Genomic DNA, 136,391 nt, shown 5'->3' on the forward strand with positions numbered 1-136,391 from the left:
AAATTTGCACTTAACACCTAGCCATGCTGCCAGGGAAAGATGAGCTCACTACTTTAAGACAACACCTGTCCCCCACACCGTCCGTCAAATATGAACATCAGCCCTATAGGCACTTGCAAACACACACAGGCATACACACACAAACGCACGCACAACACACACAGAGAAGATACACTGAATGTACAAAGCATTAAGAACACCTGCTCTTTCCATGACATAGACTGACCAGGTGAATCCAGGTGAAAGCTATGATCCTTTATTGATGTCACTTGTTAAATCCACTTCAATTAGTGTAGATGAAGGGGAGGAGACCATTTTTAAGAAGGATTTTTAAGCCTTAAGACAATTGAGACATTGTGTATGTGTGCCATTCAGAGAGTGAATGGGCAAGACAAAAGATTTAAGTGCCTTTGAACGGGGTATGGTAGTAGGTGCCAGGCGCAGCGGTTTGTGTCAAGAACTGCAAAGCTGCTGTGTTTTTCATGCTCAACAGTTTCCCGTGTGTATCAAGAATGGTCCACCACCCAAAGGACATCCAGCCAACTTGACACAACTGTGGGAAGCATTGGAGTCAACATGGGCCAGCATCCCTGTAGAATGCTTTTGACACCTTGTAGAGTCATGCCCCGACGAATTGAGGCTGTTCGGAGGGCAACTCAACATTAGGAAGGTGTCCATGTTTTTAATGTTTGGTACACTCAGTTTTAAAGATAGAAGGTAGAAACGGAAAGCACATGTGTTCCTGACTAGGCTAGTGGGCATGCTTCTAAATGTCTGGTATTACTCAGTCTGGCCATTGTTTCATCTGTAGTTTCCTGTCCACACCCAGCCAGTCACAACGCTCCAGGAATAAAAAGATGAGAGGAGAGGACACAGACGCTGGATAGCGTCAGTCAACATTCCCAACCAGAGTTCCTGTCTCTAAACAAATGCTCCAAAAACAGGCCACGATTCCCGAGCTTTCCTAGAAATTCCCAACTCAGCAAACTAAGTTAGGCCTTCTTGAGTTACTTGTAAACTGAGTTACTTGAGTGTAACTACAGCCTATATTTTAGTATTTTAGCAGACACTCCTATCCAACTTACAGTAACTTACTTCCATACCAGCGGCGGCCTGCCCATTAGGGAGTTAAGGTCGGCGCCCCTCTTGTGATTGGTCCCCAACAACTTATAAATATATATATATATATATATATATATAATATAACTCATGGGTTATGTTTTAAATGCTCATAAAAGTCTAGTAAATGTGTACATTTTCCTGTTAGAAAAATATATTATTCAAAACAAGCTGTTCAGTTACTCACTACTCTGCCCCTCAGTGACTGCCAGCAGCAGCAGCAGCTCCACCTCCGTGGGCGCATAGGCCTTGCGAACATTGCTTGGATTGATGTGCCAGCTATTTGCTATGATGTAGAACTGCCCCAATGAAATCACAGTATTTCATAGCATAATTATAACAGTACAAAGTAAATGGACCGTCCTGGGGTGCTCAAATGTGCGTCCGTTCAGTCAGAACTTCTGGGTCTGCTCTAGTCTCTGTCCCAATGAGTCTCTCGCGCCAGACAACTTACTTTCGCACATGAGACTAGATGTGCTCTATCAGGTACAGATAGCACTAAAGCAAAAAGCAAATTGTAATGAACTAAATAAATAATAATAACAGTCATGGGAGTGTGGGACCTGGTAAACCGGACAACTACATCCAACAAGAGTCGAAGGACAGAGGGATACACTAGCTAGAACCTTCTCATCGCGGATCTGGTAGGACAGAAAAGCATGGCTAATTTTGTTTCCCCCCCATTAGGTTCTACTGTAGGTGACATGGCGGCATGTTGTGTAAAACAGCATAAAACGGGTGTATCACAAAGCATGATCAAATTATTTAACCCAGTTACAGTAATTTTTTGAAACATTGAGAAATAGTTAACCAGTTATCTACTTTTGATAAGCAGCTAGTTATAGCTAGATGGTAGTTTGCTAGCTAGTTAGCTCCCATGCCAATTTCAAGTATATTAAAACTAATATATGACTAACTCGGAAATATGAAGTTACTAGCGCATCATGCTTTGTGAGATTATGTTAGCTAGCTATCTCCAGTAAGGTTATGTGTTTTCACTTTGCATGTTTGTTGCATTCTCCCTGGTTTCTACTAGTTACCACCAAAATTGGCTATATTGTAAAATGTATTTTAGGTGAGGGGTTAGGCATAAGGTTAGCAGTGTGGTTAATGTTAGAGTTAAGGTTCGTTTTAGGTTTAAAATCACATTTTAAGTTGTAGAAATAGGCGGGCTTTATGACTGTGTAGCTGTGGTAACTAGCAAGGACCGTTCTCCCTGGTGCACTCGTTCGTTCGTGAGCTGGCTGCTCATTCTAAATAGTTTAATCTGTGGAAGCATGTGCAGCAGTAGCCATTCGGTTTTTGACATGCAAAAGTGAAATAGGTTTATTTATGCTGTTGTTCAAATGCACAGATCGCTTTATATACAGTATCTTCTCAAAGAAACTACCAGTAGTTCGAAAACTTGGCATCATATTTCTGTCATGCTGCTTTGTTGACAACACCAACCACCTCGCGCCACGGGTATTCTGCCAATCAGCAGCTGCCGCTGTTCCATACACCCAAACTCTCTGACCTGCTCTGGGACATACCATTCTCCTGAGGAAGATAAATGGGGGAGTACTGTGTGACTGAGTCATTTTGACCTGTAATCTGGTCTGTCCCTCCTTCTCTCAGAGTGATCTCAGTTACATATAATGCCTGCTGTTCTCCAGTATTGCAGTCTTGCACCACCAAATTATAGAGTGTGTATCCAATCGAAGACTGTGTCCTCTTAAAATAGACAGCGGGATAAATTATAGTCCTGTAGTGTGTGTGTGAGTGTGTGAGTGTGTGTGTGTGTGTGTGTGTCAGTCAACCCTGAGCAAAACAGAATGAGACAGTGGAGAAATACGAAGATGCTTTTAAAAAACGTTTTGTGACATCACACGCTTTGATCTATAGACACATTTTACATTTGAGTCATTTAGCAGAAGCTCTTATCCAGAGCGACTTACAGTTAGTGAGTGCATACATTTTTCATACTGGCCCCCTGTGAGAATCGAACCCACAACCCTGGCGTTGCAAGCGCCATGCTCTACCAACTGAGCTACAGGAGGCCCATGACCATGATCTGCCACAGGGAATTATGGGAAATCAATACCTTGTATAGAGAGAGCACGAGAGAGAGGGGGGGGGGCAAATGTAAGAGCAAGTTGCACCCCCTTTTCCCTCAGGACAGCCTCAATTCGTTGGGGCATGAACTCTACAAGGTGTCAACAGCGTTCCACAGGGATGCTGGCTCATGTTGACTCCAATGCTTCCCATAGTTATGTCAAGATGGCTGGATTTCCTTTGAGTGGTGGACCATTCTTGATACACACGGGAAACTGTTGAGCATGAAAAACCCAGCAGTGTTGCAGTTCTTGACACACTCCAACCGGTGCGCCTGGCACCTACTATATACAGTGGGGAAAAAAAGTATTTAGTCAGCCACGAATTGTGCAAGTTCTCCCACTTAAAAAGATGAGAGAGGCCTGTAATTTTCATCATATGTACACGTCAACTATGACAGACAAAATGAGAAAAAAAATCCAGAAAATCACATTGTAGGATTTTTAATGAATTTATTAGCAAATTATGGTGGAAAATAAGTATTTGGTCAATAACAAAAGTTTCTCACTACTTTGTTATATACCCTTTGTTGGCAATGACACAGGTCAAACGTTTTCTGTAAGTCTTCACAAGGTTTTCACACACTGTTGCTGGTATTTTGGCCCATTCCTCCATGCAGATCTCCTCTAGAGCAGTGATGTTTTGGGGCTGTCGGTGGGCAACACGGACTTTCAACTACCTCCAAAGATTTTCTATGGGGTTGAGATCTGGAGACTGGCTAGGCCACTCCAGGACCTTGAAATGCTTCTTACGAAGCCACTCCTTCGTTGCCCGGGCGGTGTGTTTGGGATCATTGTCATGCTGAAAGACCCAGCCACGTTTCATCTTCAATGCCCTTGCTGATGGAAGGAGGTTTTCACTCAAAATCTCACGATACATGGCCCCATTCATTCTTTCCTTTACACGGATCAGTCGTCCTGGTCCCTTTGCAGAAAAACAGCCCCAAAGCATGATGTTTCCACCCCCATGCTTCACAGTAGGTATGGTGTTCTTTGGGTGCAACTCAGCATTCTTTGTCCTCCAAACACGACGAGTTGAGTTTTTACCAAAAAGTTATATTTTGGTTTCATCTGACCATATGACATTCTCCCAATCCTCTTCTGGATCATCCAAATGCACTCTAGCAAACTTCAGACGGGCCTGGACATGTACTGGCTTAAGCAGGGGGACACGTCTGGCACTGCAGGATTTGAGTCCCTGGAGGCGTAGTGTGTTACTGATGGTAGGCTTTGTTACTTTGGTCCCAGCTCTCTGCAGGTCATTCACTAGGTCCCCCTGTGTGGTTCTGGGATTTTTGCTCACCGTTCTTGTGATCATTTTGACCCCACGGGGTGAGATCTTGCGTGGAGCCCCAGATCGAGGGAGATTATCAGTGGTCTTGTATGTCTTCCATTTCCTAATAATTGCTCCCACAGTTGATTTCTTCAAACCAAGCTGCTTACCTATTGCAGATTCAGTCTTCCCAGCCTGGTGCAGGTCTACAATTTTGTTTCTGGTGTCCTTTGACAGCTCTTTGGTCTTGGCCATAGTGGAGTTTGGAGTGTGACTGTTTGAGGTTGTGGACAGATGTCTTTTATACTGATAACAAGTTCAAACAGGTGCCATTAATACAGGTAACGAGTGGAGGACAGAGGAGCCTCTTAAAGAAGAAGTTACAGGTCTGTGAGAGCCAGAAATCTTGCTTGTTTGTAGGTGACCAAATACTTATTTTCCACCATAATTTGCAAATAAATTCATTAAAAATCCTACAATGTGATTTCTGGAAAAATAATTCTCATTTTGTCTGTCATAGTTGACGTGTACCTATGATGAAAATTACAGGCCTCTCTCATCTTTTTAAGTGGGAGAACTTGCACAATTCGTGGCTGACTAAATACTTTTTTTCCCCACTGTACCCCGTTCAAAACTTTTGTCTTGCCCATTCACCTTCTGAATGGCACACATACACAATCCATGTCTCAATTGTCTCAAGGCTTAAAAATCCTTCTTTAACCTGTCTCCTCCCCTTCATCTACACTGATTGATTTAACAGGTGACATCAATATGGCATCATAGTTTTCACATGGATTCACCTGGTCAGTCTATGTCATGGAAAGAGCATGTTTTGTACACTCAGTGTATGTCCTCCTCAGACTCTCTCTCTCTCCATCTTTCTCTTTCTGGCTGTGTCACTGTGTAGGCTGGGCTCTGGCTCTCTGAATCTTGGCAGATTATGCTGGGTTAGGGATCAGGGACAACTCAGCAGTCTGCAGTCTCTCAACAGCTCTACTCTCTTCCCCACGTCTCATCTACCTCTCTTGCTTCTCTTCTCCAGTCATCACCACATCATCCCCTCTCCTCATCCCTTCTCCTCCATCTTCTTCCTCCTCTTTTCTCAACTTCTTAATCCTCATACCCTGTCCCCTTCCCAATCCAGCCTTTTACTCATCTCTCACTGCACCCCATCTCTCACCTATACTCCTCTTCCCTCTCCTCTGTCATACTCCCTCTTTCCATTCCTCCCTCTTCCCTCTCTCCTGATCCCTAGTTCCTTCTCTACTCCCTCTTCCTTCTCTCCTGATCCCTTGTTCCTTCTCTCCTCCCTCTTCCCTCTCTCCTGATCCCTCTTTCCTTCTCTCCTGATCCCTCTTTCCATCTCTCCTGCTCTCTCTCTGGTCTAGACAGAGTGACTGTGTCCTGGTATAACCTGACCAGACTTCACACCACAGACGCCATGTCCACAGCACTTTGATTTGGGGAGGAGATGGGATTACGTGTATGTGTGTGTGTGTGTGTGTGTCAGGAGAGCTCTATTTGTTCCTCTATGATGTCAACGTGTCCAGCCCTCCTCCCCTTTCCTGGACGGGCATGAGAGGGGTCTTTGAGTCGCGCCACGCTGCCCAGCCCAGCAGCCATCTGGTAACCCGCCATGGTGCTCACATGCTGGTGTTGGTGCCCACCGTTCCCCCTGGCATTGCCAAACCAGCAGCGGCAGAACAACCAGGCTGGAACGTACCACACCCACTAACACACTCACTCAAGGCCTGATAGAGAGGCTAGACAGAGAGAGAGAGAGAGAGAGAGAGAGAGAGAGAGAGAGAGAGAGAGAGAGAGAGAGAGAGAGAGAGAGAGAGAGAGAGAGAGAGAGAGAGAGAGAGAGAGAGAGAGAGAGAGAGAGAGAGAGAGAGGGGGAGAGAGAGAGAGAGAGAGAGAGAGAGAGAGAGAGAGAGGAGAGAGAGAGAGAGAGAGAGAGAGAGAGAGGAGAGCAGGGAGAGCAGGGTGAGAGAGGGGAATGAAATAATCAGAGGATACAGACAGACGAGGTGTGATCAGAATCAGAATCAACTTTATTCACCAAGTACATTTACACATACTCAGAATGGTACTTGGTGATATGGTGCAGCTAGAGATAGACAACATTTAGAGACAGAATACAGACAACAGAGTTTAAACAAAGGTTACATACACTATATATACAAAGGTATGTGGACACCCAAATTAGTGGATTCGGCTATTTCAGCCACACCCGTTGCTGACAGGTATATAAAATCGAGGACACCGCCATGCAATCTCCATAGACAAACATTGGCAGTAGAATGGCCTTACTGGAAGAGCTCAGTGACTTTCAACGTGGCACTATCATAGGATGCCACCATTCCAACAAGTCAGTTCATCACATTTCTGCCCTGCTAGAGCTGCCTCGATCAACTGTATGTGCTGTTATTGTGAAGTGGAAACGTCTAGGAGCAACAACAGCTCAGCCGCGAAATGGTAGGCCACACAAGCTCACAGAACGGGACCGCCGAGTGCTGAAGCGCGTAGCGCGTAAAAATCGTCTGTCCTCGGTTGCAACACTCACTACCAAACTGCCTCTGGAAGCAACGTCAGCACAATAACTGTTCATCAGGAGCTTCATCAAATGGGTTTCCATGGCCGAGCAGCCGCACACAAGCCTAAGATCACCATGTGCAATGCCAAGCGTCTGCTGGAGTGGTGTAAAGCTTGCCGCCATTGGACTCTCGATCAGTGGAAACAAGTTCTCTGGAGTGATGAATCACGCTTCACCATCTGGCAGTCCGACAGACCAATCTGGGTTTTAGCAGATGCTAGGAGAACATGACCTGCCTCAATGCATAGTTCCAACTGTCAAGTTTGGTGGAGGAGGAATAATGGTCGGGCTGTTTTTCATGGTTCGGGCTAGGCCCCTTAGTTCCAGTGAAGGGAAATCTTAACACTACAGCATACAATGAAATTCTAGATTATTCTGTGTTTCCAACTTTGTGGCAACAGTTTGGGGAAGGCCCTGTCCTGTTTCAGCATGACAATGCTCCCGTGCACAAAGCTAGGTCCATACAGAAATGGTTAGTCGAGATCAGTGTGGAAGAACTTGACTGGCCTGCACAGAGCCCTGACCTCAACTCCATCAAACACTTTTGGGATGAATTGGAAAGCCGACTGCGAGCCAGGCCTAATTGCCCACCATCAGTGCCCGACCTCACTAATGCTCGTGGCGCAATGGAAGCAAGTCCCCACAGCAATGTTTCAACATGTAGTGGAAATTCTTCCCAGAAGAGTGGAGACTGTTATAGCTGATAAGGGGGGACCAACTCCATATTAAGGCCTATGATTTTGGAATAAGTGTGTGTGTTTCAGATGTTTCAAATTAGCCACACTGCAGCACTTTGAATGTTCCTCTCAGAGGCACTTAATGAGACATGGTGACTGAGACCTCCTCCATTTAATTAAAACCATGATTCACTCACTCCTTCACGGCCTCCATGCAGTCTACAGCCCTGAGTCTACACTATATAGCCTGGTCCCAGACCTGTTTGTGCTCTCTCGATAATCTCTCATAGACAGACCACGTAAACATAAATGGTACCGTAGATCTGTCATGATACAACAGGATGCGTGAAGTAATGAGCAGCATTAGTTCTAATGCGGATTTGGACCAATCATAATTTCGCAGGTGTTAGCATCTTTTGAATTTTGGAAGGTGCGGGGACATTTGGCCCATAGACTGGCCCGTAACTTGCAGAGAGAGAGGGTGGAGCTCTTCATTCCAGTTCCAATCCTCGTTATATGTAAGGACCTACAACTTAATCGAGCATCTAACCAATTACGCAAGACTTTAGTTCTGGGTTAGCCGAGATTACTCTCCTGTGGTCATTATAGCCTGGTTCCAGATCTGTTTGTGATGTCTTGCCAACTCCTATGTTCATCTTCACAGACAATAGGAGTTGACAAGACAACACAAGCAAATCTGGAACCAGGCTAAGTCTCCACTTCTGTACCCTAAAAGTCCTGCTTTGGTGTTCTTGGTCTCAAGGCAGCAGACTGCAGACGGCTTTGCCACGGGCTGTTACTCACTCTAATGACTAAACCAATGTGCTGCTCCGTGCTCCAAGTGTGTTGGTAGAGCAGGGGCTCGGAACTAAACTGAGCACTCACCCGAAAAATAAAGGGCAACTGGGCAACACTCAAACTCTCTCTTTGTCTTACACACACACTTATTTATTCTCTGAAACAAATTTACTCACACAAGTTGACAACAACAAAGGAAGGACCAATATGTTCTGTGAGAGATGTATTATTCTCCTAATTGATGGGATGACTAACTTAGAAAGAATGCATTCTTGACTGGGCTAATGTAGGTTGTGACACCTGGCAGGCTGTGATTGATGTGAAGAGCTGTTTTGGGGGTAAGATGAGATAGGGATTTGTGTCTCCAGATACTGGAATATACTGGTTCTTTGTGATCTGTGAACCTTCCTTGGACGTAGGAATGGTGTCTAAGGGAGCTGGCTCTTCTCACTATGACAGGTTGTTATGATATGGACTTATGCCTGGCAACAGGGGTGCATCAACAGATAGGCTGAGTAAGTCTAAACCACGCTCAAGTCTTTACTCTGATTGGCCAGCAGAGAGGTGGGAAACTCTCTCTGTCAGAGTATTTGAGCAAGAACCTAGAACAATGGATTAGTTCTCTGGGGTGCCCTGCGAGGTATTTCGGAGAGCCCGTATATACGAAACATCATATTTACCATTGAAGGTTTTTGCATTAATTAAAATAACTAGTATATCTTAGAAGTCGTGTTGACCTCTTTTGTTCCTAATACCAGATTTGAATTGACGCAACTTTGACAGTTCAGACATGTACGTAGCTGACTCACACACACCTTGCTGGCTCCTTTGGCTCTCTGAATGTAAATATTAGCCGTGAATCTGTCTGAGAGGCTGAGCAGCACCATGCTGTCACCACCCAAAAACGCTCCAGCACCCTTCTCTATCCCTCTCTCCAACGCACAGCCGCTAATAATGCCCAAATGTGGTTAACTTCCAGCGCTAACCGCCTGCTAGCCTGCTAACAACCAGATCAATATTTATCGGCAGGAGGCAGCGTGATTACATTCACATCTCTCTCAGTCTGACGATCCAGCAACACTCAAGTAATGTTGCAACTGCCCAGTAACAGAGAACCCAGTCAGACTGGTAAATGTGCCCTCCAATTAGAGTCAAGCCCTCTAACAGTTTACGATACGTGGCAGCCAGATGTTGACGTGTAGAAAACGGCACTTAAGCAGACATTTTCCATCATTAACATCTTCCCTTCCATATCCACCTCCTATCAGGGAGGAAATTATTGTTTGGGGTTGAGAGAAACCCCTGAACATCTGTGAACGTCTCGTCTGTTAAATAGAGAGGTCTGCACGATTAGACACAGTACCTTTCACTCAACTATTTACAGTGTGTGTGTGTGTGTGTGTGTGTGTGTGTGTGTGTGTGTACATGAGTGTGTTTATGCTCTGTTACAGCTGTATCCAAAGAACACTCACTCACCACTCTCTTCCTCTATCTCTCTCCCTCCTTTACTGAATCACACCTACACACTCCCTCTTGTATGACAGTTCCTTCCAAAAACCTACTAGGGCTTTATTAAGTATGTGTCCTTTATAACACAATTTGGGCCACACAGCCCAGTGTGGTTTCACCAGGCAGGGAGAATACATCTCTCTCACAGTAGTACAAACCATAAAGCCATAAAAGACTGCTGATTGTCACGGTTTCGGCCGAGGCTGCTCCTCCTCCTTGTTCGGGCAGGCTTCGGTGGTCGTCGTCCCCGGAGTACTAGCTGCCACCGTTGTATGTTTTCGATGTTTGTTTGGTTTTGTCTTATTGGTACACCTGTTTCCGTTTTGTGCTTATTATGTGTCCTATAAGTTCTCGTTGTTTGAGTCTTGTGTTGTGTGTAATTGTTCACCCGTCAGAAGGTGCAGTGTTTGTTTCCTCCATTGTTTGGAGAGAGTTTTCCGCACTTGTGTGTGCGCTATTTTTGGTGCTAGTGTTTTTACGCAGTGTGTGCGTAATTTCTTTTTGACTCCGGCTCTTGTTGTGGCCCGTTTGTTTTTCGTGACTAAAGCCTGTTGGACGAAGCCTCTGTGTCCTGCGCCTGATTCCTGCACCACATCCACATTCCACACTGACAGAATTACACACCATATCGATGGAATCAGCAGGAGCAGCAACAGCACCCGAGTCGTTCGAGGAGCGCGTCCGCGGACAGGACGACAGGATAAACCAACTCGGGACCGCCCTGCAGGGAGTAATAAATACTCTACCCCGATGGGAGACCAGTGGTGTACCCACACCTCCACCTACTTCACCCCCACCATCGGCCAGTCCGCCCGTCCCAGCTCCAGAACCCAGTGGGATTCGGCTCTCGCTCCCGAGGGCGTATGATGGTACCGCTGCCGGGTGTCAGGGTTTCCTCCTACAGGTAGAACTCTACCTAGCCACCGTACACCCGGCGCCCTCGGGACACGAGAGCGTTTCCGCCCTCATCTCCTGTCTCACCGGCAAGGCGTTGGAGTGGGCCAACGCCGAGTGGAGGAGGATAGACGCCGCAACGATCACCTACGCGGAGTTCTCCCGCCGCTTCAGGGCTGTGTTCGACCATCCACCTGAGGGGAAAGCGGCGGGGGAGCGTCTATTCTACCTCCGGCAGGGGAAGAGGAGCGCCCAGGAGTTTGCCTTGGAGTTCCGGACTCTAGCGGCAGATGCAGGGTGGAATGAGCGGGCCCTCATCGACCACTTTCGGTGCAGCCTACGGGAGGACGTCCGCCGTGAGCTGGCTTGCAGGGACACCAACCTCTCGTTTGACCAGTTGGTGGACATGGCCATACGCCTCGACACCCTGCTGGCCACCCGCGGACGTCCCGAGTGGGGGCCGTCCATTCCACCCTCCAGCGCCTCCGAGCCAAGTCCTATGGAGCTCGGAGGTGCTGGCGCTAGAGAAAGGAGGAGAAGGAGTCCGAGGGGGGCCGTCCCCTGCACCAACTGTGGCCGTGGAGGACACACTGCGGCTAGGTGCTGGGGAGGGTCTCCAGGGGGAAGAGACAACAGGCCTCGCACTGGGGAGTCCTTCCAGGTGAGTAGGCGCCCCACTTACCCAGAGCTCTCTGTTGTGCACCTAACTATACCTGTCAGTTTTCCACAGGTTACACCTCGTTCCCAGCATAAGGCGCTAGTAGATTCAGGCGCAGCTGGGAATTTTGTTGATCGGAAGTTTTGTGTAGAGTTAGGGATTCCTCTCCTTCCTGTCAATGCTCCCTTCCCTGTAGATGCTCTAGATAGCCGCCCGTAGGGATCGGGGTTGATTAGGGAGGTCACAGCGCCACTTAGGATGAGGACGCAAGGGGGTCATGAGGAGACTATTCAGCTATATCTGATCGACTCTCCTGCGTATCTGGTGGTGCTGGGGCTTCCCTGGTTGATTACACATAATCCCTCTATTTCGTGGCAACAGAGGGCTCTTAAGGAGTGGTCTGCCCAGTGTATGGGGCGATGTCTGGGTGTTTCCGTGGGGGCGACCTCGGTGGAGAGTCCAAACCAAGTGCCCGCAATGCACGTTCCCCCCGAGTATGAGGATTTAGCACTCGTGTTTAGCAAGGCGAGGGCGACGCGATTGCCACCTCATAGACAGGGGGATTGTGCGATAGACCTCCAGGCAGGAGCTGCGCTTCCGCGGAGCCATGTGTATCCTTTGTCTCAAGAGGAGAAGAGGGCTATGGAGACATACATAGCCGAGTCTCTGAGACAGGGATACATACGGTCCTCCACTTCCCCCGCGTCCTCGAGCTTCTTTTTTGTGAAGAAAAAGGATGGAGGTTTGCGCCCGTGTATTGATTACCGTGGTCTCAATCAGATTACTGTGAAATACAGTTATCCACTCCCTCTGATTGCGACTATGACGGAGTCATTACACGGAGCGCGGTTCTTCACAAAATTGGACCTCAGGAGCGCCTACAACTTGGTGCGCATTAGGGAGGGCGATGAATGGAAGACAGCATTTAGTACCACCTCGGGTCATTACGAGTATCTCGTCATGCCATACGGGTTAATGAATGCTCCTTCAGTCTTCCAATCCTTTGTGGATGAGATTTTCCGGGACATGCAGGGGCAAGGAGTGGTCGTGTACATAGACGATATTCTGGTGTACACTTCTACCCGAGCCGAGCATGTAGCCCTGGTGCGCCGAGTGTTGAGGAGGCTGTTGGAGCACGACCTGTATGTCAAAGCAGAGAAATGTCTGTTCTTCCAGGAGTCTGTCTCCTTTTTGGGTTATCAGTTGTCCGCATCAGGGGTGAAGATGGAGGTTGACCGTGTGTCAGCCATGCGTAATTGGCAAACCCCAACCACGGTTAAAGAGGTGCAGCAGTTCTTGGGCTTTGCGAATTACTACCGGAGGTTTATCCGGGGTTTTGGACAGGTGGCAGCTCCCATAACGTCCCTTCTGAAGGGGGGTCCGGTGCGCTTGCAGTGGTCAGCTGAGGCGGACAGGGCTTTTGGGAAACTGAAGGACCTGTTTACTTCGGCTCCGGTGCTGGCGCATCCGGATCCCGCTTTACCATTCCAGGTGGAGGTGGACGCGTCAGAGGCCGGTATAGGGGCCGTTCTATCGCAACGGTCCGGCACGCCACCTAAACTCTGCCCCTGTGCTTTTTACTCTAAGAAGCTCAGCCCGGCAGAGCGAAATTATGACGTGGGGGACAGGGAGCTGTTAGCTGTGGTACAGGCCCTAAAGGTGTGGAGGCATTGGCTTGAGGGGGCTCAACACCCTTTCCTCATTTTGACTGACCACCGTAACCTGGAATACATTCGGGCAGCTAGGAGACTGAATCCTCGCCAGGCTCGGTGGACCATGTTTCTAGCCTGGTTCGTATTTAAGATCACGTACATCCCTGGGTCCCAGAACGGAAAGGCAGACGCCCTGTCTCGGCGGTATGACACAGAGGAGAGGTCCGTTGAGCCCACTCCCATACTACCGAAGTCTTGTCTGGTGGCACCGGTGGTGTGGGAGGTCGATGCTGAAATCGAGCGGGCGTTGCATACCGATCCTAGCCCTCCACAGTGTCCTGTGGGTCGGACGTACGTTCCGCTCGAGGTTCGGGATCGACTTATTTATTGGGCTCACACGTCACCCTCCTCTGGGCATCCAGGTATTGGCCGGACAGTGCACTGCCTTAGCACTAAGTACTGGTGGCCAACGTTAGCCAGGGATGTGAGGGTTTATGTCTCCTCCTGCTCGGTGTGTGCCCAGTGTAAGGCGCCCAGACACCTGCCCAGGGGAAAGTTACAACCCCTGCCCGTTCAACAACGACCCTGGTCTCACCTCTCGGTGGATTTTGTTACAGACCTTCCCCCCCCACAGGGGAATACCACCATCCTGGTCGTTGTGGATCGGTTCTCGAAGGCCTGTCGTCTCCTTCCCATGCCGGGTCTCCCTACTGCCCTACAGACCGCTGAGGCACTATTCACCCATGTCTTCCGGCATTACGGGGTACCCGAGGATATAGTGTCTGATCGAGGTCCCCAGTTTACCTCCCGAGTCTGGAGAGCGTTCATGGAGCGCTTGGGGGTCTCGGTGAGCCTTACCTCGGGGTACCACCCGGAGAGCAATGGGCAGGTCGAACGTGTGAACCAGGACGTGGGTAGGTTTCTGAGGTCGTATTGCCAGGGCCGGCCGGAGGAGTGGGCGAGGTATGTCCCCTGGGAAGAGATGGCACAGAACTCTCTCCGCCACTCCTCCACCAACCTAACCCCTTTCCAATGTGTGTTAGGTTACCAGCCGGCTCTGGCACCATGGCATCAGAGCCAGATCGAGGCCCCTGCGGTGGATGAGTGGGTGCGGCGCTCGGAGGAGACGTGGAACGCTGCACACGTCCATCTGCAGCGGGCCATCCGTCGACACAAGGCGAGCGCCGATCTCCACCGCAGTGAGGGGCCGGTGTACGCACCTGGAGATCGAGTCTGGCTCTCGACCAGAAACCTACCCCTCCGCCTGCCCTGCCGGAAGCTGGGTTGGCGGTTTGTGGGGCCTTTTAAAGTCCTGAGGAGGTTGAACGAGGTGTGTTACAGGTTACAACTGCCTATTGATTATCATGTTAACCCCTCGTTCCATGTGTCTCTTCTCAGGCCGGTGGTAGCTGGTCCACTCCAGGACTGTGAGATAGGAGAGACTCCTCCGCCCCCACTGGACATCGAGGGGGCTCCGGCATACACAGTTCGGTCCATCTTGGATTCGAGACGTCGGATGGGGGGTCTCCAATATCTCGTGGAGTGGGAGGGGTACGGTCCGGAGGAACGGTGCTGGGTGCCGAGGAGGGACGTTTTAGACCTGTCTCTTCTGACTGAGTTCCACCGTGGTCACCCCACGCGCCCTGCTCCGCATCCTCCTGGTCGTCCCCGAGGCCGGGGTCGGCGCACGGCTGGAGCCGCGCGTCAAGGGGGGGGGTACTGTCACGGTTTCGGCCGAGGCTGCTCCTCCTCCTTGTTCGGGCAGGCTTCGGCGGTCGTCGTCCCCGGAGTACTAGCTGCCACCGTTGTTTGGTTTTGTCTTATTGGTACACCTGTTTCCGTTTTGTGCTTATTATGTGTCCTATAAGTTCTCGTTGTTTGAGTCTTGTGTTGTGTGTAATTGTTCACCCGTCGGAAGGTGCAGTGTTTGTTTCCTCCATTGTTTGGAGAGAGTTTTCCGCACTTGTGTGCGCGCTATTTTTGGTGCTAGTGTTTTTACGCAGTGTGTGCGTAATTTCTTTTTGACTCCGGCTCTTGTTGTGGCCCGTTTGTTTTTCGTGACTAAAGCCTGATGGACGAAGCCTCTGTGTCCTGCGCCTGATTCCTGCACCACATCCACATTCCACACTGACACTGATACCACTGAGAGACGACTGGTCTTCTCTGTGGTTTCTGAGGAGGAGGCTGACTTCATTTTTCCCATTCGCAGTACTACCCATAAATGTGCCATTTACATTTTAAACCTTTTGTGAGTGTAATTTCTACTAATGTTTTCCTTGTTTATTTCCCTTCTGTTTATTGCCACTCCTGAGTGGCGCAGTGGTCTAAGGCACTGCATCGCTGTGCCACTAGAGATCCTGGTTCAAATCCTGTCTGTCGTGACCAGGAGACCCATGGGGCAGCGCACAATTGGCCCAGGGTAGGGTAGGGTAGGGGAGGGAATGGCCGGCAGGGATGTAGCTCAGTTGGTAGAGCAAGGATTGTTTCCCATGGGGGGCCAGTATGAAAAATTAAATAATGTATGCACTCACTAACTGTAAGTCGCTCTGGATAAGAGCGTCTGCTAAAATGTAATGTAAACATGTTTCCCATGCCAATAAAGCCCATTGAATTGAATTCCCACAAATGGGATACAAGCTGTTGAATTCCTATGCACAGTGGGAGACACTGTAGAGCTCTAGAATGTAAGTCAACGGCTGATTCTATCATCAAACTCCAGTGATTATGGATGAGGTAAACACAGTCTGTGAATCAGCTGTCTTCCCCAAAGTATCAGTTCCACCCTACATTAATGTCCCGGGGTAGCAAGCAGTAAGGAATTTTGAGTTTCCTAAAGAAATTCCACCGGCAGCTTTGGCCATCTCGTTCTTTCCCAAGTATTTTCTGCAAAACTGCATCTGACTGCTTCATACCCCCTTTTCCCCCTCCCCTAGCTCTCTTTGAGGTCCGTCGCTATGGAAATCTTTCCCAAATATTCAGCTGGGTTCCAAATTAGGTCAGTGAGCCATGTCACTGTCCATGCTCGGCTGCTGTAGTCTGGACACACTGGTGCATTATGGGGGATGTGAAATGTGAGTGTGTCACTGAGGCCAGAGTGCATAACCAGGTCACCACTCACACACAGCCGAGGAAATACACTGAACAGAGCCCCAGTATAAACATGCGCACAAACACATCCACCCACTCACAGACAGTCATGCCCAGTCTCTCCAAAATACCCCCTGTCACCTCTCACCCAAACAATTCTGACTAAACTAAACAGCCATATTAGCTGCTGCTGCTCCTTTGGTCCCAGTCCTAATGCCTTTAAAAGGCTGCCTGCAGTGGAAGGCAACCTCACACTGACACTGAATGATCTATCAGAGGCACACAGCTTCAACTGTGCTCAACTGACAATGTCTCAAGCTGGATCTGTCTCTTTGAAGAACACTTTCACTGGAGTGTTTCCAGTGTGTGTGCATGTTTGCAGCCGTGCGCGCATGTGAGAAAGTGTGTGTGTGCATATGTGTGTGTTGAGCCCACAGTGAGACCCCCAGATGAGGACTCTCTGTCTCTCTCCACTGTCTGGTTTAGAGAGGTCGTGACCCCAAAGGGCCTGTAAATGAGGTGAGAGTTTGCACAGGGGGGCGAGACGGGATTCCCTGGCACTCTAACATTCCAGAACCAGAGGAACGCTCCTCGGACTTCTGTGTGCCATGAAATGTTATGGGAAGACCAGAGAGGTTCAGTCTGTCATGTTCTTAGGCTGTATTGTGTGAGTGTGTGTGTGGGGGGGGGGGGTCAAGAGGTATAGAAATACACGCAATTACACACCGAAATGTCAGACATTGTCCGTTATTCACTTAAGGAATGGGCAGGAACCAGACAGAACAGTTTTAGCTACTGGAATACTTTGCAGTTCGGTTCACCTGCCTTTAATGGGGCAACCTCAGATCAGACTTAATTTGCCCGACCGCTTAGTTCACTTGCCTCTGGCAAAAGGGCAACCCTTAATGTCAATCCCTGGTCTCACCCATATGAGCGCTTCATAATCCCAAACACTAAAACCCCACTACCATTAAACACACCACACATCCGCTCCACCACACACACACACAAAACAATTACATGTAACACTTTCGGATGTCCCCTCTTCTAAAACGAGATAGGTCCATGCATGCCTCTACCCCTATGCCTGGGAGAGGAACCCTATAGCAGCCCCTCAGCCTTTTGTCTTTGAATGTCACAGCTGGAAAGCATTTCTCCACGTGTCCCAGTATCTGTGTGTGCACTAACTCACAGATACTGGGGGCAGTCTCCACGGTGTTGTTTGGTTAACGGAATTCGTTAGGGAACAGGGACGCCATGCATTCCGGTGCAGTAGTCTAGTGATGAGAGCCCCGTCGCGGGTGTAACCTACATTGATGACTCACAACAGGGGCCTCAGAAATTCCACCAAATGATGTGGAGGTACGGCGTGGCAATTTGAGTTTTACGCATTAGTACTTGGTTCTTCCTTAGTACAATGCATTTTCTGATATTCCCCTTCCTTTCAATAAAATCCATTACCACCTTGTTCCCTTTTCGGACACAACTTTTAATCAAAGGAGGGGAACGAATAAAGTATGACTGCAAAATCATCTTTAGCAATAATACGGTCACTTTGGCTGGGATAAGTCTACATGGCACAATACCCTATTATTATTATTTACATAACTATATTCCCTACTACTGCAAATAGAGACGTGGCCACATTGAAATAAAGCATAGCCAGTGTTTTCAACATAATTTAGGTCATTAAATCACACGTTTTTTTCCTCTCATACGTCATTTATGAGCTACAGATGTCCTCTGTAGCTCAGCTGGTAGAGCACGGCGCTTGTAACGCCAAGGTAGTGGGTTCGATCCCCGGGAACCACCCATTCACAAAAAATGTATGCACGCATGACTGTAAGTCGCTTTGGATAAAAGCGTCTGCTAAATGGCATATTGTTATTTACATATAAGTCTTTCATCTCCCTTTCTAAAAAGTGTATTTTTGCCACCTCTCTGATCCTGGACCATGGCATGGCACAGGAGCTCAAATGAAACAGTTTCAGTCATGGGAGGAATTTAACAGCGCCACAGAGTTGCTCAGAAATAATTTCGCGTTACAGTAAACCTGTTGTAGGTCAATATTGAGGCATGTTCCTGTTTGTACAGTGCGATCCTTGCGCGTCTGAAAGCAGGGGTCATTGATTCATGGTACAGAGCCTCTACTGTACGGCCGCGGCCGAACGGTGCCGGTTGCAATATCACAGGGTCCACTTCAGCCAAACTGACTGGAGGGAGACAAAAAGCATCCATCCAGCCATCCATACCAGCGAGAACGCCCGCGACTACAGGCGATGCATACCACAATCTCAAAACACACGTCGTGCATGTTCCCCAAGAGATTACTGCCTCTGGCACAAATAGCCTATACAATCAACTGCATAAACGAACAATCTATGTGATAGTGTTTGACCTAAAACAGGCAACAAATTATTTCCCAACCTCCGCGACACGGGATGGAATTACGCGTCCGCACGATAGATGTTACAACCTAGTCATTATTTATAAAATGCATAATTCAACACATAGTCAACAAATACATCGATGTCAACATGGCACAACAGAGTGGGCACTGGGCAGCAGTGAGAGGACGTCACAGATCATTGACCACAACACAGTGCAAATTCGAGAGAGACAGAGAGATCCTACCTACCTGGTTGGAACATACTTTGGAAATAAAAGATGACCAGAATAAAAGATCCCAAACAAGTGGCGAGTACCATCCGGCATATTCTGCTCATCCTCATCAGTTCGAGCAGAGTCTGTTTCATGGCTGGCAGGGAATGACTGTTGCGGATATTTGGTGTGGAGGTCGGTCGGTATGAGCACCGGGGCTTAACGTGCCGTTGTGGTACTGATGGTGATACTCGCTGCAATTGTCCGCTGCTCAATGAGCTCAATGCTCTTGCTCTGGACTGTACTATTCGTCCTTCCCTGCTAAACTACAGGGGAAGCAAGACAACGATTCTGCCCCCTCTTGCAACAGAAAATGAGCGCGCCCAAACGCGATGAGCAAGGGAGAAGAGTAAACCGTTATCTCACGTCGCACACTGAGAAATAAATTGTGGGCAATGGTTTTATACCACATTGCTATATATTTATTTTTGTATGTGTCTAAATATGTCTAAGTGTATCCCCCTTGTAATAAGATTCTTTATGGAAAGATACAAGTTCACCATCTGAGTGAGTGACTGTGTAAGATTAATTAATTCACATTCCTCTCACACCAAGAACAGGTGATCACTAACAGAGAACTAGGGCGGCAGGTAGCTTAGTGGTTAAGAGCGTTGTGCCAGTAACCGAAAGGTCGCTGGTTCTAATCCCCGAGCTGACTAGGTGAAAAATCAGTCGATGTGCCCTTGAGCAAGGCACTTAACCCTAATTGCTCATGTAAGTCACTCTGGATAAGAGCGTCTGCTAAATTACTAAAATGTAAACTAGATCGATGCTCCTGACATGACACAGACATGGGGAAACTGTTCATTATAACAGAGATGACATGACGTAGGCTACTGTACAAACAGGCGTTCTTGTATGAGAATGGTTTACGGATCAGTTTGTGCGTGAAAGTGCGTAGCTAATTTAATTGCGCGCATCTATAGATTAGATAGATGGTTCTTGTTCAAGTCCAGTGATGGGAGTTTTAGTTCAAGGCCAAGAATACCATATTTAGTTATTTTAATTGCACACAAATCAATTGAGTTAATTGAATTTCAATCAAATAATTTTGTCAAATCAGGCTAGTGAGTTATGAATTGAATATATTTGTATTACCTGAATATGACATGGCTAAAATTGACAAACATTTTACCCGTTGGATGTTGCCTTGCCAGTCTTGCAGTGGCCATAGGAGGATACGGTATGCCAATGTGGTAATTCCTCAATACTACGGGTATGGGTATTATAGCACCACCTAGTGTCAGTGGTTGACAGATTTATTTTTAAAGGGGCCATAGAATAGAGTTTTGGTTTTTGCCCTAGCACTACACAGTTGATTCAAATTATCAACTCATCATCAAGCTTTGCTTATTTGAATCAGCTGTGCATTGCTAGGGCAAAAAACAAAACGTGCACCTATTGGGGGGGCTTACCCTGGCGTGACATTTTGATAACTGTGTAAATCTCTCTAGGACAAGGTGTCGTTTATCAATATATTCGCCTGTATTTAGCCCCCCCCAAAATTAAATGCTAATTAGCTATCATAAAGAACTACAAATGCCATGATGATCTGGACGAGACTGCCGAGTCGAGGCAAAGGTACGAATCTCTGGATTAACTATTTAATGTTAGCTAAATGTAGTAATGAATAAATTGGCTACATTTCTTTAATTGGACAATTATGTGAACTGTTAGCAAAGGTGTCAGCTAGAGATGATGTGCAGGAGCTTGCAGGGATTTGTAGTTTGATGTCTACTTTGACGCTAATTAGCATTTTCGAATCTGAGAGCAAATAGATCTGAATATATTGATAAAAGTCACCTTGTCCGAGAGAGATTTACACGGTTATCAAAACGTCACGCCAGGGTAAGCCTACACTTATTTTAAGTGTTTCTAAAATTCCCAATGGGAAAAATGAATGGTGGAAAAATGATTCGAACCATTTCCCTGTTTGACCGCTAGGTTTTATGGGTATTAGGACACCTCCACTGTGGGGCTCTATTGAGCAAGTCCACAGTCCACAGTGATCTATTCTAAAAACCAATGGAAATACCTTCTGAAAAGATCCCAAAGCAAAGTGACAAAAGTTTGAATCAATGTATCGTTGTATGATTATGACTGGGACAATTGGAGACATAGCTGAATGGTACTCCTAATAACTTGTTCTGGGTGATATCAAATACATCTCCAGACACACTGTTCCGCTTTCCTTCTATTGATCTAATTATATTCTAATAGCGTTTGTAGACTGGTGTACTTTCCCTTATTGGTAATCAATCTCAGTCTCCGAATGCTCAATGTGTCTGCATAAGGAATAAATAGCAAGGTTGTCTAGAGGACAAGCTGAACTGTAAGCAGTAATAAAAATGTCTTCCTCAAGCAGAACTAAATCGTTAATGAAGCATGCCTCTACAGTGTTCGATGGGGACATACCGGTGATTATGTGCTGACAGGTGAAAAAGTGTCTGCATAAAAGAGAGGTCTGTATGAGAGAGAGAGAGAGAGAGAGAGAGAGAGAGAGAGAGAGAGAGAGAGAGAGAGAGAGAGAGAGAGAGAGAGAGAGAGAGAGAGAGAGAGAGAGAGAGAGAGAGAGAGAGAGAGAGAGAGAGAGAGCGATGCAGCACAAACACAGACATGCACGCAAGCGCACACATGTGCTTACTCTGAACACTAGGTAAAGTTTGTGTCTGAAGTGAGTGATGTTAATAGCCTTATTAAGGGGGTTCTCTATCATTCTAGGTGTTGTAGCCTTTTGCCCCTGTCTCTCCCCGCATTAGTATGAGAGACTTTACTAATGATCCCTGTGAATATTCATCAGTGTTTAAGTCAGTCACTATGTCCTGCAGCACTGAGACAGAGAGAATGAGAGAGAGAGAGAGAGAGAGAGTGAGAAAAAGACAGAGATTGTGGTCTTAGGTTAATGTATCCCTATGTGAACAACTAACTCATTAAAATAGCATTTTATTAATGAATATTTCTTAACTCTGATAATACTTTAATCTCGCCCTGTTCATTACATTACATTATGGCACTTAAATCCCTTCAGCCCGTAGCTACAGAACCCTGCATAAAAGCATGAACTGTGTTTTTATGGAAATGCTCAAACCGGGCTTTATCGCTACTCAGCAGCCATTAAACTGAGTCAGTACAGTCACAGACCGAGTATTCATATGGACTGCAGAGTTCACAGCTGAAAGGTGTCAGAGGTGCCTCTGCAGGTTAATATCAAAGTTTGGTTAATTAATATGGCAAAAGAAAGAGTTTAAAAGAGAAAAAAACAACAACATGTAAACAGGAAGTGACCCCAGTGTCTAGGGCCAGCAGCAGCAGTGTCAGTCCCCGCCCACCTGTCAATCAGGCTCCGGACTCAGACATTTACATTTACGTCATTTAGCAGACGCTCTTATCCAGAGCGACTTACAAATTGGTGCATTCACCCTATAGCCAGTGGGATAACCACTTTACAATTTTATTTTATTTATTATTTTTTGGGGGGGGTAGAAGGATTACTTTATCCTATCCCAGGTATTCCTTAAAGAGGTGGGGTTTCAAAAGTCTCCGGAAGGTGGTGAGTGACTCCGCTGTCCTGGCGTCGTGAGGGAGCTTGTTCCACCATTGGGGTGCCAGAGCAGCGAACACCCTGCCGCCCATCACTCAACACTGAGGATGTTCTGACAGGCTTCTCCCTGCTATCTGTACCATTGTCATGGGCAACAGTGATTGACAGCAGGGGGCTAACCTCAGCAGTTCCCTCTCACCATCATGGCTTCAGTGGCACGCTGGGTTACTGTCAGGTTGGTTAACACCTGAGGGAGAGATACACAATTTATAACCATTTAACAACAGATTCAAAACCCTTTCAAGAGAGAGATAACGTGCGTGTGTGAAGTTCAAACTCTCCAAACAAAAACCCACCCCACCCAGCACTATTGTTATAAAACCTCTGTGTGCCATATCACACTTCTCAAATCCCATCTTCCCTGCTCAGTTGGAAACTAAAGTCGTTCTACAAACTCCATTAAACCGTCTATTGAAGTCTCGATAAAGTTTTAAAAGTGTCAGGAGTGTGAAAAGCAGCCCAGCAGGACAATTGGCTGAGGGTGCCATCCTGTATTAGCTTATAGGAAATGGACTGTGTGATGTGGTTTGTAATGTAAGTATATGAATAATTCACACAGGGAGCATTATCAGCAAGAAAACCATCAGAGACAGTTGATCTGGGACTGCTGGACTTTTGATAATGTACGGCGGCCATTTTGTGCCGGATTGTTCACCATACATTAGCTATTGCAATGGTGAGGTAAGCAAACTGGCGTACTGACCTGGGCACAAACAGGGTGGAGTCCCACGGTGGTGTCCAGCTGCTGTTTGATCAGACCACACCTCAGAGCCACAGCAAAGCCCTGGATCACCTCCCCTGCACTGGACCCCATCACATGGAGACCTACCACACGCTCCTGTGGAGGAGACAGAACACACACACACACACTACAATATACAGAAAACACACACATAAATACACCTATACACAGTGGCAAAAGCTGAATGAACATGGAGAAGTGTTTCTCTAGAGCAGGGATGGGCAACTCCAGTCCTCGGGGGCCTGACTGGTGTCACACTTTTACCCCAGCTAACACACCTGACTCAAATAATTGGTTTAATCAGCTGTGTTTTCTAGGGATGGGGGAAAAGTTTGACACCACTCTGGCCCCAGAGGACTGGAGTTGCCCATCCTTGCTCTAGAGGAAAAAGAATACCCTCCAAGAGTAAAGATATTTAAAGTAAAGCACTAAAATCCCAAACACATACATTACATGACCAAAGGTATGTGGACACCTGCTCGTCGAACATCTCATTCCAAAATCATGGGCATTAATATGGAGTTGGTCCCCCCTTTGCTGCTATAACAGCCTCCACTCTTCTGGGAAGGCTTTCCACTAGATGTTGGAACATTGCTGCGGGGACTTGCTTCCATTCAGCCACAAGAGCATTAGTGAGGTCGGGCACTGATGTTGAGTGATTAGGCCTGGATCGCAGTCGGCGTTCCAATTAATCCCAAAGGTGTTTGATGGGGTTGAGGTCAGGGCTCTGTGCAGGCCAGTCAAGTTCTTCCACACCGATCTCAACAAACCATTTCTGTATGGACCTAGCTTTGTGCACCGGGGCATAGTCATGCTGAAACAGGAAACTGTTGCCATAAAGTTGGAAGCACAGAATCGTTGTTACGAACCCCGTGGCTTTAAACGTCTAGGGTGGATGGAGAAGAGACCCGTAACATAATTCATGCAAATTATAAGCGTGACTGTCACGATCGTCTAAGGAAGGAGTGGACCAAAGCGCAGCGTTTGTAGCGAACATGTTGACTTTATTAAATAAAGCAACCACGAAAACAACAAAACCAAATGACGATACGTGAAGTCCAAAAGTGACAATGACTGAACAGGAACAAAAACCCACAAACACAAGGTGAAAACAGACAGTATAAATATGGCTCCCAATCAGAGACAACGAGCCAACAGCTGACACTCGTTACCTCTGATTGGGAGTCACTCAACCAAACAAAGAAATACAACACATAGAACCACCCAACCAAACAAAACCCCACGAAACGAACACACCCTGGCTCAACACACAAAGTCCCGGAGCCAGAGCGTGACAGTACCCCCCCCTAAAGGCGCGGACTGCGACCGCGCCTCAATAAGGCTAAACAAGGGAGGGCTGGGTGGGCATACCTCCTCGGCGGTGGTTCTGGCTCCGGCCCTGATCCCCACCTCCTCTTCAACCCCCCAAAGTACCCCTGGTCCTGTCTAGCCCCGCTGGTCGGAGCCGGACTGACGACACGCGCCCCTGGCTTGATGCGTGTAGGAGGAACGAGCTGGACCAGGCTGACGACTCGCATCCCTGGTTTGGTGCGAGTAGCAGGAACGGGCTGGACCAGGCTGACGACGCGCACCACTGACCTGGTGCGGGGAGCAGGACTGAGCCGGACCGGGCTGACGACGCGCACCACTGACCTGGTGCGGGGAGCTTGGATGGGCCGGACTGGGCTGGCGACGCGCACCACAGACTTGGTGCGGAGAGCAGAAACGGGCCGGACAGGGCTGGCGACGCGCACCACAGACTTGGCGCGGAGAGCAGGAACGGGCAGAGCCGGGCTGACGAGACGCACCACAGACTTGACGCGGGGAGCAGGAATGGGCCGGACCGGGCTGGCGATGCGTACCCCCGACCTGGTGCGGGGAGCAGGAACGGGCAGAGCCGGGCTGACGAGACGCACCACAGACTTGATGCGGGGAGCAGGAATGGGCCGGACTGGGCTGGCGACGCGCACCGCAGGTTCGATGCGGGGAGCAGGAATAGACCGGACCGTACTGGGGACACACACCACTGGTTCTACACCGGGCTCTGGAACGGGCCGGACCGGACTGGCAACACACGCCAGTACCTCTCGCCGTGCCTCCACACCTTCCATCCCCTCTTCTACCAGTGGCCCCCGTAACCCGGCGGCCTTCTCCGGCAACCCACTGGACCGCTCTATCGCGGCCTCCTGCTGGTCCGCCGTCGTGAGCCCCCCCCTAAAAATTTTCGGGGCGTCTCTCCTACCCGTGGACCACTTCTCCATATCCCTCGCCAGCTTCTCGCCCTTCTGCCATAACGTCAAGCCCTTGTCTTCCTCCCTCGGCTTGACCCAGTCCAGGAGGCGAAGGAGATCTGTGAGGGATCTCCCTGGCGATGGCTCCTGGACACGCTGCTTGGTCCCATCTTGGTGGGTTTTTCTGTCACGATCGTCTAAGGAAGGAGTGGACCAAAGCGCAGCGTTTGTAGCGAACATGTTGACTTTATTAAATAAAGCAACCACGAAAACAACAAAACCAAATGACGATACGTGAAGTCCAAAAGTGACAATGACTGAACAGGAACAAAAACCCACAAACACAAGGTGAAAACAGACAGTATAAATATGGCTCCCAATCAGAGACAACGAACCAACAGCTGACACTCGTTACCTCTGATTGGGAGTCACTCAACCAAACAAAGAAATACAACACATAGAACCACCCAACCAAACAAAACACCACGAAACGAACACACCCTGGCTCAACACACAAAGTCCCGGAGCCAGAGCGTGACAGTGACATGGAACAGTGAGAACAAAAACTACACAACAACCATAAACTACCGTCAAACATAAAAGGTTTATTGCTGAACACACGGTAAAGGTTTGGGAAAAAGGGCTGAGCAGGACCCAAGAAATGAAACAATAGTGTAAAACACCCCTAAACTGATCTTGCCTGCCTCAAGAGCCGCTAAGCTACTGCTAATCATACAAAAGTACAGTGGGTGGTCCGCTCAGGTCTAACTAGTGTTTTTAGACAGATTTCTTCCTACGGGTAATGTACGCCAAAGGGCAACTTGCTTAAATTCCCCTTTTCCCAGAAACACACAAAGTTACCAAACAGAGTAACCAGCAACTTAGTGAGTACACAAAACACCACAGTATCCATACTCACATACAGAAATTAGTCTCTAACAAAATTACCAAACAGAGTAACCAGCAACTTAGTGAGTACACAAAACACAGGACACCACAGTATCCATACTCACATACAGAAATTAGTCTCTCACAACAAACACAACTGACCGGCTTTTAAACAATGGGATGTGTGATTGAAAAACCAGCAACAGGTGGTGCAATGCAGAGGAATGTTCACTGATTGGTCCACCTTAGCAATCAGCAGACACCTCAACGACCACCAATCAGGAACATACAGGACACCTGTGATTAGGGCAGAAGGAGAGGAAAAACACAAAAAGACACAGGATACCTGTATCCGTAACAATCGTCTAGAATGTCATTGTACGATGTAGCGTTAAGATTTCCCTTCACTGGAACTAAGGGGCCTAGCCCGAACCATGAAAAACAGCCCCAGACCATTATTCATCCTCCACCAAACTTTACAGTTGGCACTATGCATTGGGGTAGGTAGCGTTCTCCTGGCATCCGCCAAACCCAGATTTGTCCGTCGGAGTGCCAGATGGTGAAGCGTGATTCATCACTCCAGAGAACACGTTTCCACTGCTTCAGAGTCCAATGGCAGCGAGCGTTATACCACTCCAGCCGACACTTTTCATTGCGCATGGTGATCTTAGGCTTGTGAGCGGCTGCTCTGCCATGGAAACCCATTTCATGAAGCTCCCGATGAACAGTTCTGGTGCTGACGTTGCTTCCAGAGGCAGTTTGGAACTCTGTAGTGAGTGTTGCAACCGAGGATTTTTACACGCTTCAGCACTCAGCGGTCCTGTTCTGTGAGCTTGTGTGGCCTACCACTTCGTGGCTGAGCTGTTGTTGCTCCTAGACATTTCCACTTCACAATAACAGCACTTACAGTTGACTGGGACAGCTCTAGCAGGGCAGAAATTTGACGAACTGACTTGTTGGAAAGGTGGCATCCTATGACGGTGCCATGTTGAAAGTCACTGAGCTCTTCAGTAAGGCCATTCTACTGCCAATGTTTGTCTATGGAAATTGCATGGCTGTGTGCTCGATTTTATACACCTGTCAGCAATGGGTGTGGCTGAAATAGCCGAATCCACTAATTTGAAGGGGTGTCCACATACTTTGGTATATATAGTGTATCATAAGGTGAGTACTGACCTGGTCAGGTATGTGGCAGATGACTTTAGCATAGCAGGAGTTCTTGTCCCTTCTAGGTACCGTCCACTCCAATGGCCAGTAGTAGCGATGGTACACCTACAGAGAGGAGATCAAGTTTTATTAGTTTTATTATGTACGGGTTGGTTACGCATGCTATACATCGTCCAATTAAATGCTTTCTTGCAGGTTCTTTCTCGACAATGCAAACAACAGTAAGAAATAATAAAGGACAGACATAAAATACATAACTACTGTGTGTGTGTATGTGTGTGTGTGTATGTGTGTGTGTGTGTGTGTGTGTGTGTGTGTGTGTGTGTGTGTGTGTGTGTGTGTGTGTGTGTGTGTGTGTGTGTGTGTGTGTGTGTGTGTGTGTGTGTGTGTGTGTGTGTGTGTGTGTGTGTGTGTGTGTGTGCGTGCGTGTGTGTGTGTGTGTGTGTGTGTGTGTGTGTGCGTGCATGCATGCATGTGTACCTCCACATTGTCCTCTTCAAACTTGAGAATAGCGTTCTCCTCAGACAGCCCACAGGTAGCGTACTCCATGGGAGCGAACAGCACCGTGGGGACGTTACTGTAGTCACACTGGGAATGAGAACACACAGACACACACACACACACACACACACTAACCGTCACACTAGTCCCTTAACCTATACATAACCTTAATCTAAATGTAATCCTAGTCCCAGTCACTGTCTCAGTACCGTTGTCCTGTGTCCTCCATAGAGCCTGCGGGCCAGGAGTCGTCCAGCCTCCATGGAGAGGGCTGTGGTCAATGGACGACCCTCCTGTACCGTCCCCATAGTATACACATATCCCACACTGCTCTGCTCCTTCTCATTCACAGAGATCCTGCCAGTCCTGTTGGATGGAGTCATAAAGAAGTGTAAAAAGCAGGATGGTCACGTTGTAGACACTCCTGATTGTATTTCACCCCAACGTGGTCAAGACCAATGTTACCGGCACAGGCATCTCTTCCTACAGCCAGCAGTACCTGCAAACACACATATAAAGTTATTACAACTGGCTTGTTATACTGCAAAACTAATAGTGTGTTAAGTTAGTGACGGTGTAAAAATCTGCCTCCATAGCCCGTGTGGCTCAGCTGGTAGAGCATGGCGCTTGCAACGCCAGGTTTGTGTGTTCGATTCCCACGAGGGACCAGAACGAAAAATGTATGCACTCACTACCGTAAATCGCTCTGGATGAGAGCGTCTGTTAAATTACGATACTCAAATGTTTCAAATGTAAATGTAATGTCACCATGTAAAACCCCAGCGTATGAAACTCACTGACCATATTAATATCGTTACCATCGAAATCTTGTGAGGAAACACAGAGAATCCTTGCTTGAAGTCCCCTATCCAAACTGCATCCTCATGCTTAGCTGTACACTACACCCACCACCACCACCCTGTTCAACTGTCCAGACCTCCCTCTACTCCCATCATTCTCACCTGTCCAGAAGCCCCTCCCCCATGCTGACCTGTACAGTGTGTGGCTAAAGTATCTCTCCATGGGCGTTCAGGTAGGTGACGTCACTGTCCCTCAGCTCCCTCCTCAGCTCAAAGCTCACAGACTTCACATGTTGTTGTACTGCCTCCACCATCTCACCCCAGCCATGGAACACTACAGACCATAATAACACATAGCAACATACCATTATAACACATAGCAACAGACCATATGGACACATAGCAACGCAAACATCTAATCAACCACTAGCATTTAAACTCTGGATAGGACGCATATCACTAAAGATAACAACATTTGACGGAATGATAACTAACACACATTCAATATTGACTCAATGGAACAAAATACATATCATGTACTGTAATAGAATAGGAAGTAACTGATTCCTCAGACCCTCTCCAACTCTCACCCTGTTCCTCAAACTTCCAGCCGTACTTCCGGGCATCCTGGATGGCTTTTCCCAGCAGGGAGGCTTGGTGCATGAGCTTCCTGAGAATACTGGAACCACCTAGACCTGAAGGACAGGGAAAGTCAATAATTATTAAATTATTGAGCACAAAATGATATTATGTAATGAAGTAATAGACAATATGATGAAAACACTGTCTGCATCACACACCCCATTTAGTGCCTTTAGGAGTGGGAGCCACCAAGTCAAGGACCAGCACCTCCTCCCAAAGCCAGCAGCTTCCTGAGAGAGAAGGGGGAAAAGAAAGGGGGAATACGGACAGAGAAGTGAGTGAGGGTAAAGAGAGGTATCAGTCGGATAAAGTAAAATCCCACATCCTCCCACTGTCAAGTTCCTTCCTCTCATTTTCACTGATCTCTGGATTTCAGAATATAACAGCTCATCTCATTAGCATAAAATCAATATATATGATAATTATCACAGTATGCTTGGACACACTGTGAACATTGGCCAGATCAGATGACTGCTGATTAAACAGGTTAGTGTGTGTAGGCTGTCTCACAGCCAATTGGGGTTAACACAGGTTTATGCAGGTTGACTACAGGTAGAGAGAGGGAATATCTGACCTCTGAAGAGGGTGCAAATCCCAGAAAGAAGCAAAAAAAGAGATTCAAACGGACATATAGTGATCAAGATAGAAAGATAATTAAGAAAGACTGCAGGGGAGAATGGATTAAACTTGAAAAAATGTTATTAATGACTGGAAAGATATAACCCTGTCCTGTCAGTGGGACAAGCTTAGTCACCCTACAGTGATGCTCCAATATGGGATTTGTAATAATTGTTGATGAGATGCCATACGTCTTTGATCTAGACACACAGAGCAGTCAGGGGATGTCTGTTACAGTCAAGTCCTCCACCTCATATGCCTGAGGGAGGGAGGGAGGGAGGGAGAGGGAGAGGGAGAGGGGGAGAGAGAGAGCGCATTAGGGTCCGTACTAGTCATACAGTATGCATTAGCTCTTGGATATTTCCAATAGAGAAGGAAATTAGGCTAAATCACAACCTTGAGCACAAAAGGACTTCTTTGAAGTGTGCTTCTTTGTCTCTCTGGGTGAATATTAGCACACCACATGTATAATTCCTCCAATAACCCCTGAGAAAATGTGTCACCTCAAATCACTCTGAATTTGAAATACATTATGCGGTCTTAAAAAATGAATCTTTAAAAGGATTTAACATTTCAGTCTAAGGGTATTTATATCAAAGGTGGTGCAAGCAGTGTGGAAAGTGTGGAGATTTTTGCAACCTTTCAGATAAATATTGTTATAGGACCTCTTCTATTGCAACAGAAAAACACCCTTTTATTTACACACCCATTTCAACACCCATGTCTGATCCATATTTGAGTGGGATGGAATTAGAACGACATGTGGTCTCAGAGTGAAACATAGTGAAGGTTTGTAAAAATACAAGTTATGGCATTTTTCAATAAATATTTGCATCAGCAGTAGAAGCACAGACCATTGTACCGTTTATGATATTATGTCAATCAATTCGACTGGGACTCGTGAAGTTTACAGTTCCTCACTGCCTCATTTCAATATATGTTGGTGCAATGTAGCCACCTGTTGGATAAAATCAGAGCTGCACTTTTTCTTTATTTTATTTATTTATTTTTGTCATTTAGCAGACGCTCTTATCCAGAGCGACTTACAGGAGCAATTAGGGTTAAGTGCCTTGCTCAAGGGCACATCGACAGTCTTTATGAGTCAGAGTGAACGTTATACCACAGAATTTCAAAAAAATATTTGATTATATTATTGCTTATCAATAAATAAATCATATTGGATGGGTCCATATAATTTAATTAATAATCTGATTTCGTAGAGAAACAGGATCCAAAGAGAAGCATACAATATGTATTTACCAACACACTGCGTAAATAAATTATATAAAATATGAGTCCCACCAACGGAACGTGTTGTTGGAAAGTTCTATGCAGTATCTTCTATCTTTCAAGATGATTCTGGAAGAAGTAAGTTATAGCAGTGAACTTTTACAAATAGTTTCTCTGAAAAATCTGTCTCGACCGTCAGCGAGTGTGCAGATGTTGGTTACCTGTCAGGGGGACAGTACTCAAACGCATGCGCAAAAGGTGCTGCGCTGATGTTCACTCGTTTTGATAACAGGCAAACGCACGGATATTAATATCACTGTAATAATGTCAATTCACAATAATATATTCAATCAATCAGTAAGTGTGTTAAATGCAATACAATTTTGCACTAGGTCTGCTATGTAATGAAAACACCCTGTTCTTCTGTAATCATAAAATAGATATTGCATGGTGGCATCACCATTACATTGTATCAGTCAAAGCTTTTATTTGAAACAATAAAATGTTAACACATGCACATAGATAAAGGGAGGGTAGCTTTTGAGTAGAACAGCTTTTTACAGTTGTGTAGATACTAGGTATCATTCAGTGGGAGGGTGACACTGGCAAAACGGCCGTCTGGCGGTCAGGGGAGGTAGTGCACTGTATTTTGGGAGGACGCGTAGCTCGGCGCTGGGACTGGTTCTTTCGCAGCCATTTTCTGTCCAACCAACGGCCGTTTTGAGAAGGTAACCAACCAGTGCTTCATCGCAGGTTTGTGCCTGGCTCCGGCCAATGATTGCTAACCAATTCCTCGTTAGCTGGAATGGAAATGTCCGTCTCTGACTGATTTGTATTTTTTGCGTGAAGGATTGTTTGCGAGCAGGAAGTATCTAGTAAAAATGATGAATTAGCTTCATTTCATGCCATGTATCCCTGCCTCAGTTTTCGATACAAAGAACAGGCCGGAATTCGAACTCCCGATATGGAATTTCATTGTGAACAGAGAGGTCTTGCAATAAGACAACCCATGTGGCTACAGGATAACGTTAAATTGTACCCAGAATGGTTTCGTTGCAACAATAGTCGTTGATTAGTCAATCAAAATGTGTGAGGGTCAAATGGCTAGCTAACTAAAGCTATTGCTTCCTTTGTCCAAATTATATTTTGCAAGAAATATTTGATAGCTAACGTTAGCTAGCTAGCTTCCCATTTAGCAAACAACCACTCACTTGGCCAGCGAAATTAACTAATTTGGTAGAACACTTAGCCAGCTAGCTAAACTATACATTATTGTTTAGCTAGCTGCCCAGTCAATAGTACGTGCCTTTCAACAATTCAGCTATTTGAGTCAAACCATGTAGTCCTTTGTTCCAGATGGAAGAAGACCGTTCCACCACCGACGCCTCCCAGCTAACGTTAGGGCTCTCTGGAGAATACATGTCAGGAGGATATGTACTCCAGTCTCAAGATGGTAAGGGGCATCAGCTGATAAATTCAACCCTAATTGGGGAACCAGGTGTGGGTGTATCATGAATAGAAATCCCCCAATCAAAATGTACTGTAGCTAGGTTCATCACATTCTCTCAATCTCAATGCAACAGTGTCAGTAGCGAATGCATCAATCAATGATCCATGTTTTCCATTTAATAATATGTGTGATGAAGATGATGGAGAGGAGAGTCTGAACGACCATGAGGACGGGGGCATGAAGGAGAACTTCCGGGAGCAGGATATCTACCTCCCCATCGCTAACGTGGCACGCATCATGAAGAACGGCATCCCACAGACCGGGAAGGTAACCATGGTGTGTGTGTGTGTGTAGGCTGTGTGAGAGCAAGACGTTTGTCGTATTCATTATTGCACACCGTAGTAAAACGTTTAGTAACATCCTCATCCTATTCCTCTTTGTCCTAAATTGTGTGTCACACAGATAGCGAAAGACGCCAAAGAGTGTGTGCAGGAGTGTGTCAGCGAGTTCATCAGCTTCATCACGTCGGAGGCCAGCGAGCGCTGCCACCAGGAGAAAAGGAAGACCATCAATGGAGAGGACATCCTGTTTGCCATGTCAACCCTGGGCTTCGACATGTACGTGGAGCCCCTCAAACTCTACCTGCAGAAGTTCAGAGAGGTATGACTAAACACACTTCTTCTGTTCTGACAATTAGTCTCACACACAGTCACAAGTGTCCATGAACAAACGCACAATTGCACATCACATGCTATTTCATCTCTCACAATACGTTGTTGTTTCCTAGGCGATGAAGGGGGAGAAGGGAATCCCAGGTGTGTCGGTGGGAGAAGGCCTGGGGGAGGAGCTTACAGACGACAGCTTCAGTAAGTGGTTCAGAACAGTTCTCAATTTTGTCATCTCATACTAAAGTAGAGGCATTAGTCATGCATGCATACATATGTAAAATGTATGCACGCATGACTAAGTCGCTTTGGATAAAAGCGTCTGCTAAATGGCATATTATATTGTGCTGTGGACGGTTTTGTAACGTCCTCTTCCCTCCATTCCAGCTAATCAACTGCCAGCCGGAATAATAACAGCCGACGGCCAACAGCAGAACGTCATGGTGTACACCACCTCATATCAACAGGTAAGTGACATCAGAAATTTTAACCAGAACTAAACCATTACGATATATCCATGACCGTTCTCTCCATTACCTCTGTTTGCTCCTGTAGATTCCTGGCGTGCAGCAGATCCAGTTCTCATGACGAGGCCTTGCTCCTGCTCTGACCGCGGCGGCCATCGACCGCACAGACACAGGCCTGGCGACCATAGGCTAACCATAGGCTGAGCGTATGACCCCACCGTCAAAAGCAATCATCAGATGGACAGGAGGCCTTGGAGTTGGGCTGTTATGGGTGGGAGGGGATGTTGTGGTTGACACAACCCTGTCATGCAAATGTACAAGTCTGTTCTCTAAATGTAGTACGTAGTCATGAGATGCCACAAGGTTTAGAGTGCATCTTTCAACCAGTTTGGGATACTTAATTTTTTATGCTTTTCGGACCAGATAGTTTGTTTTTGTACATTAATTGTTTTATGCAGGTTTGGGAGGGGAATCGGGTGGAATGGGGCGTTTGTTTTTTAGCTAACTTTTTTTTTATTTTATTTTTTTTATGAGGAGAGGTGCCCTTAATGTCTGCTCTTTTCTAATTGGACAAACTAGTACCATGTGCTTTAATGTGACATAAATCCTTTGAATAAAAATCCAAGTGACCCAATAACTTCTGGTTGTCATCGACATCTTTACACACATCTGAATAATTACACCAATCTTTTCATAGCTACTGTAATAACCAGGGGTGAAGTAGATTTAATTTCTTCCTGGTACGGGACGTCAATTAATACTGTTTTAATCAGTGACAAAAAATGATCAGTTACAGTTCAGCCATGTAAAGGGTTAACTGTTCCAGGAAGAGAATCACACAGCAGTATCTGGTGGGGAGGAGCAGTATTAACATCACTTTGTGATGTACACAAAGTGAAACTTAAGTAGAGAGACAGTATATTGTGTATGGGACCAAACTCCCCAGCACTTCAGATATCCCTTAAACAGCAACACCTTCAGACTATATGCAGAGTCTCCAACCCTTTGACACCAAGGACAGTGTTATCCACAAACATACTGTACAGGTGAGTAGAGAGATTAAGAAATATTAAATTGAAGATAAGCTTTACATTATTTACCATTCACATTCCTTTTTATTTACACTGAACAAAAATATAAACGCAACATGTAAAGTGTAAGTCCCATGTTTCATGTGCTGAAATAAAAGATAACAGACATTTTCCATATGCACAAAAAGCTTTTTCTCTCAAATTTGGTGCACAAATTTGTTAACATCCCTGTTAGTGAGCATTTCTCCTTTGCCAAGATAATCCATCCACCTGACAGGTGTAGCATATCAAGAAGCTGATTAAACAGCATGATCATTACACCTTGTGCTGGGGACAATAAAAAGCCACTCTAAAATGTGCAGTTTTGTCATTACACAATGCCACAGCTGTCTCAAGTTGAGGGAGCATGCAATTGGCATGCTGACTGCAGGAATGTCCGCCAGAGCTGTTGCCAGATAATGTAATGTTCATTTCTCTACCATAAGCCGCCTCCGTCATTTTAAAGAATTTGGCAGCATGTCCAACCAGCCTCACAATCGCAGACCATGTGTATGGTGTCGTATGGGCGAGTGGTTTGCTGATGTCAACGTTGTGAACAGTGCCCCATGGTGGAGGTGGGTTTATGGTATGGGCATAAGCTACGGACAACTAACACAATGGCATTTTATCAATGGCAATTTGAATGCACAGAGATACCATGACGAGATCCTGAGGCCCATTGTTGTGACATTCATCCGCCGCCATCACCTCATGTTTCAGCATGATAATACATGGCCCCATGTCATAAGGATCTGTACACAATTCCTGGAAGCTGAAAATGTCCCAGTTCTTCCATGGCCTGCATACTCACCAGACATCCATTGAGCATGTTTGGGATGCTCTGGCTCAACGTATACGACAGCGTGTTCCAGTTCCTGCCAATATCCAGCAACTTCGCACTGCCATTGAAGAGTGGCACAACATTCCACAGAACACAATCAACAGCCTGATTAACTCTATGCAAAGGAGATGTGTTGCGCTGCATGAGGCAAATGGTGGTCACACCAGATACTGACTGGTTTTCTGATCCTCGCCCCTACCTTTATTTAAGGTATCTGTGACCAACAGATGCAGATCTGTATTCCCAGTCATGTGAAATCCATAGATTAGGGCCTAATTTATTTATTTAAATTGACTGATTTCCTTATATGAACTAACTCAGTAAATTCTTTGAAATTGTTGCATGTTGCATTTATATTTTTGTTCAATGTATATGTTAAACATTTTGTACTTTGGTTATAGGACTTTTATATATGTTTTAACATCATGTATCAATATCAGTTACTATGATCCCATAAGGCAATGTTGACAACTCCAAGAAATGGTTTATGGTTTCACCTCTGGTCTCTGTCTAGATATGGCTACCTCCAGCAGTCTTCTGTCTGAAGAGCAGTTCCTGTGCTCTATCTGTTTGGATGTGTTCACTGAGCCAGTCTCTATTCCATGTGGACACAACTTCTGCAAGGCCTGTATCAGTGGATACTGGGATACCAGTGACCTGTGCCAGTGTCCAATGTGTAAAAAAACATTTGATAAGAGACCAGATCTGTTTGTCAATACTTTCATTTCTGAGATGGTTGCTCAGTTCAGGCAGACAGTTGAAGTGAAAGCTACCAGCAGCCCAGAACAATGTCCTGCTCAACCCCTAGACATCCCCTGTGACTTCTGCACTGGGACGAAGCTCAAGGCCCTGAAGTCCTGTCTGGTGTGTCAGACCTCTTACTGTGAGACTCACCTGGAGCCTCATCAGAGAGTTGCAGCCTTAAAGAGACACAAGCTGATCAACCCTGTGGAGAACCTGGAAGACAGGATGTGTAAGAAGCATGACAGACCTCTAGAGCTGTTCTGTAGGAGTGACCAGACTTGTGTTTGTGTCTTGTGCTTGAAAGCAGACCACATGACTCATGACACTGTCCCTCTAGAGGAAGAGTATGGAGAGAACAGGGCTAAACTGGGGAAGACTGAGGCAGAAGTTCAGCAGATGATCCAGGAGAGACTACAGAAGGTGCAGGAGATCAAAGACTCAGTAGATCTCAGCAAGAAAGATGCAGAAAGAGAGATATCAGACAGTGTGCAGGTCTTCACTGCTCTGGTGCGCTCCATTGAGAGAAGCCAGGCTGAGCTCATTGAGGTGATTGAGGAGAAGCAGAAAGCAGCAGAGAGGCAGGCTGAAGGGCTCATTAAAGAGCAGGACCAGGAAATCACTGAGCTAAAGAGGAGAAGCACTGAGCTGGAGCAGCTCTCACTCAGTGAGGACCACCTCCACCTCCTACAGAGCTTTCCATCCCTGGGCACCCCTCCACCCACCAAGGACTGGTCTAGGATCAGTGTTCACAGTGATCTGTGTATGGAGACTGTGAGGAGAGCTGTTTCTCAGCTGGAGGAGACACTGAATAAAGAGATGGAGAAGCTGCCTGAAGTCAAACTGAAGAGGATTCAGCAGTATGCAGTGGATGTGACTCTGGATCCTGATACAGCACATCCCTACCTCATCCTGTCTGAAGATGGGAAACGGGTGAGACACGGAGGCACACGGCTTAATCTTCCATATAATCCAAAAAGGTTTGATAGAGCTTTAAATGTCCTAGGAAATGAGGGCTTCTCCTCAGGGAGATTTTACTATGAGGTGAATGTTCAGATGAAAACTATGTGGACTTTAGGAGTGGCCAGAGAGTCCATCAACAGGAAGCGGAAGGTCTCAAAGAGCCCATTAAATGGATGCTGGGCTGTGGTCCTGAGGGATGGCAGTAAGTACTCAGCCTGTACCTACTCCCGTGTCTGCTTATACCTCAGAGAGAAGCCCCAGAAAGTGGGGGTGTTTGTGGATTATGAGGAGGGTCAGGTCTCCTTTTATGATGTGGAGGCCAGTTCTCATATCTACTCTTTCACTGGCTGCACCTTCACTGAGAAACTCTATCCATTCTTTGGCCCTGGCAATGTTAAAGGTGAAAACTCTGCCCCTCTGATAATCTCTCCTTTCAATCACACAGACTGAGTTCTAAACTGAACTAAATAACCAGTACATTTAGTAAATGCTGTCATACACCAGGGAGAATATTTAACTGTAATGTTATTACTGATGGTGGTTGTTTGTGTCCACCAGCATTGTAAGATATAAGAACATCTCTCCAGGCTCATAATAAGGTAGGATTCATATCTGGGAGTTACATTTCGTAGGAATTTTTGATCCTGAAATAATATAAGCAATATGTTTGTTTTTGAAGCTCATTTATTGTTTACACTGTATATCTCTAATAACCATTAATAAACTTGAATCCTGCATTTGGAATCATACAGTAGAAGCAAGAAATACTTGAGTCATTTTTATACAAATATCCTAGTCATCCAGTGGGAGTGGTTTCAGTCCAAGCCTGCCATGGGTGAGAAACATAAATAGAGAAGTTCATTTTTATCTGCCTCGTTATCAATTAGCTGGAACGATAAATATAATACTGAGATGGAGTAAGTCTCTTGCCTTTTCCGCCCTGAGGAGCGTGTGAACAGCCTCGATGTCAGGACTCATTTGACGGTCACGATCCCAAGGCCTGATGGGAAATAAGAATAAACTGATGTGCTGTAGAACTCTCCACACACCTTTCCAGAACAACAACATTGGGCAGTACTCGAATCAGAGCTCCACATTCTCATGGTTCTTACCTGACAACAGAACGCACTAGCTCATGGACCTTCTCCAGAGGGGTAGTGGACTTGAGGGGGCGGAGAAACTCCAGGGCTTGACAGGCAGCAAGCAGCTCTATGGCCAGACCTGAAAAGCAGAGGCAGCGATGCCTTTTTATTCTCAGGGTTAACTCTGTAGGCATGCTGTTTGATGGGACGAGCATCTCACACATTAGTGCCATGTGACTGTATGGTAGGAGTTACCTTGCTCTACGTGTTCCACCACCCTCAGGGCCTTCCTAGCGGCCCAGCCCCCCTTGGAGATGTGGTCCTCAGTGGCTGCACTGGTGGACAGGGAGTCCACGGAGGATGGGTGGCACAACGCCTTATTCTCAGATACTGTACGGGAGCAGACACAGACGCTAACGTTTTCAATATGCACAAACACACACTAAAACACGCACACAAAAGCACAGAGACCTACCAAGGGCGGCAGCAGTGCAGTGTGCAATCATGAAGCCAGAGTTGAGGCCTCCATCTTGGACCAGGAAGGCAGGCAGCTCACTGAGGGAGGGGTTGACCAGCCTCTCTGTCCTCCTCTCGCTCATACTGGCCAGCTCATGGACACCGATGGCCAGGTAGTCTAGAGCCTGGGGGAGAGAGAGGGTTATTCTGGTCCCAGATCAGTTTGTGCTGCCTTGCTAACTCCTATGATCATTGGTAAGGCAGTACAAACATATCAAGGACCAGGCTAGGAAAGAGGGGGAACAGTACTGAAGGACTAGAGGAAATTATTGAATGGAGTGAATCTGTTTGTCTGTGACTCTGCCTTGGCTGGGTATTCTCCATGGAAATTACCCCCAGAGATGGTCTCACCTCGCTCTGCAAAAACCAGCTGGAGGAGAGTTAAGGTTTCATATCTGGGACAACATTATGAGTCTCTAATAAAAGCTGTATACAGGAAACCAAAACCCATATGGGCTAGTCCAAGGGCTCCTCCTTGTGGTGAATTTATATAATCACTGGGGGACTAAAAGGAGATCAAAGAAAGAGATGATGTCTTCAAGTAAATATAACAATGTAACTCAGTGGGAGGATACAGGGTTGTCAGTGGCATTGTTGAGCTCAGTGGAGAGGATGTTCTTCACGAAGGCTATGGTGTCGTTAGCCACCCCATGAACCTAAAAGAGAGGAGAGAGACACAAAAATAAACACTGGTACTAGGGTTAGTTCACTCCAGCCCCTCACTGCAGGGGTACAAAGATGTGTAACACACCCAAACACACTCTACCTGAAGGGATACAGCGGAGGGTGTATACATCCTGGACACGGTCACATGTCCTATGACTCTCTACAGGAAAACACAACAAAGGAAGTCAGAGACAGGAAACGACCAAACAGCACTGTTAAGGTTTCCACCAATGGACTAAACGTCTTTATTTGGACACAAAATGGACAATAATTGAGTGTGTGTTTCTGTGTGTGTGTGTTTCGCCTGCCTGACTTTACCAGAGATCTGGGAGGGGAAGACTTCAGAGTGGAGTAGAGAGCGGAGTCTCAGAGCCACCTCTATCTGACCAGGGTGTGGCCTCACTGCATGGATGTCTGGAAGGGCAGAACAGACCAGTACACAATGGAATGGAACGGTTAACTTCTTATAGCATCAAAGCTCCAACAGTGAATTCACTATATGTGTGTGTGTGTGTCTGACCGCTGTGGAAGACCTTGGTGGTGCCCCTCAGGGCCTCCAGGCTGAGGGCAGTGATGATGTCAGCCTGCCTGGCCACACCCACAGCTCTCTCCACTGCCTCCGCCGCCAGAGATGACATCATCTGAGTCCCGTTGATCAGACCGATGCCCTGCACGATAAAACACTTATCATTACTTGATCCTCAATGACATCACTATCTACTGCTATTATATCCCAGATATGATATCGTCTAACCCCAGTTATCAATAATCAGTATACAAGACTACTTAATCAATGCCTGATAGAAAAACCAACAAATAGTCAAACCAAAAGAGTTCCTATTACCACAGCTCTAGCACTGTACCTCTTTAGGCTTCAGTACCAAAGGTGTGAGTCCATGACACTCCAGTACCTGGAAAAGAAGGAAAGAAAGAATAAAGGAGAGGTAGAAAGAAAGACAGACAGACAGACAGACAGACAGACAGACAGACAGACAGACAGACAGGAAACGAGTTAGGAGCCGTCATTTATACATTTTATCTAACAAAAACACCTTGGTTCTCTGAGGTGTGTCTTTGGGTTGTGAGAGAGAGGCATTGTGGGTAGCCCAACTGTTTTGGCGTGGTCTCAGCCACGTTGAGGCGACCACATCCTGCCCTCTCCCATAAGACCCAGGGTGAGGTGGGCCAGGGGGACCAGGTCTCCACTAGCCCCCACCGTCCCCTTCTCTGGCACCAACGACAGGCAGGAGGCTGGGGGAGTAGAGAGAGAGATCCGTCACACGCATGTACGTGCACACACAAACACACATACAAATGCATGCATGAACAAATGAATAGATTCATTAATTACATTTTATTTTCGTGTTAAATCACCAGTTAGGGATGAATTGACACAAACAAACAATACATGATACAACATTACAATGATTCACAGTGATAATTATTCCGATGTTCTGCGCAGTGTGCACCACATGTGTACTCGCTCGCACACACGCATGTGCACAGATACACTCTCACACACACAGTCACACAGATACACACAAGCACAATGTACCTGGACAGGACATGCATACACACACTCACACACGTACACATGCACAAACACACCCACAGACACAAACAGAGTTCACGCTTGGCTTTAGTAAGTCAAACTGTTGAATCAGAATATCAATTAATGTTGTTATTGTAGACTGGGTTTACCATTGAAGGCTTTGACCATAGCCTGGACCGTTTCCATGGAGACGCCACTGTACCCTTTGGCCAGAACGTTGATCCTCAGAGCCAGTAGCATAAGGGTCCTCTCTACACTCAATGGGGTGCCCACTCCTACAGTCGTGGTCAAAAGTTTTGAGAATGACACAAGTATTGGTCTTCACAAAGTTCGCTGCTTCAGTGTTATAAGATATTTTTGTCAGATGTTACTATGGTATACTGAAGTATAATTACAAGCATTCCATAAGTGTCAAAGGCTTTTATTGACAATTACATTAAGTTTATGCAAAGAGTCAATATTTGCAGTGTTGACCCTTCTTTTTCAAGACCTCTGCAATCCGCCCTGGCATGCTGTCAATTAACTTCTGGGCCACATCCTGACTGATGGCAGCCCATTCTTGCATAATCAATGCTTGGAGTTTGTCAGAATTTGTGGGTTTTTGTTTGTCCACCCGCCTCTTGAGGATCGACCACAAGTTCTCAATGGGATTAAGGTCTGGGGAGTTTCCTGGCCAAACATTTCAATGTTTTGTTCCCAGAGCCACTTAGTTATCACTTTTGCCTTATGGCAAGGTGCTCCATCATGCTGGAAAAGGCATTGTTCGTCACCAAACTGTTCTTGGATGGTTGGGAGAAGTTGCTCTCGGAGGATGTGTTGGTACCATTCTTTATTCATGGCTATGTTCTTAGGCAAAATTGTGAGTGAGCCCACTCCCTTGGCTGAGAAGCAACCCCACACATGAATGGTCTCAGGATGCTTTAATGTTGGCATGACACAGGACTGATGGTAGCGCTCACCTTGTCTTCTCCGGACAAGGTGTTTTCCGGATGCCCCAAACAATCGGAAAGGGAAACAATTCATCAGAGAAAATGACTTTACCCCAGTCCTCAGCAGTCCAATCCCTGTACCTTTTGCAGAATATCAGTCTGTCCCTGATGTTTTTCTTGGAGAGAAGTGGCTTCTTTGCTGCCCTTCTTGACACCAGGCCATCCTCCAAAAGTCTTCGCCTCACTGTGCATGCAGATGCACTCACACCTGCCTGCTGCCATTCCTGAGCAAGCTCTGCACTGGTGGTGCCCTGTCCCGCAGCTGAATCAACTTTAGGAGACGGTCCTGGCGCTTGCTGGACTTTCTTGGCCCTGAAGCCTTCTTCACAACAATTGAACCTCTCTCCTTGAAGTTCTTGATGATTCGAAAAATTGTTGATTTAGGTGCAATCTTACTAGCAGCAATATCCTTGCCTGTGAAGCCCTTTTTGTGCAAAGCAATGATGACGGCACATTTCCTTGCAGGTAACCATGGTTAACAGAGGAAGAACAATGATTTCAAGCACCACCCTTATTTTAGAGCTTCCAGTCTGTTATTCTAACTCAATCAGCATGACAGAGTGATCTCCAGCCTTGTCCTCGTCAACACTCTCACCTGTGTTAAAGAGAGAATCACTGACATGATGTCAGCTGGTCCTTTTGTGGCAGGGCTGAAATGCAGTGGAAATGTTTTTGGTGGAATAAGTTCATTTTCATGGCAAAGAGTGACTTTGCAATAAATTGCAATTCATCTGATCACTCTTCATGACATTCTGGAGTATATGCAAATTGCATTCATCATCAAAACTGAGGAAGCAGACTTTGTGTAAATTAGTATTTGTGTCATTCTCAAAACTTTTGACCACGACTGTACACACACACACACACACACACACACACACACACACACACACACGCGCGCATCGAAAAGTATATCAATATGAACACCAGGGGTGCAATTTAGTCAAGGACAGGCCTGATCTGTCCCTTGGAAATAAAGGTATTATAATGACATATACTCGGTTTCTATAAGCATGGTAACCCACCAGCACTATGAGATCGAATCAGATTCGCCTGTAGTTCCCTGAAGACAAAGAAAACACACACAGTCAATAAATGATTCTGACAGTTAGTGATTGACAAACAGATCTAGTGCACAATGTTTATTCAGATGGGATAAGACTTGTTCTTCCCAGCTAGTTAATAAACAACTTACATGAGCTTATCATTCGGAATGAGTGTATGGGCAAATTTCCCAAACCCTGTGTTGACGGCATAGACAACTACAGGGGAAAAAACACACAGATATACATTGACATATAAACACATGTAGAATCACACATTATATTAATCTATAGCTATATATTATATTAATCTATACATGTCTATGATCTCCCATACCTCGGTTTTCTTTTATGATGATTTCTATCACTTCTCTGGCTTCACTGACTTTCCCTTCAGCCTCGCAGGTCAGCTGGGTGACAAAACAGAGGAGTTCAATTGTTAACCGACAGCAGTCCGCCAGCACAGCTGATAACGGTCTGATTGGACTATGCTGGAGCATGGTCTTCTTTAAATCATACCTTGATGTTGAACAGGCCTTTCCCCAAACGGACCAGATCAGCTGTGGTCAGACTGTTACCATCCAGAGAGAGGTACTGGAACGCAACAAGACACACAGACAGACAACGTCAATGACAGACAGACAGACACACAGCAATGTAGTCAGCTGTTACACAGGGTTACATTGTGGGAAATGTGTCAAATATGATTCGCTTTTCCATGACCATTGAATTATGTCCCTCCAAGTCTCCCATCCTTTTCTCTCCACCCCCTTATTTATGCCATTGAATAGAATATTGTTCAAGCAGAGGATAATAACAAAATGCAGATAGTCACCTTTTTGGGATCTAGACACTGGTGTTTCCCAATGGCAGTTTCTTCCTTACCGACGTTGATAAAGTCGTTGTGCTCCAGAACATTCATTATGAGAGATAGAACAACTATCAGAGAGAGAGAGAGAGAGAGAGAGAGAGAGAGAGAGAGAGAGAGAGAGAGAGAGAGAGAGAGAGAGAGAGAGAGAGAGAGAGAGAGAGAGAGAGAGAGAGAGAGAGAGAGAGAGAGAGAGAGAGAGAGAGAGAGGGACACAATCAGAGAGAGGTAAAGACAGGTAGCTACTGTGTGACAATTCTTTATAAAGCCAGGGGAAATGATCATTTTCATTCATTAACTGGTCTACCCACCACAGAGCTGGTTGCAACAGTTGAGCTTGTGCCTGGTCGTTACACTACGTCCGATTAAAAATGTAAGACCAACTTTTCTTTAACGTGTAACTGGTGCAACCAGCCCCTGTACATTAACAGTTCTGTCTCACATTAACACCTGTCTTTGTCCCCAGTCAGTGTACACCTATGTTTACTGGAGAAGTGTAACAGTTGTGTGGGATATTCTTGTACATAAGTGTCTACACCTATATATATTTAATTTTAAAAAACCTGCACCCAATATTCAATAAAATTACAATAAAACACATTATCAAATTAAAGTGTGAAGACTTACTCAACTTTTTTTAACAAGAGTCCTTCACCACTCTGCCTCCTCATTTGATGCTGCAGACGAATCAGCTCCCTCTTTATACTGCATCTTATTGATGAAATGGAATTAATGGAAAAAGGTCAGCTTCACAGTCAAGATCCATGCAAAGCCTACCCAACCCTCATTCTAGGACTGTGCAATTATAGGTATACTATTCCCAGGCACCAAACAGATTGTGTCCAGTAAAGGGAGGAAATTGTCATTTGGAATGTGTGACCCACCAAGTTAGTCATAACAGTCATGATCCATAACAGTCTGATATAATAAAGATGGAATGGATCCAAAATCAATTGGATGATTTAATGCATTGGATAATCATTTGTGCAAATGTAGACCATTCAAAAGTATGCAAAAACACGTAGATCTGTCTGTAAAGACAGACAGGTAGACTTCAGTGTACTTGTTTGTACTGAAACTACAAATGTAGTGGAGTAAGCAGCTGATTTGTCATGTGTGTCCATAGAAATAATGTGGAGCTGTGTTGAATAATGATAGAAAATGTGGGCTCATTCAGCTGTCAGTTAGTGGGGGTCTGACTCTTTCTGTTGAAATCACTTTCTGAGAAAGCAACGAAGGAGAGCAACTTTGGCAGTTTTGGAAATTTCTAATAGATTAGAAAAGAAGCGAAAAGCTTCCATTCCAAGATAACTTCTGAGCTGTATTGCATAGCACAGCTTTCATTCAAGATGTTCAAAATGTCAGTGTGTTTAAGGCACTTGAACACTTGCAGCCCACACTTGAGTCAAAGCCCATTAAAAGGAGATGTATGAGAGAAATCTCTCATCTTGGGGTTGACCATAACAGCCATTGATCTGGGTTAGAAGAAAAAGCAGAGTGTGGTAACCGTGACTGCAGACACGCCTATGGGATGGTATCTATGGGATGGTATCTATGGGATGGTATCTATGGCATGGTATCTATGGGATGGTATCCATGGGATGGTATCTACATGTATGGGATGGTATCTATGGGATAGTATCTATGGCATGGTATCTATGGGATGGTATCCAGGCAGAGTGGTAGTAGGGTGAAGCGTAGTGGCGCTCTGCCAGATAATAGACTACTGCAGAATTCCAGAGACAACATTCCAGCAGCGGAGAACGGTCAATTAGAGTGAGAACGGGAGCCGGAGCAAGGCACGGAGATACCAGGGACACGCAGGCAGCGTGCCTGTCTGTCTGAAGATAGAAAAGAGAATGTGCACCTTATAGATACACACACAAAGAGAAAACCTTCAGGTCATAGGAACATCTTGTGTGGGAGGTCAAAGACTAAGCCTATTATCCCTCTAAGGGTTCAGACACATCAATAGCATTTGCTGGCCCAGAGTACTTAGCACTTCTGAACCTAATTTGAGAACAGAGTGTGCGCCAATTTTACATATAGAATCACGTGAAAAATGAGGGTGGTCCCTAAAACACAGCGCGCTGAACGATCGGCAGACGAACACTAGATCCACGTGTGCGAGCCTTAACATACAATTAAGACTACATAAACAATCTCCAATCCCACACAGGACAGTTTCTTCACTATCAGCTCAGGGCCATTGCTCTGGGTGTTACTAAACACTGGGACCACCACAGCTCCATCCATAGCAGACCACCCTATCTGAGGTGCTGCCCTACACTAACCATTCCTCTGACCTCCCATCCCCCACGGACTCCACTGTCCCTGTCTGAGCTTCATACTTCATCATGATTTGCAGGCTGATGGGTTAAAACCACAGACAACCGTACAGCCGTCTCTGATAAGGTATGATGGGAGGGGAGAGGAGAGGAGAGGAGAGGAGAGGAGAGGAGAGGAGAGGAGAGGAGAGGAGAGGAGAGGAGAGGAGAGGAGAGGAGAGGAGAGGAGAGGAGAGGAGAGGAGAGGAGAGGAGAGGAGAGGAGAGGAGAGGAGAGGAGAGGAGAGGAGAGGAGAGAAGAGGAGAGGAGAGGAGAGAAAGAGGAGATGACAGACATTCCTTCACCACCGCTGCCATTCCTTAGCCATGCACCCAGCCCTGAGGCACTAACACACTGTTAGCCAACCTTAGCAAGCTCCATAGCTACTAGAGATGGCTATAGCTGAAACAGTCTGGTGATATGACATCATGACTATAAGTATGACTATAGTCTTCTATAGTGACCATGACTTCCTATGAATGACGCTAACATGACCGTGTTCCAAATCTTTCTGCAGTCATATCCCCCCAGGGCTGCAGTGGCTCAGCCAGTCTTACCTTGGGTCCCAGATTGGAAGTGGTCTCTGTCAAGCACACTCCCCATTTCCTTCTATAGAAACGTGGGATCGCCCCTCGCTTTTCCTCGGGAAGCTCCCGTTGGCCACTTCCTGTGCCGCTCCCAGTCTGTGAATAAACAGAACATTTCTGTGTCTGCGTGTCTCACAACACTGCTTACACACACACACACCCTGACCCATTTGCCATGTCTCCTCTCTGTGTCTGAGGAATTCTATTCTGCATATCCACCTTTCAAACACACACACGCATCAACCTCCACCCTTTCCCTTTCCCCCTTTTCTCCAGCTTCTCCCCTCTTTATTGTCTGTTCATCCTCCCATCCGTCCTCCCATCCAGGACATACTAAAAATAACAAAACTACATCCATCCCATCCATCACACAGCAGGAAGCCTAGTCCAGGCCTCTCCCCAAGACACATCCAGAGACTGCTCCCGAGTAGCCTCTCCTCCACAATCTCAACCCAGAAAGGAAGCTTCATTGACAGGTTGAGTCAAATGGAGACCTGGTGTAGATCTGGCTGTCCTGTTCACTATCTGTAGTGTCAGTGGTGATGTTCGCATACAGTAGCACCTCCAGATAAGCCCTGGGGCTGTAGGGGTCATCTATCAGTTTGACCCCTGGTGTCACTGATACCTCCTCAGATTTGATACAGTGCCTTGCAAAAGTATTCATCCCCCTTGGCATTTTTCCTATTTTGTTGCATTATAACCTGTAATTTAAATTTATTTTTATTTGGATTTCATGTAATGGACATTCACAAAATGAAAAAAATAACTTGTTTCAAATAATTCAAAAAAATAAATAACGGAAAAGTGGTGCGTGCATATTTATTCACACACTTTTCTATGAAGCCCCTAAATAAGATCTGGTGCAACCAATTACCTTCAGAAGTCACATAATTTGTTAAATAAAGTCCACCCGTGTGCAATCTAAGTGTCACATGATCTGTCACATGATCTCAGTATATATACACCTGTTCTGAAAGGCCCCAGAGTCTGCAACACCACTAAGCAAGCGGCACCATTAAGACCAAGGAGCTCTCCAAACAGGTCAGGGACAAAGTTGTGGAGAAGGTAGCTTAGTGGTTAAGAGTGTTGTGCCAGTAACCGAAAGGTTGCTGGTTCTAATCCCCGAGCCGACTAGGTGAAAAATCTGTTGATGTGCCCTTGAGCAAGGCACTTAACCCTAATTGCTCCTGTAAGTCGCTCTGGATAAGAGCGTCTGCTAAATGACTAAAATGTAAATGTAAGTACAGATCAGGGTTGGGTTATAAACTTTGAACATCCCACGGAGCACCATTAAATCTATTAAAAAATTGAAAGAATATGGCACCACAACAAACCTGCCAAGAGAGGGCCGCCCAACAAAACTCACGGGACCAGGCAAGGATGGCATTAATCAGAGAGGCAACAAAGAGATCAAAGATAACCCTGAAGGAGCTGCAAAACTCCACAGCGGAGATTGGAGTATCTGTCCATAGGACCACTTTAAGCCGTACACTCCACAGAGCTGGGCTTTACGGAAGAGTGGCCAGAAAAAAGCCATTGCTTAAAGAAAAAAATAAGCAAACACGTTTGGTGTTTGCCAAAAGGCATGTGGGAGACTCCCCAAACATATGGAAGAAGGTACTCTGGTCAGATGAGACTAAAATTTAGCTTTTTGGCCGTCAAGGAAAACGCTATGTCTGGCGCAAACCCAACCCCTCTCATCACCCCGAGAACACCATCCCCACAGTGAAGCATGGTGGTGGCAGCATCATGCTGTGGGGATGTTTTTCATCGGCAGGGACTGGGAAACTGGTCAGAATTGAAGGAATGATGGATGGCGCAAAATACAGGGAAATTCTTGAGGGAAACCTGTTTCAGTCTTCCAGAGATTTGAGACTGGGACGGAGGTTCACCTTCCAGCAGGACAATGACCCTAAGCATACTGCTAAAGCAACACTCGAGTGGTTTAAGGGGAAACATTTAAATGTCTTGGAATGGCCTAGTCAAAGCCCAGATCTCAATCCAATTGAGAATCTGTAGTATGACTTAAAGATTGCTGTACACCAGCGGAACCCATCCAACTTGAAGGAGCTGGAGCAGTTTTGCCTTGAAGAATGGGCAAAAATCCCAGTGGCTAGATGTGCCAAGCTTATAGAGACATACCCCAAGAGACTTGCAGCTGTAATTGCTGCAAAATGTGGCTCTACAAAGTACCGGTATTGACTTTGGGGGGGGGGGGGGGGGGGTGAATAGTTATGCATGCTCAAGTTCTGTTTTTTTGTCTTATTTCTTGTTTTATTCACAATAAAAAATATTTTGCATCTTCAAAGTGGTAGGCATGTTGTGTAAATCAAATGATACAAACCCCCCAAAAATCAATTTTAATTCCAGGTTGTAAGGCAACAAAATAGGAAAAATGCCAAGGGGGGTGAATGCTTTCACATGCCACTGTATCTTCCTCTCAGACCCCAGGTCTGGGGACTGTTCCATGGGGCCCACAAAGACGTCAACCACCCCCAAACATCTAACCCACCTCCTCATCCCCAGATACCAACCCTTCACCCCTCCTCTCATCACCTGGGTCATCCTAAGTCATATCCTTCCCTCCATCCCCCCGCCTGATAGAGGTGAGGAGAAGGAGAGGAGGGTGAGCTACATAACGTTCAATAGTTAGAAATCAGCTAAAAGTATTTGCTGAAAACACAGCCTCCCTCACATTCTCTCTCTCTCTCTCTCACACACGTACGGTACATGAGCATGTACACACACACACACACACACACACACACACACACACACACACACAGACAGAGATCAGGAGCGGCTCCGGTTGGTACCAGGCTTCTGATAAGGTGTGGAGTGTTCTGTGTCCTGTCACTGAGCTTATAGTGTACATCCTCCACACAACTACACTACGAGCTCAAACACACACACACACACACTTTAACTGAAACTATCGCCGACAGACACAGCTGCCCTGTTTCTATTTCATAAACTTTGATTTGGAGAATACAGTGTGTAAGTAAAGAAGGTGACTCCTTTAGTAAAGAAAGTTGGAAACTTCTCTTTCTTCATTGACCTACTTTATATTGCATGCAATCCTTCAGCTATATGTAAACTAAATATGTAACCTCCTGGATGAAGCACCAGCAGCTTTTTGTACTTAGAAAGGCAGATACACACAGAAGAGTTACACAATGGAGCACAAATGACAAGTCAAAAAGGACATGTTTTGTGGTTCGAAGAGAAGGGTGTGTATTGCATAAAAGATTGTGCTTGATGTGTTGCGGATATTTTCACAAGTCGTTACATTCGTGTGTCAGGGTGTCTCCCCCTCCATACCAGCCCAGCTCTCCCCCTGACCTGCTCAGGCAGGGTGCAGTGGAGGTGGAATACTTTTCGGAGTACGTAGGCCTCAGATGCTGTCTCCCCACAGGGCTCTGGGATTCATCTACCCATGGAAGGAGGGGGGGGAAACCCTATTTACCATTGGAGAGAAAAATGAAAAACCAAGAGTGAATGATGTACTAAAGCTAAACTTCTTCCTACACATACCTCAATCTCCCTGATGTTACCGCAGCAGAGGACACAGTGCCCAATTACAGACTGAAATTCCTGTACTTGAAGCCTTCATCAGGTCTGATTGTTTGAGCACCTTCTTTGTTTTCTTAAAGTAAATTAGGGGGGAGTTCCATCACTTTAGGATTGGAGACATCCTAATGGAAATTGAATAGTGAAACATGTTGTTATGCACCTGTTGCACAATCTAATCTCTGTCAGTGTTTTAAAATGATCTCATTTTATGGGCTGATTTATTTCATTTCTATCACCAGTGGATACTCTGTGGTAGTCGGTAACTGAATCAATGTTTTGTTTACTTAGTAAACCTGGGCAACAGTATCCACCACAACAGCCCATATTCACATGGTTCTACCAGGATCATTGACCTTCATTACACTCAGATGTAACTAATACCTGCCATAAATGTCCTGATAAACGACTCTGTGGTTCCAAACATGGAATTCATCATATAAAGGAGGACATGGCCTTCCACTTTCTGTCTTTAGCACCATGTGAGTCCAATGAGGGGACTCACATGGTAGGGGTGTATGAGGGGAGCACTGTGGTTAAGTGGGGGGATTGTGACATGGGAGATATTAATGTAGGGGTAAGTGAGAGAGAGACCTAGAGGCACCTCTCACGGTGTCTCCCTGAAGAGACTGAGGTCTAGGAAGATGAAGGGATGTGTAGGGGATGAGGAGGAACGTATGGGGGATGTAGGTGTAAGTCGGACTTAGGGAGTTGTAGGGGCGTGGGCAAGGGGGCTTGGGGCGTAAGGAAGGAACAAAAGGAGGTGTAGTGGTACAGGTGGAGGATGGGACTGGGGGGGGTGGGATGTAAGGGTGGGGGGGGGTTGTACCGAGTTGAGAAGGGTTGTAGGGAGGTGTGAGGAGAGAACGCGTGCACACATTCCAGGCATGCCCGCTCCATTGTAGGAGGCTAATGAGGCGGGTGAGCGAGCGAGCACTGCTCCGGGGCGAGAGAGACAAAACCCTCGGAACGCCACCCTGCACGGAGTCACTGAGCTAACAGGAGAGGAATTCCAAACGCTGGACATGAGAAAGCATGGCACAGAGCCAGCAGATCGCTCTCTCTCACACACATACTCATACAACTCATTGTGGTTAAGTAATCATATCTTTAGAACGTGTATGCGTTCACATCAACTGGGTGGACACTATCCCAGGGTCGACCTCCCCTTTGTGACATAGAGATAGATGTTGGTAAACAACAATCACACACATCACCTGGGACAGACACACAGTCACATGGCTAATCTGCCAAACTGACATTGATCTTTGAGAAGTTTTACATCACAGATTAGTTTTAGAATAAGTTATACATTTAAGTAGGTTTTGTATGCCAACTCAAACACTATTACTATAATGTACCATCAATAGGAGTGGCCAAATAAAACAGATAAATAGATACTGACAGCTTTAATAAACAAAGCCGAAATCAATGTATAAAACTGTCCATTGGCGCTCACAGTCCTGGGCAACTTGGCACTGAAGGGAGCTGAGATACAAAAATGACAGTTCATGGTTACATGACAGCTCAGTCAGCAGCCCCACCCTGATACCCCTCCCAGCCCTGTGTCTGGCCAGCCTGGTGAGGTGAGGAGCAGCATCAGCCCTCAGTCAGATGAGGGTAATGGAGGGTAGAGAATCCCTAACACCAACACAGCATTCCTCTGACCAGATGCTGCTATTAGGGAAGATTGGTGGCCGTCACACACCAGCTCGCTGGCTCACTCACACATACACAAGCTCTCATAGATTCATACACATGTAAAAACACTTGTCGACTCTCTCAATCACAAACGAACAAGGGCACACACAGCGTGCATGTACACCACTCCACACTCATAAACTACACTAAACTCTTAACTGTTCTTTCAATCAAATAAGTTGTATATTGTTGAAGGTAAATTAATAACCCACGCTGACATGGACCATGGGAGGGTGTACCATTAACATAGCTTTGAAAGCTCCACATCTAAACAGCTTTATTAATGACCGACTATTTCAGTACAGAGAAACGCCCAGGAAATCCTCCACACCCCTGATCTTATCTCCACTATTTTCCCCCTAATTTCCCATCACCAGACCAGTCACTGGATCTTACATCAGACATCATGCCCTTACATCTTTCAAAGATACATGCATTACAAATAGGGATTGATGTAGAAGTTATTCAAGATATTAATTCAATATTGTCTAACACAAGAAGCTACCAGTTGAGGCAAATCAAGTGTTTTTGAAACAAACAAAAAACATTCACTTTTGGATCCAAATGTCTTTGACTGACTGATCTTTGAAGACAGCATAACAAAAGTGTTTTCAAAGCTATTCCAGGAAAGCCTGTGAATTCCTGTTGCCATGGCTCTGAGTGGAATTAACTCAGCTCTCTCCTTAGGGTCAAACAGCCTGGCTTGGACCCCCAAATCCAAAAGACAAACATCACACCTGCTGGTTATATGCCACTTTCCCAAGCAAATGAATCTATTATTGTTGGCTAATATGGTGAATGAATGGAGGTCTATAGATCTGAATGATTTAGGAAACATGTATTACCATGTCATGTGTCTGAATGAAGCAGCATGCTAAGAGTCGCTCATGGTATTTTAATGGACTGAATTGGATGACTTAATGCAAAGAACTCAAGCAAGTGTCCTTGTAATTTCCCCTCAAATCGACTTCAGTTATTCATTTGATCATTGACCATTTTTGGAATAAGGAAAACTGAAGGAACATAGTATTTGGGAGTCGTTTCCTTTGTTATTCAAAGTGTTGGTCAGTTTGAGAGTCCAACCAAAAACGCATTCTATTGGATCTCCCCTGGCCTCGCATGACAAGCTGGAATGGGCAGTGCCATGGGCCTGTGAGTAACAGCTGAACACTTGTAAAAAAAAAAAAAAAAGACTGGGGTCTGGACTGGCCACGGGGCTTGCGCTTTGAGAGCACAATACGTCTTCAAGCCACTCGGGGAGAGGGAGACAGCAACAACGCTACACAATCAGCGCAGCCAAGGAGACTGGAGAAAAACGTTCCCCCAAATTCCCGACTCAGAGAGGGGAAGAAGCGCCAAACAAAAGCATTCTTAGCTTTCAGCAAAACAATAACTTTGGCAAAATAATTTACTTCAAATACAAATTCAAGGAGATCGGCGTAACGGAACGGCGTCTCCAGCAAGAATCCGCTACTTTTATTCAACATTCTGATTCTGAATACCTAAAACCACGGATTGAGTGCTGCATCAATACTGAATGAAACAAAGCTGCTTAAAAAACAGAATGGAAACGAAAATGCTTATCACGTGGGCACTTCTTCCACTTGGTAAGTGTCCATTCTTTGTATTTTATTTATTTTATTTAACTTGATCAAAGTTGGTTCTTTTTGGGGACCCATAAGACCCGATCACTATCTTTCCTGTATTTGAGCAATTTTTTTGTGGACATTCGATGAGAGAATTTAACATAGGAGGATATCACATTTGGTATCATAATTTCTCAATTCATAATAAAAGAAAAATAACTATATAAATAAAACAATGTTGATTATGAGAGGTGTCTGTGTTTCTCCTCAGCAGCAGGTGCGCACATCAATAGCCTACAGTTGATGGTGCACTGAAGTTTGTAGCCTAATCTGTAAATCTGTAAAACAAAAGGGAATGGAATTCTCATGAAAAATTAAATAGTTTTCGTTATATTCCGTCTATCTGATTGACATATTGTCATTTTTTTCAGTCATCAGTGCTAAAGGAACATGTTGCTGGACAGTAATCCAAAAGATACAAAAATATAATTCCTATTAAACCGTTATCTTATTAGCCCTCTATCCCACTAACACCAGTGAGAATCTATACCAGCTGCGCTTTCACAACATGCTGCTCTAATTTCGGTATCGAGGAGTGAGTGAGTGAGTGGGAGTTGCACTGTAAGTGCGAGGCAGAGACTGGCACCTGAGGGAGTGGCACGGGGGAGTCAGGGTCAGGGCTGGGGAGCTGAAACATCTGCCCCCTCTTTAAGCCCGGCGCGACCGGGTCCTCAGCCGCCCCCTCTCCTCTCACACTGTGCTCAAGAGCCGGGAGGCCGGGAGGGAGACAACGTGAACGCATAATGAAGTGCCCCCGTGACCCGCTCGAGACGACCCTCATGCCTAACGGAGAGGCGGAGTGTTATTCTTTAATTACGCGCAGGTCGCACGTCTTGCCACTGTAAATTCATGAAAAGTAGAGGAGGCTTTTGTTTTTTTGTCGCCGAGCAAAAACAGACTGGATGTTCACGGTCAGCCCTTTTTCCAAAACGTTTTTAGACCACATAATGACTTAGGCCTAAAACTAATTTGACAAGCATTATTGCCAAGCATATAGGCACTAATACAAATATTGTCCTCTTTGGATACAAATCAACCTCCATTACCATTTGATAGAACACGAACCATTCATTTATGATGTATAATAAAACATTTTCAATCTGCAAAATACCCATAGTGCTATTAAAGGAGAAGGTCAAATTTCCCCGACCATATCCTTCCAGAGCCTACCCCACACACACCCAGTCCCTTTCATCCTCTATTTGGCATCATGGAGGTCATGTCATGTGTTTTCCTAACAGGTAAACCCAGCCAGGATCTCTGTTATGGTCGGGATGCGGCTTGGCACCCACGGTTTACCTATAGGAGAGCGCTAGCGGAGAACAATAGATAGGAAAACCCTTTAACAACATCCCTGTTCCCAAGGAAGGTGTGGCCCCAGATTTCCTGAGAGGAGACGGCCATGAGCTCCCTCCTCCTCCCCACGCACACACACACAACCGGGTTCACTCAAATGCAAGGACGGTGAGATGGAGTCCCCACTCCTTCACTCCCTTGGAAATGTAGCTAATAAAACAGTGGGGAAACAGGACATTAAACATGGCTGTGTGTATGAAATGACACCCTATTACCTCTACAGGGCACTACCTTTTGACCAGAGCCCTATGGGCCTGCAAAAGTACTGCATTGTAATGTGGCCGTGGCCCATTACAGCGCTGGTCAAAAGTAGTGTACTATAAAGGGAATAGGGTGCCATTTCAGAGGCAGCCTGGGGACATTCAGGGGACTGGGGTTTTAACAGCAGTGTTAGGGAACAGTACAGGAGAGGGAGGCTTCCAGTTCCTCTAGGGAGTGAGTGCAGTTAAGCCTTGTGTTTCATCACTGTCTGATAAAGCACCACCATACCCTCCACCTCCACCCCAGAGTAACCTATACTCCTATATGTCCAGGCCAGGTGGACATTAATCAGGCCAGTGGCTGGCACCATGCATCACAGACCTTCACTCAGCTCCCCTCTACCGCCTCTCTCTCTCTATCTATATATATATATATATACAGGAACTCTCCTCACACTCCTTTCTCTCTGCCATGGCTGGGAACTCCATTCTATTTCACCTCTAAGAAAACAGAGCACAAATGTTTCTTAATAAGAGCCAGGCAAACAAAACGTGTGTGTGTGTCAAAGAAGTGGTCTTAAGTGAAGTGCCGGTGATGACTATATCACTCCAAACTCCTCCATGATGTCAACTGCTCCACACTGTTGTCTACCAACATTCCTTGCCTAATGTATTCACTGGCAATAGATTAATAGCATACTGCATTACTTACTGCACTGCTTAGGTTAGCTTAAAGCCAGCCAACACACAGGACTAAAGACAATAGACAGGTTGTTCCACGAAATGAGTTCCTTTGATATTTTAATTAGAAATGTGTTATATTAAAAGAGAACTTACGGAAGTTTGCATACTTTTTACCCAGTAGTTCTGAAAGTAGCGCTCAAGAGCCAAAACGGGTCCCCGAAAATTGCATACTACATCACATATGTGTAGTAAGTCAACCCTGTTACTTTATTTGGCACATAGTAGGCACTTACTATAGATTTTTTTAAATTTAACCTCTTGAGATGGGAGAATATGTTTTTTTATTAAGCTACTGTTCATGACAGAATGTTAGATTAGGTGAAATGAAGCTTTTTTTCATTCACCAAGTTACACTACCCAAAAGGGACTAATTACGTGGAACGACCCAGACCTCTATACACTAAAGTGCTGTAGAAGTGCTGGACTCTACCATAAGTGTAAGCCACAGCTCAACATAGACACATTGCTCTCTCTCTCTCTCTGCTGTGTTACTGAGCCGTGGGGACCGCCCTGCAACCTCATTGGATAACGCTGGGCAGGCCTGGGCCAGCCTTATTTCACTGTGCAACTCGTGGGCTGGCCAATCTTGCAGCACTCAAAATGGTGCCACACAGCTTCCAGAAGCTTTCAAACGAGGGATTTCATGGCTAATTGAGGTACTGTAAAACAGTAATTCTGCTAGTAGATTATGCATGTGTGAACTACACATTGGCACATCCAGGCCAAAGTGGGAGGTTTAAAAAATACTTAGGTAGTCGCCAAAGTTCCGGAACGTCTCTTTAAATGAAGTGCCTATTAATATAGACCACATGGAACATTCAATGAATTAGATTTTTATTATGAATAAAGGCTTGCTAAAGTGCCACATTTCTGCATTTTGACATGTCCCTCTGTGCACCCTCTGTGACTTCTAGGAAGATTTTAACCCACTTAACCCCAACATTTCTCCAAGTTTAGTAACACTTTATTTGGATAGTCCATCTGTAGAAGCTCTACAGACTATCAGTAACATTTCAACTATCTACTAACCCTAACCCTTATCCTAACCCTAACCCTTATTCTAAACCTAACTGTAACCTTAACAAGCAGTTGCTTAACAACAGATAGTTTGTTGATAGTATGACCATCTGTAGAGCATCTACAGATGGACTATCCAAATAAAGTGTGACCCCAAGTTTTCACCATTATTGTAAAGCGCTAGTTATTTCTGTAGATTATTATCTATTTAATGTGATTAGTGATTCATTTTAAGGAGAAAAAAAGCCTGTCCCTCATTTTAAGGTCAACCCTGTTACGTGAACTAAACTCTCGTTTTAATATGGTGAAACTACTCCTTTGTCAATATTTTCTAAATAAACATTGAACATCTAATAGTCAAATCATAGTGTAAAAGCAGGTGAGCTGGTTCTACTCTTTTTGGCCATTTATGGCGTTTTGTGGTGGAAAACTTAGCGTGTCAACCATAACATGTCTACCCTGTTACCCATAGATAGACAGGCTATACATTTTTTAACAACCCTGTCACAAGGGGATTTATAGCTGATTTAAGACTAAATCGTCAACCCTGTTACTTTATTTGGCACTTACTATAGATTTTTTTTAATGTAACCTCGAGATGTCGAAAACATGTTTTTTTTTATTAAGTTACTGTTCATGACAGAATGTTAGATTAGGTGAAATGAAGCTTTTTTTCCATTCACCAAGTTACACTACCCAAAAGGGACTAATTTCGTGGAACGACCCAGACCTCTATACACTAAAGTGCTGTAGAAGTGCTGGACTCTACCATAAGTGTAAGCCACAGCTCAACATAGACACAAACACACCAATCACCCTGGCATCACAGCAATAGGAATGTGGTTGTGTTTGGGTGTGTGGACCCGCTCCGTGTGGCAGTTAGATATACACCATCAGACAGAGACCAACGCCCTTTTTCCACTCTACCCAACTCCCCCATTCCCGCTTTCTCCCACCCTTTCTCTGCTCTCCCTTTTATTCATACAGTGTTTTTACATTCACAGCCCCTCTCCTCAATGGAGGAGCCTATTGGATAAGTACTGTGCAAAGACGGCCTCCCTCCTCCTCTCTTCCCCTCATCCCCCCTTCCCTCCCCTTGTTCCAATTCTGAATTACCCCTCTCAATGGGACAACACCCCGGGAAGGCGGGGGACTACTGGGCTCCTAAAAAGCCTGGGCCGCAGCAGGGGGCCGGGGGTGAGGGAGTAACCCCCTCCTGGCAGAGCCACACGCGGTGCAAGCCGGGCTTTTGTGTGGGCCGTCACCCACCTAACAGGGTGGCTTTGTGTGTCCGGAGCTGGGGAGGGATAGCTACATTTATTTATTTACTCTCCTCCCTCTGGCAGCGCATGGTGGATGTTCACGCTCAGACGCACATAAATCTGGCCTTATTATGGGATGGCCTGGCTGGCACACACACAGGAACAGAGATGAACACACACAGCTAAACAGGATCACATACCAATGCCAGTACACAAGTGGACCGGCAGACACAAACCCTTAGGACTCAGCATAAAGAAAGGCTCTTTTTCTATTTAAGATGTCCACTGCTGGTCGCCATAAGCCTGGTCTCCCCTCCCTCTTTCAGTAGTCTGTGTGGGGCCTAGGGCCCGGAGGTTATTTTTACAATATGGCTGGCAGGAAGGCAGGACAATTCAACAAGTCTCCACCCTCCAGGCCGATTGTCATTCTGCTTTAACTGTGTACGGATGGAGGCTCTCACGCTAAACAGGATTGGGTTTGACGCCGGCCGGGACCCAACAACAGGACCCCCTGTGGGGAGGGCAGGGGCGAGGGAGACACCCCTCTGACCCCATTACTGACTCGTTAGTCACAGTGGGACAGGCCAAGCCGTAACACTGTCACAGGCATGAGTTAGGAACACAAACACTGGTGAAGTTGGAGAACTCAGCCCTATGGTGAATGGCACTTATCATGATCTTGTTGCATTTCCATCTTCAATCTCGAAGTAATTGACTGGATTTTACTGGATTTCTCTCTGTGTCTCAGTCAGTTAGTCTTGAGTCAGAGCAGGGTGTGTGTAGGGTGTTTTATGCTTTCTGTGTTTAAGTCACGCATGCACATGTAAAGGACGTCACGCTGCTTGCTTAGCGAGTACCACTTCTTCCTGATTCAGCTCACACTTTGGCTCGAACCCACGACCTCTGCCTTGCTAGCACACGTGACCACCCTCCTGAAGCGTCTTACCAGTCGGCGCCACGCAAACATTTAGCTATTCGGTGGCGCAAGTGGGGAAACTTCAGACTGAGGAGGGAGTTTCACACATTTACACTTTTGTCATTTAGCAGACGCTCTTAACCAGAGCGAGTGCATACATTTTTTCGTACTGGTCCCCCGTGGGAATCGAACCCACAACCCTGGAGTTGCAAGCGCAGTGCTCTACCAACGGAGCCACATGGGACACATCCCCTTGTGCTACACACCCACAGTGAGAGAGCAAAGAAGCCCATATCTTATTGCATAACAGAGTCAACAGGAAGGACCCTGGGGTCAGTTCTCACACTCTCTGACTACCGTCTGGTCCTGAGAGGATCCGGGGCAATGGGTCGCACCCCGTGGGAAAGAGACAGGCCACTGTAGGAGCAGACCCAACCGGACCCAATGACCTAGCGATCCATCTTAATAATATACTGGTGGAGGAAGAGGCTAATAAGATCTTGCTGCAAGTCTCTCTGTGTTGGCTCAGATATGCTGTGTAGTCACAGACAGACATCCAGTACTCATGGGGATAGTAATGTAATCCTATTGTGGCATACAGGAACCTGCTCTGGTGTGCTCTATGAATTATAACAAGGAGGCATCATTCCCTATTCACTACTAAGCATCATGGCTACTAGCTAGGGAGCCTATTGCAGAGGAAAGGGAAGCTATGGAGATGGAACCCTCCGTCCCAATCTCCATATCTCCTGCCCCCCCCCTTTCTCTGGGAGGGGGATGGGGAGCATCTTAAGGAATGAGTGTTTTTGAGAGACTACAGGTGCCATCCTGGTGTGTGTCTGTCTGTCTGTGTGTGTGTGGGTGGGGGTGTGGGGGGGGGATGGGTAGGAATGTCTCTGAGATAAAAACAGACCCAGATCAGGGGTGCTGCTGTCACCCGTTAAGAAACAGACACCCGGGTGACAGGTGGAGTCAAAGAGGATAAACCCAAAATATGACACCACACCTAGAGGAGGGGAGATAGTGGAGCAGACAGATAGACACGTCTCACAACAACACGGATTCTCAGACGCAGAACATGCGTGCCAAAACTGTGTGGAAATCACAGGAGCAGTTCACCAGTCCCAGGTCAAATACATACAGTACACCGAATATCTGCATCAGATACGGATGCTTAGGACAGTCCACTCCCAATACATTGCATAGTGTATGTCAGAAATGAACTGTATCACTCCTGACATAGACACATTTTCAAAAGCTGTCTAAAAATGTTGCAGAAAAATACTGTCTGTAAAACAAATTTTTTCATTGTCATTCAGTCCTGCTGGGATACTTCCACCTGTTAGACTACAATGCTGAAGCAGGCTCCTTTCTCGAGCTACCCAGCCTAGACGTAACATAGTAAATGTAAATCCGGGACACTGAAATTAGTCTGATATGTTACGTTTGGTATGGTTACATAAGAGAGAAGGTTACTTAAGGCAAAAACGAGCGGAGGTTGGTTGGACGTTTTAGCATTTTAGCCAATTAGCAAATGTTCAACTACTTACTACTTTTTAGCTACTTTGCAACTAATTTACTTAGCATGTTAACCCTTTTAGCTAACTTTTCCCCTAACCCTAACCCCTAGCCTAGCTAACATTAGCCATCTAGGTAATGTTAGTGTTAGCCACCTAGCTAACATTGCCACAACAAATTAGAATTCATAACATCTGATACATTTTTGCAAATTCGTAACATATTGTACATTTAGCTAATTCATACATATTGTACATTTTGCAAATTCGTAACATATACGAATCGTAATTCGCAACATACCATACTAAACGGACGTCTTGGATTTACGTAAAGAATAATACGAAATGCTCTGAGATCAGGTTGAGCCACCAGGGGCATTACCAATGCTGAAGCAGCCCCCTTTCACTAGCTACTAGGGGACATTACCAATGCTGAAGCAACCTCCTTTCACTAGCTACCAGGGGACATTACCAATGCTGAAACAGCATCCTTTCACTAGCTACCAGGTGACATTAAAAATGCTGAAGCAGCCCCCTTTCACTAGCTGCCAGGGGACCTTAACAGGAGTGTAAAAAAACAGGCTGGGCCCCGGGGGGAGGGTTCAGGGTTTCCCCATCCTATAGAGCTGTCTGTGTCTATGGGTTCCCTCCTCATAGTGACTACTAAGCTGCTTAATGGGGCCTGATATAAAGTGGTGTGTCTGCAGTTTGGGATGACAGCCACAGTTTAGGCTGCCTGTCAAAGAGAAGAGATGGAGACAACAAGGTTTTACCTCTCCCCATCCTCCACCACCTCTCTAAAACAGCCTCTTATTAGACACTCCTAACACGGTCGGACAATGTCCTTGTTGCCCCCGACAACCACTATTAATCACCATGACAACCCACATGTCTGGAGATACATCTTTACATCCTGGGTGAGCATCTTTTTAACAGGCTGGCCAATCAGAAGGGGGCTCTACTCAATAACACACATATAATACAATGATTATTAGAGTGTGAAAAGATGTATTGATATGGAGATTGACAATCCGGTTGGAATGTTCTAAGGGTGATTCAAGTAGTATAGAAACCTTGTTATGAGGTTTGATTGAATAGATTTGAATAGAGCCCCCACATCTCTTTATTCTACAGTGCACATGTGGAGTGGGAGGTGAGAGTTGGTGTATGGTCTACACACAGTGTAGCACAGTGGTCTAAGGCACTGCATCGCAGTGGTAGCTGTGCCACTAGAGATCCTGGTTCGAATCCAGGCTCTGTCGTAGCCGGCCGTGACCGGGAGACCCATGGGGCGGCGCACAATTGGCCCAGGGTAGGGGAGGGAATGGCCGGCAGCTCAGTTGGTAGAGCATGGCGTTTGCAATGGCAGGGTTGTGGGGTCGATTCCCACGGGGGGCCTGTATGCACTCACTAACTGTAAGTCGCTCTGGATAAGAGCGTCTGCTAAATGACTAAAATGTAAATGTGTGGGTGTGTACGTATTGTATGTCCACTAAATGTACTGTAGGCTTGTGTTTGTGCATGTAACCTTGGGAGGAGTATCCTATTATTGAGCACTGTTTAAAAAACAATGTCGTCCTGTGTATATGAATTTAGGGCTGCACGATATCGGCTAAAAAATCGAATAGTGATTTATTTTAACCAAATATTGCGGTTTGACTTGCAATATACAGGTAACTGCCAAAATAAAGGAAACACCAAAATAAAGTGTCTTAAGGCGTTGGGCCACCACGAGCCAGAACAGCTTCAATGCGCCTTGGTATATATTCTACAAGTGTCTGAAACTCTGTTGGAGGGATGCAACACCATTCTTCCACAAGAAATGTCATAATTTGGTGTTTTGTTGATGGTGGTGGAACAAACTCTCAGGCGCCGCTCCAGAATCTCCCATAAGTGTTTAATTGGGTTGAGATCTAGTGATTGAGAGACACACACACACATCCTTTAAACCCCTTATGCTCCTTTGAGACCCCCTTTCAAAGTCACAGATCTCTTCTTTTAACCATGGTAGCCAAAATAATGGGCAACTGGGCATTTTTATACATCACCCCAAAGACTGTATTATATTGACAAGATATTCGAGTGACATGGAAATACATGTTCCCAAAGATAAAATGCAGGCAGGAGGAGGTGAGATCAGGTGGGACCATTCTAGCCAACGAGAGGGCAGATACACATGTGAAAAACAGGCCATAGAGATAGATAGAGGACTAATCTTTGTATCTGTGCAATTATAGTGTCTGTGACAGCATGAGCAGCGCCATTGAGGCTATCTCCATTTTTCAAGTAGTCAACTTCTTCATTGGCTGATTGCTCCCAACTCATAGGAATCCCCATCCAGTTGACTACTTTAAAATGGTGGAAGCCCTCAATGGCAATGTCCATGCTAATACAGGTTATATCCATGAGTCCTCCTCCATCTACAGTGCATTTGGAAAGTGTTCAGACCCCTTTCCACATTTTGTTACATTACAGCCTTATTCTAAAATGGATTACATAGTTTTTTCCCCTCATCAATCTACACACAATACCCCATAATGACAAAGCAAAGTCAGGTTTTTAGAAACTTTTAGAAATGTATATTTTTTTTAAACCCGAAAATATCACATTTATACAAGTATTCAGACCCTTTACTCAGTACTTTGCTGAAGCACCTTTGGCAGCGATTACAGCATGGAGTCTTCTTGGGTATGCCGCTACAAGCTCGGCACACCTGTATTTGGGGAGTTTCTCCCATTCTTCACTGCAGATCCTCTCAAGCTCTGTCAGGTTGGATGGGAAGCATCGCTGCACAGCTATTTTCAGGTCTCTCCAGAGATGTTAGATCGGGTTCAAGTCCGGGCTCTGGCTGGGCCACTCAAGGACATTGAGACTTGTCCCGAAGCCACTCCTGCGTTGTCTTGGCTATGTGTTTAGGGTCGTTGTCCTGTTGGAAGGTGAACCATCACCCCAGTATGAGGTCCTGAGCGCTCTGGAGCAGGTTTTCAAAGATCTCTCTGTACTTTGCTCCGTTCATCTTTCCCTCAATCCTGACTAGTCTCCCAGTCCCTGCCGCTGAAAAACATTCCCACAGCATGCAGCTGCCACCACGCTTCACCGTACGGATGGTGCCAGGTTTCCTCCAGAAGTGACACTTGGCATTCAGGCCAAAGAGTTCAATCATAGTTTCATCAGACCAGCGAATCTTGTTTCTCATGGTCTGAGAGTCCTTTAAGGGGCTGCCATGTGCCATTTACTGAGGAGTGGCTTCCGTCTGGCCTGATTGGTGGAGTGCTGCAGAGATGGTTGTCCTTCTGGAAGGTTCTCCCATCTCCACAGAGGAACTCTGGAGCTCCGTCAGTGACCATCGGGTGCTTGGTCACCTCCCTTACCAAGGCCCTTCTCCCCCGATTGCTCAGTTTGGCCGGGCGTCCAGCTCTAGGAAGAGTCTTGGTGGTTCCAAACATTTTTTTGTACCCTTCCCCAGATCTGTGCCTCGACACAATCCTGTCCCGGAGCGCTACGGACAATTCCTTCGACCTCATGGCTTGGTTTTTGCTCTGACATGCACTGTCAACTGTGGGACCTTATATAGACAGGTGTGTGCCTTTCCAAATCATGTTCAATCAATTGAATTTACCACAGGTGGACTCTAATCAAGTTGTAGAAACATCTCAAGGATGATCAATGGAAACAGGACGCACCTGAGCTCAATTTCGATTCTTATAGCAAAGGGTCTGAATACTTATGTAAATGTGATATTTTTTATTTGTAATACATTTGCAAAAATGTCTAAAAACCGTTTTTCGCTTTGTCATTATGGGGTATTGTGTGTAGATTGATGAGGGGGAAAAAATAATTTAATCAATTTTAGAATAGTGCTGTAACGTAACAAAATGTGGAAAAAGGGAAGGGTCTGAATACTTTCCGAATGCACTGTATCTCTACGACAACAGGCACAACTCCGATATAGCCGTTTTTGGGTAAGTTGCCGAAATGCCACATGCGTCCACTTATATCAGTGCATTCATAACAACCTAACCATTACGAAACTTCTATTCGATCAAATAAGCCTCAGGTAGCACATTAGCAATTACATTTCTTGTTGACCAAATTCGACACGCGCTCATTGACCACCATACGTGGACAGATTTTGGGTGTAGTAACACCTCTCGCTTCATCTCTTATGATGGGACGTTAATTGCTTAATTAACTCAGGAACCACACCTGTGTAGAAGCACCTGCTTTAAATATACTTTGTATCTGTCATTTACTCAAGTGTTTACTTTATTTTGTCAGTTATCTGTAGATCAAAACGCTTGGGTGAACTGTTAGAATCCTAGAAATAGAATGATTTATATTAAAAAGCAAAGTGGCATCGTTCTTGTTTGGAACAATCTGTTGACTGCATTTGGCCTAACAGAACAGCATGCAAACTTATAGTGAATCTAAAGAGGAGGAGGAACTGCGATGCTTGATTGGGCGGGGCTTGTCTGTGTGGGAAGCAGCCACAAATAAACTATAAAAACGGATGTTACACACGGCTGAACGGCGTTTCAAAATATTGCAAGCGATATGAATCTCATGCAACATGGATATTGCACGGCAATATTGGGATTTCGATGTGAATTCGATTAATTATGCATCCCTATATAAATTGACAGCATATGTAGCCTTTGAAATGTATGCTATTTACAGTACAGTGTGTTGGTAATGTAGGTACACATCCTTATATATGAACATGTGAGATAAGAGAGGTATGAGTGTGTTTACTGTGTACCCACGTATGTGGGTGACTGAGTATGAGTAAGCAAGTAGTAGTCCTAATGCTATGTGGTTGGAGGGAGGGGGATCCTATAGAAGCCATTGTTCTAAATCCCTAGGGTCCTAGCCTAAGAACGTGGTCCAGGATTGTTCATGGTGCGCTGGGGCAAGCCCATAGGTTGGGTGTGGTACTTCCTAGGTTATTGTGTGGAGCATCCTGTCCTGTTCACTATAAATAGAGAAACATAGCGAGATCAAACCACTACTACTGTAAAGCTGTCTGGAGAGAAGGAAATAAAACACAGCAGGTTTACACAGAGTTCACCACAGAGGCTCCTCAATATCTCATCGCTGATATTCTTGGAAATACAAGCTATTTATAAAACTGAGTGCAACCCACAGGGATGATGGACCAAGTTCTAGAGACTGCATTATTTCCATTTAAGTTGAGCCAAGTATATTTTATTTAGTTAGGCCTATGTAATATTTGTTTTAGATTAAACAGTTAATACTGTTTTGTGTTTGTTCACTCCAGGTCTTCTACTTCACTGTACTCATGCTGATCCAACAATACAACCCCCTTCATTAACCATGACGACCACCTCCCCAATCACCACAATCACAACAGCCGGCACCACAGCCCTCCCCAAACCAACTCACAAGGTCACCACGGCAGACCCTAATGACCCCACAACCACGACAGCCAGCGTCGCAGCCACCCCCCCATCAGCCACCAAGGTCACCATGACAAACCTGAATGACCCCACAACCACGACAGCCAGCGTCGCAGCCACCCCCCCATCAGCCACCAAGGTCACCATGACAAACCTGAATGACCCCACAACCACGACAGCCAGCGTCGCAGCCACCCCCCCATCAGCCACCAAGGTCACCATGACAAACCTGAATGACCCCACAACCACGACAGCCAGCGTCGCAGCCACCCCCCCATCAGCCACCAAGGTCACCATGACAAACCCGAATGACCCCACAACCACGACAGCCAGCGTCGCAGCCACCCCCCCATCAGCCACCAAGGTCACCATGACAAACCTGAATGACCCCACAACCACGACAGCCAGCGTCGCAGCCACCCCCCCATCAGCCACCAAGGTCACCATGACACACCAGAATGACCCCACAACCACAGCCAACCGTGCAGTAACCAACCCCAACCCCAGTTCAGCCAGTGGGGCCACATCAGCCAACCTTAGCTCGGCCCCTCCTGGTCCAGCCGGGGTGAGCACCCCTACCCCTGGGAGCTCCAGTGGTAATGTGGTGTCCACCCCTATGGCTGCTGCTGGAACAGGGGCCTCTAGCTCCTCAGGAACCCCCACTCAGACCCCCCCGGACTCCACTGCAGGTGAGGGTCTCTACCTCCACTACCATTTCACCTCAAAACACCTATCACTCATCCAGCATAGAGTTTGGCTGTAGTCTCAAAGAAATTAGACTCAAAACCCTAAAAGCTGGACAGTTACTATCACATGCAACTCATACATGTTCATATGTAGTCATGTGTGATTACATGATGAAATTGAGAGAAAATTCAACTGACAAAATTGTCCATTCTCTCATTTATGCTTCTTGAACCCCATGGTCAGGGTCGTCCTCTCCCTCCCATCCCCCCAACACATCCAGCCCTGTGGGTTCAGGAAGCAGTCTTGCTACCGCCACGACCAGCACACAGGGAGGGATGGTGTCTACAACCACGGCTGAGACTACAACAACAACAACGACGACGACCACAACTCCTCCCAGGAGCTTTACTGTATGACAGAAAGAGTTTTCCATAAAAATACTTGTCAGCCTGATTCAAAACAATCTTCTGAATCATAACGCACACAAATATGACCTTAACTTTGTGTTTGTTTCTGCTTTTTACAGTTTAGCATGTCCAAAATAAATGAAGAGGTAAGGATTTCTCCTTTCTACTGTCCTCCTAGATTTGCTTACAAGTTTAGGTCTGCATTTACATTCGATGTCAAATGACAAATGTAATGACAAATCCTCAGCTGCAGTTAGATCCATCTTACAGAGCGGGTCACAAAGACCAGGACAGTGAAAGACTGCTCAGACCTCTACCCTTCCCCTGGTCCTATAGACGGGTTAGCTGACAACGTCGCGAAAACAATGCGCACGCTTCAATGGGGCAGAAATCTGTGTGTTGTTGTGATTCTGGATGGCCAGATGACTAGTACCAATGACAAGAAGCTGCCATGTGGGGAATCGTAGGTGGCTCATTTGAGCTCGTTGTATCTTGTTATTGATACCATGTCTCTGTTTTGAGGTGTTTTGACTGATTAATTTAACCAACAACTGTAACAATATATTTGAGAGACAACAAGTGCTCATTGGGCAAATTGATTTATGTTTTCAATAAACATTGGAGACGAAATATAGTTGACATGTTGTCAACAATCTAAGATAACCCCATCTGTTTTGCCAAATAGTTGCGAACGTGTCGGGTTTGTTGCTAAACAACCAACCGGTCTATTCTCAACACAGTGCGACACTCTTCTCTGTTTCCAAAGCCAGGACAGGAAGTAGTGGAAGTAGTGCATCATGGTATAAAAAAGGATTCTGCAAGCATTGGGTGGAAAAAGTGTCTTAGTGGTAAACCTGCTTTCACTGGTTTCCGTCTTTCCCACACTCTCGCGTTCTCCCTCACTCTCATTCTCCCTTGCTTTCTGACTATGAACAGCTGCTCTGCTTCAGAAAGGCCAAGAATACCTGAATAACACCTCACTGCACCGGAAACGCTGACGTCCCACCTTTGACCTTTCCCTTGACTCACCACAACCAGCATTGTAGTGATTGCTGTAATGATGTCATGGTGAAATGACATCAGTTCAGCAATTGCCACTCTCGTTAGATAGATTGAGATTCACTAAACAAGGCATGTTGATTGTTTTTTGTCCCGTTCATAAACTATGAAAACATTTGGTGCAACCGACTAGAAAAATATGAAAACTAATGAAAGGCCTAATGGAGTCTTACAAACGTGTTTGTTTTCTCTGATCAGAATCACGAGAGGAAGGACCTGGAGGCGCTGTGTCGACAGCTGATGTCTCAGATGCACGATGCTAACTGTACTCTGAATGTGAGGGTGAACAACGGACACACTACCATTGACAGCGTGGTAATGACCGGCAAAGGTATGTACACTACCCAGTACCCACCATTCAGACGCTTCCAATTCAATCGATCACACCTAACGCACCCAATTTCCTAATGCTAGTCTTGGTTGTAAGAGTTGTGTTTTTAAAGACAGACTATTTGAGAGGGTTTGAGCCAATTGCTGTCAAGGTCAAGTACCAGAAGTGAACTGTTGTAAATGAAAGTTTACTTTAATTTTTTTCAGTGGACAACTCTGTCGTCCAGCAATACTATGAGAAAATCACCAGAGTAAGTCTAATTAACATTGTGAACTACATATCTCCCTGAATGTCATCCTAAGCTGGCTAATGGAGAAAATGTAAAAGGTTGTATTTGGAGGGAGGCGTGTCAACAGAATGGATCTTAATTTACCTCTTCATCTGTTCTGTCAGAAACCAAGTGACAACATGACCCTGATTGCCATCTTGGCGTCCTGCGGAGCTCTGCTGGCCATGATTGTAGGCTTCGCCATCTACGCCTCATACCACCGCAAGTCCTATCGGAAGAACCACCAAGTAAACAGTTAGAAAATCAAACCCGAAAATCTAACTAATCTACAATCAATAATGTCTGTCTGTGCTATGTCCACATTCTTCCTAATGTACTTACTAAAAATAGTTGAACTATGCTTTCGGAGGGTCCTCACCGAAATCTCCCCTTACAGTGCATTCGGAAAGTATTCAGACCCCTTGATTTTCTTACATTTCATCCTTATTCTAAAATTGATTAAATTGTTTTTTTTACAATCTACACACAATACCCCATAATGACAAAGCAAAAACAGGTTTATAGAAATGTTAGCAAATGTATTAAAAATAACAAATGGAAATATCAAATTTACATAAGTATTCAGACCCTTTACTCAGTACTTTGTTGAAGCACCTTTGGCAGCGATTAAAGCCTTGAGTCTTCTTGGGTATGACGCTACAAGCTTGGCACACCTGTATTTGGGGAGTATCTCCCATTCTTCTCTGCAGATCCTCTCAAGCTCTGTCAGGTTGGATGGGGAGTGTTGCTGCACAGCTATTTTCAGGTCTCTCCAGAGATGTTTGATTGGGTTCAAGTCCGGGCTCTGGCTGGGCCACTCAAGGACATTCAGAGACTTGTCCCGAAGCCACTCCTGGCTGTGTGTTTAGGGTCGTTGTCCTGTTGGAAGGTGAACCTTCGCCCCAGTTTGAGATCCTGAGCGCTCTGGAGCAGGTTTTCATCAAGGACCTCTCTGTACTTTGCTCCGTTCATCTTTCCCTCGATCCTGACAAGTCTCACAGTACCTGCCGGTGAAAAACATCCCCACAGCATGATGCTGCCTCCACCATGCTTCACCGTAGGGATAGTGCCAGGTTTCCTCCAGACATGATGCTTGGCATTCAGGCCAAACAGTTCAATCTTGGTTTCATCAGACCAGAGAATATTGTTTTTCATGGTCTGAGTCCTTTATGTGCCCTTTGGCAAATCCAAGCAGCTGTCATGAGCCTTTTTCTGAGGAGTGGCTTCCGTCTGGCCACTCTACCATAAAGGCCTGATTGGTGGAGTGCTGCAGAGATGGTTGTCCTTCTGGAGGGTTCTCCCATCTCCACAGAGGAACTCTGTAGCTCTAAGTGTGACCATCGGGTTCTTGGTCACCTCCCTGACCAAGGCCTTTCTCCCCCGATTGCTCAGTTTGGCCGGGCGGCCAGCTCTAGGTAGAGTCTTGGTGGTTCCAAACTTCTTCCATTTAAGAATGATGGGGGTCACTGTGTTCTTGGGGACCTTCAATGCTGCAGACATTTTTTGGTACCCTTCCCCAGAGCTGTGCCTCGACACAATCCTGTCTCGGCGCTCTATGGACAATTCCTTCGACCTCATGGCTTGGTTTTTTCTCTGACATGCACTGTCAACTGTGGGACCTTATATAGACAGGTGTGTGCCTTTCCAAATCATGTTCAATCAATTGAATTTACCCCAGGTGGACTCCAATCAAGTTGTAGAAACATCTCAAGGATGATCAATGGAAACAGGATGCACCGGAGCTCAATTTCGAGTCTCATTTCAAAGGGTCTGAATACTTATGTAAATAAGGTATTTCTGTTTCTTATTTTTAATACATTTGCAAACATTTCTAAAATCCTGTTTTCGCTTTGTCATTATGGGGTATAAAAAAAAAATCATTTTAGAATAAGTCTAACGTAACAAAATGTGGAAAAGGTCAACGGGTCTGAATACTTTCCGAATGCACTGTATCTTTTCTCAACAGCAACACCTGACAGAGGAGCTGCAGACGGTGGAGAGTGGTTACCATGACAACCCCACGTTGGAGGTGATGGAGGTGCCGCCGGAGATGCAGGAGAAGAAGGTGGCCCTGAATGGAGAGTTCAACGACAGCTGGATTGTCCCCATCGACAACCTGCTCAAAATGGACATGCCAGACGAGGAGGACACTCACCTGTAGAGGGGGCTGGAACAGACAGGGGTGCTACTATATTCCCTCGACCAACTGACTCTCCCTTCCCTGCACCGTTACAAGGGCCCTGTTTAGTTGATAGTTCTAGCTCCAAACTTTGCAGGTAGAAATGTATTGTATATAGAATGTATACAACTTTAAATAATGGGATTTGAGAATTGCAGAATTGAGACAGTTCTATGCAATGCATTTCTATCTGCAACACTTTTAATGTTCCTCCCCATTGAACCAGCCCCAAGGCAATGACACACAGACGGCACCTGACAAATCTGGGGGAAAAAACACCCAGAGGATGACAAAACAGGTTATGGAAACCCACCCGGCCTAAACGGGTGTCAGAGTCCCATCGCTGTGGCCATGGAAAAGTAACAGGCCATTTTGTGGATACTGCACCAATCACCATTGTGCCTAGTTTTAGGACATATGAAATATTTGGGAAATGTAACTCTCTAACATACACAATCCAATTTTAAGAGCCATTTTTGAGTGTTTTTTTTGTTTGAGATACTTTATGTACTGCTACATAGTTATTGATTTAATTGGGAAAAACAAACACTCAAACCACCAAGATTTCAGGGTGGAGTTCATGAAGTGGTCTAACTAAAATCTGCATGTCCTTTATGCTGTAATCAATGTAATCATCCAAAAGTGCATTGAATTGTACACTTGAGCACCTGTACATAGTATTTTCTTATATTTTCAGAGAAAATGGAGGAAGCTGAAACTTTATAAACTGTAACACTACACTCCTTTATGGTTAAATATCAATAGTATAGATTTAGAGAAATTGACCTCAGGATTAAGTGTAATAATCATCCTGGTGAATGAATTAAACTACTAGTGAATCTCAGCTCTGACGACTGGTTTAACTGAGCAACGTGAACCACACTAATGAAACAATGGTGTCCATGGAGACACTGCTGAGACGAGAGCTTCTACAGATATGAAGGGAAAATCAACACTGTGTAAATAGTCGATTGAAAGTTCTAAAGATTTTACACCTAGGACCGGTTTTCTGGACATACAGTGCATTCGGAAAGTATTCAGACCCCTTGACTTTTTCCACTTTGTTACATTAAAGCCTTATTCTAAAAATTTAAATAAATAAATAAATACATCACATTTACATAAGTATTCAGACCCTTTACTCAGTACTCTGTTGAAGCACCTTTGGCAGCGATTACAGCCTCGAGGTCTTCTTGGGTATGACGCTACAAGCTTGGCAAACAGTATTGGGGAGTTTCTCCATTCTTCTCTGCAGATCCTCTCAAGCTCTGTCAGGTTGGATGGGGAACGTCACTGCACAACTATTTTCAGGTCTCTCCAGAGATGTTCGATCGGGTTCAAGTCCAGGCTCTGGCTGGGCCACTCAAGGACATTCAGACTTGTCTTGAAGCCACTCCTGTATTGTCTTGGCTGTGTGCTTAGGATCGTTGTTCTGTTGGAAGGTGAACCTTCGCCCCAGTCTGAGGTCCTGAGCGCTCTGGAGCAGGTTTTCATCAAGGATCTCTCTGTACTTTGCTCTGTTCATCTTTCCTTCGATCCTTACTAGTCTCCCAGTCCCTGCCACTGGAAAACATCCCCACAGAATGATGCTGCCACCACCATGCTTCACCGTAGGGATGGTGCCAGGTTTCCTCCAGATGTGACGCTTGGCATTCAGGCCAAAGAGTTCAATCTTGGTTTCTTCAGACCAGAGAATCTTGTTTCTCATGGTCTGATAGACCTTTAGGTGCCTTTTGGCAAACTGAAAGCGGGTTATCATGTGCCTTTTACCGAGGAGTGGCTTCTGTCTGGCCTGATTGGTGGAGTGCTGCAGAGATGGTTGTCCTTCTGGAAGGTTCTCCCATCTCCACAGAGGAACTCTGGAGCTCCGTCAGTGACCATCGGGTTCTTGGTCACCTCCCTGACCAAGGCCCTTCTCCCCTGATTGCTCAGTTTGGACGAGCGGCCAGCTCTAGGAAGAGTCTTGGTGGTTCCAAACATCTTCCATTTAAGAATGATGGAGGCCACTGTGTTCTTGGGGACCTTCAATGCTGTAGAAATGTTTTGGTACCCTTCCTCAGATCTGTGCCTCGACACAATCCTGTCTCGGAGCTCTACGGACAATTCCTTCGACCTCATGGCTTGGTTTTTGCTCTGACATGCACTGTCAACTGTGGGACCTTACATAGACAGGTGTGCGCCTTTCCAAATCATGTCTAATCAATTGAATTTACCACAAGTGGACTCCAATCAAGTTGTAGAAACATCTGAAGGATGATCAATGGAAACAGGATGCACCGGAGCTCAATTTTGAGTCTCATAGCAAAGGGTCTGAATACTTATGTAAATATTTTTTTTATTTTTAATAAATTAGCAAAAATGTCTAAAAACTTGTTTTCGCTTTGTCATTATGGGGCATTGTGTGTAGATTGACGAGGAATTGTTTTTATTTAATCCATTTTAGAATAAGGCTGTAACGTAACAAAATGTGGAAAAAGTCAAAGGGTCTGAATACTTTCTGAATGTACTGTAGATTAAGCCTAGCCTTGGAGATAAGAACCCTTTCAATTATGCTTTTTAGTCTTGGACTGGGCTTACTCTGTATCAGGGAAGCTGGCCTCTAAAGAAATGTTTATTGTCTGCTGATGAAGGTTATGCGGTTATTTGGTAACTAAACACAAGGGATGACTTGTTACATGCCTGCACAGCATAGGCCTCAGCCCATTTTCGTTTTTTACTTTGTTTTGTCAAATCAACTGAATAGAAATGTATTTAAATATCCATGTGATTATCTAGCAAAACGTATTCAAATTCATGGATAATTCACATGGACACAATAATTCCCAATTATATTTAAGCTGTAAAATCAACCAACACCAAACAATCAACCACTTATTCAACACATTATGTATTGTTTGTCATTAGTTATTGTGTACAGTCGCTCTCTCGTATTAGATTTCTTTAACTTTTACACCAAAGTATTTAGCAGTTATTGTATGTATTTATGGTTTGTTTGCTGATGAAGCCAAACAACAGGGGGTCTGACACACTGGAAGCGGCGCCTCGTCTATCATGACCAGTGCAGCCATGTTTTCTTATACCAATAAAGATTTTCCAATAAAACACACTTATTTCAAACAGGTGTTGTATCTTTTGTAACTTTGCATCCCAACTGTCAAAACGACCTGTCATGTGTTCTCGGTTGCAAACAAATCAAAGACCAGTCATTTATTTATGAAAACCTGAACAAAATACAAATCTTTATTCGTTATGTACATTACATACAACACAATTCTACAATAGGCTCTCAACAAATTCACGTTATCCACAGAGTAGTGCTCATTCACGCACTCAAGAGTACCCCACATACTCCTGAGTTCCAGTTGTGGAGAAGAGGGGCAGAATGGAGAGGCAGCAGATGAAGAAAATGACATTCCATTTATTTGAAAATTATGTCAAGATTTCCTTCCCCTCCCAAAAATAAGCAAAATAAAAAGTATTTGGCATTGTTTTATATATATATATTTTTCTTTTTCAAAGGTGCTTCATTCTTCATTAATTCATGTTTTCTTATGCTTATTTTTTTGGGTTGACACAAAATAGAAACTAATGTAATCATTGCAAAAGCCTTCTATTCTGTGATAATGACCATAAATAATGGATTCCTTCCTAAATAACGGGTTTTATTGCAAAGCTATGATGGTAAGTATGACACTCCTCTCTCTCTCTAGATTTCAGTTCATCAGAGAGCTAATATTTACTAAGCTTAATATGATGGCAGCAGAAGAAATACATTAGCAAACAGAAAAACAAGCACACACAAGTTTCAAGCTCACATACTGTAATGTAAGCATTCAGGTGTGTGTACCGCGCACACATCAATGATTGTGATTCAAATTAAGCTAATACTGATTACTGAGGACATGAGTGCAAACGAACAGAGAAATCATTGAGTACTTCAAAATAGGATCTAACAAGGCAAAGTATCTCTAAAGTTTGGCTCTACCACCCTTGACAGGATTCAAGCACTAAGTGTTTGTCGCCTTGAATATGAATAGTCCTACCCTCCATCTCTGATAGTGGAGTTGATTGATCTCAAATCAAAGGGGATGGATATTTCACAGACTCCATAGGCCTTTGCCTAGAGTGTACTCTGCATACTGTACAGCTGTCTCAGAATAATTTTTTAATATATAGACAATACATACAATGCAATGGAAGACTAGGCTGCTACTGTTCTTGAGGAGGGGAAGGAGGATCACTTCAATCATCTCTCCTACTGAGATTAATGGAAGACCAATATGAGGCATATGTTTGTATTATGTTACACAAGTGGACTAGACAAAATACCCTGGCTATCTGAGACAAACACACATTTTGACGGACACACACACAAATGTCAGCTATATCGAAGGGCATCCTCAGTTCCAGCATAATGATTATGAAACAATCAAAAACATTTCCTGTACATCAAAACTTTGGCTGGAGCCACAAGACAGATACCATTTGATAACTTGGTGTTAGAGATCACTTGTGAATGCTCCTACTGCCTTATTCTGAGTAAGAATGAAATGTAGTGTTCTGTATTTCTTTAGGTCGGAAATGAAGAATGTCTAGTCATCACTGTTTCCATAAGAAACAGAGAGAACACAGTAATCAGGTCATAGCTGAAGGGGGAGACTGGGCTCTCCCTCAATGAAAGCCATCATTCATTCTTCCTTTACCCATAAAATAACTCCTCACATCGTCAAAGGAAGATACATCCCTGCCAATGAGATCATGTGCGTATAGATGTGTGTTTGTACATAAAAAAAATACATCCCTCTGATACAGCCGGACCATCATTTTGCAGTTATCTTACAAGACGGGGAGTTTGAGTTTAAAAAATAACATTCATACTTGGAGACTACATTTCCCACCATGCCTCAGTGACAGATCCATGGTCACACTAAAGCTACAGTAGCCTTTACCAGAATCACAGGCTTTTGACAACGTAACAATGTTTCCCCCCAACCCATAAATGATTGATTTTTACATTGATAGAGGATTTAATTGATTTAAGTTCATTTGACATATATATATATATATATATATATATATATATATATATTATTGTCTCTTAGGATCATTATTCTATTGTTTCTATATAACACAATTAACAGCATGGCCGTCATTATTATAAATATGGGGTATATAACATGGCTGCCAATAATACGGGCAGAGCAAGCAAACAAAAGCATGAACTTGGTTGAAGGTATATTCAGCGTACATAGCTCTGACAGGGTGTCATTAAGTAACACAACTACTTTTGCAAGCAGGTATGTGTGTGTTTGCATGTGTGTGACAGAGAGAGAGAGAGAAATGCAAGACAGAGTGGAAAAAAAGAGCAATATAGACTAAATCCTTGATCTAACAGGCTACTAATGCCAAGCAAACTCAAACGCAGCATGTAAAAGTCACAAATCTCACAAATCAAATGAATTAACACAGAAGATATGTTTGGCAGAGTTCTGGGTTATTTTTGCCCTGTTAAATCAGTTTATTCAATAAAGACTATCAGGCTTAGGAAACACTTGTGTTTTTTTTCCCTTTTTGACACAGTGATATTTAGTATCAACCCCTTTAATCGCAAGTGGTCTGACCCTCATTTGCCCTTTTAGTTCAGTTCAGTACCACTGTTGAAGAACCAACATCCTAAAGAGGGGGTCAACAAGTGCAGTCCGCGAGCAGAGCACCCCTGAACTTGGAAGGGTCAAGTGTAGAAAAATATTAAGTTTGGCTTTGGGCCAGCCAATCAGTGAGTCTTATTGGCGTATGGTGGTGGTGCGCAGGGTTGTGGGGCAGGACTAGAGTGTGATGAGGTCAACGAGGTTACCCTTGGGCGGGGTCATGCTGTCCGGGAAGAAGTTGACGAGCGTGTCGAAGAGCTGCGTGCGCTGGGCATACGTCTGGTCCACGTCTGAGAAACCTGTGAGAAGGAGGGAGAGGGGGAGAGATGAGCGAGGGAGGAAGAGAGTGAAAGCCAGGTAAGGGAAGAAAGAAGAGGGACAGGGGAAGAGAGATGGAAAGTAATAAAGAGAGAGGGAAAGAGGAGGGACAAGAGAGAGAACGTGAAGGGAGAGAGAGAGGGAGGAAGAAAATACTTCAATTGCTCAATCTCCACAGGAAGTCATATGAGCTCATAAAGGTTACATCCGTGCTCAAAAGGCCATGTGGGAGGACCAAAATTATAGTATGTCAGAAAGAATGGCTGGAGGGGGAAAAAGCGGGCAAGAATAAATCATTCCGACTGTGTGTCCAGTGAAGTATGGGGACAACGCAGCAGGCTCTTACCCAGAGGGATGAAGTCAGAGCTGGACTTGAAGAGAGCCGAGGGCAGGAGCTGGAACTGAACAGTCACATCGCAACACAACATCTGTCACTGAACACTAACGCAACACTGCCAACAAATACACTGCTATTTCACCCCTGAGTTACTATGGTAATAATATCAAAACATGAACATCAAAACACAGGCTTTGACTGTTACATTACCAAACCATTTCATACGTTTATTTGATCTAAATGCACAGTTTAATAAATAACACTGCACAATGTGCAAGTACCCCTCTCCCCCGTCTCTCCATCAGTCCCCCCTCACCTCTTTGGTCTCGTCAGGGTTGGTGTGGTCCACGGTCAGAGAGAGGTCGTTCTGCAGGTACTTCAGAGCATTCAGAGGCTCTGACTGGGCCTTCTCCTCAAACCTAAACACACACACACCATGAGAAACAACACACGAAGCTACACGACAGATCTTCAGGAATACCTATAGAGAGCCTAAGGAAATCGTTTAGTCTAACCTATAGAAACTCTGTACCACACAATGTGAAAAGATCCCTGCAAAGACTGCAAAATGAGCGAGGACAAAACCCTTCCCTACAATGGCAAGACATGGCCACTAGGTGGCATCAGTGTCAAAGCAGAACCCGAAACTCGAATTGTGAAGTCATATCTCCTATACATTTGTATCCACCGTTTTGCTATATGGTACAGAGAGGTTACGGTTCATTTACAGGTGTATAGTCCATTCTCTGGTTGTGTACCTGTACTTCCTGATTAGGTATCTGCAGTGTCGGAGCAGGTACTCCTTAGAGGGGCGACACAGCTTGAGGGACCAGAAGTCATCCAGACGCATCTTAGGAGAGCACGACTTCCCTGGGTTACCTCCAAACAGGTAGTGCACCTGAACACCGAGGGGCAAAATGACAATGGATATATTAGCACCTCCATCCATACCCTCAAAACTGTAACTGGTGCCTATGAAGATCTCAGATCATAATGATATCCTGAAACAGTATTTAATAAGACTTTTGTGCCCTTATGCTTATAGCATTTTGTAGAAGTGTGTGTGTATCCATGTTCGTCACTGACATGCTGCTTGTTATATTGATGTATCTTAGTCTGGTTGATGTCATGTGTCTGTCTGAAACTGATGTGTTGATGCTGCGGTCTTGGTTCAGGTCTCTCTTGAAAAATATATGTTATCTCAACAAGACTAACCTGGTTAAATAAAGGTCAAATAAAACAATTAAAGTGTGTCTGTGTGTGACCTTGTGCATTTCGTCATAGACCAGCTGGTGGGCGAAGCGTGGACAGGGCTCCTCCTCTTGCAGAGCCTTACTGGGGTTCTCCTTCACCGCCTGGTCATTCTTATACACACACGACCTGCAGCGCGCACACACACACACACACACAGTACAACAGTTAGTACGCACATAGCCTTAACCCTGAAGAGGAACAACACCCATTGTGTTTCTATACCTTAAAAAGGAAACACGCCCACACACCCCGAAGCAAATATTGGAACACACTTGTAGACAGCCTCCTACGCAGAAACACACACACAGCTTGAGGCGTTACATTGACTTAATTTACTGGACACTCAGTCAAAAGAACGGCTAGAGAAAGCAGTGTACCAGAACCAGCGGCAGGCAGCACTGACAGCCTGTTCTCTCACAAGCACTGTTTCAACTGACCAAATGAGCTAGTCCAGAACAAAGACTTTCCCCATGAAGAAGCAGAGGTACAACACACACACGGACAGACACACACACGGACAGACACACACACACGCCCTCTGAAAGAACATTTAGTTCTCTTTTGAAGGGCAGAGATGATGAAACTCACTTTCAGGTCAGGAAAGACTTTGAAATATGATGCTATTGGTTGATGATTGTATCAGTGTCTTACTGTGTGCGTTTGACGGTGTGTGGGCGCGTGGAACTATACTTGTGGGGACCAGAAGTCTCCACAAGAATAGTAAACCATTATTTTTTTAACCAACTGGGGACATTTTGTCCCCACAAGGTCAAATGCTATTTCTAGGGGGTTTAGGGTTAAGGTTAGAATTAGTGTTAGGAGCTAGGGTTAGTTTTAGGGTTAGGAGCTAGGGTTAGGGAAAATATTTTGATATGGGACTGAATTGTGTGTCCCCACAAGGTTAGTTACACAAGACCGTGTGTGTCTCGTACCAGTTGTTGCGTGCGATATCATAGATCCAGAAGGAGTTACGGACGTTCTCCTCTCGTTTGTCCTTGTCCTTGCTGAGGCCAGACAGGACGTGGATCTCATTCAGCTCTGGGTCTATGGTGGCCCTCTGGGTGAAGCCCGTCATCGGCACTGAGGGACAAACACACATCAGAGAGAGGTTTAAAACAGAGACGGGTGCTACTGAGAGAACAGAGAGAATAGCAGGCTATATTGAGATAACAGAGAGAATAGCAGGCTATATTGAGATAACAGAGAGAATAGCAGGCTATATTGAGATAACAGAGAGAATAGCAGGCTATACTGAGATAACAGAGACAATAGCATGCTACATTGAGATAACAGAGAGAATAGCATGCTACATTGAGATAACAGAGAGAATAGCAGGCTCTATTGAGATAACAGAGAGAATAGCAGGCTACTTTGAGATAACAGAGAGAATAGCAGGCTATACTGAGATAACAGAGAGAATAGCAGGCTACATTGAGATAACAGAGAGAATAGCAGGCTATATTGAGATAACAGAGAGAATAGCAGGCTATATTGAGATAACAGAGAGAATAGCAGGCTACTTTGAGATAACAGAGAGAATAGCAGGCTACATTGAGATAACACAGAGAGAATAGCAGGGATTCTGCATTTTTCCTGGTCACAGAAGTCTGGCCTCTACGGTTATTTAACCCTATCGCACATTTTTTCCATCAGAGGCAAAGATTAAAAGACTTGAGAGAAATGGGATGGACTACGAATTCAAAAGGCTGCTCACATAGCAACGTACATAGCAACGAGACTTGCTGGACACAAACAGAACACAATGCAAATGTATGGTTGTTTTTCTACGGATTTGCATTAGTGATATCAAAAGTTGACAGAACAGGATGTGTTTGCAGTCACAGTGTAAACAGTATGCAACTATCCATTTGCATGTTGTTTTACCCGGATTTGCATACATTGCTTGTCTAAAGTAATCCCCTGATTGCACATGACGTGTTTGTGGTCATGACACGTCAGTGTATAGAGTATGCTACTATTCATACGTATAGAGGAATATGGAACACATATAGGCCAAGTAGTTCCGCTTTGTGGTCATCGGCTGCTTATTAGTCACAACATGTGCTTCAGTAGTTGCATGGAAGAAGCAAGTATAAGCCTTCGCAATGACTTGTCAGAGCAGCTTACCGATCACTGCACCTGTACACAGCCCATCTGAAATTAGCCCACCCAACTACCTCATCCCTATATGGTTATTTATTTTGCTCTTTTGCACCCCAGTATCTCTATTTGCACATAATCTCTTGCACATCTAGCATTCCAGTGTTAATACTAATTGTAATTATTTTGCACTATAGCCTATTTATTGCCTTACCTCCATATCTTGCTACATTTGCACACACTGTATATATATTTTCTGTTGTATTTTTTCACTTTATGTATTTTTACCCCATATGTAACTCTGTGTTGTTGTTTTTAATCGCACTGCTTTGCTTTATCTTGGCCAGGTCGCAGTTGTAAATGAGAACTTGTTCTCAACTGAAATAAAATTAAAAATTAAAAAACTTCATAGTGTATCAAATCTATGTGGGTTGTTACCATGGCTATGATGGTAAGTTGAGGAACAGAGTCAAAACAAAGATGCTGTGTTGTGCTTAATCACTTAGTACTACCAACTTGAACTAATATATTTTTATGGAACCCACCATATGCTTTCAAGGACAATTAGGGCAATTTCTCAAACAAGCTCCATAGACAGGTGTCCTGTTCCAAGACATGAACCAAGGCATGAACTTCTGCATAAACAAAATTATAATGATAGGCCCCTAGGTCAACCAGCCTGTGTAACTTGAGTAGAGAGTACAGATTGTTTTAGAGAATCAACAAAACAAAGAAGTTTATTTGAAGAACAAAAAGAAAACAGCAGAAGGACAGAGCCACTAGAGACTGTGCTCTGCCCTTCAGACATAGTCTACGTCCCAAATGGCAACCTATTCCCTATAAAGTGCACTATTTCTGACCAGGGCCCATATAAGTGCATCGCAAATGGCACCCTATTACATTCCTAGTGCACTACTTTTGACCAGACCCTATGGGCCCTGGTCAAAAGTAGTACACAATATAGGGAATAGGGTGCCATTAGGGACATAGATATAGAGCTCATTAGAGCAGCATTATGAAATGGAAATGAACAGGGAGATGTTTCTGTGGTACCGGAGCAGAGCACAGATCAGCTGCGTCGGCGATAAACAGAGAATGATTACACTGTTTGGGCTTGCTGCTTCCTTCCTGCCAAAATACATTCTGTTCTTTCTCTCTCCATCTTTCGCTCTCCATCTCTTGTTCTTTCGCTCTCGCTTGCTCATTCTGCATCTTTCGGTTTCTCCCTCGTCTCGGTCTTACTCGCTCTCCCTTTCGGCTTCTTCACTCCTCTCTCTCTCTCTCTCTCTCTCTCTCTCTCTATCTCCCCACTTCTGCCTCCCTCCCATTCCCATCTCTCGTTCTTGCAGGACTACACAGATGCGAGAGGCACACAGACAGAGATCTATTAATACTCTACCATCATCACGCCAGTCCAGCTCTGCTCTGTCCATCCAGAGATCTCAGTCAGACAATCTGTTTATCAGGACAAGAAGCATCTCTTTCTCTCTCTCTGCTGCCCTGCGCCTTTTAATGAGCTGCACTGAAAAGTCTGTCACATGTCACTTTAATAGAGGAGACATGAGAAGGTATCTCCTCCTACAGCCATCTATGGCATCTGAAAGCACAGATTCTACTAGAGTCTTTAGTGTAAGGGTAGATTAAGATATATGTGATGATGGGGAGAGTTCTGTAAATGTAGTATCACTGAGCCACAAGCTTGATGGGAAAAGGCACAGATTATGCTACACACACATGCACACACACTGCTGCTGACCAAAAGCATAAGCTGATAGTGACTAAATGGAGTGCAATGTTGCGATTTGCTCAGGTTGGCATTCAGGCTGTGTGTGTGTGTTTGTGTAGGGTTGCAAAGGGAGGGTATATTACTGGAAATGTTCGAAGTTTACCAGCAAACTACCAGAATTTTGGTATCTTTCAAGGATTTTATGTAATCCATCACAAGACATCTAGTGGCCCTTTTGGGTACTTCAGATTATCACAGGTGTCTGTAATCATCTCTGGCCCTTTGTGTGGCCTAAATCACACTTAAAATATATGAAATAATTGAATACGATTATTTAAACAAAAACAATTGAATGACAAAGCTGTAAAACATTATCCTAAATATAAACCATCAACTTAGTGAATACCATTGGTGTTTAATTTGAGGGTTACACCATGAAATGTGCTTGCTTATATATATACAGTGGGGAAAAAAACTATTTAGTCAGCCACCAATTGTGCAAGTTCTCCCACTTAAAAAGATGAGAGGCCTGTAATTTTCATCATAGGTACACGTCAACTATGACAGACAAATTGAGGGGAAAAAATCCAGAAAATCACATTGTAGGATTTTTAATGAATTTATTTGCAAATTATGGTGGAAAATAAGTATTTGGTCACCTACAAACAAGCAAGATTTCTGGCTCTCACAGACCTGTAACTTCTTCTTTAAGAGGCTCCTCTGTCCTCCACTCGGTACCTGTATTAATGGCACCTGTTTGAACTTGTTATCAGTATAAAAGACACCTGTCCACAACCTCAAACAGTCACACTCCACACTCCACTATGGCCAAGACCAAAGAGCTGTCAAAGGACACCAGAAACAAAATTGTAGACCTGCACCAGGCTGGGAAGACTGAATCTGCAATAGGTAAGCAGCTTGGTTTGAAGAAATCAACTGTGGGAGCAATTATTAGGAAATGGAAGACATACAAGACCACTGATAATCTCCCTCGATCTGGGGCTCCACGCAAGATCTCACCCCGTGGGGTCAAAATGATCACAAGAACGGTGAGCAAAAATCCCAGAACCACACGGGGGGACCTAGTGAATGACCTGCAGAGAGCTGGGACCAAAGTAACAAAGCCTACCATCAGTAACACACTACGCCGCCAGGGACTCAAATCCTGCAGTGCCAGATGTGTCCCCCTGCTTAAGCCAGTACATGTCCAGGCCCGTCTGAAGTTTGCTAGAGTGCATTTGGATGATCCAGAAGAGGATTGGGAGAATGTCATATGGTCAGATGAAACCAAAATAGAACTTTTTGGTAAAAACTCAACTCGTTGTGTTTGGAAGACAAAGAATGCTGAGTTGCATCCAAAGAACACCATACCTACTGTGAAGCATGGGGGTGGAAACATCATGCTTTGGGGCAGTTTTTCTGCAAAGGGACCAGGACGACTGATCCGTGTAAAGGAAAGAATGAATGGGACCATGTATCGTGAGATTTTGAGTGAAAACCTCCTTCCATCAGCAAGGGCATTGAAGATGAAACGTGGCTGGGTCTTTCAGCATGACAATGATCCCAAACACACTGCCCGGGCAACGAAGGAGTGGCTTCGTAAGAAGCATTTCAAGGTCCTGGAGTGGCCTAGCCAGTCTCCAGATCTCAACCCCATAGAAAATCTTTGGAAGTCCGTGTTGCCCAGCGACAGCCCCAAAACATCACTGCTCTAGAGGAGATCTGCATGGAGGAATGGGCCAAAATACCAGCAACAGTGTGTGAAAACCTTGTGAAGACTTACAGAAAACGTTTGACCTGTGTCATTGCCAACAAAGGGTATATAACAACGTATTGAGAAACTTCACAGATCTTCATTGTGAAGGATTTAAACACTGTTTCCCATGCTTGTTCAATGAACCATAAACGATTAATGAACATGCACCTGTGGAACGGTCGTTAAGACACTACCAGCTTACAGAGGGTAGGCAATTAAGGTCACATTTATGAAAACTTACTGACTCTGAAAAACACCAAAAGAAAGATGCCCAGGGTCCCTGCTCATCTGCGTGAACGTGCCTTAGGCATGCTGCAAGGAGGCATGAGGACTGCAGATGTGGCCAGGGAAATAAATTGCAATGTCCGTACTGTGAGACGCCTAAGACAGCGCTACAGGGAGACAGGACGGACAGCTGATCGTCCTAGCAGTGGCAGACCATGTGTGATGTTCGGTACATCTGAACATCACACCTGCGGGACAGGTACAGGATGGCAACAACAACAGCCCAAGTTACACCAGGAACACACAATCCCTCCATCAGTGCTCAGACTGTCTGCAATAGGCTGAGAGAGGCTGGACTGAGGGCTTGTAGGCCTGTTGTAAGGCAGGTCCTCACCATACATCACCGGCAACAACGTCGCCTATGGGCACAAACCCACCGTTGCTGGACCAGACAGGACTGGGAAAAAGTGCTCTTCTCTGACGAGTCGCGGCTTTGTCTCACCAGGGGTGATGGTCGGATTCGCGTTTATCGTCGAAGGAATGAGCGTTACACTGAGGCCTGTACTCTGGAGCGGGATTGATTTGGAGGTGGAGGGTCCGTCATGGTCTGGGGCGGTGTGTCACAGCATCATCGGACTGAGCTTGTTGTCATTGCAGGCAATCTCAACGCTGTGCGTTACAGGGAAGACTTCCTCCTCCCTCATGTGGTACCCTTCCTGCAGGCTCATCCTGATATGACCCTCCAGCATGACAATGCCACCAGCCATTCTGCTCGTTCTGTGCGTGATTTCCTGCAAGACAGGAATGTCAGTGTTCTGCCATGGCCAGCAAAGAGCCCGGATCTCAATCCCATTGTGCACGTCTGAGACCTGTTAGATCGGAGGGTGAGGGCTAGGGCCATTCCCCCCCATGAAATGTCCGGGAACTTGCAGGTGCCTTGGTGGAAGAGTGGGGTAACATCTCACAGCAAGAACTGGCTAATCTGGTGCAGTCCATGAGGAGGAGATGCACTGCAATACTTAATGCAGCTGGAGCCCACACCAGATACTGACTGTTACTTTTGATTTTGACCCCCCCCCCCCCCCTTTGTTCAGGGACACATTATTCAATTTCTGTTAGTCACATGTCTGTGGAACTTGTTCAGTGTATGTCTCAGTTGTTGAATCTTGTTATGTTCATACAAATATTTACACATGTTAAGTTTGCTGAAAATAATCGTAGTTCAGTGAGAGGACGTTTCTTTTTTTGCTGAGTTATATATAACATTTTGTTTATAGCTGCTTTATTTTACTATTTCAACATGTGTTTGATGTCAATGTTTAGGTGTCAAAGTGGTGGCAGTTGTGAATAAAGCCAACAGTTGGAAGAGTTGCAGAGTTAATAGAAAATAATGCCATTGTTAATTAGATGCTTTTTTTCATTAATTAGGCTATTTTCTCTTGAACCATATGGTCTATCCACTAGAAAGTCATGAACAATATGGACTCAGATATAATAATTGAATAGTTACCATATGTTTTCTGTTAATTACCAAAAATGACTGAAGATTACAGTAACTTTGGTAAATTACCAGTAGCTTTGCTACCCTGTGTGTGTGTTAGAAAAAGTAGAGGATGAAAGATTGTGGTTCTGTGAAAGAGTGAGAACAAAAAGTAAAGAGAAAGTATATTGTGAGAGATTGAGACAGTGTGTGTGTGTGTGTGTGGTGAGAGAGCAATCTAATTAACGTTCCTGTGACGTTTTACTAAATACCACAATAATACGGGGGTGGGATTTTCTAAGAATCATTTGCACATGACAAAAATGCTATTCTCAGAAGCTGATGAAATCAACTGCTCACTTTCTAACTACAGCAAGCAATTATGAATTCCAATTTTGTAAAGAAACGCACTGCGGCCACGATTCTCTGTTGCCCTGCAGAATGTGTGGAACCCAGGGTGCAACAAGCTGAAGGCGGTGAGGGGACTTTGACATGAAAACTAGATGAGTTTAGCCTTGTAATAACCTGCCAATATGAGACCTGAGCAGATCCGTTTGGAACAAAATGTTGGCACTAAACAATGAAGGTGTGTCGGCTGTACTATCCTCCACCCTTGGCATTAACAGTTACTGTCCCTGGTGGCTTAAGTGACTAAGTAGCCAGTCTTACCCATGCCGGAGTCCTTCTTGGTTCCGTCTGAGATGATCTCCACATGGTCCCCGTCCACGTCGTAGCTGAAGAAGTCATTCAGGTACGTCTTTGACCTCTGACCTCCAAACACATACAGACAACGATTCCTCTAGAGAAAGGGTGGGGTGGGGGTGAGAGAGAGAGAGAGAGAGAGAGAGAGAGAGAGAGAGAGAGAGAGAGAGAGAGGAGCAAAATCTAATTCATGCCAACGCTCTGAATGGTTTACATTCTTCTGTGAAACAAGATAGTCAGAACTATCAGTTCAATTTTCCTTGGCTTCTTAAAAGTCCTGAGAGTAAAATCGGTGCATATTTGTTCCGTTATGTCATTGGCTTTCTCTAAAAACACAAAGCAGAAAGCCATTTTGGCTCTTCTGAATGCTTCAGTCAGGATTGTGTGGGTATTGATTTATTTCTGTCAATAACTCATTCTGGTGTTTGTGCTGAATTCTATAAAGAATGTCACCGCAAAGTTGCCACATTGTGTGTTGATATGTGTAAGTATCCATGTATGAGCACAGTTCAGTATCATCCATGCAACATTACCCTACCATCAACACCAGTCATGGTACTACTCCCATAACTCACAGTGTGGAAGAGCATGCAGTGTCCGATGCGTGACTGGACGTCCTCAGGCCCAGCGTTGCAGGAGTCTTCTCTGAGCAGGCTCCAGGTTCCGGCCTGGCAGTGGAAGGCATACAGCCCACTGAACTGGGGCTCGGACGTCCTGCTGTCCTCCACACTGCCGTTACACATCAGGATCCGACCGCCAAACGTATAGATCATGTGTTTCTCCGAGTCCATACACATCTATAGGGAGAGGGAGGAAAGAGGGAGTAAGAATGAGAGAAAGGGAGAGGAGAGAGGAGGAGAGAAAGGTTGGGTAGGAAGAGAGAGTCATGAGATTCAACATTTGGATGTCAGTGTTGGGCTTAGAGCAGTGGGAAAATGATGCAAAAATCCTTGGCATTTCCAGATCCATTTTTAGCTTAAAAAGTGGGACACGAGGAAAATATGTCAAGACTGTAGCTGGCTAAGCCTTCATCATCAGTGCTCTGGTCTCACCTCCAGATGGTTGAGTGTACCAATTATTGAATCCACAGAAACTCTGTAACCAATTTTGAATTAGGCCCAAAGTGTTTCAATTCACTCCTAGCCAGTTTGGTCCAGTTTGGACGTGTATGATACAGCTATGTGAAGGGCGTGATAATGGGGTTACCTGGTGGTCAAAGACGAGCTTGGGCCCGCCGTCGGCTGACGTGTCCTCGCTGAGCAGTGTCCAGGTGTTGGCGTCAACGTCGTAACGGTAGAAGTCACTCTTCAGAGACTTGCTGTTCCTGACGCTGGAGTCTAGGTAGCGGCCGAGTGTGTAGATCTGCCGCCGCTGGCTGTCGATGCACATCTTGTGACAGGACCGCGCACTGGGACCACTCTGGGAAAGGACAGGGGGGACATAGTAAGCCATCACACAACCTATCAAGAAATGGTCAAACAAGACAACCCGGCCCCCTGCAGTCTATGTGCGTTTCTACCATTTACTGAACTTTGTTGATATCCAGTACCTGCTCAAAAACATTGTGCCTTTGTAATATTTTCCTATAGTGAAGCAATCAACTATTATCTTCATTATAATCATCCGTTAGATAGACATTACCTTCACCAGAGAAAACTGCAGTTTCTTTACGTAATATGTAGTTGTTGTACTGTATGCGTGTCTATAGTTTTGTTCAATGTTGTGTTAGTGTATGTAAGTTGTTTTGTCTGAAACTTTGTTCCCCCTGCTGTTGTTTGACCAGGTCTCTCTTGAAAAATAGATTTTATCTCAATGAGAAAAACCTGTATGAATAAAGGTAAAATAAAACAAATAAAAGTAAATGCATAAATAATCTAGTGTTCTGCTCATTAAGCAGCTGTAACAATCAGTATGGACCATTTAACAGTTGATGTCTTGTTCTGTGTCACAATAACTCCTCTTTTCCACTTTCCCTCCATCCTTCTCTCTTTCATACATCTTGCGCCCTCACCTCCTTCTCTGTGTCTCTGGAGATGCAGACCCACTGGTTCTCCTGAACACTGTAGGCCCAGAAGTCAGCCAGGTCCTGTGTGCCGTCCCAGCCCCCAAAAAGATACACCGTCTCTGTAGGAAACAAGAAGCCAATGCTGGTCAACACCTGGGATGCATTCAACATCACTGAACTACTCCGGTGCCTATACTGAAACACCAAGAAGTCTAAAGTAAAGGAAAATGGTCCTGAAACTATCCCTTTACACACAACTTGTATACTGGTTGAAAATGGCAGATTTGGTCACTGATAAGCGCCACTGGAATGCAGTGGCTATACAGTAACATGCTATACAAGACGTCAGAAGTCAGGGTCTCCACTTTACAGTGCTGTATGGGATTCAACTGACAGGCATTCTAAACAGCAGCACTACGCACAACAAGAAGATGCCCCCGTCCTCCCGCTAATTGGGCTACTTTTGTACATGTTTTGTCGTCTGAGAGAGAGGAATACTGGATCAAGAGGACTCGATTTGTTTTGAAAGATGAGACGTTGATTATATTAAATACTGCTTTGATGTCATACAAGCAAACCACACACCCACAAGTCCAAATGTGTGCTTCGCTTTTCCATATGATGAAATTCATGTCCTTTACAGTATCAACGTTTATGATCCCTATTTGATGTACAGTGACAAGGATGACATGGCGTCATACCCTGTTTTTTTAACAGAAGGAACCTGTTTGTCACATTGTGAAGAAAATTTGCAGCAGAACACGCACCTGAATGCACTCATTAATCCATTCTATGCACACCAAAATGACTATCAGTTTCTCTGAAGTGCCTTCTGAAAGCCTAACACTAAGATGGTATTTTATAACTTAGCTAGTCATGTTGGCAATAGAATAAGCTTTCAAATTATGCCCACCTGACCCAGAATGCAATTTATAATGGACCAATTTTGGATTGCGTAATCATTGTGTGATGGAGGGGATGCAGGCCTGTGTTCCAAATAAAAGTGTGCTTGCTTCAATTCTTCAACGGTACAGCTAGGAGAGCTAAAAAAGCACCTAATATTTGAAGGCTCTTTCCTTGAGTCATAAAAGTGAATTGAAATGATTTAGTATCTGTGCACACTTTGGAGAGGTGTGTGGCCACTTTGAGACACCAGTTAGACCTCTTAATCTAACACTTGACTGTTGTGTCCTCACCTTTGGTCCGATTATTTCCCCATAATGTCAAAAGTCTTCCCTTTCAATGGCTACCATGGTTATGCATTTGTTTCTCATATTTCTTCTGTTAGAAACATTTCAATGTTGCCCTATCCATGGAGGCCAACTCCCACGAGTGTAAAGGGTTAAGGGATAGAAAAAGGCTATTCAAGATAAACACTTAGGCTACATGTTGCCATACTGAGTGCAATCATGAGAATTTTAGGGGAAATCATGACTTCTAGAGTCCTGAAGAACCCCTGAACTGAGTAGCATGAGTGCATAATTAACACAGCGGTGCACAGGTTCAATGGGCCGTAACCATGGCAAATCAGCAGAGCGGCACACAGGGGTAATGTCTGCATGACGTGCAGACCGTGTGGAGGTTTTTGTAGGTTGTGGGGTTACTCTAGATCATCTGGATTGACCAAAAACAGAGTACTCAGTGTCTGGGGGCCTGAGAGACAGACCAGTGAGATGCAAGGCTTCTCACAGCCTGTATACACACGCACACAATACAAGCCTTTGTCTTTACAAACGCCTGCAGGCGAGTAAGCCACCAAAACATTACCGAGCACTGAAATAACACCACTGTCTTCTGCAAAACAGCTTTAAAAGGCTATAACATATGTCTTAAACGCCCACAGAAGTAGAAATCCACTTTTGAGTTGAAAGACTATGGCCAGAGCTTACCCACGATGTTGCACAAGTGACAGCCCTGAACTGCCCACTTTGTGCAAATTCATGTCAATGCCGTGTCTTTTCCTATGAAATGACATGCAAATTATTTTTAGCCTACGTTTCGTTTCAGGGCTGAGCTTTACTTGAAATGGTACCACCCACCCGCATGGCATTGTTTACTAATAAGAAACACCTGCAAAGTTTGAGAGTCGTGACTAAGCTGAGCAATTTAATAGAGAATATTTGGCTACAGCAAAGATGGTGGATAAATACAGCCAGTGAGGTGTCTCGCTTCCTCTTCTGTCTCTGGCTACAGTTTTTCGCCACAGCCTACACCTGGCTGCCTGAGCCATGTCGCAAATTAAAATAGGGGGTGCAAACTTATGTTTCTAAACCTCTACTTTTTTACTAGCAAATTATCATAATCCATTGGATAATTTGTGAAGTTGCACTTATTTATTTAGCTAGTCTGTATTCAAAAAAATATATGAGACCATTTTATAAATGGTCAAATTGCCTGTGATATGATTGCATTTTGTAACCCCGCTCCCCCGAAGATGAATGGTTTTGAACACGCTCCATTGCTTTGATTGGTGCAGCTAGAAATCATAAGTTTCCACAAACTTGTTTATCTATTTTGTGCTGTTGTTACATCAAGTATCAGTGTTTTGTTTTGTGTCCGATGTGCTCAGGGCGTTGTTACATATCAATTGCGGCGTGCAGTCATTGCAGCCTATGCTTTCACTTCCCCTAGCTGTGAGAACCATGTTATGAGCCTACCAAAGGTTGCACCGTGCCCATTACAATGTAGAAAAATGCATCTCAAGTCCAAACCGTTCAATAGTGCGCAGGGATGCAACTTTGGTTTTAGAAGTGGGGGGGACATAGAATATTACTTTTTTTATCGAGTCGGATACACACTCCAAACAACCTACTTGACCGCTCTGAGGCGTCCGCATGGTCCTGAAGCACACCGTTGCCTCATTTTGTATCACATTCCAATGATAACACTGGAGGGGACAAAAATGCAATTTCAGAATGTGGGGGGGACATGTCCCCCCGTCCCCAGTGAAAGTTGCGCCCCTGATAGTTAGGCTATCCATATTACCGGAGCTTCATCTTATATGGCGGATCTTATGAAAGATGCCAAAACTTCGGAGATAACAATAGATGGCAAAGTCAAAGACACTGGTTTCCCCTGTCCGTCTGTGGCAACATTTTCCCTACATGCTTATGACAAATCCAGCTCCAGAACCAGCCATAGCCTAGCTGGCTAATCTTTTGAATACAGTGTAGCAACAGATAACATTAGTTAGCCAGATAAGGTTAGCATGCTAGCTAGGTACACTGACAGCTTTCAGTACCCTACTTGTTGTTTTCTGTCCACTCCACGTGGAAAACACCCACAACGTACCCACCCCCAATTCGTGAATATGTATTAGTAGCCTGCGTCATTCTTCGGAGGTGGCACATAAACGTAAATGTCCACTATCGGACAGGAATTACATTGAAATAGAGGTGGCATTGCCCTCTGGTGGGGGCATTTAAGGCCAGTTTGTAAAACAAATTTGAAGAGGAGAATTCCAGTGGAAATAATGGCCGACATTATAGGGGGTGTTGTCTAGGTGTGGTGTTAGCCAGCATGCCTCACCTGTCTGAACGTCGATGACCATCTGATGACCTCCCCTCATCCCTGGTCTGTTGTCATCCTCATTACCTGGAGAGAGAGATGGAGCGGGAGAGCGAGAGAAAGGGATTGAGGGAAAGGAGGGAATAAAATGTAGGAGAGGGTTGGAATGTTGAGGGGGAATGGAGAAGGAGCAGAAGAGAAAGGGGGACGGGGAAAAACATGAATGAATCACAATAGAGCGGTAGTGTACAGCGTACCATAGCATTTTGTTAATAAGAAAACATTTCCTACTTGAGTAGTTTGTCTCACTGTTCATGTCGTCTGGGCTTGGCTCTTGGGCGGTTGTACCTTTGTTACTCTTGGGGATAATCTGACTCCATCTTGGCTTGTACTCTTGCTGGCTGATGTACTGGTTAAATAAACCGTCTACAGAGGAGATGGTCAAACACAGGAAGATGGTCCAGATTATTTTAGCCAGGAACTAGAAGTGAATAATTTTGTTACCTTTTCAATCTCAAAAGAAAGCGTGCTGTCAGGATGACATTGCCACACCCTGAGGTTTCAAATAAATCTGATAAAATGAAAAGGTAATGTACAGATAGATGGGTCTATAGTGTAAATAATTAATAATGTCTATAGTATCCACTAAATCTATGAGCTAAATATAAGCTGAGCTAAGTCCTCAGTGATGGGACGGTAGACATCTGTAGATAGTATGATGATTGAGGTCATGTAGTTGTATTGCAGTTGATGTGTACAGAGCAGTAGGTCCAGCCTCCATCGGTCTGTGTCTGAGGAGGTGTGGGTGTCACGACCTTTGACGGCTTTGTCGATGAGCTCCTCACAGGCGTCAAAGTCTCCCCGGAGCACCAGGCGGTCGTGAAGGTGTGTCAGCATTTGGTGTTCCAACGCGATGCGCGTCTTCTTCTGCAGCGACTCAAAGGCCTCTGTGTAGTTATGCTGCCGAAAGTGCTTCAGGCACAGGCGGATCGCTTCCTGTTCCCGGTACTAGAGGAGCACAGGGGGAGGGCCAAGGGAATGGGAGGGGACACGCTCACTGTAATATCTCCTCCATCTTTGTTCAATGTTTTTCATCACAAATGTTATACTTCATATTATAAACTGGGTGGTTCGAGCCCTGAATGCTGATTGGCTGACAGCCGTGGTATATCAGACCATATACCATAGGTATGACAAAATATTATTGTTACTGCTCTAATTACGTTGGTAACCAGTTTATAATATCAATAAGGCACCTCTGGAGTTTGTAGTATATGGCCAATATACCATGGCTAAGGGCTGTATCCAGGCACTCCGCAAATACCACACCCTCGCGGGCCTTATTGCTTAAGTAATCCACTCAGACTGATTCTCTCCCTTAACCCCAACTGTGTATGTGAGTGTGTGTCTCAGAGGCAGGCTCACCTTGCTGTACCAGTTAAGACAGGGCTGAACTACATCAGGTTCCTCAATGCCATGCAGCTCAATGTACCAGATACTGAAGTTAAAACTGGGCCCCCAAGACATCAGAGGCACTGAGAGAGAGACAGAGAGAATGGTCTATAATTTAAGTCATTAACTATTTTGCCATTTTGACTTATTTCCATCTCTAGCCCTGTAGCATCCCCTCACTCCAATCATTTTCAAACTGGACAGAGTCTGTAGGCCCAAGCCATTTCCAAACTCACCTATTTTAACAAATCTGCAAGGAAACATCTGTTCGTCAATCTTGTGCTTCAAGGTGAAGGTCTCCTTGTTGTAGTCATTCTTCAGGCCACTGCAGAGGAATAGAAGAGAAAAATAAAAGAAATAAGGTACAGATAGAGTAAGGTAGGTTATTTATACAGTAAAGGATTACACTTCACTGTCCCTCTGCCCATCACCTGGACAGGAGTTCTGTCATGTTCTCTTCACTCATCCCACCAAACACTTTGAACTTCTTCAGGTTGCACACGTGAGTCTTCTCATACTTCCCGAAGGTGATGCTCTGAACGATCGCAGGCCTTTCCATTTTCAACAATAAGTACTGGAGGGAAAACAGAGTGCAAAATAGAGGGGAGAATTTGATCAGCAGTCTCTGATCCATATATAAGCAAAACATGACACCACAGTTTTCATTCTACTGCTCTTCTAACATGTTACACAACACTGCAGATGGCACAGACAGCAGAGGAGAAATACTGTGTATAGGAGCTGCTGCACAATCAAACTATGGGACATGTTTACAGGTCATTGGAGTGGTAACTAGCCTGGGCATATATGCTGCCGACAGGACAGGTCACTGGGCTGAGCCCTCTGGGAGAGACTGAGGGGACAGAGCAGCACAGATTGAACATCGATTAAATCTGCTTTCCGGAAACCAGGCAACCCACAATCCCTGGAGACCCATGTTTCTACATGTCCTGTAGGTTTAAATGGTTGTGTAAGTGAACAATAAAACACCAGAGTGCATCTGCTAGGCTTACTAATGGGTCCTCTGATACAGTTTCATCTTCAACAGTTTTCATCAATAATACGGCAGACATTTTGCGGGTAGATTTAACACAGAGGGATTATTCCTAGGCTTAGGTATATCGATCTTGCTTTTTCAAAATAGTCCTGACCTGTCACCTAAATACATGGCACACTTGATAATGAACGACCCGTATCTCAATGCTCTGTTGATTCTTGTTGCCACGGAAACTGTTATAAAACATTTATATGAAAAGGGCCGTCTTCATTTATTGAATAAAGAAAATAAGCTTTGCGATGGGGTGATTTATGGGATAAGGCTTTATTATTTATTCAGTATACTTATTTTCAAGGTTTCACCTTTCCACAACCTCGCTCTCTTTGAAAAGATAAAAGGGGTTGATGAGAGTTCAACATTTTTATAGAGTGAAAAGTATTTGACGTAAACAGATGCAGTGGAGTTTTGCCTCTGCCACACTTGAATGTCTAGCTTGGGTTGTTAAGACTGACATGCTTAGTTTCCTCTTCCTGCAAAAACAAACTTTCAATTTCCTCTGGCTGTAACCACAAGACAGTCAAACACACTGCGCTGGGCCACTTTCTATTCATAAAAGTGCAAATGCAAGTCATTGGGTCAAGATGTGCATCCTGTACATGGGTTAGCTGACAACGCACGCTTCAATGGTGCAGAGGTCAGTGAGTTATGATTGTGGATGGCCAGATAGCTACCAACAATGACAAGAAACTGCCATGTGGGGAATCGTAAGTGACTCGTTTCAGCTAGTTTCATCTTGTTCTTGATAACATGTCTTGTTTTGAGGTGTTTTGACTGATTTCACGTCAATACTAAAATGGCTCAAATTCGCTAGCTAGCTAACCAAAAACTGTAACTATGTACTTGAGAGACAACAAGTGCTCATTGTGCAAATGTATTTATGTTTTTAATAAACACTGGAGACTAAATATAGTTTACATGTTGTCAACAATCTAAGCCAACTCAGTCTGTTTTGCCCCATAGTTGAACACGCGTCGGTTTTGTTGCTAAACAACCAGGTAGGCGCTACTATTTTGCAGCCACCAGTGAATTGAGAACACAGATGTTGTATGTATGAGACAGGTATCTATGTGGGCGGGACACAGCAGACGTTACCTGTGGAGGGTAATTGCTCTCAGACGACCACCTGGAGGACTGGTCATTGGGTTTGTCCACCAAGATGTTTCTACACACAGAAAGGGAAAGATGGGAGAAAGGACATTTTTCAGCCAACATCCAACCATCATTTGTTGTGAGCAAAGGGATAGGGTAATTTCCATGTAAAAGGACCCATGAGCACCACATGTGAAGGAAGATCATAGCAGCATATCAAATTGGGTGTCAAATAAAATATATTTTGGGGAAATGAAGGCATAGATACATTTTTCAACCATTTCCCATCTTTAAAAATTACGCATAAATACTGACTTTGATTTCTGGTCAAACAGAAGGAAAAGGGGTCTTAGAAAACATCTACCAGAAAAAGTCTTAAAGGGATTCTCCGGTACTTTTGTATACTTTTTCGCCAGTAGTTCTGAAAATAGCACTCATGAGCCAACAGTGGTCCCCGAAAATTGCATACTACGTCACATGTGATGATACGGTACATGCAACACGTCACTGCTCTCTCTCGCTTTGCTGTGGGTGCATCATGTGTATCTTGCTAGCTGTCACTCACATGGCGAGGGGCTGAAGCTCATTTGTTGAACTCGAATTGCTAGGGGGCTGGCCCACTTGGGGGAAAATTGAGGAAAAATAGCGCATCACAGCTTCCAGAAAAACAGTTGCTTTCGAACTAGGGATTTCGTGGCTAATTGAAGTAAGACAGTAATTCTGCTCATAGATTATGCATGTATGAACTACACATTGACACATCTAGCCCAAAGCAGGAGGTTTAAGTAGTTGCCAAAGTACCGGAGCATGTCTTTAAAAGGTATTAGAAATACAGTTGAAGTCGGAAGTTTACATACACTTAGGTTGGAGTCATTAAACCTTGTTTTTCAACCACTCCACACATTTCTTGTTAACAAACTATAGTTTTGGCAAGACGGTTAGGACATCTACTTTGTGCATGACAAGTAATTGTTCCAACAATTGTTTACAGACAGATTATTTCACTTATAATTCACTGGATCACAATTCTAGTGGGTCAGAAGTTTACATACACTAAGTTGACTGTGCCTTTAAACAGCTTGGAAAATTCCAGAAAATTATGTCATGGCTTTAGAAGCTTCTGATAGGCTAATTGACATAATTTGAGGTGTAGCTGTGGATGTATTTCAAGGCCTACTTTCAAACTCAGTGCCTCTTAGCTTGATATCATGGGAAAATCAAAAGAAATCAGCAAAGACCTCAGAAAAAAAATTGTAGATCTCCACAAGTCTGGTTCATCGTTGGGAGCAATTTCCAAACGCCTGAAGGTAACACGTTCATCTGTACAAACAATAGTATGCAAGTATAAACACTATGGGACCACGCAGCCGTCATACCGCTCAGGAAAGAGACACGGTCTGTGTCCTAGAGATGAACGTACTTTGGTGCGAAAAGTGCAAATCAATCCCAGAACAACAGCAAAGGACCTTGTGAAGATGCTGGAGGAAACAGGTACAAAAGTATCTAGATCCACAGTAAAACGAGTCCTATATCGACATAACCTGAAAGGCCGCTCAGCAAGGAAGAAGCCACTGCTTCAAAACCACCATAAAAATGCCAGACTATGGTTTGCAACTGCACATGGGGACAAATATCATACTTTTTGGAGAAATTTTATCTGGTCTGATGAAACAAAAATAGAACTGTTTGGCCATAATGACCATTGTTATGTTTGGAGGAAAAAGGGGGTAGCTTGCAAGCTGAAGAACACCATCCCAACCGTGAAGCACAGGGGTGGCATCATCATGCTGTGGGGGTGATTTGCTGCAGGAGGGACTGGTGCACTTCACAAAATAGATGGCATAATGAGGAAGGAAAATGATGTGGATATATTGAAGCAACATCTCAAGACATCATTCAGGAAGTTAAAGCTTGGTCGCAAATGGGTCTTCCAAATGGACAATGACCCCAAGCATCCTTCCAAAGTTGTGGCAAAATGGCTTAAGGACAACAAAGTCAAGGTATTGGAGTGGCCATCACAAAGCCCTGACCTCAATCCTATAGAAGATTTGTGGGCAGAACTGAAAAAGCGTGTGCGAGCAAGGAGGCCTACAAACCTGACTCAGTTACACCAGCTCTGTCAGGAGGAATGGGCCAAAATTCACCCAACTTATTGTGGGAAGCTTGTGGAAGGATACCCGAAACATTTGACCCAAGAAACAATTTAAAGGCAATGCTACCAAATACTAATTGAGTGTATGTAAACTTCTGACCCACTGGGAATGTGATGAAAGAAATAAAAGCTTAAATAAATAATTCTCTCTACTATTATTCTGACATTTCACATTCTTAAAATAAAAGTGGTGATCCTAGCTGACCTAAGACAGGACATTTTTACTAGGATTAAATGTCAGGAGTTGTGAAAAACTGAGTTTAAATGTACAGTGGGGAAAAAAAGTATTTAGTCAGCCACCAATTGTGCAAGTTCTCCCACTTAAAAAGATGAGAGAGGCCTGTAATTTTCATCATAGGTACACGTCAACTATGACAGACAAATTGAGGGGAAAAAATCCAGAAAATCACATTGTAGGATTTTTAATGATTTTATTTGCAAATGATGGTGGAAAATAAGTATTTGGTCACCTACAAACAAGCAAGATTTCTGGCTCTCACAGACCTGTAACTTCTTCTTTAAGAGGCTCCTCTGTCCTCCACTCGTTACCTGTATTAATGGCACCTGTTTGAACTTGTTATCAGTATAAAAGACACCTGTCCACAACCTCAAACAGTCACACTCCAAACTCCACTATGGCCAAGACCAAAGAGCTGTCAAAGGACACCAGAAACAAAATTGTAGACCTGCACCAGGCTGGGAAGACTGAATCTGCAATAGGTAAGCAGCTTGGTTTGAAGAAATCAACTGTGGGAGCAATTATTAGGAAATGGAAGACATACAAGACCACTGATAATCTCCCTCGATCTGGGGCTCCACGCAAGATCTCACCCAGTGGGGTCAAAATGATCACAAGAACGGTGAGCAAAAATCCCAGAACCACACGGGGGGACCTAGTGAATGACCTGCAGAGAGCTGGGACCAAAGTAACAAAGCCTAACATCAGTAACACACTACGCCGCCAGGGACTCAAATCCTGCAGTGCCAGACGTGTCCCCCTGCTTAAGCCAGTACATGTCCAGGCCCGTCTGAAGTTTGCTAGAGTGCATTTGGATGATCCAGAAGAGGATTGGGAGAATGTCATATGGTCAGATGAAACCAAAATATAACTTTTTGGTAAAAACTCAACTCGTCGTGTTTGGAAGACAAAGAATGCTGAGTTGCATCCAAAGAACACCATACCTACTGTGAAGCATGGGGGTGGAAACATCATGCTTTGGGGCTGTTTTTCTGCAAAGGGACCAGGACGACTGATCCGTGTAAAGGAAAGAATTAATGGGGCCATGTATCGTGAGATTTTGAGTGAAAACCTCCTTCCATCAGCAAGGGCATTGTAGATGAAACGTGGCTGGGTTTTTCAGCATGACAATGATCCCAAACACACCGCCCGGGCAACGAAGGAGTGGCTTCGTAAGAAGCATTTCAAGGTCCTGGAGTGGCCTAGCCAGTCTCCAGATCTCAACCCCATAGAAAATCTTTGGAGGGAGTTGAAAGTCTGTGTTGCCCAGCGACAGCCCCAAAACATCACTGCTCTAGAGGAGATCTGCATGGAGGAATGGGCCAAAATACCAGCAACAGTGTGTGAAAACCTTGTGAAGACCTACAGAAAACGTTTGACCTGTGTCATTGCCAACAAAGGGTATATAACAAAGTATTGAGAAACTTTTGTTATTGACCAAATACTTATTTTCCACCATAATTTGCAAATAAATTCATTAAAAATCCTACAATGTGATTTTCTGGATTTTTTTTTCTCATTTTGTCTGTCATAGTTGACGTGTACCTATGATGAAAATTACAGGCCTCTCATCTTTTTAAGTGGGAGAACTTGCACAATTGGTGGCTGACTAAATACTTTTTTTCCCCACTGTATGTTTTTATAAAATAATTCCCACATTCAACGAACCAGGGATCAAATTGCTAAGGCTAGGCTAGGCAGCAAACTAAGATGCTTATCTATTTGTAAGGCTAAAATATTCAGTGTTCAGGGGAGATCTTGACAGCATAGGAGTTACTTGTCAATTAGGATATTCTTAGAAAATATTTTTAAAACTGTCAGAATTACATGGCCAGTATTGAATAGAGGAGAATCCTAACCAATTCTGAGTGCTTGAGAGACATACGGTTTTACAACCGGAGTATGCAGTATTGGTTTCATCAACTGTATACCCATATCAACTGCGTGTCGGCCATTTGCGGTTATACACGAGTGCAGGTGGAAAGTTATTTTAGGACATCGGACATGACAATGACATTAATACATGCTAATAGCTCAATCGTAATATATATATATATTAGTTTTTTTGTATTTTACCCTCTTTTTCTACCCAAGTTCGTTAACTAGTGAGATAACCAGACAAACTACACAATATGTTTTGAATTGGCCATCTTTACTTTACCTGCTGCGCAAATATATATATATCTCTCCCTCCGCTGGCAACGGCCCACTGGCACAGGCAGGTGATGCACACACCATGACTTTTCCAGGATTTTCATTGCTGACCAAAAATTAGCTATAACTGGGCAAATGACTCACTAACTAGCACTGAATATCAACAAATGTGCACATGTGACTAGGGCTGTGGTGGTCACGAAATTTCATCAGCCGGTGATTGTCACGCAAATAACTGTCGATCTTATGGTAATTAACATAAAGACATTTAGCATCCACACATAGCCTACAAGCCATTTTAAAAAGTCTAATAAATCCATGTAATATAGCCTACACCTTCACAATAAATCCATTATTTATTTTAGACAGGTCTAAAGAAACATGATATTTTGAAAATGTAGTCTATTTCAGAAGAAAATAATAGCATACTCTGAGCTGTCCTTATGTTAGGTCCTGATGTGGCTCTGCCAAATGGCTGTGGGCTATACTAGTTCATTTAGCAGACAAGATTTGCTTATAATTCCTTGGCATTATTTTATAGTATGAAGAATACAATTGAACAAAGCTGAATAAAATATACATATTTTCTCCAGATGATTTGAGGGAGTGCGCACATGTGGCTATTCTGTGTTGAGTGGTTAACAAAGAAATAGGTACTCCTATATGCTTAATTTAGATAGTTATTAATGTAACTTTAGTTGTTCTACAAACGTTGGGCTATATGTTTAGATTTGTTATAGATTGTAATGATGATTAGAAAAAAAGTCGCTTGAAAGGCATGAGCTCTGCTTTGTTTTTTGCGCAGGCTGTACACACTCCAATAGTCTCTCATTCACAATTTGACAAGCACTTGATAATGACTCGAATTTCGCAGCGGCATCCCCTTTGTGGCCGTAATGCACCCTAAAGATAATCAATGCCTTTTGCGGCCGGGAGTGCTGCGTTGTTCCCTTCTCTCTGAGCGTGCTGCGCAATCCGAAGCCCTCTCACTCTCATGGCTCTCCATCACGTGATCGGGTCGTTCTAAGCCAGACACATCAGCGACGCAACTGCGCGCATCCTTATCCAATTCCGAGATGCATATTGAAGATATTGGAAGAACTTGTCCACATTTACTTTTCGTCAGCCAACAAGATGAGTAGGCCTAACGAACAGCAAAAGCACTAGCCTATGTCAATCTACTATCCCCCATAGTACAAAAGTCAACATATTCTATTCGATAAATAAATATTCCAAACACAGTCTGGGACAGTTGTGGGATGCAATAGATCCCAAATTAATACAACCGCTAGCATCAAAAAAACGTATTTATGCAATGTGGCTGACGCAACAGATCAGAACGTTTAGCTTAAAATGTTGAAACTATGAGGCTATTTCTTCAAATTATACGCGCAGCAATGCGCACATGGTATTAGGCTATAAACGCTTATGTTCCATTCGCGGAAAACACCATTATCAAAAGTGACCGCAAATGCAATTATGCTTTTATTATAAAAGGTAACTTTTTAATGGTGAAAATTATCTTCCCCAAACTTGAAACTCACGCGCTGCTTATTTATGCCAGTTAGGCTCTACACCCCTTGTAAATCCGATTTATGTTCTTAATTTTAAGAAGTTATTTGGCCACTTTAGTTGTGATACAAACCTTATTAAAACATATAGGCCTACGTGCTAGGCTACATCAGGTGAAAAAAAAGGCATTGTTTCTTATGCTGGGAATCATTCACAAATTATAATATATATTTCACAAGTGATGGGCTAATATTGTCACCCATCAGACTTTTCTTGATTTAATCTTTACATATACTAAATAATATATGTGTGACATTTGTTTTGATTTAGAATGGACCATTATCATGCACCTGTATCGAAACACGGGCAGCGGGGAAAAAATACATGTCATCTATGCACTTAAATAGCGAATGGAGGACGCTTTTCCCCGTGGTTTATTTTCATGCCAGCCAGGTAGGCTATACTCCTGTTGTAAATATAAGCAATGTGCTTAATATTAGGAAAGTTGAGAAATAAATATAGTAGGCCTAGCCTATAGAAAACTGATGGGATCCTCCTCTTTTCATTAGCGGCCATCACTCTGTTTTGTCCGGCAATTGCATAGTCTATAGACATGTTGCGCAACATGAGCTCATGGGCTCTCATGAAGTGTTTGATTAGATTTTCGAAAACATTTGCATTGATGTCAGAGTGATTAGAGGGACAATAGAGAGCTGAGTACCAGGCAGTTAGCAAGTTTGGACCATCAGCAGCATCAGAGCTTGGAGAAGCCTAATTACTGTGACTAAATGGTCATGTGGAATTTGACTGCCTTCATGACTGTAACCGCCGGTGTGGCAGTAATATGGTCACCTCAACAGCCCTACTTGTGACTGCATGATTGAAAGACCCCTTGTGCCTGTCAATGCAGGCCTACAATAATTATACTCCGATGCGCTCTGCAGAGATTTGGAGGACAGTGTGCAACACATTGCATCCGGAGGACACTGATCAAATTCTGATCAGAGTAGCCTAATTGTTTGATATTGTGATTTTGGCAAGATTTTTTCAACTTTTCCATTCGGGCAACTTAAATCTATATTCTTCTTGTCCGATAATTTTTTTTACTTGCCCCGGGCAAGTGGACAAGTGTTAATGTCGAGCCCTGCCCTCCCTCATGAGGAGGGAGGATAATGAAAGTTCACAGGGGTGTAGCTCAGTTGGTAGAGCATGGCGTTTGCAACGCCAGGGTTGTGGGTTCGATTCCCACGGGGGGCCAGTATGAAAAATAAAGTATGCACTCACTAACTGTAAGTCGCTCTGGATAAGAGCGTCTGCTAAATGACTAAAATGTAAATGTAACAAGTAAAGGTAGACCTACCAATTAGGCTAGTTGGTGTTTTTACTGATATAAATGTCTGTTTATTAATTATTAAGTGATTAAAGCTCGTAATACTGTTACTAAATCATAGTAGTCACAAACCACAGTTGGGTCACCTACTGTCCTCCCTTATGTTCAGCTCATTTCGGTTTTATTTTTCTGTCATCTGGTTGTCAAAGCAAGAGCATGAAAACAGTCTAGACAACAAAAAGTTGAGTATAGTTCAGTAGAGTTCAGTATAGTAGAGCACACTAGAGTAGAGTACAGTATAATGTACTGCACTATATGACACTACTGTACTGTTTTGAACTCTACTGTGCTGTAGTGTGATGTCTAAACTTGTGAAACATAGAAGTCTATGATTGGATCAGATTTGGTCCAGTCCTGACAAACCAAATTTGGTCTTGTTTGGGAGTGGAGCTCTTTAGAATAATAGCCAGTGTCTAGAACAATATATATGTAAAGTATGATACTGCATATTTCTACCTTTGTGTAAAATTATGCATTTCTGTGTAGTACAGATCAGAGACCAATGATTAGGGTTGGGCGGTATCCAGAGTTCCATACCGGTATTACTGGGGTGCAAATTTTTTTTTTGAATGTAAAAAAACCCAAAAAACTTCACTTACTAGAATGCTAACAAAATTCTAACAAGTACTAAGGAATTCTCACAGCGGATGCAGGGTAAATGCTAACCACCGCTGTTTTGGGAAACTAGTACCGGTAAGCTTCATAATGAAAAATTATCTAACAGGCAAAATGATGAACGCGATCTGCTTTATCTATTACCTAGTGCACAAGTTGACTGCAGGTATTTATTTAAAAAGTCATAATATTCAAAGCCCCAAAAAACATCACTTACCAGAATGCTAACAAGTACTAAGGAATCCTCATAGAGAATGATAACTATACTGAACAAAAATGTAAATGCAACATGTAAAGAGTTGGTCCCATGTGCCATGAGCGGAAATAAAAGATCCCAGAATTTTTACATACGCACAAAAAGCTTATTTCTCTCAAAATGTGTGCACAAATTTGTTTACATCCCTGTTAGTGAACATTTCTCATTTGCCAAGATAATCCATCCACCTGACAGGTGTGGAATATCAAGAAGCTGATTAAACAGCATGAGCATTACACAGGTGCACCTTGTGACCGGGACAAAAGGTCACTCTAAAATGTGCCGTTTTGTCACACAATACAATGCCACAGATGTCTCAAGTTTTGAGGAGCTGTGCAATTGGCATTCTGACTGCAGGAATGTCCACCAGAGCTGCTGCCAGAGAATTGAATGTTCATTTCTATACCATAAGCTGCCTCCAACGTCATTTCAGAGAATTTGGCAGTACGTCCAACCGGCCTCACAACCGCAGACTACGTGTAACCATGCCAGCCCAGGACCTCCACACCGGCTTCTTCACCTGTGGGATCGTCTGAGACCAGCCACCTGGACAGCTGATGAAACTGAGGAGTATTTGTGTCTGTAATAAAGCCCTTTTGTGGGGAAAAACTAATTCCAGACCTGCTGTTTTCAACTCTTAATGATCGGCTATGAAAAGCCAACTGAGATTTATTCCTGATTATTATTTGACCATGCTTGTCACTTATGAACATTTTTGAACATCTTGGCATGGTTCTGTTATAATCTTCACCCGGCACAGCCAGAAGAGGACTGGCCACCCCTCATAGCCTGGTTCCTCTCTAGGTTTCTTCCTAGGTTTTCGCCTTTCTAGGGAGTTTTTCCTAGCCACCGTGCTTCTACACCTGCATTACTAGCTGTTTGGGGTTTTAGGCTGGGTTTCTGTACAGCACTTCGAGATATTAGCTGATGTAAGAAGGGCTATATAAAATAAAATTGATTGATTGATTGATTGAATTCAGATTGGCTGGGCCTGGCTCCCCAGTGGGTGGGCCTGGATCCCAAGTGGGTGCCCAGTCATGTGAAATCCATAGATTAGGGCCTAATGATTTCATTTCAATTGACTGATTTCCTTATATTAACTATAACTCAGTAAAATCGTTGAAATTGTTGCATTTATACTTTGTTCAGTATAGTATTAGTTCTCTGTGTCTGATTAACATGTTTCATTGGTAGCACTGGTTAGTAGCACCACATAAAATATAGGAGCACCAGAAAATAAGATTTTTTAAATTGAGAAACAGACCTATATTGGGCCTATATGAATTATATTTACTTTTGAAGCACATGTTGTGCCCTAGAAATGTATGTAACACTGTAAAAACATTCATTTATTATAAAAGCTAAAATGTTGATACAAATACCTGTCATTGAAATTACAAAGACATTTGTGGAATATTAGGTTTCTACATTGTGCAAAAGCAAAATGGTTCTATCGAGATGCATTACATTGAACATTTTACACTGTCTTTAAAAAGGTCAGGTTTGTGATGACGACATGCAAGAGATCAGTCATTCATTCATTGCTATGATCATTGATCTCCTGAAGAAGCTACCCTTTTCCTTTCTTTCTGTGCTACCAAATGTTTGGATATATGTGTGCTAGCTAGTCAACAAGGAAACATGACTGAACAAAGTGTAAACAAATGGTTATAGCCACGCTAGTAGTTGTAGAACGTCCCACGACATGTTTTTTGAATATAAAATGCAGTCCAACGGTACTCGGAAACAACGGTACAGCGAAGCCTTATCATTACAACAATTATTATCTGGGAGACTTTGTTCCTAAAATAAAACTCCTGGTCCCACAGCAAAATATTTTGTAGCATATGCAACCAAATTGGTCCCACTTTAGAGCCCTGGTGTCTGACAAGTAGTATGGAGCTGCAGCTCTGAGTATTGTTTCTTCATCCTATGTAATGTATTCCCAGCCAATTTGGTGATGCAACCATCCCAGAGGCAGGGGAGAAAGTATGGTGGTCCTGCTGCTGCTGCCAGCCAGCCACAGCCCAAGCAGTTGCACCCGATTCATCCTTGGAAACTGGAGGTATTGGTATTTAACTAGCACCAATGCAACCAGCCTGAAAACAATGACCAGAAACTGCAGTCAATCTCAATCATATGGAAGGCTGGTCATGGCTCACATCAACACCCTCATCAGCTGTAAGGCACCCGACCGCAAGTCGCTACAGAGGGTGGTGAGTATGGCCCAGTACATCACTGGAGCCAAGCTCCCTGCCATTCAGGAGGAAGGCCCAAAAAATTATCAAAATACTCCAGCCACCAAGACAGATTGTTCTCTCTGCTACCGCACAGCAAGCGGTGCCAGTGCACCAAGTCTGGAACCAACAGGACCCTGAACAGAGTCTACCCCCAAGCCATAAGACTGCTAAATAGCTAATCACATGGCTCCCCGCTGCTGCTCTATTATCTATCCTGTTACCTTGTCACTAATGACAATGACTTCTCCAAAAGCTAATTGGAGTCGGGAGTCAGCTAACCTGGAGTCCAATCAATGAGACGAGATTGGAGATGTTGGTTAGTGCTGCCCTGCCCTATAAAAAACACTCACAAAATTTTAGTTTGTTATTCACAAGAAGCATTGCCTGATGTGGACCATGCCTCGAACAAAAGAGATCTCAGAAGACCTAAGATTAAGAATTGTTGACTTGCATAAATCTGGAAAGGGTTACAAAAGTATCTCTAAAAGCCTTGATGTCCATCAGTCCACGGTAAGACAAATTGTCTATAAATGGAGAAAGGTCAGCACTGTTGCTACTCTCCCTAGGAGTGGCCGTCCTGCAAAGATGACTGCAAGAGCACAGCGCAGAATGCTCAATGAGGTTAAGAAGAATACTAGAGTGTCAGCTAAAGACTTACAGAAATCTCTTGAACATGCTAACATCTATGTTGACGAGTCTACGATACGTAAAAAACTAAACAAGAATGGTGTTCATGGGAGGACACCACAGAAGAAGCCACTGCTGTCCAAAAAAAACATTGCTGCATGTCTGAAGTTCGCAAAAGAGCACCTGGATGTTCCACAGCACTACTGGCAAAATATTCTGTGGACAGATGAAACTAAAGTTGAGTTGTTTGGAAGGAACACACAACAATATGTGTGGAGAAAAAAAGACATAGCACACCAACATCAAAACCTCATCCCAACTGTGAAGTATGGTGGAGGGAGCATCATGGTTTGGGGCTGCTTTGCTGCCTCAGGGCCTGGACAGCTTGCTATCATCGACGGAAAAATGAATTCCCAAGTTTATCAAGACATTTTGCAGGAGAATGTAAGGCTATCTGTCCGCCAATTGAAGCTCAACAGAAGTTGGGCGATGCAACAAGACAACGACCCACACAGAAGTAAATCAACAACAGAATGGCTTCAACAGAAGAAAATACGCCTTCTGGAGTGGCCCAGTCAGAGTCCTGACCTCAACCCAATTGAGATGCTGTGGCATGACCTCAAGAGAGCGGTTCACACCAGACATCCTAAGAATATTGCTGAACTTAAACAGTTTTGTAAAGAGGAATGGTCCAAAATTCCTCCTGATCGTTGTGCAGGTCTGATCCGCAACTACTGAAAACGTTTGGTTGAGGTTATTGCTGCCAAAGGAGGGTCAACCAGTTAGTAAACTAATCACAGCGCCGGAAGAAGATGGCTGCCGTTTTACAGCCCTCTAACCAATTGTACTATTATGTGTGTTTTTCCGCGTTATTTGTAATTTATTTTGTACATAATGTTTCTGCCATCGTCTCTTATAACCAAAGAGAGCTTCTGGATATCAGGACAGCGATTACTCACCTCGCGTTGGACGAACACTTTTTCTTCAACGAGGCGTTCGCGAAGGATATTCTACAGACTCCCGACAAGGCCCAGATCCCCGTCATTCGCGTGAGGAAGAGACGGAGATATCGTGGACGCAGATCCGGGTGCCTTGTAAGGATCCGACGGCGAACGAGTAAACTGCCTCTCCCATCAATCCTATTAGCCAACGTTCAAGCTTTGGAGAATAAAATGGACGATTTAAGATTACGGTTATCCTACCAACGGGACATTAAAAACTGTAATATCTTATGTTTCACGGAGTCGTGGCTGAACGACGACAATGATAACATTCAGCTAGCAGGCTATACGCTACATCGGCAGGACAGAACGGCAGACTCGGGTAAGACGAGGGGTGGCGGTCTCTGTATATTTGTAAACAACAGCTGGTGCACAAAATCAAATACTAAGGAAGTCTCAAGGTTTTGCTCGCCTGAGGTAGAGTATCTTATGATAAGCTGTAGACCACACTATTTACCAAGAGAGTTTTCATCTATATTTTTCATAGCTGTCTATTTACCACCACAAACCAATGCTGGCATTAAGATTGCACTGAATGAGTTGTACAAGGCCATTAATCAACAGGAAAACGCTCATCCAGATGCAGCGCTCCTAGTAGCAGGGGACTTTAATGCAGGGAAACTTAAATCCGTTCTACCTAATTTCTACCAGCATGTTAAATGTGCAACCAGAGGGGAAAAAACTCTAGACCACCTTTACTCCACACACAGAGACGCATACAAAGCTCTCCCTCGCCCTCCATTTGGCAAATCTGACCATAACTCTATCCTCCTGATTCCTGCTTATAAGCAAAAACTGAAGCAGGAAGCACCAGTGATTCGGCTAATAAAAAAGTGGTCAGATGACGCAGATGCTAAGCTACAGGACTGTTTTGCTAGCACAGACTGGAACATGTTCCGGGATTCTTCAGACAGCATTGAGGAGTACACCACATCAGTCACTGGCTTCATCAATAAGTGCATCGATGATGTCGTCCCCACAGTGACCGTACGTACATACCCCAACCAGAAGCCATGGATTACAGGAAACATCCGCACTGAGCTAAAGGGTAGAGCTGCCGCTTTCAAGGAACGGGACTCTAACCCGGACGCTTATAAGAAATCCCGCTATGACCTCCGACGAACCATCAAACAGGCAAAGAGTCAATACAGGTCTAAGATTGAATCATACTACACTGGCTCTGACGCTCGTCGGATGTGGCAGGGCTTGAAAACTATTACAGACTACAAAGGGAAGCACAGCCGCGAGCTGCCCAGTGACACAAGCCTACCAGACGAGCTAAACCACTTCTATGCTCGCTTCGAGGCAAGCAACACTGAAGCATGCATGAGAGCACCAGCTGTTCCGGACGACTATGTGATCACGCTCTCCGTAGCCGATGTGAGTAAGACTTTTAAGCAGGTCAACATTCACAAGGCCGCAGGGCCAGACGGATTACCAGGACGTGTACTCCGAGCATGTGCTGACCAACTGGCAAGTGTCTTCACTGACATTTTCAACATGTCCCTGACTGAGTCTGTAATACCAACATGTTTCAAGCAGACCACCATAGTCCCCGTGCCCAAGAACTCTAAGATAACCTGCCTAAATGACTACCGACCCGTGGCACTGACGTCTGTAGCCATGAAGTGCTTTGAAAGACTGGTCATGGCTCACATCAACAGCATAATCCCAGAAACCCTAGACCCACTCCAATTTGCATACCGCCCCAACAGATCCACAGATGATGCAATCTCTATCGCACTCCACACTGCCCTTTCCCACCTGGACAAGAGGAACACCTACGTGAGAATGCTATTCATTGACTACAGCTCAGCATTCAACACCATAGTGCCCTCAAAGCTCATCACTAAGCTAAGGATCCTGGGACTAAACACCTCCCTCTGCAACTGGATCCTGGACTTCCTGACGGGCCGCCCCCAGGTGGTAAGGGTAGGTAACAACACATCTGCCACACTGATCCTCAACACGGGGGCCCCTCAGGGGTGCGTGCTCAGTCCCCTCCTGTACTCTCTGTTCACCCATGACTGCATGGCCAGGCACGACTCCAACACCATCATTAAGTTTGCCGACGACACAACAGTGGTAGGCCTGATCACCGACAACGATGAGACAGCCTATAGGGAGGAGGTCAGAGATCTGGCCGTGTGGTGCCAGGACAACAACCTCTCCCTCAACGTGACCAAGACAAAGGAGATGATTGTGGACTACAGGAAAAAAAAGAGGACTGAGCACGCCCCCATTCTCATCGACGGGGCTGTAGTGGAACAGGTTGAGAGCTTCAAGTTCCTTGGTGTCCACATCACCAACGAACTATCATGGTCCAAACACACCAAGACAGTCGTGAAGAGGGCACGACAAAGCCTATTCCCCCTCAGGAGACTAAAAAGATTTGGCATGGGTCCTCAGATCCTCAAAAAATTCTACAGCTGCACCATCGAGAGCATCCTGACTGGTTGCATCACCGCCTGGTATGGCAACTGCTTGGCCTCTGACCGCAAGGCACTACAGAGGGTAGTGCGTACGGCCCAGTACATCACAGGGGCAAAGCTCCCTGCCATCCAGGACCTCTATACCAGGCGGTGTCAGAGGAAGGCCCTCAAAATTGTCAAAGACTCCAGTCACCCTAGTCATAGACTGTTCTCTCTGCTACCGCACGGCAAGCGGTACCGGAGTGCCAAGTCTAGGTCCAAAAGACTTCTCAACAGCTTCTACCCCCAAGCCATAAGACTCCTGAACAGCTAATCATGGCTACCCGGACTATTTGCACTGCCCCCCCACCCCATACTTTTTACGCTGCTGCTACTCTGTTAAGTATTTATGCATAGTCACTTTAACTCTACCCACATGTACATATTACCTCAACTACCTCAACTAGCCGGTGCCCCCGCACATTGACTATGCAACGGTACCCCCCTGTATATATAGCCTCCCTACTGTCACTTTATTCTATTGTATATATAGCCTCCCTACTGTCACTTTATTTTTACTTCTGCTCTTTTTTTCTCAACACTTTTTTGTTGTTGTTTTATTCTTACTTTTCTGTTTAAAATAAATGCACTGTTGGTTAAGGGCTGTAAGTAAGCATTTCACTGTAATGTCTGCACCTGTTGTATTCGGCGCATGTGACCAATAAAATTTGATTTGATTTGATTTAAACCCAAGGGTTCACATACTTTTCCCACCCTGCACTGTGAATGTTTACATGATGTGTTCAATAAAGACATGAAAACATATAATTGTTTTTGTTATTAGTGTAAGCAGACTGTGTTTGTCTATTGTTGTGACTTAGATGAAGATCAGATCAAATTATATGACCAATTTATGCAGAAATCCAGGTAATTCCAAATGCTTCACATACTTTTAAATATATATATATATATATATATATATATATATATAGTTAACTAGCTAGAAAGCTACTGAAACAGATTATGTCGTTTTGCTATGTTTTTGGGGGAGAACATTGTTTGCATCCATCAGCTAGCTAGCTTGTTTGTTTTCTGACCAGCAGTCCCAGAGCTTGGGGAAGTGTGTGTCTGCCTCGTGTTGCAGTGGCTGGTGCGCGAGACAATACTTTAACAGCATCATAGCATACGTACCAGTGAATCACTGTGACATATGAAATTTGAGTGATAGTGTAATCACTACGTATAAAATGTACATGTTAAATTATTAAGTGACGTGCAGTCATATTAAAGTCCTGATTGGTCAATAAGCTTATTTGACATATAAAATAGTGTTATTTGACGTGTTAAATAAGAAAACGGACTGCGACCTTAGGCCTACTGATGATGACATATATGATGACTGATCTCATCATCATCATCACTCATGGGATGGTATTGTGACAGAGGCAGTGATACTACTGTCTTCAAGGTTGCAATTACAAAGGCAGACCAATTCTGATCTTTTTTTCACCAACTGCTCTTTTGACCAATCAGATCAGCTCTGAAAAATATCTGATGTGTAAGGACAAAAGACCCATTAGAGGAAAAAATGATCAGAATAGGGCTGCCTGTGTAAACGCAGCACAATAAACATATTTTCAGCCAGTACCAAGCTAATTAGTGCTGAAAATAGCAATTCCACGCGTTTTTAAAAGCGCGGGATAATAGGCTCCATAAATAGCTAGCTGACTTTACAGGCATTTCCGATGGTGTCAAGTTACCCAAGCAATGCCATAGAGACATACTAGCTCGCTAGCTAACATTAGCTAGTTATCCCATTGGCTTTGCACGAACGGGTACAGAACAGTCAGACTAAACATGCCTACAAAAAGTGTAGGAGAAAAAACTAGCTATATAGTATGATTAGTTAACTATTTAGCTAACTAGCTAATATAAAAAGTAATGACTGGTTTTGGCTACCAACCAGTGGTGGTGGTGACATGCTCGTCTAGTTTGCGAGCTCGCTAACTGTTAACTAGCTAGCTTTTTTTTTTGCCAACTCGTTAGTACAGCTGTTAGATAGTTACCAGTATCGCCTTTACAGTGCATGGCAAGACAGTACAAACAAGTAATCAATTTAGCTAGCTAGCTATGTGTGCATTTTGTTTACTCGAGTAAATCTAACTAGCTAACGTTATCCCCGTTGCCTAACGTTAGGTGGAGTAGTTAGCTCGCTGTCAAGCTAGGCCGTGGAGAGATTTCGATGCACTGTGGCAGTTAATGACACCTGCAGCCACGAAAACAAACACATAAATGTGGTCAACGTATGTGTGCATTACTCACTCTGGTAAATATGTGGAGGAATAAGAGCTCCATTTAAAAACACTGAAAGAGAGGACTCTGTTCTCTGGAACGACCGCCATCTTGTTGCAGAAAATGACTCGAGTGACAGCTCTTAAAGAGACAGTACACTTTAAGGGTTACATCGGTCAAGTTCAATAATAGACAAAACCGTGGAGAAGATGGACACTGTTCCAAATATTTATGAGGACATGATATTGATGAGTGACCCTGAAAATGTGTATGGAACACTTGCCCCAAGTTATTTCAACCAGACTGCTGCCATTAGTTATGCATTTGGCTTAGTGTGTGTGTGTGAGTGTGTGTGTGTGAATATGTTGGTGCGTGCGTGTGTTATCATCGCAATAGGTTTCTTCTGACACCTATTTTACCTCCAGAAATAACATAGTTTATAAACTTTTAGAAGCTATTCAGTATAGGCTTGAATATTGGCTCATATTTGTTGCACGTTGAGACACTGAACAGCATCACTAAGCTAAGGACCCTGGGACTAAACACCTCCCTCTGCAACTGGATGCTGGACTTCCTGACGGGCCGCTCCCAGGTGGTAAGGGTAGGTAACAACACATCCACCACGCTGATCCTCAACACGGGGGCCCCTCAGGGGTGCGTGCTCAGTCCCCTCCTGTACTCCATGTTCACTCATGACTGCATGGCCAGGCACGACTGCAACACCATCATTACGTTTGCTGATGGTAGGCCTGATGGTAGGCTTGATCACCGACAACGATGAGACAGCCTATAGGGAGAAGGTCAGAGACCTGGCCGTGTGGTGCCAGGTCATCAACCTCTCCCTCAACGTGATCAAGACAAAGGAGATGATTGTGGGCTACAGGAAAAAGAAGAGGACCGAGCACGCCCCCATTCTGTAGTGGAGCAGGTTGAGAGCTTCAAGTTCCTTGGTGTCCACATCACTAACAAACTAACATGGTCCAAGCACACCAAGACAGTCGTGAAGAGGGGACAACAAAACGTATTCCCCCTAAGGAGACTGAAAAGATTTGGCATGAGTCCTCGGATCCTCAAAGGATTCTACAGCTGCACCATCGAGAGCATCCTGACTGGTTGCATCACTGCCTGGTATGGCAACTGCTCGGCCTCCAACCGCAAGGCACTACAGAGGGTAGTGCGTACGGCCCAGTACATCACTGGGGCCAAGCTTCCTGCCATGCAGGACCTCTATACCAGGCGGAGTCAGAGGAAGGCCCTAAAAATTGTCAAAGACTCCAGCCACCCTAATCATAGACTGTTCTCTCTGCTACCGCACGGCAAGAGGTACCGGAGCGCCAAGTCTAGGTCCAAGAGGCTTCTAAACAGCTTCTACCCCCAAGCCATAAGACTCCTGAAGATCTAATCAAATGGCTACCCAGACTTGCATTGCCCCCCCCCCCCTTTTACGCTGCTGCTACTCTCTGTTTGTTATCTATGCATAGTCACTTTAATAACTCTACCTACATGTACATATTACCTCAATTACCTCGACTAACCGGTGCCCCTGCACATTGACTCGGTACAGGTACCCCCTGTAAATAGGCTCTCTATTGTTATTTTTACTGCTGCTCTTTAATTATTTTTTACTTTTATTTCGTATTATTTTATATTGTTTTTTTTGTGTGATTTTTTTTGGTATTCTTTCTTAAAACTGCATTGTTGGTTAAGGGCTTGTAAGTAAGCATTTCACTGTAAGGTCTACACCTGTTGTTTTCGGCGCATGTGACAAATACAATTTTATTTTATTTGATGTAGAATATGTTTGAAATACTGTATCTTTCAAAGATATGCAACCGGTATTACCTCACACAAGCAGGACTGATGTTTCCTCCTGTGTTTGTTTTTCCATATTCATTTTTAACATAGGCCCATATCTTTTAGCTCCCAATGTGTTTCCTACCAAACTCCCGATGATGAGGATATCACAGGATAACAGAGTCACTGCTTCCTTCTTATGTCATCTTCCTTAATGATCTCAGTCCCCAGCCTGTATGTCACAGGGCGCATGAATCCTCATCACCCTTTCCAGTCAGTATGAGACAATAACTGAGCCCCCCCACCTTCTCTCTCGCTCGCTCTCTCTCTCTCAATTCAATTCCATTTTCAATTTAAGGGCATTATTGGCATGGGAAACATATGTTAACATTGCCAAAGCCAAAGCAAGTGAAGCAGATAGTAAACAAAAGTGAAATAAACAATACAAATTAACAGTAAACATTACACTCAGAAGTTCCAAAAGAATAAAGACATTTCAAATCTCTCTCTCTCTCTCTCTCTCTCTCTCTCTCTGTGACTGTCCAACCTATAGGGCAATGACTGTACTGATTCGATCTTGGATTTTTGTTTCTAGTTTTTGATTATTTGTGTAGTTGTTTGGCATTTTGCTGCACACGCTATAACATCTGCATAACTGTGTATGCGACCAATAAACTTTGATTTGATTTTTATTTGGTTTACTATTAGGATATTATATTATTGCAATAACAATAATCTTATACTAAATAAAGCCTAATATAATTGTATATAAATTAATGATAACAATAATAGCCCAGACTTTCTGAGCGTCAACCAGGCTTTGATCATCCCATTTTTCGAAAGGACCATCTCCGTGTGAAATGCAATTTGCCACCGGTGAATCATCTCCAAGTGGACTGCCAGGAAGCTTCTTGATGTAAGAAATGCACAACAATTGTCATTTCTTGTAAGTGCATGAGCAGCACTTGGCACAGGAACCTCTTAATTTACCTTAATGGAGTGGAGAGGCACTTTTTATTGGTGACTTTTTTGTCCAAAGCACAGCGGACAAGGGATTATTGAGTGACGTTGAGAAGTAGGCTATATGAAATTATGACTCCTTTTGTAAACTATTGTATTACATTTTTCACTTACTCAGTTAAGTATTCGAACTTTGGTAAAATTATAGGCTACATTTACCTTAGGCTTCATGTTTATCATGATAAAACATAAATTAACCTATAGGCCTATGGACCATGAGGTCACTAGACACTGCACGGGTCCTATAATGGCAATAAATGCACCTGCTCTTCTCATTCCTGAGTCATGGTAATGTTGATGTTATAGCCTACACATGAGCTCATATATGCGGGAAATAACTCACTATGTGAATCTTTTGGAGACTTATAAAATGATGTAGGCTAGCTTATATTATATGGGCCAGAACTTGGACGCTGTAGTCTTTATTTTTTGATTGCTGTTTACGGAGCACAGTGGACTTCCCCCTGCCCACAGTGACTGCGCATGGACTGGATCACGTGGGAGGTCCCTTTAAGTTTCCATTGAAAGGCTTGGCCATGTCACATGATGGACATGATATAATGAAATAGCAGGAAAACAGAGACGGAGTGTACCCTGAGCTGATTTTAAAAAAAGAATCTATGCACGCATCGGTAAACACGCTACCCGCGCAATAGCCTCGGAGCAACTGGGGACCAAGTCCGGGACGGCCCAGAAAACGTCCCCATCGGCCGGGACATGTCAGTCGATTCGCGATTGCACCTGCAGCTATTAAGCACTTTTTGAAGGGGAAGATCCCTTGAAAGTGCGTGTTTATTCCATCCATTTACCTGGGAGTGGAATCGGTGCGCATCTCACGTGAGTGAACGTATTTATATAACGTCCCAAATGGTTGATACGCAACTGGGAAGAGGCATTGTTTCTCTATGCTCTGCTCAGCTGTCATTTCTGCTTGTTTCTGCAGGTGCTTTCCGCGCTTTATTTTGGCTTTCTGGTGTTGATACAGCGGAGGAATCGTATTGTGTTCTGTGTTTTCTGTAAGTGCGTGATAAGAAAATTCGCCCCTGCTCCTGTGGCTGAGCAGATTTTTTATTTTCTGCCAGATGGCTTTTGCTCTCTATAGCTTTGCCAATGTCCGCAATCCAGTTTGTGTTGCGCAGATTGAAGTTGAAGTAAGCTCAACAACTGGGTCTTTGCTTTCCACACATATTTGATAGCCTATTGAATGTATGTGGTTTTAAAATAATGCGTATAGGTCGCCCACCTCACCCATATCTTGAAGGATGGCACCGCAACAACACACAGACTGCTGTCTGATCCAAGGCTAGAAAATACGAGCAAGAAAATGTTTTGTTTAAACTAAAATTGAAGTTGCCACTATAGTCTGATTTTGCGTTTTCGAGACAGGTTATTTGGAGCTTGCACTAAGAGTCGAGAGGACAGCATTTTTATGAGGACGCACTTTCATAACTTGCGATGTTCAGATCTCTCCAATCGTCATCATTACTCAACATAAACATAACTACTTTCTATCCTCATCTATGAAAAAAAATGTTGATGCACTCACTAACTGTAAGTCGCTCTGGATAAGAGCGTCTACTAAATGACGTAAATGTAAATGTAAAATCTTTATGAATTATAGCCTATTGTGATGTAAAATATTGGGTAGCAAAATCATTCATAACCTGGTAAAAGTTTATTTCTGTAAAATAATTGTAAAGTTATAGAATTAACCAAATACTAGGCTATAGCATTGTGCTTGGGGTAGCCTTTATATGTCCGATGCATGGAGAACTTTCTACTGTCAAATCGGAAACTGCGTAGCTGTAGGACAAGGCTTTAAGACCGCCGCCTTTGATACATCCTATATCCCCTGTAGGACTACAGGTGGGGCCAAATCCTTTATCAACATGTTCTACATTCCCTCTGTCGGACGGGGACGGGATGTTAGGGAAATGTGGGAATAACATGCGACGTCACTGCCATGTACAGTATGTCGGAATAGTGTCAGGGACAAATGCGCGTTCAAAACAGGTGGGAACTCGGAATTCTCCGACTTCAGTGCGTTCATGATAACTGGGAGCTCGAAAAAAAACGCGCTCTGACCGGGAAAAATCGTTTTGAACGTTCATCCAACTGGGACAAGACCTAGACAGACCGACTGCCAATTGATAGATTGTAATATTGCCTAAGCCTACTACATATGATCAGTGTTTTTGAGTGTGTATAAGAAAAGAGCACATCAGTCCAGTCGAACTCTATCCATCTCATCCCTTTAAATCTGACAAGGTAACCAACAACCAGGTGTTTACCTCTGCATTGCATTCCATTTATGCACAAAAACTAGCCTAAGAGCCAAAACACAGGTGGAATGAATTCTCCTCCTGTCGCAGCAGAGCAGGCTGACATCCCTCTGTACAGTATAAGAAAATATGCCTTCTGCATTTAATTAATTCTGAAGGATTTTGTTTTTGTTCTTCATATCCTTGTCAACAAAGTGCTAAATAGTCCTAAATTCTAGACCTCAGCTCAATCATATAATGAATAATGTAGCTATTGAGCAAGTTGAAGAGACTAAATAACTTGGTGTCACCTTGGATTGTAAACTGTCATGGTCAAAACATATTGATTCAATAGTTGTGAAGATGGGGAGAGGTCTGTAATTGATAAAGAGATGCTCTGCTTTTTTGACACCACACTCCACAAAGCAAGGCCTGCAGGCTCTAGTTTTATCTTATCTTGATTATTGCACAGTCATATGGTCAGGTGCAGCAAAGAAGTACCTAGAAAAACTGCAGCTGGCCCAGAACAGAGCAGCACGTCTTGCTCTTTACTGTAATCAGAGGGCTAATATCAATACTATGTATGCCAATCTCTTGGCTAAAAGTAGAATAGATACTGACTGCATTCCTTCTTGTTTTTATAAGAAACATTAATGTGTTAAAAATTCAAAATTGTTTGTATAGTCAACATACACACAGAACTGACACACACACTTACCCTACCAGACATGCCACCAGGGGTCTTTTCACAGTCCACAAATCCAGAACAAATTCAAGAAAACGTACAGTATTATATAGAGCCATGATTGCATGGAACTCCCTTCCATCTCAGATTGCTCAAGTGAACAGCAAACCTGGTTTAAAAACACAGATAAAGCAACACCTCACCACACGCCTCTCCCCTATTTGACATAGATATTTTATAGATATTTATTTCCAAGCCGTCAGAGTCAAAAGAAAATCCAGACTCCACTGAAACCGTTTTTGCGGAGGGAAAAACTTAAACAGAAAATGGCGAAGACGGCAGCCAGCCAGCAGTCCCTGGGCCCTCTGGTTCGTCCAGTTCCTCCAAGGTGGTCAAACCCTTGGAGGCATCCGGGAGCAAGAGGTCCATCCAGACCATGGAAGAGAAGTCGGAGACCTACAAATCTCTCTTCACCAGCCACAGTTCAGCCAAGCGCACCAAAGACCAGATATCCAACTGGGTCATCCACACCCCCTACCACTTCTAAATGACCCCACCACGCCTATATCATCTCCCAGTGGTCATGTCAGGCAGCACACACAACCAGGTGCTCCTGTGTATTTGCAGTGAGAAACAATTTGAGGTATCCCTTTATTCGAAGGGTACCTAAAAAAAAGAAGTTATTTATAACCTATACTTAATGCATTCATGAGCACATGAGCGTTTCGTAAATGCTGATGTCAACAACGGCAAGTTGAAATCTGCAGTATAAGTGCACATTTCTGTGACACAAAGGGAATATCAACTTGCTACTGCTTATGATTGTGTTGTATGTGGGTTATGAAGCTCTTATGTTGGTGTCCTTTTAATAAATTGTTAACGAATTTGACAGATGACTTTTTCTTATAGGTATTCATTGTTTCTTAAAGGTATTCATCAATACATGTGCTATAGGTTAGGGTTACTAATTCTCCTTTTCCTTTTTTCTATGAATTGGCTGTATTATATGTTGGTCTTATCTAGATTTCCATCTAGGTTTTTATATAGATGTGGATTTGGCAAGTCACTATGATTCATCTTTTGATTATGGTTTGCTATGCAATATGTTATAAAAATGTTTTGAAATTATATTACAAGGGCCTAGTTAATAGAAAGTGGAGAAGTGGAATAGTGAGTGTTCATTCATAACATCTTATTGCTTATGTAAGTGGTCCTCTGTAGCTCAATTGGTAGAGCATGGCACTTGTAACGCCAGGGTAGTGGGTTCGATCACCGGGACCACCCATACGTAAAAATGTATGCACACATGACTAAGTCGCTTTGGATAAAAGTGTCTGCTAAATGGCATATTATTATTATATTATTATTATGTTTCTGTACTGTACTGTACTGTACCATTCCAGCCGTTATTATGAGCCATCCTCCCCTCAGCAGCCTCCACTGATGTACTGATATGTAGGCTATGTGTGATGTTTACATTTATGTAGTTCTGTCCTTGAGCTGTTCTTGTCTATTAATGTTCTGTATTATGTCAGGTTTCATGTTTTGTATGGACCCCAGGAAGAGTATTTGCTGCTATCGCAACAGCTAATGGGAATCCTAATAAAATACCCCAAATAAACAGTGGTCAACAACAAGCAGAAGAAATGTGAATGAAGCGTGTTTGAGTTTGAGCAGGATTGACATTCCTAAGCGTTGAGTGAGATTGAGAGTGTGTCAACATTACTCAGGTTACTATAGTTCTTATTAGTGGGGATATTCTAACACCCTTTTCAAAGGAGAGGTTCAGGGATATAAGCAGTTGTTTCCTCTGGAGGGTGCATGACTTAGCAAAGCTATGCGCTGCACATCACTACAGAGGAAACAGTGAGATTAGTGACATGTTTAAAATGGCTAGAGTGTCACTCAAGTACTGAAGTGTTTGTGGGTGTTTTGGGGTGAGTGTGTGTGTGAGTGTGTGTGTGTGTGTCTGGTGTACGTCCATGCTGAAACAGACATCACAGTCCGCGTCACAGGCCATGTATGAAGTCCAGTGTTGACGGTCTCCCTGTTACAGACCAAATGGGTCTGTTCTTGTCTATTACAACAAACAGACCATTTAATCTAATTATATGTTGTGTTTTCTATCAAAACCACGGCTGTCTATAAAGTTGAAGCACGCAGACAGCTCCTGTGTCTGTGTAATTTGCAGCAGACTGCAATTTTATTCCTGTCCTCTTTACCCTCCCTCCCTTTCTCCATCCCTCTCTTCCTCCCGCTCTCCATAAGCCGTCACTACTGGTGAGTCAACAGTAGCTCAGAAAATACAAATGTTACTTGAAAAATACTTGGATTGCAGACTGATTTGAGTACAGAGATCACAGAGGTTGGTGGTTTCACTGTGTGTGGGATGTGTTGAATTATTGCATTTCCTCAGGCAGGTGTGTTGTACTCAGAGTGTTGGTGTGTGTTTCTAGTTATACATTTGTCTCTGTATGTGTCTGTGTGCTTGTGAGTGGGAGACAGCTGGTTTTTAACCCAGCTGTTCAAGTTTTATTTCCGCTTGGTGCTTGTGGTTATGATTAACAACTCCCTTGTGACGTGTGTGTGTGCGACTATGTGTATGTGTGTGTGTGTGTGTGTGTGTGTGTGCTCATGCAAACGAGCATGGGTGCACTTGTGCTTACATCTCATAGTGGACTAGGAGGGGAAGTGACGCAGGAAGCAGCAGAAGAACAAGAGTTGCAGACATTAGGCTACACTGCTGCAGAGAAACGGAGGGAGACAGATGGAGAGAGAGAGGAGAAAGAAACTGGCTGTACAGTCCTGAAATGCTCCATCATTTGCCTCTGCTCACAAGAAACAGACGTAGCCAAGTTTAGTGTGTGTCTGTTTGAGTGTGTGTCTGTTTGAGTGTGTGACTGTTTGAGTGTGTGACTGTTTAGTGTGTGTCTGTGCGTGTGTATGCGTTTGATAACAAGATGTTAACCCTAACATGGCATGGCATTTGTTTATCCAGAGCACTCCCTGTTCCTACTCTCAGCAAACCTCTACTGTTGCCAGAGCTACAACAGCTCAAACACAGTGCTAAGTCAGCTGCTCTAGAACACTTCTAATCTAGACTGTTCTAGAATGGAAGGGTTTTAGCCCAGAGGTGATCTGCTGGCTCTAGTCTAGAGCAGGTTGATTCCAGAACAGAGGAGTCTGGTGGATGGGTATGCCGTGTCCGTGTGTCTGAGCTGGCGGAGTTGGCACAGGGCTGGCCTGGGGAGGGTGTGAAATGAAGCCTCAGTAGGATACTGGCAAACGAGGAGAAAACTCCTGCCCACCCCTTTTATTTAATTAAAAATGAGATGTCTACAAATTGCCTGTATAGATCTCCCTTACGTAACAAAGGTTTTCAACCTTTTTTAATTTCCGTATCAGTTATTTATCATTCTGACAATAACTGCGGTTGCATTAGGGTCTTTGTCAGCGGGTAAATGTTATGTGAAAACTATAAAACAACTCTGGCAAGGCTGTCTAAATTTGTGGGCCCACCAATTTAGCATACTGGAATTTGGATGAGAGACTGAGGGGAGAGAGAGAATGTGAGAGAGGGAGAAAGAGACCGAGAGATGAATAAAGAGAGGTGAAAGAAAGAGCGAGCGAATGAGTGAGAGGGTTGGTTGTCAAGCTGACCAGGCAGAGGGGTGGGTTGGGTGGGGAGCGGATGCATTTTCACACAGCAGTTACATGAGCTGTACTTGGCAACTGCCATTTGCTTTGATTCCGTCCAGCCAGGGAGAACAAGACATTCTCATTCCGGAACCTATCCCGGACCCTGGCCTGCCATGAGGAAGTGGAGCAGCCGTCAAAAGAGAGAGAGCGAGAAAGCATGGAGCCTCAGCCAACCCAGAGTGAGAGTTAGAGGGGAAGTGCAGAATGCTACGGCTAGCTAAGTAGGCCACAGGCACAGCGACTGTCACATGAACGCTGCTGCAGCGTTAGACATTCTCTAGTGTACGTGTTACCACAGAGTGGAAGAGAGAGTTCATCATTTACAGTACATTAGAGCTAATGGGGTTGGCTATCTATGGAGAAAGACAGTGCTTTAGGTAAAGCAGTGCAGTGACTAGCTACGTCAGAGCTTCCTATATCCTGTGAAAGACAAATATCGACAGTCAAACTTTGGTTACTTAGATTTTTTTGTAATGGAAATTCAGATGTCTTCTTGATGACCCCCCCATGATCACATTACCTGGATCTCAAGAACCAGTACACAGAAGTGGAAGTACTATTATTCCCTTAAAGATGGAATCAGCAGTAGGGGAAACGGTGCCACTGTCCGCCCCGCCCCGCGGCCATTGTTATTGTTTTTGTTTCGTTAAAAAAGCAGAGCTGGGAAGCGTCATGCATCATGGTAAAAAAAAGTTGCATTACATATGCTGCTCTTCTATCACGCGTGCAATGATGTCAGTGGGAAAAAACAGTGTTTGCAGTAACTTTGTTGTTGTAATATCGCAAATGGACGTGGCAGTTTCACATTAAGGATTCCAGCTTTAAACAGAAGTTGATGATCTCTCTAACTCACCTAGTTAAAATACAGAAAAAACCCTGAGAAAGAAATCAAATGTTAAGGGATCAAATGTTAAGGGATCAAATCAAAATCAAATGTCCAGTCAGAGAGGAAGAGGCGAAGCGAGAGGCTCCATTCCCATCAACATCTGTCTACGAGAGAATACAGCGATAAGCAGACCAAGTGGGGATTTCTTGTATGGAGGTCTATGAGAGAGTATTGGATTTGGTCAATAAAATGTTGTATTACTAATTTGCTAAGTGAGGCTTATTTAATCGAATAGAAATTTCGTAATGTTAAGGTTGTTCCGAATGTATTGATATACACTGAGTGTACAAAACACTAATATTGAGTTGCACCCCCTTTTGCCCTCAATTGCACACCCTTTAGCCCCCACAATTCGTTGGGGCATGGACTCTACAAGATGTCAAGCGTTCCACAGGAATTCTGGCCCATGTTGACTCCATTGCTTCCCACAGTTGTGTCAAGTTGGCTGGATGTCTTTCGGGTGGTGGACCACTCTTGATACACACAGGAAACTGTTGAGCGTGAAAAACCCAGCAGTGTTGCAGTTCTTGACACACTCAAACCGGTGCACCTGGCACCTACTACATACCCCGTTCAAAGCCACTTCAATCTTTTGTCTTGCCCATTCACCTTCTGAGTGGCACACATACACAATCCATGTCTCAATTGTCTCAAGGCTTAAAAACCTGTCTCCTCCTCTTTATCTACACTGATTTGAAGTGTTAACAAGTGACATCAGTAAGGGATCATAGCTTTCACCTGGATTCACCTGGTCAGTCTATGTCATGGAAAGAGCAGGTGTTGTTATTGTTTGTTTTGTACAAACTTTGAGAAAAAATATTTTATATCGGAGTTGTCTGTTGTTCACATGCATATCTGCCCTAACAATGTGCTAGTCTAGTGCTAGAATGTTCCCATCTGATCTCACCTCCTCCCACCTGCCTTTCCGCCTTTACGACAACGACTCCCATTGTTAAGGCAGAGACAAGACCATTTCGTTATTATATAGATTATCTCTGGTCCAGTTCTTATCTGAAGTCACAGGAAATGGGTCATCCCTTCACACTAGTCTGGTGGTGAAACAGCGTCTGCTGCTCCCTGAGTCCCTGCTCTAATTCTCAGCTATCTCTCACCACCCTGACACTCTCACCCATCACCATCACACCACTACTGTAAGGAAGATAGCGCTATCCCTCTCTTGTGTGAGGATCTAACATCCAGAGAGAGCGAGAGGTAGAGCGAGAGAGCGAGAGAGAGCGAGAGAGAGAACCACACACACACACATACACAGAGGGAGAGAAAGGGAACAGGAAAGAGACAGAGCACAAACAAATAAAGCAACAGATCGATGGGAGCCCATTTTGGGGCCCTAGCTGTCAACAGACAGGGCTTGTATTTGCGTTTGGATTTATTTGCTGTTCTGTCTCTGTGAACACCCGTCGCTGAGTGCTACTGCTGCTGCTGGGAGATTTACCCTAGCCTGTCATGTGTCTTTGTCCGACTGGAAGAGGCCTCTCTCTCTCTCTCTTTCTCTCTCTCTCTCTGTCTCTCTCTCTGCTTCTCTCTCTCTGTCTCTCTCTCTGCTTCTCTCTCTCTGCTTCTCTCACTCTCACTCTCTCTGTTTCTCTCTCCACGAAGCTGTGTCGTCTCCCAGTGACTACATGAAATGTGATGACTGGGGAGGACTTTGGTTCCCAGAACGAGATGGAAACAGGGTTATATGGGAATAGAAATTGGTACACTGAAGATTAGGGTTCCCAGGAAGATGTTAAACTCTTGTTCTGGGCTAAATGATGGTGACAGTGGGTCTCACACACAAGCACACACACACACACAGGTCCTCAGATCCAGGATCATTATGTTCGTCCCACCCATTTCCAGGCCGACGAGCATTACTTGAACTCCTCTCTTCCACACTTCCCCTGCGTCGGAGTGACTGGCCTAGATTGATGAAAATGGACCTGGAACACTTGCCGTTTTAAGACTTTCCTCTGCTTCTACCTGAGCAATGTTTTCCCCCAAAAGTCCCACTGAGTCTGACCCTTTTGTAGTGCATCGAGTCTATGAAATAATATTTGGCTTAGCTTTACAAAGTTGTTTGATGTTTTATGCCAAATATATAATGTGGGATAAAGAATAACGTTTGTGTATATACATTTTCTATAGGTTTTATGTGGAATGAAGAGCTGATTATATTCTATAGGTTGTATCTCTATGGCGCTGACTGTGCTGCTTCCAGACCTTTCTTTAGCTCAAGGCACAGAATCCTTTGCTTTGACGCCACGGCAACCAGCGTCAGACACGTAGGCAGCTGGCTGGAACACACACAGAGTCAGAGCAGCTCAACGTCAAACACACCCACACACACACGTACATACACACGTGTATATGCAATAAACATTATACTACCTATGTATAACAGTATGTGTGGACAAAAACATGTCACATGTCATGTCACGCGCAAAGTCATGTCACACGCTATGTTTACACTGTGTCTGTATCTGTGTGGGTGGAGGAGGAAGTTATTTGTGACTTTGTTCCTGGTGTTGTCATGCCCTTGTCATGCCCCACTGGCCTCCACAAAGCTGGAACTTGATAAAGCTGGGGGCAGGGAGGCACTCTGTTCCAGACTTATCAGTCTCATCACTTAACAATGTCATCCATCTACCCACGTGTGTGTGTGTGTGTGTGTGTGTGTGTGTGTGTGTGTGTGTGTGTGTGTGCATCCGTGTGTGTGCATCATCCAATAGATGTGAGTATTACACATGCATAAACACAAACTGACACACTCTGTTCCTCTCTATCTCTCTCACTCTCATACTTTCCCCTCTTCTCTTTCACACTTTCCCAAAGGGATGTCTGGTTGTTGAATGTATACAGTTATGTTATAAAAATTCATCATGCTTGACACTGGCAGTAATAGTGGTGTCATGGTTACTATTGAGCGGAAGAATAAAACACGACACACATTGTTGCACTGATCACACTTAAGAGCCACTGTTATTATTTATCAGTAACGTTGACTCTAGTTTTTCCTCAAGTGTGTATGTGTTACTGCATCATGCGTACTGTAGTATAAAAAAAATATGTATTCACTAACTGTAAGTCGCTCTGGATAAGAGCGTCTGCTAAATGACTAAAATGTAAATGTAATATGAATCAGTCCATTTGGCAGCTGTACACTTTATCTCCACTAGATGTCCTTACCACCTCAGCACTGATGCACTTTCTGTTCATCTAGTTTGCTCCGAAATACCGGCTCTGTTGCTCATAACAAAACATGGTTTTAAATAGTGAGTTAAAGAGGTCAGTGCTACTGATGCAATATCACACTGTCTCACTTTCTTCAGGTTTCCTAATGCCCTGTGTGCATTCAAAGGAGCACTACACAGACACTCAGCATAGAGCCCCACAGTGGAGGTGACATAATACTTAAAAAACCTAGCGGTCAAACAGGGTCACCTTGTCCTAGGGAGATTTACATGGTTATCAAAACGTCATGCCAGAGTAAGCCTACACGAAATACAGCCCTTATTTTAAGTGTTTCTAAAATTACCAATGGGAAAAATGAATGGTGGAAAAACTATTGGAACCATTTCCCTGTTTGACCGCTAGGTTTTATGGGTATTATGACTCATACTGTGGTACTCTATACACATGCAGTGTTACCTGGAACTCTACTGTTTTGTGTGTGTTGTGTGTGTGTGTGTGCGTGTGTGTCCCCACTGTCTTGCTGTGATGATAAATGGGGATGAGTGTTTTTCCTTGCCCCCCGAGGTCCTGCATTGAAATCAGTGCAAAGTGCATCTGTGGGAGTGATACATTGCATCCTCTCTCTTACACACACACACACACACACACACACACACACACACACACACACACACACACACACACACACACACACACACACACACACACACACACACACACACACACACACACACACACACACACATGTTTGTTTTACTATCCTTGTGGGGACCAAACAGTTGATTCCCATTCAAAATCATATTTTCCCTAACTCCTAAACCTAACCTTAACCCCTAATCCTAACCCTAACTCCTAACGCCTAACCCGAATTGTAACCCTAACACTAAACCTAGCTCCTAAGCCTAAAATGTCCCCACTTGTCCGAATGTTCCTTGATTTACTATCCTTGTGAGGACTTCTGGTCCCCACAAGGATAGTAAAACCAAACACACACACGTGGAGAGTGCTATCCTCAGATCCCCTCTAATGCCATTAGTCAGGCCTCACCAAAGGGGCACGACTGCTGTTCATTTAAATTAAGAGCATGTCAAGACCAAGTCCCACACAGCGCTGGAGTGAGCTCTGTCTAATTGAGCTTATTTCTTATTTATGAGAGAGAAATGCAAGTAATGCATAAACACTCTGTGCTCTCTCTCTCTCTCTCTCTCTCTCTCTCTCTCTCTCGCTCTCTGGATATTAGATCCTCACAAGAGAGGGATAGCGCTATCTTCCTTACAGTAGTGGTGTGACTTGGTGATGGGTGAGAGAGTGTCAGGATGGTGAGAGATAGCTGAGAATTAGAGCAGGGACTCTTTACCACCAGACTAGTGTGAAGGGATGACCCATTTCCTGTGACTTCAGATAAGAACTGGACCAGAGATAATCTATATAATAACGAAATGGTCTTGTCTCTGCCTTAACAATGGAGTCGTTGTCGTAAAGGCGGAAAGGCAGGTGGGAGGAGGTGAGATCAGATGGGAACATTCTAGCACTAGACTAGCACATTGTTAGGGCAGATATGCATGTGAACAACAGACACATATTTTTTCTCAAAGTTGCTAAGATGCAACATGCGTCCATTTACATGTGTACAAAACATCAGGAACACCTGCTCTTTCCATGACATAGACTGACCAGGTGAATCCAGGTGAAAGCTATGATCCTTTACTGATGTCACTTGTTAAAGCCACTTCAATCAGTGTAGATAAAGGGGAGGAGACAGGTTAAAGAAAGATTTTTAAGCCTTGAGACAATTGAGACATGGATTGTGTATGTGTGCCATTCAGAGGCTGAATGGGCAAGACAAAAGATTGAAGTGCCTTTGAACGGGGTATGGTAGTAGGAGCCAGGCGCACCGGTTTGAGTGTGTCAAGAACTGCAACGCTGCTGGGTTTTTCACGCTCAACAGTTTCCCGTGTGTATCAAGAATGGTCCACCACCCAAAGGACATCCAGCCAACTTGACACAACTGTGGGAAGCATTAGAGTCAACATGGGCCAGAATCTCTGTGGAACGCGTTCGACACCTTGTAGAGTCCATGCCCCGCCGAATTGAGACTGTTCTGATGGCAAAAAGGTGTGCAACTCAATATTAGGAAGGTGTTCCTAATGTTTTGTACACTCAATGTATATCAATACATTCGTAACAACCTTAACATTACGAAACTTCTATTCGATTAAATAAGCCTCACTTAGCAAATTAGCAATACAACATTTTATTGACCAAATCCAATACCCCTCTCATAGACCTCCATACAACAACATTTTATTGACCAAATCCAACACTCTCTCATAGACCTCCATACAAAAAATCCCCACTTGGTCTGCTTATCGCTGTATTCTCACTTAGACAGATTGATGGAAGTGGAGTCTCTCGCTTCGTCTCTTCCTCTCTGACTGGACACAATCCCGTAACATTTGAGTTGGAGAGCTCATCAAAATAGTGTCAGGACCAGTGTTTAAAGCTGGAATCCTTAATGGTGAAACTGCCACGTCCATTTGCAATATTACAACAACAAAGAAATCACTGCAAACATCCAACCCTGTTTGTTTCCCTCTGACATCATTGCACACGCGATAGAACAGCAGCATATGTAATGCAACAATGAGACAATGTACTGTAATAAAGCTTCTAGCTCTCTTATCTTTACGACCGGTGCTGTGCTGTGCTCTGCTGCTGCTCCCACTGTGACTAGGCCTGTTGCTATAGTACACCATCAACCCCTGCTCTATAAATACAGTACACCACCAACCCCTGCTATATAAATACAGCCCAGACCCAACACTGGGGAGGCATTGCGGTGGATAATATGTAAATATGGAGTTGCTTTTTCCCTACCCACTCTGTTACCTGGTGTTGGGTTTCATAACTGATCCAGGGACAGTGTTGTTGTTTTCTGCTCATAGTGCTGTATATTAGGATGGGGATGGAGTTGGGGGAAAGCTGCCATATTGTAACCTTCCTGGTGTGACACAGTTACAGTAGGTTCAAAATGCAATCACTTCCTCATACAATCAGAGTAGAGGAGTAACCTATTAGCTGAAGAGCCACGCTGTCGAGGTATAAACCTTGGTCATTATGACACTGCGTCTGTGTGTGGGTGCTTATATTTGTCCTATTTTACACAAGTGTGTATTAATGTAGTGTGTGAGGAGGGGGGTTGCAGACTCCTGCAGACTCCCGTTTCTGTGGAACATTATAGATTTGAAAAGCCATGTATTTTCCTGTCATACTTGATACGTGTATGATTTGCTGAGGAACATATTTCTGTTGGGTATCGCGTGCGTCATTGGCTGATTGCTTCAGGTCTCACTCTCTGATTGGTTCTAAGACTGTCTTCAGCTGCATCAATGCCGATGGTCTTCTGATGGAAGCCTGTGATTGGCTGAGAGCCACAGGTCATCCATTCTAACAGGGAGGGACTGAACGTTGCACAACGTGTTTCCATAGCAACCACATGGAGGTCAGTTGCTGGTAAAACATGCATGACTCCTCTTGTAATAAACTCTCTTTATTTTTAATTTTTCTATCTCTCTTCTCACTCACTATTTCTTTCCCTCTCCTTCTATGTCCTCAGAGCAACGGCAAACATGCCTAAACTAATACAGTCAAACAAGAGGAAGAGGAAGAAAGAGAAAGACTGAGGGAGATTCTCATTTGGGCAAAAGACCGTCCTCTCCTTGACTCCTCCGTCCTCTCACCTCTGTGACCCGGAAACTGATAAGTGGTTGAGTGGTCGAGGAGAATGTCAATTTGTTAGTAGGCGAACAAAGGAGGCTGCTTCCCTCCCTGATTACCTACTTCGACAGAGGATGCACAAGAGTATCCTCGTGGCAGGTAGTGTGGGAGTGTTTTATAATTCGTCACACCCCTTTGAATCAGCTGTTGTTTTCTAGAAGGAGAAAAGCATGCACACATTTAAAAATGATATGCTACTTATCCTTTTATCTATAAAATGTCTTGCACAACTAGCAAACATTTGGTTTTATCACTTTACACATTTATTTTGGAATTCCACCCCTGTAAATGTAATTTGCCTGATGACGCGCGAGTGGAGGAGTGTCTCATTTCATGCAAGCACATTTGTTTCCACATTTCCTCTCCTCCCCTCCTATCTTCTCCTTGATTACCTTTGAACTTTTTCAAAAAGAGTCGAGGAGAGAACAGAGGACGGAGGAGTTAACTAAACCAATTGAGAATCTCCCTGAGAGGGAGACTGAGAGAGTGACTGAGTGAAAAGGAGAGAGGGAGAACCAAAAAGAGGGCGGGAAAGAGAGATGACAGAAAAAGAGCAAGGAGCCAGGGTTGGCAGAGGGAAGAGGGGAGGCTTTAAAAGAGGGATTCCAAAATGATGGCCTTCTCCATTTTACTAGCTTGATCCCTGCTTTGTGTACCTTGACCTGGTCTTTATGGCCTATTATTGTGTCCTTGACCCATTGTACAGTGGGAATATTTAAGCACTGGAAGTAAAACCAGGTCACAAAATAGTAGCAGTGCAGTGGGCTGACACTTTGGACTGCACTGTGACCTCCTTCTAAGCCAGAATAACCATTAATACCTGTTTGTTAGTGTAGACCATTTTCTGGAACTTACTATGGCAAAACAAAGCATTTGTTTCCACTGTGTTCACAGTTTAGTCCCTGGCTATGATAAAGTAATGGAACGTTTTCAAACAGGGAAACTCTGGAGAGAGAGATAGGGAGATAAGGAAAGAGGGAATGGAAAAAGTGGTAGGTTGGTATTTGCATATATTTGCACCTTGTGATAATTTTAAACCTTTAAATGATTAATTGTCGTCTGTGTTTGAGGTAGTCTCTTGAAATAAACACTCAAATGGCTGGGGTTGATACTGCATCTCAGGGGAGTAAGCAGTAGACGTCATAACATAGGTGATTACTAAAATGAGATGTGTGCCGCCTGCCTGAGGAAGAACTGCTTGGGTCGGAACAGACCACGACTCTATGCGTCTGCTGCGGTTGTGGCGGGTGATTTGGACGGAGTCAGGCGCAGGTGGGTAAATCACAGAATAAATGGTTTATTCGGTAAGACAGCAGTACGCAGCAATGCATAAAACACTCCAGTGCAGTATTACGGTGCACTGGAGACAACAAGGCACACGGGTGAATATCCTGGCGATACAAAATACAATATAGCTCCACCAAGCTTCTCTATCCTCCACAATAAACAATCACACACAAAGACATGGGGGGCAGAGGGAATACTTATACAGGTACTGATGAGGGGATATGAACCAGGTGTGTGTAATAAACAAGACAAAACAAATGGAACGATGAGATGAGGAGCGGCAGTGGCTAGAAGGCCGGTGACGACAAACACCAAAGCCTGCCCGAACAAGGAGAGGAGGCAGCTTCAGAGGAAGTCGTGACAGCTGTGTTCGATTTAACCATTAGTGATCGTTTTTCCTAAACAGTATGCTTTTACATAGTCTTACACCACAACCGATTCCTTCTACTTTGCAAAGGCCAGGTGGGGATGTTTTCAATGACTACATGCAAGTAATGTCTAGAAAAGAACCAGCATGACAGACACACAGATGCTGACATGTTGACTATTTCGGTAGCCGTGTTTCCTGTCTCTAGTGTTCGGTGGGTAGTGTGTAGAAGGTCTTTAGACGTGTTCTGTTATTGTCAAAGGGAGCAAATGTAACCTCATCTTATTCACCAATATACCGCCCCGCCTCCTCCGCCCCCACTCACCACTATGCAAGATCATTGCTCAAGCTTGTTATTGTACTGCTTGTGTCATCAATAGACCATTCTTTTGCTCTATCCCTCCTCTCTCTCCCCCCTTTCACTCTGCCTCTTAAAGAGATGTTCCTCCTCTCTTTTCCCCCTTTCATTCTGCCTCTTAAAGAGACGTCCCTCCTCTCTTTTCCCCCTTTCACTCTGCCTCTTAAAGAGATGTCCCTCCTCTCTCTTCCCCCTTTCACTCTGCCTCTTAAAGAGACGTTCCTCCTCTCTCTTCCCCCTTTCACTCTGCCTCTTAAAGAGACGTCCCTCCTCTCTCTTCCCCCTTTCACTCTGCCTCTTAAAGAGACGTCCCTCCTCTCTCTTCCCCCTTTCACTCTGCCTCTTAAAGAGACGTTCCTCCTCTCTCTTCCCCCTTTCACTCTGCCTCTTAAAGAGACGTCCCTCCTCTCTCTTCCCCCTTTCACTCTGCCTCTTAAAGAGACGTTCCTCCTCTCTCTTCCCCCTTTCACTCTGCCTCTTAAAGAGACGTTCCTCCTCTCTCTTCCCCCTTTCACTCTGCCTCTTAAAGAGACGTCCCTCCTCTCTTTTCCCCCTTTCACTCTGCCTCTTAAAGAGATGTCCCTCCTCTCTTTTCCCCCTTTCACTCTGCCTCTTAAAGAGTTGTCCGTCCTCTCTCTTCCCCCTTTCACTCTGCCTCTTAAAGAGATGTCCCTCCTCTCTCTTCCCCCTTTCACTCTGCCTCTTAAAGAGACGTCCCTCCTCTCTTTTCCCCCTTTCACTCTGCCTCTTAAAGAGACGTTCCTCCTCTCTCTTCCCCCTTTCACTCTGCCTCTTAAAGAGACGTTCCTCCTCTCTTTTCCCCCTTTCACTCTGCCTCTTAAAGAGACGTCCCTCCTCTCTTTTCCCCTTTTCACTCTGCCTCTTAAAGAGTTGTCCCTCCTCTCTCTTCCCCCTTTCACTCTGCCTCTTAAAGAGTTGTCCCTCCTCTCTCTTCCCCCTTTCACTCTGCCTCTTAAAGAGACATCCCTCCTCTCTCTTCCCCCTTTCACTCTGCCTCTTAAAGAGACATCCCTCCTCTCTCTTCCCCCTTTCACTCTGCCTCTTAAAGAGACGTTCCTCCTCTCTCTTCCCCCTTTCACTCTGCCTCTTAAAGAGACGTTCCTCCTCTCTTTTACCCCTTTCACTCTGCCTCTTAAAGAGATGTCCCTCCTCTCTCTTCCCCCTTTCACTCTGCCTCTTAAAGAGTTGTCCCTCCTCTCTCTTCCCCCTTTCACTCTGCCTCTTAAAGAGTTGTCCCTCCTCTCTCTTCCCCCTTTCACTCTGCCTCTTAAAGAGACGTCCCTCCTCTCTCTTCCCCCTTTCACTCTGCCTCTTAAAGAGACGTTCCTCCTCTCTCTGCCTATCTCCTTTCTCTGCCTCTCTCTCTCTTTCTCTCGCTCTCTGTGGTCAGTTTCTTGTTTGTCTGTTTGTCACTTAGTCTCTGTTTGAGAATGACCAATTGCACTGAGAGCCAGTCATCCATTCTATTTCCTGGAAGAGAGGCTTATGTCTCATAGGAAAGGGGGGATTTTCTCCACACAACAAGCAGCCGTCGCATAATCCAATTCTAATTATTAATAGAGACACTGTGACATAGTGAATCATAACTGGAGTACTGTAATGACTGGTATGAATGGACAGAGGTGACTATGTTCACTATGGTAATACAAGGCCTTTTGGATGATTGTGTGTGTGCGTGCGGTGATCCTCTTTTCCATGTGTTGGTTTGTGCCATAAACCATATATACACTATATATACAAAAGTACACTACCAGTCAAAAGTTTGGACACACCTACTCATTCAAGGGTTTTTCTTTATTTTTTACTATTTTTTACATTGTAAAATAATAGTGAAGACATCAAAACTATGAAATAACACATATGGAATCATGTAGTAACCAAAAAAGTGTTCAACAAATCAAAATATATTTTCTATTTGAGATTCTTCAAATAGCCACCCTTTGCTGTTCTGCCCTTGAGCAAGGCAGTTAACCCCCAACAACAACTGCTCTCCGGGCGCCGTGGACGTCGATTAAGGCAGCGCCCCGCACCTCTCTGATTCAGAGGGGTTGGGTTAAATGCAGAAGACACATTTCGGTTGAATGCATTCAGTTGTGCAACTGACTAGGTATCCTCCTCTATCCCTCCTCCTTAAATCCTGATCAGATAAAAAACTAATTAGGCTTCTTCAGAGGCAAGGGCCCTGTATTACCAGAATCGCCAGAAGTCAGGTCATTTATAATGCACACACACACACACACACACACACAGTTACGTACATTTTGCAGTTAATCACAAGATATCGGATCACTAAGCCTTGTCAGGCTGTTTGTGGCCTAGTCTCAGTGTGTCTCTTATGGGGCCACTCAATCAGAAACCAAACATTTCTCATACGATACACTCATCTCACAGTTGGTAATTAACCATCAAACCACACCAGCACAGTTAATGACAGTTTGTTCATTCAATAGGAAAAGTACCTGCTGTCTTTGACAGGGTGAAATTAGTGTGCCAACCAAAAGCACTCAATGGAGTGGAACTGAGACAGCCTTATTTGGCTGTTCTTTCAGATCAAATCACGTCATCAACTGTTGAGATTTGAATCACAGATCAGCACCATTAGTTTCAAACAAACCTCCCTCATTGGTCATTGGTGATGTCTTAGTATGTTGTGTTATAAAAAATGACTGCCATTTTATACATCATTTCTGTTTGTTATTAGATGAAGGCATTTCTCAGGAAATACTTGGAATACAAACCATTTATTATCAGTATGATCTCCTGATGATGTCATAATGTTTCCTGTTGCCTCCCCTTTAAGTGAACATTTCATTTCCTCCGAAATGAAACTCACCAAACTCTCAGACGTTTGTGCGACCCCACCCTGGCAGGGTCAGTTCAACAATGAGGTTTTGCACTTTGAGGAGGTCATAAGTGTGGGTCAGTGCTGGTGTTGAATCTTAGGGTCACTGTATAGTTACCGTCTGCACTGCACTGCAATATAGCAACTATTACCATTTCACATATTAATAAGGCTATAGGATAGACTACTACTGTACACTGTAGTATAGAAAGCCCTTCATTAAGGTCTTGCTATAGCATGAAGCATGTCTGTAGGGATAATAAAGTGCTTTATGTTGTATCTTCATACTTTGTATGTATGGCGTGCTGTAGGGGTCGGTAGCATAGCATGGTCTGCATGTTGTGCCTGTGGAGCGCTAGATGTGGATCAATTCATCATGGCAGAGCACAGATGGAGAGATCAAGAAAGGGAAGGAGAAATTAGTAAGGAAAGGAGAAGGAGGAGAGGAGAGAAAAGGAGACGAGACGATGCCAGCAGGGCAGATTAAGTACAGTATGTGTTGAAAAAACGATGATTCATGTACAGCCATGATTACTCTGCAGTTGTGATGTGTGTGTGTGTGTGTGGGGCAGGGGGAATGGGTGGTTGTTAACCCTTAGCGTTGAGAGGTTTATTGCAGGGCAGGCACACTCAGCCATGCACATACACTACCAGTCAAAAGTTTGGACAAATCTACTCATTCAAGGGTTTTTCTTTATTTTGACTATTTTCTACATTGTAGAATAATAGTGAAGACATAAAAACTATGAAATAACACATATGGAATCATGTAGTAACCAAAAAAAGTGTTAAACAAATCAAAACATATTTGATATTCTTCAAATAGCCACCCTTTGCCTTGATGACAGCTTTGCACACTCTTGGCGTTCTAGAAGGTTCTAAAATTAGTTTCTGATTTCACATACTCATGGCTTGACCTCTATCACTCACTCGTTTTCCTGCTTTGTTGTTGTTGTTGTTGTTCGGATATGATGTTAGATTGCATCAACCTCGATCCCTCTACGAAGCACAACATGTTGGGTAACATAATTGACAGGTCACAGAGACACTGCCCTGTGTCACCATTGGTTGTGTAGTTGTTGTTAGTCATCAAACATCAGCACATTTAAGATTACTA

The 136,391-nt window shown here is 44.5% G+C and overlaps 6 protein-coding genes and 1 pseudogene across 10 annotated transcripts in view; 3 read left to right on the plus strand and 4 right to left on the minus strand.

The window, feature by feature from the left end:
- LOC311129145 (carbohydrate sulfotransferase 11-like) overlaps positions 1–19,212 on the minus strand; it is a 67,412-nt gene extending 48,200 nt beyond the window's left edge. Inside the window, exon 1 of one of the 2 annotated variants that reach the window (XM_084161444.1) lies at positions 19,010–19,212. In XM_084161444.1, the coding sequence (XP_084017570.1) occupies positions 19,010–19,112 (103 nt within the window). In that variant the 5' untranslated portion in view covers positions 19,113–19,212. Of the gene's footprint in view, positions 1–18,994 lie in introns of both variants that reach the window. The other variant, XM_084161443.1, reaches the window with a different exon arrangement.
- Positions 19,213–22,739: 3,527 nt separating this feature from the next.
- LOC311129256 (thioredoxin reductase 1, cytoplasmic-like) lies at positions 22,740–31,686 on the minus strand (the record flags this gene model as incomplete). Its single annotated transcript, XM_084161550.1, has 10 exons — positions 22,740–22,805; positions 23,322–23,456; positions 27,656–27,751; positions 28,127–28,234; positions 28,357–28,513; positions 28,570–28,714; positions 29,195–29,281; positions 29,532–29,642; positions 29,748–29,819; positions 31,659–31,686. 10 exons carry the CDS (start codon positions 31,684–31,686, stop codon positions 22,740–22,742), a joined length of 1,005 nt encoding a protein of 334 aa, XP_084017676.1.
- Positions 31,687–32,089: 403 nt separating this feature from the next.
- On the plus strand, positions 32,090–34,656 carry LOC311129147 (nuclear transcription factor Y subunit beta-like). 2 transcript variants are annotated; one of them, XM_084161446.1, is made up of 7 exons: positions 32,090–32,190; positions 32,794–32,890; positions 33,084–33,214; positions 33,350–33,547; positions 33,675–33,753; positions 33,940–34,019; positions 34,108–34,656. In XM_084161446.1, exons 2-7 carry the CDS (start codon positions 32,794–32,796, stop codon positions 34,138–34,140), a joined length of 618 nt encoding a protein of 205 aa, XP_084017572.1. In that variant the 5' UTR covers positions 32,090–32,190; the 3' UTR covers positions 34,141–34,656. The 2 variants fall into 2 exon arrangements, with proteins under 2 accessions (XP_084017572.1, XP_084017573.1); XM_084161447.1 differs by having other exon boundaries at positions 32,110–32,165.
- Positions 34,657–36,446: 1,790 nt separating this feature from the next.
- Positions 36,447–38,084, plus strand: LOC311129141 (E3 ubiquitin-protein ligase TRIM39-like; the record flags this gene model as incomplete). The annotated part of the gene is made up of 1 exon (XM_084161437.1): positions 36,447–38,084. One exon carries the CDS (start codon positions 36,447–36,449, stop codon positions 38,082–38,084), a length of 1,638 nt encoding a protein of 545 aa, XP_084017563.1.
- A 427-nt stretch (positions 38,085–38,511) lies between these two features.
- LOC311128870 (histidine ammonia-lyase-like) lies at positions 38,512–44,404 on the minus strand (annotated as a pseudogene). The gene is made up of 17 exons (XR_014615320.1): positions 44,318–44,404; positions 44,002–44,076; positions 43,820–43,892; positions 43,635–43,701; positions 43,465–43,502; positions 41,600–41,725; positions 41,010–41,149; positions 40,762–40,809; positions 40,419–40,566; positions 40,217–40,312; positions 39,994–40,058; positions 39,808–39,888; positions 39,537–39,602; positions 39,192–39,357; positions 38,972–39,106; positions 38,747–38,855; positions 38,512–38,634 (listed from the first exon to the last, which is right to left on the minus strand). The product of XR_014615320.1 is annotated as a histidine ammonia-lyase-like (transcript).
- A 9,393-nt stretch (positions 44,405–53,797) lies between these two features.
- Positions 53,798–74,652, plus strand: LOC311130032 (uncharacterized protein). The gene is made up of 8 exons (XM_084162646.1): positions 53,798–54,142; positions 66,472–67,299; positions 67,541–67,707; positions 67,824–67,850; positions 68,962–69,094; positions 69,301–69,344; positions 69,488–69,610; positions 71,329–74,652. Exons 1-8 carry the CDS (start codon positions 54,073–54,075, stop codon positions 71,521–71,523), a joined length of 1,587 nt encoding a protein of 528 aa, XP_084018772.1. The 5' UTR covers positions 53,798–54,072; the 3' UTR covers positions 71,524–74,652.
- A 2,457-nt stretch (positions 74,653–77,109) lies between these two features.
- On the minus strand, positions 77,110–113,213 carry LOC311129028 (muskelin). Of its 2 annotated transcripts, none has more exons than XM_084161278.1 (18): positions 113,116–113,213; positions 96,201–96,270; positions 94,483–94,625; positions 94,288–94,376; positions 94,025–94,134; positions 93,415–93,607; positions 92,909–93,025; positions 92,621–92,686; positions 89,099–89,211; positions 88,294–88,506; positions 87,663–87,884; positions 87,055–87,184; positions 80,031–80,178; positions 79,110–79,224; positions 78,603–78,742; positions 78,161–78,263; positions 77,854–77,908; positions 77,110–77,488 (listed from the first exon to the last, which is right to left on the minus strand). In XM_084161278.1, the coding sequence occupies exons 1-18, from the start codon at positions 113,193–113,195 to the stop codon at positions 77,367–77,369; spliced, it is 2,229 nt and encodes a 742-aa protein (XP_084017404.1). In that variant the 5' UTR covers positions 113,196–113,213; the 3' UTR covers positions 77,110–77,366. The 2 variants fall into 2 exon arrangements, with proteins under 2 accessions (XP_084017404.1, XP_084017403.1); XM_084161277.1 differs by having other exon boundaries at positions 92,891–93,025.
- Between the last annotated feature and the right edge of the window lie 23,178 nt (positions 113,214–136,391).

This window comes from Coregonus lavaretus (assembly GCF_964263955.1).
Source record: "Coregonus lavaretus genome assembly, chromosome: 5".
NCBI lineage: Eukaryota > Metazoa > Chordata > Actinopteri > Salmoniformes > Salmonidae > Coregonus > Coregonus lavaretus.

Coding starts and splice junctions, on each gene's coding strand:
- LOC311130032 (XM_084162646.1), top strand. CDS start 54,073: ATGAAACAAAGCTGCTTAAAAAACAGAATGGAAACGAAAATGCTTATC. Junction 54,143..66,471: donor GTGGGCACTTCTTCCACTTG/GTAAGTGTCCAT, acceptor TGTTCACTCCAG/GTCTTCTACTTCACTGTACT. Junction 67,708..67,823: donor CTCCTCCCAGGAGCTTTACT/GTATGACAGAAA, acceptor TGCTTTTTACAG/TTTAGCATGTCCAAAATAAA.
- LOC311129028 (XM_084161277.1), bottom strand. CDS start 113,195: ATGGCGGTCGTTCCAGAGAACAGAGTCCTCTCTTTCAGTGTTTTTAAA. Junction 87,885..88,293: donor AGCTCGTCTTTGACCACCAG/GTAACCCCATTA, acceptor CTCTCCCTATAG/ATGTGTATGGACTCGGAGAA. Junction 78,264..78,602: donor TACCTAATCAGGAAGTACAG/GTACACAACCAG, acceptor GTGTGTGTTTAG/GTTTGAGGAGAAGGCCCAGT.
- LOC311129147 (XM_084161446.1), top strand. CDS start 32,794: ATGGAAGAAGACCGTTCCACCACCGACGCCTCCCAGCTAACGTTAGGG. Junction 32,891..33,083: donor TGTACTCCAGTCTCAAGATG/GTAAGGGGCATC, acceptor TGTGTGATGAAG/ATGATGGAGAGGAGAGTCTG. Junction 34,020..34,107: donor ACACCACCTCATATCAACAG/GTAAGTGACATC, acceptor TTGCTCCTGTAG/ATTCCTGGCGTGCAGCAGAT.